At 37.4% G+C, this 105,348-nt stretch overlaps 1 protein-coding gene across 5 annotated transcripts; it reads left to right on the top strand.

The window, feature by feature from the left end:
• The first annotated feature begins 11,983 nt into the window (after positions 1-11,983).
• On the top strand, positions 11,984-64,629 carry TRAPPC8 (trafficking protein particle complex subunit 8). Of its 5 annotated transcripts, XM_021525729.4 has the most exons (31): positions 11,984-12,339; positions 17,535-17,729; positions 20,231-20,314; positions 23,043-23,132; positions 24,442-24,616; positions 25,003-25,156; positions 26,273-26,351; positions 27,802-28,049; positions 29,043-29,158; positions 30,421-30,571; positions 31,865-31,965; positions 33,404-33,509; positions 35,067-35,198; positions 37,187-37,411; positions 38,388-38,496; positions 39,243-39,437; positions 39,628-39,758; positions 40,825-40,899; positions 41,599-41,725; positions 42,757-42,914; positions 43,688-44,130; positions 46,489-46,636; positions 47,880-47,976; positions 48,431-48,499; positions 48,617-48,657; positions 50,142-50,327; positions 50,837-50,938; positions 58,476-58,523; positions 59,847-59,992; positions 61,570-61,659; positions 63,608-64,629. In XM_021525729.4, exons 1-31 carry the CDS (start codon positions 12,183-12,185, stop codon positions 63,840-63,842), a joined length of 4,413 nt encoding a protein of 1,470 aa, XP_021381404.2. In that variant the 5' UTR covers positions 11,984-12,182; the 3' UTR covers positions 63,843-64,629. The 5 variants fall into 5 exon arrangements, with proteins under 5 accessions (XP_021381404.2, XP_021381406.2, XP_021381405.2 ...); XM_021525731.4 differs by lacking the exon at positions 20,231-20,314 and having other exon boundaries at positions 11,998-12,339; XM_021525730.4 differs by lacking the exon at positions 58,476-58,523 and having other exon boundaries at positions 12,003-12,339.
• The last annotated feature ends 40,719 nt before the right edge of the window (positions 64,630-105,348 follow it).

The raw sequence follows: 105,348 nt of genomic DNA, 5'->3' as shown, positions 1-105,348 counted from the left end.
ATAGCAGCATGCATTGTTATAGAAACGGCAACAAAGTATGTTCCAGCACACATGAAATCTTGTCAGTCAGAATCTAGTCAATGAATTTCCCTGACAGCTACTGGTTTCTTTTAGTATCCAATAAATCAGGAGGAAAATAGTAATACCATGCCACTGGCTGACTCTAATTTTGTCTATTAGCGCATTACAATTTGGTGTCACTTGGTAAAGATTTAGATCTGAATTACACCCAAATTCAATTTCTTTGCATATGACTGCATTAATAATCTAATGTGATAAAAGGTCATTAGCCACTCTAAGATAATTAAGTGCTAAGATTATTTAAAAAAATCAATCAGGGACTACATCTGTAGGGTTTTTCTTCTGGTAAATCACACATGCATATCAAATCTGACTTAATGTAAGAATTAATAATATATGGAAAGCATTAAATCAGGAAGGCTAAAAGTAAAGATCTTTTTTTTTTTTCTTTTTTTAAAAAAGCAGACCAACAAACCAACATCAAAACACCCATCAAATAAGCCCTTAAGTGCCTGTCAATAATATGTGAAAACAGAAATAGCATTGTCATTGTTGATGTGAAGAATGGAAGTCTCATGAAGACAGTGGTAAAACTGCATTAGGGATTTCAGACATTACTGATGATATTTTTCTAGTACTCAATAGATGGCACACAGGGAAACCTGATTGTGCTGGGAAGGGCTGGAACAAGCACCGAGCTGGAAGGTTGTAGTGGCCTGAAGAGAGACACAATGCTCACAACCAATTACATCAAATGAGGTCATCACATGGAGAACAGGCTCAGCCAAGCTCTGTTACATGTGCATGTGTGTACAGATGAGTAGGCATTTACAGAAGTGCTTGCATTTAATGTGGATACACACATACAAATAAAATCTACATATGCCTGATTTTAAGTTTCCTGGGAAAAAAAATAGTTAAGAAATAAGTAAAACTGAGAATGTAGAGAAACTTAACAGATATGTATCAGAAGACTTCATTACATGGTGTTAAGCAGTATTTTAAATATTAAAATGAAAAATTCTATTTACAACTTTTTCTGGAAAAGGAAGGAGATACAATTGTTAGAAGTAGATAGCAAACAAAAATATGTCAATAAAAATTACCACACAAATCCAAAGAAAATTCAAGCCTAGTAAAATGAGGGAGAACAGAAAGATATCTAAAGTAGAAACAAGAGAAGATAAAACTGCAGGTAAGATTTGGTGCTAGATTAATAGGAGAGTGCTAATGTTAGCTACAGTATTTGGTACAGCAAAATGATGTATTTACATCTGACCACGGTAGTGGAAATTTGCTAGGCCAAAATGCAAATGTAAGTTTTAAACTGCATTAATAAAAGTTATTAAAAAAATATTCTAAAAGGGAGGAAGAGAAAACTTGCATACAATTACTCCAGATGAACTGGCTGAAGGGTTTTCTGTCTTGCTGTTAATCATTGTTAATAATTCTGAGCATGCAATGGAAGTCCTCCAATGCTGGACTCAAACAACATGTTTGACCACATCAGTTATAAAATGTAAAATATGAAGCACCAGCAATAGAAATATATTGTTGCTCACTAATTTGGTTTTAGAAATAAGACTTGGCAACCTCAATTCAGGTTGTACTCTTATGAACTTCAGTTATAATTGAAGTTCGTAACTGTGCTGATGCAATACACTTCTATAGGGTATTTAACTTAAGTCTTTCATGGGCTTCAAACATAAAATAACATTATATATTGGGAAACAATAAATGCTGTATGGCAGATCTTACAAAGTAGCATCAGAAACATGCATACTTGACCTTACCATAGATAATGTTTTTATGGACATTGTGGAAACAAATACACAACTACCAAGTGACTGTATTTGCAGATGCTGGAAGCAGAGATGAAGAGATAAATCATGATGGCAATGTAGATTGCACAGCACAATCTGCATTCCAGGATAAATTGGACCTGTTCAAAGAAAGCAGATCGTAAAATGTCAAGTGCAATAACATATATCCAGGGGAAAAAAGCAAAAAAAAAAAAAGTGCTATATTTCTGGAAGATTAAGTAGTGGCTGGACACAACCTAGCAGCAGGGTGGAGAAGCAGCTTACACTTCCCTGGCAGCTCTGCTATCAAAGAAGCCAAATGACTTCTGATGGGAAAAACAACAGTATAAACTGAAAAATATTATATTTATTGCATTGGATTCACTGCTCTTAAATGCAGAGCAAGTGAAAGAAACTCTGCTAGTGCAACTTGACTAATTTTTTTTCTTATCCAAGGCATAGTATACATCAGATAACCTGTGCCCACAGATAATCTGCACAACGACAAGGGCATAAGAAACAGGGCAATGTTTCCAAGCAGAGATTCTGGGATACCTTCTGGTGTAACCTGAGCATGGCTATAATGAGCACTGCTGTTAAACCACAGGGCATTTTCCCACCCACACAGAAGTTGTGGTTTTGCAGTTGAGGATACATGTTGAAGCACAACAAGGGCTGTTTGTTGATTGACCTGAAAAGGGCACACCAATTTGCCTTTCCTCTTTGTTCCCTTGTCCTAGTTGAAAATGCTAAGATTGTAGAGGATTTCCTCATATGAATTTCCTGTCATTTATGCAAGTCAGAAAGAGACAAGGATTTCCTACTCCCAGAAAGGAGTCAATACACCATGCACATATGTCAGGCAGCAGTGCTGTTGCCTTGAAATGTGAATTTTAATTTCAGTGAGCTTATTTACATCATGACCCTTCATCTATTTACCTGATTTTAATGACACTATTATATGAGAAAGTAATCAGTGAAGATTATATTATTTGGTGTAATTTTCTAAAACCTTAATGTCTTAACCTTTGTTAAAGTGAGTCATACAACTAAGTAATTGGGTAAGGTCAGTTGAAGTAGACACATGGTGCCTGGTGAAAGCATGTATTGACCTTAAGCTGGTTTTGTAAAATCATGGTGTAATTTCTAGTTTCTGCTTGTACCTTGAGAAACTATAGTTCCCCCAGGGAAAACCCTTGTGAATAAGAAAAGATAGCTGAAATGATAAGCCATGTAAGTACTGATATCTTTAATGGCTAGGATTTTAAGAGAAGGTTTTATATCCTTTTGTTAATTTAGGAAATCACTTCTTTCATGGCAAAGTGGCAATACAGTGCCCAAAATTTGCTTTTTGGAATCAACATTTAGGAAAACTTTTGAAAATTCCTTGGGTATTTTGATTTCTTCATTCCTCACATTTGCCTCAAGCTGTGATCCTGTCTGTAGCTGTGGCTTCCAGATTCATTAACCAGCCCACTTCAGTCATGAGGACCTTCCCTCCTGCCTGTCTTTCACTGACCCCCAGAGTATTGTTCTGTCATCCTCATCTAACTGAGATTTGAGTCCAATGCTTTTTCCTTGCAGTACTGTCCTTCCAAGTCCAGCTTTCTTCATCCATGTGGTTCTTTCTCCCACCCATGTTCCTTTGCAAGTTAGTAACCCGTGTCTGCTGGCTTAGCTTTCTAGATTTGTCTCTTGTTTTGCCATTTGGTATTTACTGCCTGACCAGTGAGTGAAAGCAGTCACTTCTTTCCTCATCAATTTGAAGTAGAAAATATTTGCAATGAGCAAATTGTTTTCCTCTATGTGAGAATGCATGCTTGTCTGAATGTTCAATTTTTCTGTGTATCTTCCCTGCAATTTCCTATGAAGAAACTTTTCCTGAGATGGGACCAGCAGGCCTGAGCTGGTGCCTAGCTGAGAATCCAGGCAGTTTGATTCATCCACCAGGCTGGGCTTTTGGAAAGTGAACCAAGTGAGAGAAAAGAGGCCCTGGGGAATCATGAGGAGGAGGGAAAGGGGAAGCAAGCTATCACAAAAACTTCAAATTGCCTTATAAGGGCATAGCCACAGCAATCACACTCAGATTAGTGACATTACACCTCTTTGCCAGGCTCAGCTCAGGAGCATAAGATGACTGATGGAAGTACAGTAGGTGTAGAACTAACAGTTAACTCCTGTTCATCAAGAAAAGTCCTCATTAATTTTTTTTCCCCTTAAACTGGAACAAGAGTTGAAATTTTGAAATCTCCTACCAGCTGCCATTTTGGGGGTAGAAAAAGTCAGTAATGTGAATTACCTTTCTGAATTAAACAGAATTAGTAAATGCAAAAATTTAAGCAGGCTGTTTAGAATTGGTTGGAAAGTTTGGATTTTACCTTGCCATGTCTGGTACAGGACACAAGACATGGAAGAAAAAGTGATATATCCTCTGGTCAGGGCTTTCTAATTTGGGAACCAGTATTGTCATGCTGAATCTATCACACTCCTTTCCTTCCTCCATTTCCCTTCCTTCCCAAAGAGCAAAAAATAATTATGCATTCAATTCTAGTTCTCAGCAGGGAGAATGGTTCTCTCATGTGTTTGCATTATGCTGTCCTGAAGTTTATGCTGGAGTGGAGTGCTCTGATTTTTTATCCAATTTGACCCCTATCTCTTCTCAAGCTAAGACCTATATCCTTATAAAAATATAGGAGCAATCATGTCTTGCACACTAAACCCAGTGGCTTCTGATATAATTCAGATCAGAATTCATTGTGCTTCAAATTATAATACAGCAATTAAGATGTTGAATAGTATCATAGACTAAGATACACATGATGGCTCCTAAGATAAATAGTATTTATATTTAATGCTGGTCTTATTCAACAAGCACTATGATTGAAAGATTTATTACAATAAGAAAACCTTATAGATTTTAGAGGTTATTTAGAAAGTTTCATATTTCCCTAAACTTTCCAGACACAGAGAATAAAAGGAATATGTAACTTTAACATTTCCCAAGAGAATTTTTGATAATGCCATTAGTAAAAAAATAATAAATCTCTTGAGTAGCATTTCTAATTTGTTTTTCTCTTCCTCTTCAATTACTTTTTTTATTTTGTCAAAAATAATAATTTACAGTGACAGAGAGTCTAAACAAGGCACTTTCCAGGAATACAGCAAATTCTCTTAACTAGAACCCAAATAACAAATTATTTGTTTGGAAGCACTACTTCTTACATCTTTAAGCATACAGTAAAGACAGTTTTAAAAAGTTCTGTCAATTAATTCCCCCTGTGATGGGATAGATGAATCACATCTACTTGACTATTGCAATTGGTAAACACTGTCAAGTCCAAAATGACCCTTCTATGCCTACCTATTATTTCCAATGCATTGAAATACATTTTGCAGTGAAAATATTAACTGCTGATTCAAAAATGAAATTTCTTTAAATGCCACTGGAAAGTTTGTTTAGACTTTTTTATTTGTTGATCTCTTAAATGTAGTAAAAGAAGTATGTTTGTGGAAGGATAGAGAGGTGATTCTAATGATAGCAAAGACAGGAAATATCGAATTCATTGTATCCCCTGGAGTAATATCTGGTGAACAATAGAAAACTGATATTATCATCCCACAGCATTTTATTATTATTTTATGACTTTGCACTACATAGCACTGTATTTATGAATACAAAAGCCTTAGAAAAAATACTCTTTGTGAACCAGGAAAATACTCATTTATAGGTGAGAATCTACTGTTTGGTTCATTTTCGTCTTCTGTCTCCAGGAGTAATTAGTTAAATATGTTGAACATAAAAGAGAAAATCTAGTTGGATACAACAATAATGTGCCACAACTCTCTTTTAAGGAGAAAATATGAGAAAAATGTATTATTAAGATGCCTTGGTAAATTCCTCTTCATCAAGCACATTGCATTTGACTTATGGAAAAAAAAAAGGATTCACCTCACGTAAACAGATGTAGTTTATTAATGAAATCACATATCCACCTACATTTCCACATTCCCAACTGTCATTTCTCTAATTATTGCTCCAGTAATGTTTTTTTGCCTTTATCTCTATATTGCTTAAATTTAACATCACTTTGATAGCTAAGCTCAGTGAAAGCAGAGTGGAATCTGAGGAACCAGATCTATTTAATCAGTTTTAATTCATACTTCCAGTTATTTGTCTCCATTTCTGTGTATGCATACTACAACTAGTGCTTGCCTCCCATCCACTAAAACGTACCTGCTTGCTTTGGATCACCTACAAATCAAAGCTGCACACAATACACACATACTGATAAGTAAGAAATACTGCAGTAGGCACCTTGTTATAGGGATATATTACATGTAGGGCTTTTGCATGTGACTAGGACTGAAAAAATGGAACTGCTTTGGAAAAATTAGTACAAATGTTGCCCTACAAATGAAGAACCAGTTTGTTAGTCCTTTGTTAGTTTAGTGACTCAGTTTCAGCAAGTGGCAAGCAACAACCCCATGAATTTCCCTGACAAAGGGACCCCCAGAATCAGGAAGATTATTCGACTACAGTTTAAAAGAAATGAGCAGCAAAGATGACAGACTCTAGGTAGAAATCTCTGAGATAATTAGGAAAAAGGAAGTATGAGACTTCCTCACTCTCTATGTGTGAGAGAGTGAGCGTGAGAACTTCACTTTTTCTTACAAGGAGAGTGGCAATATTTATATGTGTCCAAAGTTTTGTGGTGGATGGATCTAAGGACCGTGTTGTTGAGTTTTGATCTACTTGTTTTACTTAATTTCTTCTTTTTTTTTTCTACTTGTCTCTCTCTTTTGTTACTGGCAAAGAATAGAAGATTGCTGCTAATCCTGGGCTGAGTCAGGGTGGTACATGGCTGGTTCTGGGGAACAGAAGAGAGGTTATAGAGAATTATTACTTCGGAATTCCCAGCCAGAGCAGGATCACCAGGAGCTACTCCTAGCTCTCTCTAAATACCAGAAGGGTTCACTGAAAGCGCTGTATTATGATGTCTGTAAGAAGAACTGCATGATCATGTATTCCCATCCCATGCCCATCAAGGGCATTGGGATCCTGAGTAGTCAGGGAGAGTGTACCATTGATTTAGGAGAGCAGGAGACTGATCCCTGCTACCACCTTGAAGCATGGCTGGGCAAACTTTTCCTATTAATCCTTGCAGCTTCAGATCTGACCTTCTGCTTCAGCCAGTAGACTCTGTCTGGAAGATCACCTGGACCATGTCCCAGCCAGTCTGGCCTTGACATACACTTGAAGCCCCTGGAACAGTTCTTACTGCCTTGCTGTCTAAAATCTTCCTTCAAAACTGGGTTTTTTCCTTCTCTTTTGAAAAAGGACAAGCTGTTTTGATTCAGCTTAGGAGGAATTCCTCTTTCTTCTGTGCATGTGTAGTTTTTCCTTTGTCTTGTAAACTGCAGAAGGGCATTTCATGTGCTTTTCCAGATTTGTGGAAGGCAGTGAAACTTAGAGGGCTACTGATGCATGGCAGACTGCAGGAACAGCTTTGCTCTGGCAGCAATTAGTCTTCCATACCAGTGTCTGCTGACGCAGATGACCACATTATTCAGGTTTGTGCAGGTCATAAGCAAATCCAAAAGTTGAAAAATCAGGGTCCCAGATTAACCTTGAGGAGTTAGCACACAACAGCTAACTGGTGGTAAATCTGCGTTGGTACTGAACTTGAAATTATTTGTATTGCTGTGGTTTATTAAAAAAACCTGCAACCAACCAACTCCACCCCACTAATAGCTAGCTTCTTGTGTGATTTTAGCTAAATCTTAAAATTTTCATTTCAAATTATGCTGCAGAAGATTGCTGTGAAAAACATTAATTCTTTAAGTCAGAAATTTGAACTGAGCATAAACTCAAATGTGCATCTAAAGTTTGCAAGGAGCTGGGAATCCATGTTGTAAACTTTCAAGGACATAGTTTAACCTGTAACTACCACAGGGAAACAACTACAGCTATATTATAATGACTGCAAATGAAAGTATTGGATTCAACCTGAAATTGCAGCTCTTGCAATTCTATATTCTTTTTCCTCTGTTTTAAACCTACACAGTAATACAAATATTTTATTAACAGATGGAAAAACCCTTTCAAATGAACTTCCTCAGCAGTATCTGAGTTCAGCAGAAAGATCTAGCTTGGTTATTTGCATAAAAGAATTGCAAAACTTACACGTTCAGGAAGCTTCCAGCTCAAAGAAGTACAAAAGCACAACTGGCAGCTGCAAAGAAACAGCAAAAGGTAGAGGTTAAGCAGTTTCAGCTCCAAATTTTACAGTTGTGTTCTTGTTATTCTTACAACTGAAGCAGTGTACATGCTCCAATCTATTCATGACACTTTCTTACTTTACTATTTGTTCTCTTTTTCTATTCCCTGATTAGGCTTCTCCTGTCCCTTTCTATCCTATACTCTCCGACTTCTGTTCAGATACCGTTTCCTTTGATCCACTGCTTTCTCTGTAATAACCAGTATTTTCAGTTAAGTAATCCAGATGGTTAAAACATGGATTTGTGACATTGCATTATCCCTTTGTATTCCTGTCCACTGTCTGCCCTATCTATTTGTACATTGTCAGAATCTGAAAGCAAAATGTTATGCACACATTGCCAGACTGAGGGTGCTATAAGGCCTTAGAAACCATATATTATTTCCTTCTAATGAATTTTCTGCTTTGTAAATAATAAAATAAAATAAATTTGTATTTGAATCCTAATTGACTGCCCCATTTTTTAGTAACAGATCTAGGATACAACACCCCTAGATGCTGTGTTCATTGAAGATGGGGCTGTTCATCCCTCCTCAATTCTCCAGGCAAGTCCGAGGCTGCATCAAAAGGTTCTCAGTCAACATCCCTGGAGGTGTTCAAGACTGGACATGGCACTTGGTGCTGTGGTTTAGTTGACAAGGTGGTGTTCCTTCAAAGACTGGACTCGGTGATCTCAGGGGTCTTTTCCAACCTAATTGATTCTGTGATTCTGTTACCCTGTCTAATGAGAGCAGTCCATGGGATGACAGAGCAGCATTAAAGTAGCGTGACAGATCATCCAAACAGAGAGACATTTTAAGCACAAAATTTTTAATGCTGGGTAAAAGGAAAATGTGTACAACCTGTTTACATTCACAAAGAATCAATTCTGAGCACTCAAATATAAGCTTAGAGCTGCTATAATAAAAAAACCTCCAACACAATTACAATTAAAATGAATGATTTGGTGCTCTATAGTGGCTACTGAAGATTGATAATATCCACATGAAATTTGAATTTCTGCCAGAAATTGAAATTGAAAACTGAATCTCTGCCGGAAGGATGTGATGATGGTCAGAATTTTAAAATAATTTTTAACCTCAAGTCATGTGTGTACAAGATCAGGATTCGCTTCCCTCTACTGGATATAACTCATGTAGTGTTCACAAGTAATGGATCAAGAGGAATGGCAGACAAGAACCATTTTCCCAAAGCGTCCTTGTGGAGGTCCTAGTTTAAAGTATCTGTGAAAACATGATTTTGGAATAGCTCTGGGGAATTTCAAAATGTGGATAAGCCATAAATATTGTGGATGTTTGCCTTCCCCTTGTCTAATAATCTATCAAAGCAAAAAAAATATTCTTTCTGCAATATTTAGTAGCTTTTAGATAACATTCCTGGGACCCAATCCTGAACAACAGCAACTTGTATGGCCTATTAGATTTTTTTCTTACTGTCTATATTAAAAACTATTTTTTCATTCACAGAACATCGGCTTTTTTATGATGTTTACAAGCCCTGTCCTAAGGACTGTCTCTGACAGGGTGTTAAAAGTCAGCCATACTACAGCACTCCTTTTTTGTAAATAACATGTTCAAAATCACTTATTTCATCATGGAAAATCACTGTTGTCTTCCTCATGACTTCCTTACTCAGGTGACAAATGCAAAAGGACTTTGGGTGATAATCCTGCTTTAACATGCAAATCTCATAAAAAGAGAAAAGGAGCTATTTCATCCCATTTGAATTTCATGCATACACCTGAGCAGTGACAAGTCTGCCAGAGAACACCCAAGCAACTCCTTAGTTTTTAACAGAGTAAGTCAGGTTGGAAGGGACAACAGTGGCCATCTGGTTCAACATCCCTGCTCAAGCAGGGTCATCCTAGAGCACATGGCACAGGATTGCATCCACACAGCTCTTCAGTATCTCCAGTGAGGGAGACTGCAAACCTTTCTAGAAAATCACAGCAGATTCACCAACATAGTAAAGAAGTTCTTCCTCATGTTCAAGTGGAGCCTCCTGTGCATAAGTAAACCACTCTAGCAGGTATTATATGTTTGTTTGGTGGTTTTACTTGGGTTTTTTGGGGTATTTGTTCTGCTTTTATTATTGCTGTTTTGTTGTGGTTACTGTTGTTGTTGTGAGGTTTTGTTTCTTTCTTTCCTTTTTTTTTTTTTTTTTTTTTTCCTTAATAAAACTGACAGAACTGCTTTTCTTTGGGGGAGGTTTTGGGGCCAAATGCCAGCTCTTGTCCCTCCACAAACCAGTTTTCTGGTGCTAGAGAATCCCTCAGGACAACTGCCCACCATGGTGCAAAAGAATTTTGTTTAATATCATGCTTTAATGGGCAAAGCTTTAAAAATGAAGCTATTTTGCCCAGTTTGCATACAACTGAGCACTACAGATCTGCCAGAGAACACCCCAGAAACTCTTTACTGTAAAAAATACATATTTTATGATTGGCTTTTCACAAATATTAGAATTAATATTGTATGTGTAATGTTAGAAAGTTATGCTGTGTTAATTCTCTTAAGTAGTATGTTAAGTATAGTTTTACATTAAAACATAATGTTAAAATTGAAACTCTGCGATGTAGGATTTTTTTACTAGCTCAAGCAAGGGATAAGATAATCAAGAAAATGCATAGAGGTAACAGCAACAGGACAAAGAGTTACTGCCTCCTTATCTGAGAAGACAAACATTCTTCTACCTTCTCTCCATCTTCATGGAACCACCAGGATTAAGGGGAAAGGGTTGACAAAGCCCAGAGAAATTCTTAATTTGCAAGGAATTTATGCATCATGTATGAGATATATGAATATGCAACAGGCTATTGCTTTTAAGGTTATTCCTTTGTTCGCAAGGTATGCTTGTCCTGGCTTAAGTACCTGAGAGCATCCTGATGTCCATAAATTCTTTGCTTTTTGTTGTCTTGCAATTGTCCTAACTCTAAATTTTTATTACTCTAATTGTATTACTACTTTTATAACCATATTATTATTATTATTATTATTATTATTATTATTATTATTATTATTAAACTTTTAAAATTTTAAAAACCAAGTGATTGGCGTTTCTCACATTTATTTTAACAGAACCTCAGAATTGTTACGGTTGGAAGGGGCCTCTGGAGATCATCTGCTCCAGCCCCCCTGCCAATGCAGGGTTGCCAATGCAGGTGACACAGGAATGTGTCCAGGTGGGTGAATGTCTCCAGAGAGGGAAAATCCATATCCTCCCGGGGCACCTGTTCCAGTGCTCTGCCACCCTCGGTGCATAGTTCTTCCTCGCGTTGAAGCGGAACTTGTGTTTTAGTTTATGGCTAACCATAAGGTTTTGTTAAGGTTTTGTGTGTGTACTTTTATTAATGTGTGGGTTTTTTTTTTTTTTTTTGTTTGTTTTGGGGTTATTTTGGTGTTTTTACTGTTGTTGCTTTGAGGCTTTTTTTTGTTTTGTTTGGATTTTTGTTCTTGTTTTTGATTTGTTTTCCCTCCTTTGCTTTGTTTTGGTGTAGTTTTGGCCCTTTTTTGTTGTTGTTTTTTGGAGCTTTTTTGTTTCGTCGTTATTTTGGCGCTTTTTTTGTTGTTTTCCCCCTACTTTTCTTGTTTTGGGGTAATTTGGGCGCTTTTTGTTGCTATTTTTGGCCTTTTTTTTCTTTTTTTTTTTTTTTTTTAATAAATCCGACAGCTCCATTTTTCCCGCCGACGGCCAAACCCGCTTCCCGGCGCCAGGAATCCCCAGGAGCATCCCACGGCCCCGCCCGCCCGGACCGCACCAACTGCCCGCTCCGGGGGGGTGGCGGAGCACACAGCCCAACCCTCCCCCCCTCCGGCCGGCCACCGTCGCCTCCCCCTCCCGGCCGGCGCCGCCCCTTTGGCCAATCACATGAGCGGGCGCGGGGGCCGCCGGGAGCGGGCGCTCCCCGAGGGGCTCGGCTGAGGCGCAACATGGCGGCGCTGGGCGGGCGCTGAGCGGGGCCCGGGCGGGAGCCGCGGACAGGCAGCGGCCAGGGAACGAAGGAAGCAAGGAGGGAGGGAATAATTCGGAGAATCGCGGAGAAAGGTGGCGGGGCCGTCTCGGGCGGCCCCGAGCGGCGGCCATGGCCCAGTGCGTGCAGTCGGTGCAGGAGTTCATCCAGGACTCGTTCGTGCCCTTGGTGGCCGCGCTGTGCAGCGAGGAGGCGGAGCGGCTCACCCGCAGGAACAACCTCAGCTTCGCCGAGCTGGTCAGGCCCTTCTGCCGCCTCACCTCGGAAGGTCGGTGCCGGGAGCGGAGCGCGTTGTTTACACGGGGCGGGGGAGGTGGCGCCGCCGCTCCCTTCCGCCCGCGGCCTCCGGGGGTCCCGCCGGGGCTGTGCCCGCCGGGACTGCCCGGCGGGACGGGCCCGACTCCCTTTCCCGGCGCCGTGACGGGGGCCGCCCGGGTGGGTGTCCCCGGGAGCCGTGACAGGCTTGGCGGAGACTCGCGTTTGCCGGGGGTGTCGCAGGTGACAGCTGGTAAGTCAGCTTAGTTTCATTCGGTCGGCGGAACCGGGGAAGTTTGGCGTCTCCTGGAGACATCCCACGGCTGAAGAGGAAGGTGTCTATAAATTCAGCTCTTCCAGACGGATTTTTGTCTTCCATTAAAACCACTTTGCTGTTTCCTCCCTAGTACTCGTACCTGACTCTTGCTGTAGACTCTACTGGATTTCACACTTGGCATAGCCAGGTGTTGAAAGTACGGCTAGTCTTTCAGAAACATTATTCGTAATTTCAGTTGCAGGGCTTTCCTTTCTCTTGCCTGTAGCTTGATCCTATATGTTTTTTTTTGTTTGTTTTCTTTTTTTTGTGTTTTTTTTTTTTTTTTGTTGTTTGTTTTCTTTTGTTGACGTTTCTGTGAGCAAGACCTGTGCAAAGAAGAAGTGGGAATTGAACTGCTTATGTGGCAAAATGACCACGTGAAGCAGCAGGAAAACTTTTTTTAAGATTGACCACTTAAGTGAAACAACAGATATTTTAGCTGTGATGCTTTTTAACTTACGATCAGGAATTTGTTTGCTTGTAATTTAGGGAAGCTATGTATTTCAAGCTGCTGCCCATTACAGTTGTGTGCAGGACAGCAGTTTGCAGAGAACTGTTTGTCAGAATAATGATGCAATGACATTTGTCAGATTTGGACCTGACAGACATGTAGCTCAAACTGCAGCCTCTGCATGTCATGTCCTGAGGAAAGAGTGCAAGAAAATGAAGCTTGTACTGTCATTCTTGTTAGATTTTTGCGTTTCTCTCTTAAAAAATGGCAACAGCTTAAAAGCTACTTTGTGGTAAAAATCTGCCTTAATTTTCAGGTGAATCTTAGTGACTTATCAACTGTAACTTGTTCATAAATGTTTTTCATTTTGTTTAACAATGCTTATGAACTATGTGAGAATGAAGCAGACATAAGAATAATAAATGCAGATGCTCACATCTTTAGAGCTCTGAGGTTAATTACCTCTTTCTCTTGGTGAAAGTTTCTCAAAATGCACCTAGCAAACAAAACCAGGCAGAATATTAAAAATGTAGCATCCACTTGGAAGGTTAATTAATTTACTTAGTTGCAGCTATGTTGGTCCAGTTATTGTGACAGTTAAGGAACTTGCAAACCTGAATTATCCTCAGTGTTCCCTGAATGAAACTTGGCACAGTGAGTTTTGTTGCTGCACTAGTTTGTGTGTATTCTGATCCAGCAGGCCACAAGCCTGGCTCCAGCTCCTTACTCCAAGAGTGAATTCCTCTTCCTACTTCCTGGAAAAAAATGTTATTGCATGCTGACTGTAAGTTTTTGTCTTAGAACCAGCATGTATGAGGGTAAGGACAGAGAGGAAGAAAGGCATGATTAAATGATCTGATTGAGGTATGAGGTATAAGCACAATGTGTGTACATTACATGCTCTGTGTTTTACTGCTTATGGTTATAATATTTTTCTCATATTATGTATGGTTATGATAGTGTGGTAACCATTCTGGGATTTTGTGAGGAGCAGCGGCCATAAGCTAAAATACAAGAAATTCTGCTTCAACATGAGGCAAAACTTCTTTCCATTGTGGGTGGCAGAGCACTGGAACAGCTGCCTAGGGAGATTGTAGAGTTTCTCTCTCCGGAGGCATTCCAAACACACCCAGACAGTTCCTGTTACCTGCTCGAGGTGATCCTGGCTTGGCGGGAAGGCTGGAGTAGATGATCTCCAGTGATCCCTTCCAACTATAACAGTTCTGTGATTCTGTAATTCTGTATTGATGTTTTCCTTTCTAAACACAATTTTTCTTAAGGGGATGTGAAATGCTGCCCATTTTAAATTAATCTGTCTCTCTTCACTTAGTGGCTATTTCATTGAAGTTGTAACATAAAATTGGATTGATTAGTAGTTCATCCCTTTAGAAATAAGCTGTCCCTTACTTACGCAGAAATTTAAAGTACATGTATTGCTGCTTGGATTCTTTAATTTGAAAAGCTAAGTCATGGATTTGCTACTGCAATTTTAGAGTCCTGTTGCAATACAGAACTGATTTTTGTCCTGTCCTGTTTAATTTTTGTCTGAAATTAGGAATTAGGTAGTTTATGAGCCAGCTGAAGGCTGTGTGTTCATCAGCCTTGCTTAGAGAAGCAGTGCAAGTAGGAAATCAATCTACTGATACATGTGCAAAACAATTCTGATAAACAGGAATTTATCAGTGGGGAGCTGAGCTCTCTACTGTGGAGGACCAGAGCACAGTGTAATCCTTCAGGTAGTGTAAAATCACGCACTGTTGAGGTTGCTCAATCCAAGGAGGCCAGATTCTCTCTAACTGCAAGTACAACCCCTAGGTGCAGTGGGATCATCCTTTGCACATATCAGTATTTAATGTACTCATCAGAGGAGAGCAAAACCAAAACCCTTCCCAAACTTTCAACTTCCTTTAATAAAGGAAACCAGAAGTATACTGAGGATTTTATACCTTCAAATTTTTTCTCAGAGTGGCTTTCTTAACCGTTTTGTTGTTAGTTACAACTAATGCCTGATTTAACAAGTGTATGCATTGTATATATTGATAGGCATATATTGTGTATATAGGTAGGTTTCCTTTAAAATAGGATCCTGTTTTTAAGATTCTTTAAAAATACTCTATGAACTAATGCTGTCTCTGTGGGAGGGAAGATTACAGTGCACATGTCAATTAGCAAGTATCACTTTAAGATAGCACTGGTTGCTCTTAAATCAGTGTTTGACCTTAACAAAAAAAAAAAAAAAAAGAGAACTTCTGATAATTTTATTTGATTTTAAGCCTTAAATATGTTCAAGATGTAAGGAAGTATAATGGGAACACTGTGCTTATCCAAGCTTAGTGTGATGTTAGGAATTCCTTGTTCATGTGTATCTTAGCATCTGATTGTCTTTAACTTTTGATGAGAAAGATACTGTTCTAATACATTATACTGCTGCCACTTTTTGGAAAGTACTTTTTAAAATGATCTTATAAGCATTTGAAGGAAATGTATAACACTAGACATGTCTCTTTTTTTGGATTAAAACAAGCAATTTTTGGAGTTCCAAGTATGTCTGTTATTTTAGTCCTTAACAAGTGTCAGAGGTGTCATCTGTGTTCTGTATAGAAATGGCTGTTACATTTCGGACAGAGACCAAGGATGAATTGCAGTGTTCCAGTTGTGCTGGTGAAAGCAAACTAGTTTCCTAGTTGTTCCTGCCACTTCCTTTACATTTGATAATTAAAAAATGGTTGATAATTTACCAATGGGATAAGGTGAAAAAAGCCCCATCCAAAACAACTGCTTCAGCTTTCTGATAGAAATGATGAACTCAAATAAGTAAAGTTTAGCCAGCACAACTGCCTTTTCTGGTGTTGATAAAGCCTTATGATATACAAATTCAATCTGAAACTTACAGCTGGAAAAACCCACACATTTTTGGGTTGTTTTTGGCAGGACGAGGTTTTTAACCTGCTTTACTGTGTTTTCCCATGAGCTTGAGTGCTGGGTAAGGGAGTGAATAGGTGTTTGAGGAAGGTAGAACTACACCAATCAAGATCTGAACAATATTAGAAATCTGTTTTAACATTTAAGATGGATTGTAACACATCTAATGTGATCTGACTTTAACTGTGCACTTGTTACTTCTGAAGAGACTTGTGGAAAAGGGTGTGGAGTGCTTTCCAGGCTGGAGAAGATTGAATACTCAATTTCAGACCTTTATGGTGTGAATCCTGTAGTTAGTTGAAAGATGAAGGAAACAGCAAATATTTTCCTTTGTGCTACCTTTTATATATTATACAGGAATTCGTGAAAATAACACGCAGAGGAGTCGGGCTGTGCTGTGTGGCATGTGGTAGCACCAGGTGGCTTAGGCAGCCATAGTCAGTGTGTCCTGCCTGCACTCACAGTCTGGCTTGCTTGATGGTGGTTGTGGTTTGAAGTAGGGTGAAATTATATGAAAAATCACAGTAGGCTCCAGAATGGTTACAAGTGTTGAAAATGTTGTGATCAGTTTTTTAAAAACAGATGGCTTTAGGGAGGAATTTTCACAAAGCTTCTACGAAGAGAGCTATAGTGTTAAAAATCATAGAATGGTTTAGGTCTAAAGGGACCTTCAAGAACATCGTGTTCTAAGTTTACCCTGCTGTGGTTAGGGTTGCTTTCCATTAGACCAGGTTGCTCACATCCCTGTCCAGCCAGGCCTTAACTGTTCCAGTGTTGGAGCATCACAGCTTTTTTGGGCAACCTGTTCCAATGCCTTGCCATCCTCACAGTAGAGAATTTCTTTCCAATATCTGATCTAAATCTGCCCTCTTTCAGTTTTAAGCCATTCCCCCTTGTCCTGTCACTGCATGCCTTTGTACCTCTCCAGCTCTCTTGAAAGCCCCCTTATAGGTACTGGAAGACTGCTCTAAGATCTTCCCCCTTCTGCAGGATGAGCAACCCCAACTCTCTCAGCTTGTCTTTTAGGATATGTTAATTTTGCATGAATGAATACTATGTTATCCCGGTCAAGTTTCTTAAGTGCTATTTATTTGTGTGTGTGTGATTTCTTGGAAAACGCTGATTCCTTGAAACATGATGTGTTGTGTGAAATCCATACCTGGTTCTTATGGCTTTTTCAAGAAAGTTGATATGCTCCACAAGGAAGGGAGTGCATCATTGTAGGATGTGCACATACTATGTTAGGTGCAGTGGGTATTCTTACCAGCTAAGATCCTATACTGTCCATTAATCAGTCTGCCTAGATGAGCCTAATATTGAACATCAAGTAATTTTTTACTACCTTCCTCCCCTCCATTTTTGGTAGTGAAGCATTATGGACTGTGATCTAAACTTGGTGATGGAGAAGTTTAGTGGAGCAATCTTTAAAGAAAAGTTGTGTTGGAAAGACTTAATTTATGACAACTCTTTTAACTGTCTGTTATACTCCTCAACAAATCCTCTTCTTTTTCTTTTTTAGTTCACATGAGAGATCCTAATAATCAGCTTCACATCATTAAAAATTTGAAGATCGCTGTCAACAACATCATTACTCACCCACCTCAGCCCGGTGCCATTCGGAAACTTTTGCATGATGTTGTGTCTGTCAGTCAGCCTGCTGAAGGACTGGTAGCTAATGTGATCACAGCTGGAGATTATGATCTCAACATCAGTGGTATGTAATGGTATTGTATTTTTCATAATGTAAACTGGAATTGGCTGAGAAGTTTCTAACCTTCGTTTCAGCTTCGTGGCACGTACTAAAATTATTCAGAGTTTATCCATTTTGAGACATTGTTTTTACGGAAACTTTGGATTTAACAAATAGTTTTGGCTTTATAGAATGCTGAAAGAGTGGTTAAACTGAATTAATAATTTTAATTTTCCTGGTGTGGTAGTTCTCAACTTCTGTTAAATCATTATTTCAATGTAGCCATTATCGATGCGTTGGTTGAGTAATTTTCTTGTTACAAAACTGATACAGTGACTTGTTGCACTTGGCTGAATAAATGTCAGGACTTACAGTGTTGAAATTAATGTGCATCTTTATCTTGAAGTTAGTTATCCTAGCTTCTATTTTTTATTATAAATTCATAAAATGTTTAAGGAAAAAGGACTGTGAGGAAGGGTGTGTGACTCCTTTGATTCCTTGTATTTTTATTTTTTTTTCTTTTGTGGAACTTGTGTTTCATATTTCACTGTCAAAATGACTGGAGTATTCCAAAGTTGTTTTTTCTCAGATCTCCAAGGGGTGAGGCATTGTGAATAATGCTAAAGGAGACCAGATCTTAGGATCTGAGAAGATTGAACTCCTCCTGATTAAGACCCTAATCCATTAAAGCCTCTGAGCATTTACTTAGTTCAAAGCATGTATGCACTGCCCTATTAAACATGTGTAATTTATTGTATTTAAAGTTCAGCCTGCAATGAAGAGTTTGGCTCTGCTATAGCAATGGACTGATGTTGCTGTAGTAATTTTTTTTTTTATGTTGATAATGGAAAAATGGCATAATTCTTATGTATTGGATACCTAATTTGCAGGATACATCTTCAACTTGATGTCCCATGTTGGTTTTAAAGCAAAAGACCTGAGCCTGGAAACCTCTTGTTTTTGACATTTGTTGAAAATGCCACATATTTTTTCAATTTCTGTGCCTATGTTTATAGATCACATTGGTAAATTGCCATTTGCTATGAATTTTTTTTTATTTTGATAGAAAGTTTGCTTTAATTCTAGAGATGCAAAGACCCTGAGAAAGCAGAATGGTTTTGGTGAGGAGACTTTTCCATAAGGTTTCTAGTGACCATATATTAGAAGTGAGGTATTGAAAGAAGAGAAGAAAAATAATGGCTATATTAAGCAATGCTTTGTTTTCTATAATTGCTGCTGGAGCCTCGGATGTACAAATAATCATGTTTGACTATCTTTGGTCTCTCAGTGATTAGGTTCTTATTTCCATTCAGACTGGCTATATGCTTTTATGACGGGAGGAGAGGTGTATAAGCTGTTTGAGATCACACAGAAGGACAAATTCAACAGCTTTGTCTTTTAGTGGAAACCTGTTTCACAAAACACTGTGCTGTTGATGGAGGAGTTTGTATCCTATTACGGTGTAAGAGAATATGAAGACGTACCAAGTAGGGTTTTGTTATGCTTAGATGGTTATGAGTATTTACTAAGATATTTAGGGTATTTTTTTTTCAACTATCTTAGAGCATTTTATTCAAACCAAGGGATGCATTCATTCCTGACAGCAGAACATAATCATTGTAAATGGGAAATGCTCTCAGTAGTTCTTAATTTGTTCTTTTTTTGGGAGTGAATTAGTTTTCTAAGATAATGATATTAAAATATAAATACTTAATTTTAATAGTGATCAAGTGCAGCCTCTTTTGAAGAAAGATAAACACTGTTTAAGAAGCTGAGTTATGATGTTTCTGGCACTGGGGTTGTAATCCTGCTCCTTCTTCGATAAAAGTTTTGGAACTGCTATGTTGTATTGATTTGTTTGTAATCCTTCTTTGTTAGTTTTGTTTAATATTCTTATAGTTCCATAATCTAGTGCTGGGAGACTAATTTGGTTGCTGAAAATTTGCTTATGTTCAGCCATGCCTGCTTCTCCCATATACTGGTGCATGTAGAAGGTGAAGAAAAAATGGTCCCACTAAAGAACTAAATTATTTGAGAGAAGGAAAGAATTTTTTCTACTAGACCAATTCCCTGACTATGTTTGTTCAGGGCTGCATGATATAAATGCTGGCATGAGGCATTGGTGGAATATATTTGAGATGAAAGAGAATGTTGGGGCAACCACTTTCAGCAGCTGATGTATTCAGGTACTTTAACTAGTACTATAGGCTTGGAAATCTCACAAGTTAGTGCCTTAGAGTATCTAACTTAAATCTTTGCTTCTTGATAGAATTTCCATTTGTGTTCAAGCCTAGAATAGGGGCTGAACTAGAAATTAATATTGATTTCCATTAAAGCACACTGTCAAATATTGAGAAGCCTGAAATATTTATGATTAAGGTTAGCTGGAGTCAGATCTCTTCAGTGCCCCTCATGGGCCTGCATGGTGTAGATACTTTCTACTTCATGCTACCAGAGTATGAAAGCCAAGAGTATGTTTGCATCTGACCCTTTTTAGTATAATAATATCATGTTTTTTCTATCAGATCGCTCAGTTAAAGCTAGTGTTCCTTGGTACAGTAATTGGAAAGAGACACTGATGGAACTGAACACATCCACGTTTTATTCAGGTATTTTTTTGTGGTTGGTGCCGATTTGCCAAATTGCCCTTTACTCCTTTTCCATGTGCCCCATCCACCTTTCCTTACCATCTGCGACAACTGTTCCGCACTTTTCCAGATGTAGATGTGTGCTCCTCCATTTTTTTCCCCTAACTGAAAAATCGTTGGTGGTGGTTGTTTTAATTTTTCTTTTAATCACATTTCTACTCTTGTTAATCAAAATCATTTGGTCTTTCCATACAATCAATAACGGTGGTGGTGGTAAATTACCTGATGCTGTTACAAACACTGGACTGTTTGATCCTATAGAACTATATACTGTCACTGTACTGTATTTCAAATGTACTTTCTGCTTCTCTGGGGAGCTTCTTTCTCAGGGGATGGTAACACTTTTTAAGTTGGAACTCAACTGCTGGCTGTACTTAGAGCACATATGTCTCTGCTATATTGACATTCTTTCTGGAGTATGATCCTTAAGAAAAGAAGAAGCTTTCTAATACATTTTTATGTAGTTTATGAGACTTATTGTTACCAAACCACATTGGTTATTGACTGCTCAAGGCTCTGCATTGTGGTCTATAAAAGCCAGGTTTTGATGTTTTTCATTTTTATATATTTAATATAGTTTATGCCTTTGGTTAAGAATAGCTATCCTTTCAGTAGTATCTGTTCAGATCCTGCTAAATGCCTAAAGGGTACAAAACTTCATGAAGCAGACTTTCCATTCTTAAGCTGTTATGTAGAAATATTACTTTTTTTTTCTTAATAAGTTCTGAACATGTTAACAAGTTTGCCAAAACTTCAGTTCTGTTCCAGCATACTGGAAAAATGCAAAGTGTATAGATCTTGGTACCTGAATGACAGTGAACTGCTGTAATGTGTTATGAGATGTTACAGTTGTGAAATTTTTTTCAACTACTGCTTTTGTTTTGAGTATGATGTGTGTTTATCTAGTACCTACAGTAAGTGATTACAGCCCTGTAAAATGCTCAGATGAATCCTGTTAATGTTGCTGTGTAGAGGGAAGCCAGTTGCCTTTAAGGCCGCTTCCAAGGTTTTTAAGTAGGCCTAATGAAAAAAGAGGGCAGGGGAACCAATCCACAAAACAACGTATTACTTCCATGTATGTAACTCAGATTTTAAACACCTGAGTTTTTTTATTTTGCTGTGATTTGGCTGTAAAACAGAATGAAAATTTTTTGCCTTAGGTTGTTTAACAGTGTTTACTTTGAACCAGATTTACTGCACTGCTTGTTATACTTGTGAAAAATTCTTATGAGTCACTTTCTTATGGCTTGCTTTTAATAACAACAAGCTGTGTTTTCCTTAATTTAAATAGTTGGCATGTTTGCATGTAGGACACAGCAAAGCCAAGAGCTTTTTATATCCTAGATGAGTACTCAGAGAGCAGTTTCTGGAAAGGCTGTAATCAAAAGCTGGAAGTTTGTCTTCTATTAGGCTTTTTGTTTTTAAAGTGATATGTGCTGAATGTTAGACTGAATTCAAGTGTGGCTATATCTGACTTCTGTGTGTCTGAAGCCAGTCTAAGATGGCTTGACAATGTAAGATTAAACAAAATGCATTAAATGAATGCCATACAAGATAATTCCAACATAAAAATGAATGTGTTTTCTAAAGTTAGCTTAAGAAATCAAAGTGGTGGTTTGGCTTGATTTTTATGAGGGGGTGCATGAAAGCTTTACAAAGCATTAGAAATTTTTATTTACTTATTTTATTTTTATTTACTAAAGTCTAGTGATGTGGGCTTTTTAGGCCCATATAAAGAAAATACCTTCAGAATTTCTTAACAATTTTTTTCCTCTACTAGTTACTGTTTTCTGGTTTGCAAGTGAGATGACTCTGGATTCCAGTTACTTCAATGTGAAATCAGGTTATTGAAATTGGATTGATTTTGCTCTGGAGTCTGTTTCCCACTTAAGGGAAAGGAGTTGGAGAATAAAGATATAATAGAACAGGCTTAAAAGAAGAAATAATAAATAATTGTTGACCTATAGCTGGAGTGGAAAGAAATGGACAATATTAGGTTCACATTTTTTTGGTGTCCCAGATATCCTTGCTTTCCCTTGATTTGTTACTCTTAGAAAAATGAAATCCCTATTGTAAAAAGGCATTGAACATTGCAGGTTAAAATTGTTAGGCATTAAGGGCACAACTTGGATCTGAGGTTTTGTCTTCTTGGATCTTTGCCAGCTGAACTGTTTGTTTTAGCGAGGCATGGGGAGGGGACTACTGTCAAGCCAAGTCAACACTTTTAGAAAACAGGCAGCATAGGGTTTTGGTAGTCCTTAGCTCCTCTACATACTAAAAAATAAGTTTTGTTTCTTGATCAATTCTTACATCCCTAAACCTGAAATTCAATGACTGTTAGAATAATTTATTTCTTTCTTTGCCAAGTGTATGGTGTTTAAAGGGGTGGTAAGGAGCAATGTGTTTAAACAAGGACTCAATCGCGTGAGCCTGCAGTAGTGAGGTATGTGGTGCTTATGTTGCTATTCAGTTTCACAGGATTTGATTCAAGTGTTACTGTTTCTCCTACTTGTGTTGCATCTAAAATACTTTCTCCTTGGACTATTCTCCCTTCTTTCCCCTGCCATGCAACCTTGTCAGAGTTTGCAGGCTTCACTTTCAGGTGTGGTCTTTCATACTTCCTTTTCATGAATGGGTAAACAAGTTTCACTGAATAGTCTAATTTGTCCTGTTTTATTGTGTATTTCAGCTACTACTCCTTGGTTTGAGTCTTACAGAGAATGCTTTCTTCAGTCCATGCCTGCATCTGATCATGAATTCTTAAACCACTATGTTGCTTGTATCCTTTGAATGTTACAGACCCCTCCAGGGAAGGCTGTTACAAAATGTAATGTAGGAGATTTTGCAGCAAAAGAGGTAATTGCAGTACCTCTTTCACAATTTTGATTTGAAGTGTATATATTTTTCCACTGTGTCTGACTACACAGACTGATTTCATATGAGTGTCAGGGTTTTCTTTGTGACTATTTAGCCTGAGTTTTTTTTTTTGTAGTGTTTGTATTGGGGTTTTTTCCCCTTCTCCACACACTTTTTTTTGTCTCAAAGTGAGCTCAAAGGTAATACCTGTACTGTAGCTCTTTAGGTATCTCTTGTCTGTCCCTTAACTTCATCAGAGGAATGTGTGTTTGGGATACATCTGCTGCTTTTTAATAGCTTTTTGTAAGTAGATGGAGTGGTGGAGGTTGGGGACATGATGTTTTGGAAATTTGGTGAACTTTGAGCTATGCTGGATAAAAAAGTCTGGAAAAACTGGAATGATGCCTGAATGTTTTCACTTTTTTTTTTTTTTTTTTTTTAACCAAAGCTTAGGTCCAATTTGCTTGTCTGCAGGGAAATTGAAAATAATCACTGTTTCATGATGTAGCTGATGTTAAGCTTTACAGTAATTATGATTCTGCAGGTTTTATGACACTCTGTTCCTAATTCTGTCCTGAACATTATAATTTCAGTATAGTGGAAAGGTATTATAATGGCCACACCTGTGCAGAATTAACTTTGAAAATTATTGCTTCTGGCTTCTGAATTTCAGTAACATTTAAAGTATAACTTTACTTTTTTGGCTTCTCTGAAGTAATGTCTTTTGATTTGTTGAGTAGATGTTGCAGAGTGGGCTTATTAATGATTGTGTAGTTGCATTGAAGGAAAAATCTGAGTGCTTCTGCTTTTTTCCCGGGTGGTGTTGCTGTGTTTATGCATGCTGGTCATCACTGTTGTTCAGGTGATAACTTAAAGCCCCAACTCTCCTTGGAAGTTGAAAGCTAAAATACAGTGGGGATAAATTTCAGTTATATGTATGCTATGAACATCTGGTTTCTATCTAAAATCTTAAATTAGCTATCGTGTAGCAGCTTAAACTTAGATTTGCCGTCAGAATTGGATCAAACTCCTGTTGCATCTCATTTGACAGATGTTAGTTAACTGATTGTTTTTTGTTGAGAATAAGGCCAAATTCTAATTGCATGTACTTTCACGGTAGCATATTTTACATGCCTAAGTATTGTACTCATGTATTCTATTTTATACACTTCCTGTTTTATTGTCAGTGGTTGTCCTTGTATTCTTTGGGTATATGTCCTTAATGAATTCAGGTATGCTGGTAGTTTCTTCTAGTGAACCTGACCCTGTGGAGCAGTTCCTGAAGCTGTCCCAAGAACAACATCGGATTCAGCACAGTAGTGAATACTCGTATCCCAAGTGGTTTATACCAAACACACTTAAATATTATGTGTTACTGCATGATGTAAGCACAGGAGAAGAGCAAAGGTGGGTCATCTGACTTCAATGAGCTTACACTGAGCTCTTTGACCAAGTGTTTTTGTTGATAAATTCTGTTGAGATTAGACATGCAACAGGATCCATTAGCCAGTATGCTATTATCAAGGCAGATGTTTGAAAGTATTATTTTTAGATCATCTTCTTGTGTTCATGTAAAATGAAGTTAATCAGTCCCAGCTTTTGGGGTAGGTGCTTTCTTTGGTAGCTTTCTGAACTAATTCTCAAAGATTTTCAGTTTTACTCTTGCATAACGGATTGTTTAAAAAATTTTCCTTTTAAGCACTATGGGTAATAGTCTAAAATAGTTTGTTGCAGTACATGCTCTAAAGTTAGTTTGATATCAAGGCAGGATAAATGTTGTTTTACTGTTTCAGAGCTGACTCCATTTATGAAGAGATGAAACAGAGATATGGAACTCAGGGTTGCTATTTGCTGAAAATAAATTCTCGGGTGTCGAACAGAGGAGCAGACGAACAAATACCAGATCCTTGGAGTCAGTACCTTCAGAAAAACACTATCCAGAACCAGGTATTACAGTATTCTAAAACCAGATTTTACTGTGCTTATGAAAGTCCTTTTTAGTTGCATTAAGTTTCACCTTAGTGTTACGTATGTGCTTCTACAGAATGAGTAGGCAGTCCAGACACTTCTGACACAAATGTGGCTTTTTCTGAGGGCATGAGTCCTCAGTAGGAACTGTCCTCTGTGCTACTTAACTTGACAGTAAGGAGCACTAAAATACTATACTGTGTGAAATAGACTGACAGGAGCACAGAAATAATAGACAATAAGTAAGAAATAATAAGAGCTGTAAGAGGAAGTAACCTCAGAAGTGTCCTGTTCATAGTGACTTTCTACCGTCATTTTTGTCTTTCTCAGTCTTAAATATTTGACCTGGGTCCTCTGTGCTCCGTTAAATAGTCTGGGTGTGTTGTTTTTTGGGAGTATGTGTGGTTTTTGTGGTAACTTCTTGTGGTCTAGTCTGGTCTGTCATCTGCTAAGATTGCAAGGGATAGTGTGTTTTGAGTTTGCCATAAATATCTGTATTTTTTGCTTTAGAACCAAAAATACTCTTTTGAGTTTGCTTTTGACTGACTTGTGATTATAACTCCTTATGATTAAAAGGTTTCTGGAATCGTATTTATTTACCAGATGTAGCTGCCTGTTCTAGGTAGCCATTCTCAGCATCAGCTGCTACTGAAAAGTCAAAACATTCCCTATTCTGTAAGCTAAGAGGACCAGTGAGTTATAGTCCACCAAGTAAACAGATATTTTTCTCTTTTTCTGTACCATGTTGATTGTGTAATATAAATCTTTGTGTGAGCTTATTCAGGAACTGCTTTAGGGAATATATTTTTGCCGCTGTAGGCATTGGTGTGCAAGGACTGGAGTTACTTTGGTTGACAGGGAAGCCAACTGAGCAAGTTAGAAGGTACTTGCTTCATTTGGTGAATATAACTTTTGTCTTTAAAATAAAATAGTTACTTAAAGCCTCAAACTACTTAGAGAAATTAATACATATGAACAAACATGCTGCTATAGTAATTCAGTTAACTTATTGAAGTTGACAACTGCTGTTTAATGACTTTGTATGTGGTTGAGTAGTCTTAAAGTTCTGACTTCTTTCCTGCTCTTTTCTGCCAGGATTCCTATGAAGATTATACAGTTTCAAACAAGAGTACTGATCACTTGATATCAGATGGCATAGACAGTGAAATTAAAGGTATTTTTGTAACTTTATGAAAACCTTGATCTTAAAACATCTACACAACTGCCTTTTGTCTTGAACAGTATTTAATTAGATGGTCTGTTAGGCAACTTGGAGTAATGGTTTTTTAAATGCTCTAAGTGTCCTCAAAGAAAAATGCTGTGGTACTGACCTACTGGATTGGTGATATCTCCTTAATGAGCTGGTTAATGATGTATTTAGCTCATATTTTGTAAGTCTAAGCATATTGTCTGCAAACTTCGGTAATTTGTGAAAAAAAAAATAGGATTAAATGGTCAATTTTCATAATAATGAAAGTTTTGGTTTGTGTGCTTTGCTATAACTTGGAAACTAAGATTTTGGAGGTTTTTTTGTCCTTTGTTTTGGTATTAAATCTGTAAATGTCAAGGAAGTATTTAATTTGTAAGTTGTTCAGAAGCACTTGCCTTGGAACTTGGGTTGTGGATGGGCGAGGATAGTAAATGAAATGGAGTGCAAATTATTTTTACCCTTAAAAACAATTAAGATAGCTATGTAGGATTCAGATGAGAAGCATCACCAAACAGGGGAAAAGTGAGGTACCCTGCATTGCCTGGCCTGCCTCGGCCCAGATCCTTCGTCTCTCACCTGAAAGACATGTGGAGACCTAGCATGGGTAGGAGACCCTATAGTTGCCATCTTTGTAAGACCTTGCAGCCCAGATGTAGTCTGGGAGCTGCCAGTGGAACTTTACAAATTTAGGATTACATTTCATGAGTAAAATCCATTGAGGATTTGCTTTCACAGCTCAGCTTTGCTTGGTTGCCAAATAGGGCAAGCTGATTTTCTTTATAAATAAGAGAACTGCTTAAGTCTTAAAGTGAAGCAGTGTCTCAGTCTATTTCAGATAGCTAAATGAAATAGTAGTCAGTAGCCCTTTTTATTGAACAAAAAGGACTTTGAGGAAATTGTTATACATCATAATTGCTTGGAAGGGCATGGAAAATTAGGTTTGTTTTGTTTTTAGGCTTTTTTTTTTAACTTTAAAACATAAGCAGAAAAAAAGAGAATGGAGCTCCCAATGGAGCAATTGTGGTAATTGCTGCAATCCCAACTTTGATGAATGGTTTATTTTGATGTTTCCTAAGTTTTCCTTCAGAGTTGTTAATATTAGTCAGCATACTGGAAGATTTTTTTGCACTGTAGTTGGGAACCAAAACTGTACGTATTTAGTCATGTTGTAATTCTTGAGATTCCCTGAACTTTCTGAGAATTGCAGGAATGATGTCATACTCAGTGCTCTGCTGATGTCTGCTCAGCATTGATCTGCAGTGCAGAACAGTTGGTTTGCTTTCCAGAATTGCTTTGCTTTCCAGAGTTCTGAGTAAGGAAAGCTTTGAAGTAGGTTAGTAAAAATTACCTCTAAAACCCAAAACACTTAAGTAGCTTTATACTTACTGGAGCTTTTATTTCAATCTTTCAACAGACGGCTTGTCAAATAACTTTAAGACTCACCCCCTTCAACTGGATCATCCCAGTGGCAGTTTGGATAGCACTGATTACATGAAGTCTTCTACATCAGTTCAAGACTCAAAGAAGTCAAATTCTGGGACACCTCATGGTGCTTGCTTAACTCTCACAGATCACGATCGAATTAGGCAGTTCATACAGGAATTCACATTTCGGGGACTTCTACCACACATAGAAAAAACAATTCGACAGCTGAATGATCAGGTCAGTTTACCCTTAAAACACTTTGTGCTATAATAAGGAAAAATGTTTGGGGTATAAATACAGATATCCAGAAATCTGTTTTGACAGTATTACTTCCTTCTGTATCTAACAATTCAACAGTCTTGCTGAAAATTGTTAGTAGATTTAAGAGAAATAACTGAATTTTTCTCATTATTGCTTAATTTGTCTTTAAAAAAAACAAGAACTAGTTTTTATCAACAACTCCAGTGCAAAGTGGCCTCTTGGTGAATGCTTATGTGAACTGTTTCCAGAGAAATCTGTTGAATCTTAACATTATATGCTTTTGGATGATTCTGGCATGGGGAACAAAATAGACTTGGTGTTTCAACATCAGAATACACAACTAAATTTAAGAAATTTGTTTAATCAGTAATCGTCTGCAAAAAAACCCTGTATCCTTCAGTTGCTACTTACAGGGAAGGAATGCAGGGACACCCTGAATTGTGTAATTCTGTTGATTTTAGCAGTTTTTGCAGCTGAATATACTTCTCTCAAACTAGGATTTTTTGGAAGTGGGATTAATATCATGCCCATATTCAGTCAAGGTCATGCATTAAAGTTTTTGCATCACAGTGAAGTACTTTATTTTACAAATAATATAGATGTTAGGTTGGACTACTACCCAAAATTAGATATTCTAAATTATTTAGAATTTAATTTTTAAACAGATGTATCAAATGTTCAAGGTCTTAAGATGAATGTTTTTGTAGTTTACAGAAATAGTGAACCCAAACTGTCTGAGATAAAATAAACATATGAATTATGAATATATGCATATAAATATATGAACTTCTGTCTCAGTGTCAGAGATGAATTCTAAGAAAGTGTGTTCTTAGTTATTTTACTCCTTTTATTTCTTTCTGTTTTATGGAAGGAAATCAGTTCACGAAGCCATAACAAAGCTTGGCTTTTTATACTAGTTTAACTTACATCTCTTGCAAAGTAGTGCTCTAATTCAGTGTCTTCCTCCAGTTAATATCCAGGAAAGGCTTGAGCCGATCACTGTTTTTTGCTACTAAAAAATGGTTTAGTGGCAGCAAGGTTCCAGAGAAAAGTATAAATGAGCTCAAGAATACTTCTGGTTTGCTGTAAGTAATCTCAGTCCTTAATTTTAGTTCTAAACTGCAAATGTAGCCTTTTTAGGGGTGGGAGGGAAAGCATGTGTTTGTTTGATGGTGTTCTCCAAAGTGAACTAAACCAGCAATGTTGTGAATGATTTCAGTTAGAAAAACCATGAAAATTACTGTGCCTGAACACGTACAATAAAGGAGGAGTAGAACTTAAAGAAGATGGGGATAAAATAGACTCTTTGCAGGGTCATCTGCCTGCTCTATTTACAGTGAATCTTTCTAAATTAATATGAGCACATGATTTTAAGAGTCATAAAAAGAAGCTATGGTTTGTCATAAAGGGATTTTTAAAAAATTTGTGCAAGCTTTTTCACCTATCATTACAGCCATGTATAGGTGTTTTTGCTTATGTAACTATGCATTTTTTTCCAGCAGAGTATTGAGTATTATATATTGTATTGCTTTTACAATGTGTTCAAGAACTAAACTAAAGGGAATTTCATACTTAGTGCACCTGTGTCTTAGCATACACTAAAACAAGGTTTTAAGTGTTACCGAAATACTAATTCTGTACAATTTCATAATTCCCTCTGTGAATTAGTATGTATAATAATGAAGAACACTCTCCAACTGTCTTTTACCACAGAAGTCTAAATAATTTTGGTCATTGTCTAGTCAAGGTTAATGTCCTTGACATGCACGTACAGCTTCAAATGTCTGTGTTGCTTGTCTTTGGACTTGTAATCAAAATGTTGCTAATTCCAGCTTTCTGTTTTGAACTTGTAAGCATAATGCACTTCCTACAGCATTTGACAAACAAGTATTTGTGAAAATGTATTTGATTATCACTGAAGTAAGTAATATATATTGCATTAACTAAAAATTGGATTGATGCTTGCAGAGGACAGGAACTTGCACAGTGTTTTGGCATAAAGCCTAGTTTTTAGTGGACTGACTTCTTTCAAGAGAAATGTTGAGAAATAACTTACAGCCAAGTGAACAGTCAAAGTCTTTTTTTTTCCCCTTCTCATATGGCTCTGCTTAGCTCTAATATTTAAACCGACTGAGCAGTTTCAGTGGTAATTACAAACTCCATTCAGTATTTTTTGGCTAAGAGGGGTGTGTGCTTTGAATGTCACAGAACAATTAATCTTGCTAGTCAGAAAGTAGGATGTGAAACCAAGTTACGTGTGGTGGCAAGGAAGCAGATTCACTTTTCTTGGCTGTTTTGGGGCAAGGCTGAGAGAGGATGACTTTGGATTTAAATATTTGTTTTTTAGGTATCCACCAGAAGCGCCAGAACTTCAAATCCGGAAGATGGCAGACTTGTGCTTTTTGGTGCAACACTATGAACTTGCATATAGCTGCTACCATACAGCAAAGAAGGACTTCTTAAATGATCAGGCAATGCTTTATGCAGCTGGAGCACTGGTTGGTACTGCACATAACATGAGCATTCTGTGAACTTTTTCTAATAATCTCTAATATTTGTCTGAAGGTAACAAAATACAGTCTCTCTCCTCTACCTTCACATTTGAAGGGTCTCCCCAAATCTGCTGCCTATCTTTAGGAAACTCTAGGGTGTTGTAAAATCTGTTTTCTGCTGTTATATGAAAGGAATAAAGGTAAAAACTGGAGAGTTAATTCATAAAATACGGAAAAGAGAAAGCCTAGAATGCAACCTCCAGAAAAATTTATCTTTAAACTGATAACTCAAAGCAAGATGTAAAATAACTTTATAGTATCTCTTTTAGACTTAGGCAAAATACTTATTTGCCAGAAATTCAAGACTCTGTCATTATAAATATGGTATTGTACCTGTTTCCAGGTGACTTAAAACTTGAAGGCTATACTTTGAATATGTCACTACTGAATTTCACTCTAAACACATACTAATTATAATTTCCTCATAAAAATGAAGGTATTTGTAACTAAAGTAATTTGCATCAAGATAAATGGGAGTGCCAGGGGAAATTAGTAATTTTATCAATTCTTAGAGGGCACATATTGTAAACTTTAGTCTGGTGTTAACTTGCTAAAATTCTAAACTATGCTTCATAGAACCGTGGAAGCATTATTGCACATCTTTGCATCTTGATTAAAACTTTTACTTAAATGTCTGTTTTTACAGTTCAGAAAGTTGCTCTGCATTTGGATAATCTGAATAAGAATAATAATATTGAGAAATCTTAATTTGCAAATGAATGGAAGCAGTCTTAAATACAAATTTGTCTTAGTGTTTACTTTCTGCAGAAAATCTTTGCTTAAATATTTTCAATCCATGAGAAAAGAAGTAAAATTGCAGACTGCATATTAACTAGAGTTTCCTTGGAAGTTGATAATGTAATTTAATTTAAGCAAAACTCAAAAAACAGACCTCGTCTTAAAATACATGGTAGTGCTACTTTGCAGGAACAATCTTCCTGATAATAGGAAGTTCTTTTGGATTTGTAAAACTGCAGTGATTTTATACTTCTACACAGTATTGGGGGTACTGTCAACTGCAAACACTTCTGTGTGTAACTGGCTAATTAGAAGCAGAGCCATATATAGGCTGTTGTATTAAACCTTTTATCAGTTACAGTGTATTGGATACTTTTATATGCCAGTAACTGATTAGATGAAGATCTTGAATCTAATAGCTATTGAAACATGTTCCTCAGCTTTTTGAGGTTTATGATTTGTTGGAAAACCTACATTGACTCCACTGAATTTCTCTTGTAGGAAATGGCAGCAGTATCAGCTTTTCTTCAGCCTGGAGCTCCTAGGCCATATCCTGCTCATTATATGGAGACAGCAATTCAGACTTATCGAGATATCTGCAAGTATGTTGTTCACTTTTTACTGATATTTATACAGTGAAAGTTGAAAGATCTGGTGGCTTAACTTTCTTGCCTAGCACAGTAATAGTGCCAGATCATCACAGAATGATGGTAAAATTTTAAGGAGTAAGATTAACATATCTAGGGTAGCATGAAAGGAGATCTGGGCTCTTCATAAGAGAGTGCTTATTGAAGTTGTGTATTGAATTCACATGGTAGACTTTTAGGTAGTGGGGTGGCTGCAAGGAAGGTTTCTGTGAGAGGACAGCAGGAGCTGCCTGTGGCTGAATCAGTTTTCATGCATCTCCAGAATGAACCTGCTGTTACTTCTCTGATAACACATTTAAAAAAGGGTAAAAATAACTGTGCAGCAGCTGTGAGAAAAGAGTGAGAAAATGAGAGAAATAGCCCTGCTGATACCAAGGTCAGGAGAAGGTGGGACTTCCCTGTAGCCTGTGGTGAAGACCATGCTGAAACAGATTTTTCCCTTGCAGCCCATGGAGGTGCATGGGCAAGCAGGGATCTACCCTGTAGCCTGTTCCAATGCCAGAGCATTCAGGTGGATGTACCATGAAGGTGGCTGTAGTCTGTACAGAGTCTATGCCACAGCAGGTTGCTGTCAGGAGCTGTGACCTGTGGGGAAACCACACTGAAACAGTTCCTGAAGGACTGTGTACTGCAAAAACGGACATATGCTGGAGCAATTCTTGAAGAACTGCATCTGTGGGAGGGACCCCACGCTGGAACAGGGAAGGAGGATGTGCAGGAAGAAACAGCAGAGGAGAAATGTTATGAAGTAACCACAGCCCTTTTTCCCTGTTCCCTTGCCCTGCTTGTGGAGAGGAGGAGGTAGAAGAATTTGGGGTGAACTTGAGCCTGGGAAGTAGGATTTGTTAGGAGATGGTGTTTTATTTCTGCTTTTATTTATCACTGTGCTATTCAGTTATTAATTTTCAATAAATTAATTCAATCTTCCCTAAAACAAGTCTGTTTTGCCCATGACTAAATGGTGAGTAGTCTCCCTGTCCCTTTCTTGGCGCATGAGGTTTTCAATCTGATCTTCCCCTGTGTTGCTGAGCAGGGGGTATGACAGAGCAGCTTGGTGGTACACAGGTACAACTTGCCAGCACAACTTGATTCTATTTGTTGGACTTCTTGTTTATCAGATAATTTTATTTGGTACTCTTACAAATACAATAGTGTTCTAAAAAATGCTCTCCATTTGACTTTCATAAAGCTTCTGTTATAGTTGGATTGGACACTTAATATGTCAATCTGTATGTGGTTATTTTGTGGGGAGTGAACTTTCAGATATTTTGCTTTAAGAAGAATAAGCAACAGAACCTCAGTCTGATGCTGTGTGTAGAAAATTAGTAAGATTTGAGCTCTCTGAGGTTTACTTTGATAAATATTTATTAATACATGCATGTTTTTACTTTAGGAACATGGTTCTGGCTGAACGCTGTGTACTGCTTAGTGCTGAAATCTTAAAAAGTCAAAGCAAATATTCAGAGGCAGCTGCTCTTCTGATTCGTTTGACCAGTGAGGTAAAACTTAGTAGCTTTTTCTGTTTCTGCCCTCTCACTATTTGTTTTCTTACCCAAACACTTCTAGGTTACCTTCTGATTCTTGTCCTACAATATTTTTCTAGCCAAAGGTAGCAAATGAACAGGTATAGAGCATGAAGTGAAGAAAACTGTGTACACTGTAAGTGAAGGAACTAGTACAGTTATTCTTTTTCTAGTCAAATGACTTGCTTGACTTCCTTAACCATACTAAATATGTTATATTTGGCTTTGTAACTAATTTTCTTTGACATCTACTTAGCTCTTGGATGGTGTAGCTTACAAACTCACGTGTTAAAAGTATTAGCATGGCTTGCCAGAGCCATAATGGATGCTATCCCATATATAATACATATATTATTAATCAGAAGTTCTCTATAGTTTAAGCTACTAAGGCATTACTGTAGCTCAGCTGGTATGAATCATTAGAATTTTACTCTCTAAGTGAAACCATACACTTCTGTGACATTAATTGGTGAAAATGAAGCATGGAATCAGTTTCTAACCCAGGAATTATATTGCTTGAAAAGGAGTGAAGAAACATGTAATTCCAGTAAGAATGTAGCATCTCCTTTAAAGCTTGGAGGGAAGTCTATCTGGTAGTTCTGGCTTCATGGGCAGCTGCACCAAATGTGATGCTTCTGAGACCTTCCTTGGACCGCTTAAGCACGGAATAAATCTGTTTAGTTCTGTAATTTTCTTTCTCAAGGTCTCTGTAGCTTCATTCTTACCCTTTCAACTTAAGCTTGCTACCAATGTTTACAAGAGCAGCCTAAGATATTTAAAACAAGGAATTTAAATACTATTAGTTCTGCACGGTCATTTTACAGCTTAAAATTGTACCTACTATGCCTGTGGAACATTTTGGTAGTTGCAAGGAAAATCTTCACAGGATACTATATTGGTGTCTCAGAGTATATTTGTAGTCAAGATACATACTTGAGCACCACTGATAGCATGGAGTTCAGCTGTGGTAAGATCAAGTAGATGCTGTTCTGATTGGTTAAAGTAATATAGCTGTATCTTCGCAGAAGACGAGAAGGATATAATAGTAAGAAATTGTACATAAAGAAATCAATATGTTTGAAAGGTTCAAGTGATAAAAATATACCAAGTTTCATTGCTCTCTGTATTTTTCAGTCATCCTGGTAGTGGTCTTGTTTTTTGGTTCTAGCCTTAATATCTGCAGGGGGAGGCAGGGGAAAAGGTGGGAGAGTGCTTCAGAGATAATGGTGTTTGAAACTGTAGTCTGAGTAATTGAAAAAGCAGAAAATACCTCTTTTGTTACTCAAACTGAAACAGGTTCATATATGCTTCACTAGAAGAAATAAGACTATGATCGATCCTATTGAATGCTATTGAAAAATACTTCTAGTCTTATTTTTTGTGCTCACATATGTATATAATATTTGCATATAAAGGATCTTCAACTTCACAGAACTCTTACAACTTACTGTCCCTCTTAGTATTAAAACAAGACCACTGTTACCTTTATGGTTTTATTCAACTCAGGCTAATTCTTTTTTTCGTTTTAAACAGGATTCAGATCTTCGTAGTGCACTCCTGTTGGAGCAGGCAGCCCATTGTTTTATAAACATGAAAAGTCCCATGGTTCGAAAGTTTGCATTTCATATGATATTGGCTGGCCACAGATTTAGTAAAGCAGGGCAGGTAAGTATTATCTTTGCACATGGAAAGTATGTTTGGTATTAGATGCTTTGAAAAATATGTTAACTATGTCATTAGTCTGGAAAAAGATGCTTGGCTTCTGACACTTCTGTGTTAGTCTGCAGTATTCTGTTCTGTAATCTTCTGAAAATGATTTCTGGATTGATCACCCTAGCCTTTTACTTCTGTTTTTGAAGTAATGCTGAAGATCACTGACTTGAAACTTAAGTGATGTGTATTTTCATGTCCGGGTCTCATTTTATACAGAGTAATTTTTCTTTTTTTTGGCAAAGGAATATTTTTACTCTTGAGGTAAGAGTGAAGTGCAGGACATAATTATTTGTTAAACTCAGCTTATTAGAATAATAGCAAAATTTAGATATTTGTTTTTTCTGGTGACTTAAATACATGTTCTTTATTGGAGGTGCAGGTGCATGAACAGTTATTACACAACAAACCAAGACATCTCTTTGGCTGTTAGACTTAAGTGGCAGTTAAAGCAGTACAGATGAGGTTGTTTTTACTCCCATTCACATTCTTTTGCAGGCAGCTCTAATGGTGATAGATGAACTCTTTTGGATAGAACTTTTGTGCTTTGTTTCTGCATTAGTTGTGGGATATATTCTGTAAAGACAGCTTGTGCTTGATTCCTGCTGAGGTTGGTATTGCAAGACAATAATACAGGAGAACCAAGGTATCAAATTCTATTTGGAACAAAAGCCCTGTAGTCTTTGCTGGGGATTTTCTCTCACCCTACCCAACCCTAGCCCTGACCCTATTCAGTCTCACTATCCTGGGAAGGACTAAAAAAAGTATTTTTGCATTGTTGGCTTCTGTGATATGAGGAATAGTAGGAGTACTTCACCTCCATGTTGGTTTTCTTCATGCAGTGGTTTTCCTGTCTGTTGTTATGACAGAACAGTACTGACAGGAAGCTGTTGAGCAGTTTTTCATGTATTCATTCTTTTATATCCTGTTCCTTTGTCCGGGAAAGTGAATGCATTTTGTAAATTTTTGACTTTGTGTAACAGCTGTCTTTGCTGTTTGTGTCTAATATTTGTAGGGATTCTGGTTTTCAAGAAGTACTTTTTCAGTGTTACAGGAAATGTAGCTATTTTATTTTATTTTTCCTTTGAGGTGCAAAAATATAAAATGCAGCTGAAGGGAAATAAGCCAGGCAGACCATAATACCATATTTTAAATTGTCACTAGTACATGCTGATGTTAAGGATTTACTGCTTGTACTCTGCTGTCATCACCATACCAGTGTGAATGTATTGGCCCATTAGTGCTGTAAGTAAGGGAATACTGTTGCCATTTTTTGAAATCTGAGACTTAACTGGACAGTGAATGTCTATACAGCTGTTCAATACCTAGACTTGGGATTGAATGCCTGGATCTTGATACATGTGCAGGAAAGGAACTAGGTAGCTGACTGGGATCAGGCTATCTATCTCCCAGTGGCTAATATGATTGGTAATTTTTCTTGTATGTAAGGCTGGTTTTTGTTGGTTTTCTTGGCATCAATTTTTGTCCCAGATACGTATACTGAACAACAGTTGGCTGAAAGTATCACACTGAAAGTTCAGTTTGGGTGGAATTAAATTTATTAAATCTAGATTATGTCCTGAGGCTTGGCAGTAGAGCTCTGCAGACTTAAGCAGTCAGTCGTAAAGGAACTTCAAATACAGTTTTAAAAGTAATCTTTTCTTATTTGCTTTTCTAACTTACTGCCTGTTACTATAGTCTTTGAAAATGTGAATTTATTCTGGAGGCTAGGCTCTGTTCTGTAGGAACAAGCACTTCTCTGCTTAGATTAGTATTGACCAGATTCTATGAGGCACACTTCTGAAATACTACAGTTTTTAGTTTATGTACTGGCAGGGATGTGGTAAAAAGTACTTTTCTGACTTACTGTTCAGTCTTTGTCATGTTATAATTGCAGTGAGTGAATAACAGGATAATTTGACAAATTACTTTTTTTCTTGCAGAAAAAACATGCCTTACGTTGCTACTGTCAAGCCATGCAGGTTTACAAAGGGAAGGGCTGGTCTCTGGCAGAAGACCACATTAATTTCACCATTGGTCGTCAGTCCTTTACGCTTCGTCAGCTGGACAATGCTGTTTCTGCTTTCAGGCATATTTTGATCAATGACAGTAAACAACCTCCAGCTCAGCAAGGAGCTTTTTTAAGAGAATATCTTTATGTCTATAAGGTAAATTACTTCCTTGTCTATGTTTCTAGAGTAATAAGTAATTTTATTACCACCAGTTTTCCATTAAATCATTAAATGATTTTCTATTTTATCTGCATTGGTCCAGGGTTGTTTTTTTTTTTTTAATGTAGTTGATGTGTTCAATTTTTTACTTCAGGCTTCAAAAAACCCGCACATGCTGCATTACACATGTAGTACTTTCACAGATGGGTATAAGTATGGGTTATCATCACAGTAATGTATGTGTTTTTATTACAATAAAGTCTTCTTTTTGAGGGTCATAGCTGAATTGTAGTTGTGATAAGTTTAATTTTTTTAGAGGAAACGGATGTGTTCTGTTTTGATCAATTTATGATTTTGAGGGTTTTTGACAATACATATTTAATAAAGACTAGGTAGCTGTGTCATCATTCATACAGTGAATTTCATTCTCTAATAAGGGTAGAATTTGATGGATCAAGTGACTCATTGAGTTGTGTTTAAGTTCATAGGTGATTCTGGGGGTGTTTAGTGCTGATATTGCCACACAATATGCAGCCATGTAGATACTGTCTTTTAAAGCTTATGAACAGAATTTCTGTGGTGTTTAAGTTATGGCAGACCTTACTCAAAGGCTGGTGTTTGAATCCACAGCTCAGCTTGGTGAGAGTCTTGTTTAAAGGTGGTGGGATAGTAAATGTAATTTATCAAATTCTGAGTTAGAGAGTCGAGCTTTGCATTAAATAAATCTTGTAACAGCAATGCAACCATCGTAGTGATTAGATTTCAGGATTAAAATAATTCTCCTTTTCCCATAAGGATTTCACAAACTTCAAACTCCTATTAAAGAAAAAAAAATCTCTGTCAAACAGTTAATTGAAATTATTTATTCCATCTTAAAAGTATTCCCTTTTCAAACATTGAGTGTTTTTAACTTGGCTTATCATTCAACCACTGATAACATACATGACACTGTTTTCTTGCTTCTTTACTCCAGAATGCAACCCAGGCGTCACCTGATGGTCCCTTGCCACAGCTTCCTTTACCATATATTAACAGCTCAGCAACTCGTGTTTTCTTTGGCCATGATCGACGACCAGCAGAAGGTTAGAAAATTTTAAGTAAACAGTTTCAAGCACATTTTTTTAGGAACCAAAATACATGCAGGAATTGGTGCTATATAAAAGAAGTCTGTCATTATGTAAAACTAAAGTGACTGGGTAATTTAAAAATATTTCAAAAGAACAGCTTGAGCTTAATATCTATTGGCTGGATGTTTTCAGACTTTCTGTGTAAATATGAAATTTGTGTATGTGGTTGTGTGGACTGTCACTGTTTTTCACACCTGGAAAGCTTCAATGCAAGTCAGTAATGAACTTCATGAAAGGGATTATTATTTGTTGTAGCAAATACTGGACACTAGTGGTGATGCTACAAATTAGCTTTACAGTTAACTTCCTCTAGGATGAAATATTTGAAATACTGATTTCTGAGGGTAAAGAAAGCTGAGTGGAAATTCTTATATGATCCAAGGCTGTACTGTGGAGTTGTAGTCTGTTATAAAGTAAAAATTATCTGTAGCCTGAGTATACTAGGTGGCATGCTAAAATCTTGGAATGTTGCAGTATCCAAATTGAGCTATGTTCAAATTATTCTCATTGTTGTCTTCCATGTGTGTATTTCAAAATGTCCTGCAATTCACTTTTTAAAATCAATTGTAGCCTAAGAATTACAGTGACCTAGAATTTAAAATATTTTAAGAATAGTTATTTGCCAAATTGCTAGTGCACCTCTCTGGTGCAGCTGTTGCACATTGCAGTTCTCGCCTTTAAGACAGCCTTTTTCTTCCCAGGTGAAAAGCAGGCAGCTACGCATGTAAGCTTGGATCAGGAGTATGACTCAGAATCATCACAGCAGTGGAAGGAGCTCGAGGAGCAAGTTGTGTCTGTGATAAATAAAGGAACCATACCTTCAAACTTTCAACCAACACAGTTCTGTTTAAATCGCTACTCAGATAACTCCAAATTTCCACTTGCTGTGATAGAAGGTAAAGTTAAGATTTTTGCACTACAGAAATAAACTGAGTTAGATAAATTTGTATTAATATTTCCTGTCTTTAATTAGAGATTTGAACCAACATTTTTGTGCAAATTGTTTGTATATGAATACTTTGAGATATCTTTCAGACTGGGATGGGGAAAGCCTGTTGTCATTTTTTTCTTGCACGTTTTTGATAGAACCAATAACTGTAGAAGTGTCCTTCCGAAACCCTCTGAAAGTTCCGCTTCTTTTGACTGACCTTTCATTGCTGTGGAAATTTCAACCTAAAAACTTCAGTGTAAAGTGTGATGGAGAAACAAAAGAGCAGGTAAGAAAAACTTCATGCTTTTCCAACCCAAACAACTGCAGGTATGGAGTATATATTGAGTATTCAAAATTCTGTACTATGAAAACATTTAAACATAAACATTAAACATGAAGGTTTAAATGTAAACTAAAAAAAAGGTAAGAAAAATAGTAGCTACTGAAATAATTTTTATATTATCTAGATTTTGCTAGATCTGTAGGGCACAAAACAGCCAAGTTAACAAGAAATTCTAATGTGTATTGTAAAGCTGAATGCAAAACAAAATACTTCCAAGATTTCATTGTATGTGTACTACGTCTATTTTGAGTCACACTAGCCTTGACCTGCAAATATGAGTGTCAGTATGTAGATTATCAAATATACCCTTTCCTTATTTGAGCCACTGTACATAGGGAAATGTGTGTTCTGAAGAATGGTGCTTGTATAGCATAGAAACAACATAGTATTTTGATTAGACGCGAAATGAACATTTATTGTATTAAAAATTATTGTTTTGAATACTTTAGATGAGCTGTTGTGCTACTGTTTGACTTAGTACTTCAACTCATGCTGCCAAATGCTCTGATGAACTTTATCACATCCAGATTTTAAAGGTTCTAATACGTAATAGTACAGTAAATTCCTAAATAATTTGTTTTTATGGCCAAAACATTGAAAACAGTGATCTCTAAAGGTGATCTCTTAAGTATTTACCAGGGTTATAAACATGATTCCACATAGTTTAAGTCTCAAGGCTTACCATACACTTTCCCTTCTGTTCTGATCTGAACTGCTACTTTAATGGTGTGATAAATACTTCCGTGAATATCTGTGAAACAGACTGGGAATAGTTCCAATTTATAGTGCTAAATCTTTAATTTCTCTTAAATGTTTACTGAGCTCTCAAGCTGCTTTTTTAATTCGTAAATGCTGAGAAGCTGAGCATGCAGCACTGCTTTTCTGAACTGTGTGGAAATTTGTATGATTTTTTCCCTTGAGCAGTTTAAGAACGGTATTGGAAATATTATTTATGGCACTTTCTCTGCCTAGTAGTAATGATATCTAAACAACTGTTTCTTCTTTTCAGGGTACGTGTGACGAAGATATGGTAGGAACTGAAGCAATAGCAGAATTTTTAATTAATAGCGAGGAGACAAAAGTGGTAAGTACTATACTTTGTTTTAAAGTTTTTTTCAAGGTTGAACTTAGTGTGCATTGCAGGCTTGTTGTGATCTGAACTTAACACTAAACTTATGGCAGCACAACCACATAAACTGACAGAACACATGACTGAATCAGAAATTCCAGTACCTCATATATCTTACCACTTTGTATAAATGTGACAGCAGCAGAGACAGTGGGCACAAGAGGCTACTCCTGAACATCAGGAAACATTTATAACTTCATTTATAACAATTATTTTGTAAATGTGATGGTGCTTGAGCTGCCCAGAGAGATTTTGGAGTATCCATCTTTGGAGATGTTCACAGCCCTTTGGATGGTGTCTTGGCAGCTGGCTTTAGATGGGCCTGCTTGAGCAGGCAAGTTGGGCATGATTACCTCCAGAAGTCCATTCCATCTTCAATCATTCTGTGATGCTGCCCCTGTTAATCATATAAAAGTTAACTTTAAGGAATTTTTTTTAAAGTAATGAGCATTTCTCAGCTGTGAATTGGCTTGGTAAATTCTGTGTATATGAAATTTTCAATCTAGTAAATTATAGATAATTTACTGTTGTAGTTATAGCTGACACAGCTATAAAGTAAATGTAGCCATGAGTGTGTTTAGCAATTGGACATTTAACTGTAATAATACTTCTTTCTAGTAGCAACAACAACAAAAATTTAACGTATCTCCACAGGCAAGACTAAAGCTCTTTCCCCATCAAACAGGGGAGCTACATATTCTGGGAGTCGTTTATAATCTTGGCAGTGTTCAAGGTGCTGTGTCATTAGATGGGATAGATCCTTCTATTGGATTACAGACAGGTAAGTGTATTATTACCTTAAATTGTGTGTTTCTGGAAGGGAGGAGACATGGCTTCTGCAGAGTAGAACTAAATTCTAGTGTCTAGTGTTTGACTACCATGTTGCAAGGTATCATGGTATCCATCAAGTCAGGATGTAGAAATAAGAAGTAAGAGAAACAACTAAATGGGAAAAGAACAAATTGGCTCTTGTAGAAATCCCACAAGGAAGGATGCCAGATCCATACTTTATTGCTCCTTTTAAATCTGATGAATTTTTGAAACCAGTAAAAAAATCAAAATGTAAACATTCCATCTATGTCATGTTGAATCTCTAACAACTTCCATGGACTCTCTTGCTGTTAATTTTTCTACCACATGTTTTTGCATTGTTAATGTTCAACTTTTGTCTAAATGCTGCACTAAAGACCTTTTTATAAATTCCTAAATTTAAATTTGGCTGGTAGTTTTTTTTTTTAGCATCTTGAATTCTCTTTCTTTTACATTAATATATGAATTGACAATTGCATGCTACTTGATCTGTTCTGTTGAATCATTCATCTGAAACTGTCTCTCACATGGAGAATTTAATTGTTAAATGAAAACTTGTGAAAGTGTCTGAAAGAAATAAAAGCTTGTTTGGAGGCTGGAAACCTTTTGAATAAAAACCATTTGGAGAGTGGTGGCTGTCTTTAAAGGAAGTAATCCTCTAAGTGACTTTTCCAGCTTGGCAGAAATTGGGAAAGGAAGTAAATGTCATCAACTTCATGCACTATTTCTGTCTCTTTCCTTCCAGTTGTAGTCAAACTATTGAAGGGCAGAGTAAGTCCACAGCAATGGATTACTGGCTGTTGGAACTTGAAGTAGCCATTGACTGTAAGATTTGAATAATTCTTTGTTGGTGGTGCTGCTTAATCAATGAACATCCCATAGGCCCAATAACAAAACTTAACTTTTGAGATTGGATTGGGAGCTTTGGATAATTTCTTAGAGACAAAGTAAGGAATTACTTAGAAAAACCTAACTAAACAAAAGTTCTAAAATTTTTTTCAGGAAAGTTTGTTTCCAATGGGTTATCTGTACGAGGAAGACAAGATTTGGAAATCCAAGGGCCTCGACTTAATAACACAAAGGAAGAAAAAACATCGATTAAATATGGACCTGATCGACGTTTAGATCCCCTTATTACAGAAGAAATGCCTTTGTTAGAGGTATGTAGCTACTTCCTGCTGGCAGTTTTGAGAAAATAGCTGAATGCACTTTATAAATGTAATTCTAACAATGCCTAAATCTTTCCAGGTAATTTCTGATCTGTCAGTGACAAACTTGTATGGGTTTTTTTAAATTAAAACTTGAAATCTCAAAATTAGTATCCTTCTGAAATTGCTATATTCCCTTTAGGATTTTAGTTGGCAGCTTTGGTAGCCAGATTTTAATGTAAAGGGGGAACAGGCAAAGAAACTTTTTTTTCCTGTTTGCTTGCCATTCATCTAGAAAAGTTATTCCAGCTGGTTAATTAAAATACAGTGCTTTTCCTTTATAGGGTTATTAAAATGGTCTGGGTATCTGGTTAATGACAGGGGCCTATAGAATGGAATGGCTCAACTAGAAGGGACTGCAGTGATCATCCAGTCCAACTTCCTGACAAGTTACAGTATGTTAATGGATTTGTCTAAATGCCTCTTGAACAGTGTCAGGCTTGGGGCATCAATCACCTCTCTAGAAAGCCATTCCACTGTTTGACCACCCTCTCCATATAGGAATGCATCTTATTGTCCAGTCTAAACATTCCCTGGTGCAGCTTTGAGCTATTTCCACATGACTGATCACTGGATTTCAGGATGAAGAGATCTCCACCTCCCTCTTCACTTCCGTATAAGAAACTCTAGGCAGCAGTATAGTTTGGGTTAATGGTTGTTTTGCTGGCAGTCCCAACTTGGTTCAGTGTTCAGGTTTTAATTTTCTCCTTTTCTCTCCCATATAGGTGTTCTTTATAAATTTTCCTACAGGGCTTCTCTGTGGAGAAATCAGAAAAGCATATGTAGAATTTGTGAACGTAAGCAAGTGTCCTCTTACTGCACTAAAGGTCGTGTCCAAGCATCCAGAATTTTTCACTTTTGGTGGAAATACTGCTGTTTTAACACCACTAAGTCCTTCAGCATCTGAGAACTGTAGTGCTTACAAGACTGTTGTGACAGATCCTACCTCTGTGCGAACAGCACTGCTGTCTTCAGCTTCTTCTGCAGACTTTGGGGTTGGCACGGGAGGTTCACCTGAAGTAATACAGGTTCCGCTTCCTGATGCTGTTCTTCTTCCTGGGGCTTCAGTGCAGCTGCCAATGTGGTTACGGGGACCAGATGAAGAAGGTGTTCATGAAATTAATTTCCTGTTTTACTATGAAGGTATTAAAAAGCACTCAAAAATGTGGTAAGTTCTTCTAATCGACCTTTTCTGTCATACTTATTAAACACATTAGGTGCTGTGATTCTGTGATTGTAATGGTAAAACTAAATATTACTGAATTTCTCTTATCACCATGATGTTGTGAAAATGGCTATTTAAATGTTATCTGCTATTTTAAGCATTATTTTTTCCATTATATCATCTAATTTCCATAGGAAATTGTATAGCCTATGCTGCTTTTATTGAAGTAGTAAATACTAAATTATTTAAATAATTAATAGAAGGAGTGTTAATGGAATTAAAACATTTCTTTGTATTTAGTTCCTCTGGAACTAGTGTTCTGAAGTATAGGGTAAAAAATCATAACCTAATTTGTTTCTACATTTTATGAAACAAAATCTTGTCTACCTTGAATGAAAGATTTTATTGTTAAAATTTGGTTAGTAATTGTATTGTGATGAATGATATTCTTTTTGGAGGGGTTAAATACGAAGTTTGACTTGCGTGCTGTTGTATAGTTTCTTTTTGGACCATCTTGAGAGAGTCCACAGTCAAATTTGACACAACAAGCTAAAACAGCCCCAAGAAGTTAATCCACCACTTCCTGTGGGCAGGCAGGTTTTCAGAAAAGGGGGGCTCCATCATGTTTAATGATTACTTGGGAAGACATGTCATCAGGCCCTGCTTTCTCCTTCTCCCTATTTTTATTGCTGAGCATAACACCATATGGTCTGGAATATCCTGTTGGTCAGTTGGGGGTCAGCCGTCCTAGTGTGTCCCCTCCCACCCTTTTGTGCAACCCCGGCCTGCTTGCTGGTGGGGTGAGGAGCAGCAAAGGCCTTGATCCTGTGCAAGCCCTTCTCAGCAATAACAAAAACTTTCCTGTGTCCACATTATTTCTGTCACAAATCCAAAACATGGCAACTTACCAGCTACTGTGAAAAAAATTAGCTATCCTAGCCTAAACCTGTACACTTGAGGTCTGTACCATGGTTGCTTCAGATAAGCTCTAGTAAGGTGGACTGAATGTCTGCTTGTCGTTGAAGCTTGTTTTCTAGGCTAGTTCTGAGAGTGAAACAAAGTTCATGTTCTGTGAGACTGGTTGTGGTGTAAACCAAAGCAGAGTAAGTTGAAAATAGTTGAGAGAGTGGATCAGTAGCATATTCTCAAAACTGAAGTCATGCAAATGCACCCTTGGTTTAGATTTTTTTGTAGCTTCTGAAATATCAAAGTTAGCATTTCATTTGGCTCTAAGTTAGTATGTAGGAATAAGGAATTTGTCCCCTTACAACTCATAGTATTCAGAAATAGGGGTACATTAGAGATGGAAGAGGGATGTTTGAGTAATGTACTTACTTGTTCCTTACTGTACTAAGGTTTTGAGGGGAACTTAAGGGAACTGCTCTGATTTAACAGTACTCTTTGTAGACTGAGGATAGCTTTTAAGTGTTCATGTAATTTGTTCCACTTGAAAGCTATACAAATATCTGCATATCTGAATATTAACTGCAAAACTTAAAAGTTTCTTCTGTAGTTATGACATTGTGAAGTAGAGTTTAGGAAGCTGCTGATTTTTCCCTCCCAAAACCAAGTCACATGATATTTCAACATATTTAGTAGGTAATGTGTATAAAACTTTTGCATGCCTTTAAAATGTTTCCAAGTGGAAGTTATGGTAACTAAAAGCTTCTACATAGGAAAAGTTCATATGTTTTGATGGTGTCTACGAACGGAATTTTAAAGATTAATTCATCCTTAGAAAAGGAGTATAACTTTCACAAAGGGACTGCTGTCCTGGAGGTTGAGCATGCCTAGAAATAGGCAGGGTAGCTGTGATTTGATTCTCTTTTTTTTTTTTTAACTTCTCTTTTCAGGGAAATTTATTGAATGCAGTGGTATTCTAACTGCTTTTTAGTAAATATTTATGGCAGGAGATGTAACTAAGTAGTGGCCTTTCTCTGACTTACTTATTCAGAAACTGTTTTCCAGAGCATTTGGTGGTGTTATATAGCTTAATGATATCTGTGTGCCAGTACATGTCTGTTCGCTTTCACTTTGCCAGTTGTCTTACATCTGAAACATTTCTGAAGTGTTTTTCCTCATGGTAACATCTGAACCTTTTTCTCCAGTGCTTCACACTGGCTGAGACTGTATGTTTAAAGAGCACCTACCCATGCAGAAAGGTGGTTAAAAATAAAGTAGGTTTGACAGGGTTCTCTTCAGTGAAAAGTGTATCATTGGTGGTTGGAATGAACAAATTGTCTAATGGTATTAATATTAAGAAACATAAATGCTAAATTTCTTCATGTCAAGTTCTGGTCAGTTCTGGTTGTTCAAAATGTTGTATTTTTTTTTTTTTCTTTTGTCTCCTCTGTTTCCTAGTCACAGAGTATTAAGGCACACTGCAGTTATTTGTACCAGTCGGTCTCTGCACGTTCGGGCTACTGTCTGCAGAAGTAATGCACTTGGGGATGAAGAAGGCAGAGGGGACACCATGTTGCTCTTTGTGGATGTAGAAAATATCAATACTGTAAGTTCTTATTTATATTAATAATAATGGTACTGTCCTGAAGCTCAGCAGATATGAACCAAGACTCAAGCTTTTCTACAGTAAATTTGCAAACAAAAAAATAAACCTTGCGCATTTGATCATTCAGTTACTGTTGGAAAGAGTATTAATGTGAAGTTATATCCTAACTCTCTGGAAGTCTCCTATACTAATCTTACTGCAAGACTATAGTTCAAAGTCTTTTAAGGAAGATTTATTCCAAATTGATGAGTATTCTTAATCTCAGCTTCCAAGGTTATCTAATTCAGAACTGTGTCCCCTTTCAGTGAAAACACTGGTAGAATAAATGGTAATAACCAAGTCAGAATTTGAGCTCCAATGTGAAGTAAGTTTCTCTGTTTACATTTATCACCAAACTATAAAGACATTTTTACTATTATAATCCAAATACAGATATTTCTGTTGACTTACTAAAACAGATGAAAATACTCAGTTTTTCAAACCATGCTAATTTAAATTTACTCATTTTTTGGTAAAGCTGCTCCCATTTTTTCAATCACAAAGCAAGGTAACTGAATTGAATGTTTGTAGAATTCATAGACGCTTAGTTGGTAGTGGAACCACTGAGTTGATTTGTTGTTTTCTTTTAAAGGTGTGTACACTCTGGCTTTTTCTTCATTTACTGAATATTGTCCACTCCTTAAAGGAGGGAGCAATGTTTTTATGAAGGATTTCCAAGTATAACAATATGAGGTTTATTTTTCCACTACCACCTCACTCTTTACAAGAAAGGAAGCCATGTCCAAAAGCTACATTTTATTTTGTATATATGTAAACCCAAAATAGATCCTGAGTTTCTAGGATTTATGATAAAGCAATGCTACTTTAAATACTTTAAGTAATCCTAGAAACCAAGTAGCCTTGTGGACAGTGTTTTGCATTGGAGTTAAAAAGCCTAATTTTTGTTTACGTTATTCTTAATCTGAAATACTAGCTTATGGGTCTTTTTCTGGGAGATCCTTGTTTCCTCTTTGTGTGGCTTTGTTTACTGGAATTGGAAGTTGCTGTGATCTGGGACTGTTGCATTACTTTACAGTGGGTCTTAAATCTCTCCTTGTCTCTAAGTACCATGTGTTACGAGTGGTGTGAATAATGAGTTACATTTAGATTCTAACAGTGCCACCTTGCAGTGAACACACTGTGCAATGTAGCACATCACAGTTGTGATTTATTTTATTTGACATAACTTTTGTCTGTTCCGCAGAGTGAGACGGGTGTTAAGGAATTTCATATAGCGCAAGTTTCAAGCAATAGCAAGCACTGGAAACTTCAAAAATCTGTTAACATCTCTGGAGACAAAGGTGTGTATCTTTATCACCAAAATGATGGCAAGTCTAGCTACTGACTGATAAAAACAGTTTAAAGAATCTGAATTTGGAGCTGAATTTGGCTTTCAGAATAATTAGTTTCCAATAACTTTGTCCATTCCAAAAATACTAAAGGCTTTATTCTTACATTTCAAGAAATGTATATTTACAGATAACTCATTCAGACGTAATGAATTTTAAAAACAAGCTTAATTTGCAGGTAAATTATTTATGTGATGTAGAGAAATCCACATTTGGTGTGGCTGATAACTTCCTCCCAAGAAATATAGTTGTGTTGTGTGCCATTGCTATGCCTGATTAGCTGTGCTTGTTCAATGTCATCAGTGTATTTCCTGTCTGTGAATGTTCAAGACTTGTAACTTTTGTCGAAAGGACTCTGATTATACTGAGGGTGAAAAAAAAAAATCTTGCCACCTTTTTCTTTCAGACACTAAACTGGCTAGCAGAGAGAGAGCAAAATTGTGTTTTAAAGCAGTGAGATGCAAAAACTCAGAAGGTAGGTTTTTTCCTCAATGTGGTAACTTTTTGAAAAAAAGTACTCTTTCGGGTACTGTATGCTGAACTTGTGACTTCTCATGATGCTAAAACAGTGCTTTCTCTCTTTATTCCTTAGAAAATTACACATTTGCAGATATTGTCTTTGGAAATGAACAGGTAGGTGGATGGGTACAACTGCATATTTTGTCTTGTGTAAGGTCAAAGAAGTGGGAAGGTAACCTAGGCTAGTGTGAATCAGGAATATTAGAATCCCAGCTCCACAGCTGAACTCCAAAATAACTTTGGAGTAGTTATTTTAAATATATCCTAGCCCTTTAGCTTTCTAGTAGAGTCCTGCAGATATCAGATTCTTGTTTTTAATTATACTTTTACTAAGACGGGTTAAAAATTCTAATTACAGCTTATTTGAAAAACTGGAAAACTAATGGATGTTGGTCCCAGAATTTCAAAACCACAGGAGGTTGCAGTGGATTCAAGGAGTCTGATTTTTCTACAAGTTTAAAATTCTAGACTACCATGCTCTTCTAATCTTTTTTAATCATACAGATATTGAATAATCCTTTCAGTAAATGACCTTGGTACTACAAATGCTTTTCCAAAATCTGAGCAAAGTAGGCCACTTGCATTAGATGAGAAATCTGCATAATGAATTTAGTCAGTTGAAGGACAGATTGCTTATTTTATGCTGAGCATACATTTTTCCTGTATTTATTCAGGTTTTAAAGCCAAAGAAAACCTATTCACTGTCATTTCATTTCATAGGCATATAAATTGAATTTTTAGTTAGGACTAAAAATCTGAGTTAGATGTGCATTTTTAGAGTTGGAATCTGAGTTACTTTAGTTTTAGTGAGGAACTTTAGCTTTCCTTGAGAACATTTTATTACAGTGGGGAGAAGGGGAGGGAATCTTCCCTTCTGAGCAGTGGCTTCAAAAGTGGATTTCTCCCTGGGTATCAGCATTCTGCTAGTGCTGTAGTTAGCAATTTTGCAACAGCATATTCTGGAAGAGCTAGCGTTTTTGAAAAGGAGGGGTTGTGAAGCTAAAGTTGCTTGCTTATCCTGTTGTCTCCAACAGGACACAGTATCATTGCTGTTGCTTTTAAAAACCAGTTTCTTTACCAAGCTTTTGTTGTTGGAATAGCTTGGTACATGTGACAACACTGTTCTTTTGTTTGTTCCATGTATCTATGGGATGTGTTGTGCAGTCTGTTATCTTTGCTATTGCTAGAAAAGTGTATGTTCCTGACTTAGATAAATAATTCTAGCTAAGCTGAGGAAAATACTAGTAAGCAAAAATGACTTTTGTGTGACTTAGTTGGATGCTTCAGCTCTCTTTAAAAGACTTGATATATCACAGTAGCCTGCTTTGTGGTAATAATCAAAGCTCCTGTTTCCAAGTTTGGTGTTTGTAGTTCTAAACTAGCAAGTTATAGCTCTGTTTTCCCTATATTACCTTTAGCAGCCCTTTAGATAGGCTGATCTCTAACAGGTCAAGCATGGAAAGCAAGGTGTTTGGCGTCCTGCAGCTTTGCAAAGGGAAGCCCACTGGGAAAAAATGCTACAGTAATAAGCTCTGTTAGAGCAACTTGAGTCAGCTCACATCCTGTTCTGAACACTTTCTTCCTTTTTTCTCTTGTAGATAATAAGTTCAGCCAGTCCTTGTGCAGACTTTTTTTTCCAAAGCTTATCCTCTGAATTTAAAAGAACACATGTGCAATCTCATACTCACACATCTCAAAGGGCAATGAAACAATCGTTTGATGAAACAGTCAGATTGGTACAAAGATGCAGTGAAGTTGATTTGAACATTGTAGTACTGTGGAAGGTATGTATGGTTGGGGCCTTTGTGGTAATTTGGACATAAAACATTATAACTAGAAAAGAATGTAATGTGGCATCCTGAACTTTCAGGCATATACATATGAAATTTATGGGTGAATTTTTTTCCTGGAAGCAATCCAACAACCTATGATGATGTAAGCAGCAAAGATAGTCTTAATATCTGTTACTGTAATAATTGTCCCTAAATTGTTTTACATTACTCTGGATGCACCCAGTTCTTCTAATTTCTCTTTTAAAAGAGAAAATTATGAAATCTTAAACTGAGAGATTTGTTAATGCTTGATTTTACAGAACTGTAAGAGTGACCCAGTCTGCTTTGAAGAAAAGAGTCTCATTTGAAGCAGTGGAAATTGGCATTAGTATGCCATACTATCCTCTAAGTTTTGATCAGTACAGCATGTTCCACCTAAATTAGGGAGAAGCCAGTAATTCTGTGTTATGAATCTTATGATAGTTTCTGGTCTGCAAATGTCTTTGTGTTATATTCTGTAGGCATATGTTGTGGAAGACAGCAAGCAGCTTATTTTGGAGGGTCAGCATCATGTTGCCCTTAACACAGTTGGGAAGGAGGCCTTTTCCTTTCCTCAGAAGCAGGTAATCTACTGTGAAGTTTTCCTTTACAATTGCTTCTTTCTCTAAATAGACTTAATGAATTCTCTAGTATGTAAGAAGAAGCTTCTGTAGAATCTTAACATCAGATATGTGTTATTACTACATAATTCAGGCTGACTGAATCCAGGTTTGCTTAGTCTTCTGTATTGAGCTAGCCAGGCCCAGTTGAAACATGAGAAAAGCAACATGCAGATACGCATGTTGGTGAGCTGTTGTTGAAGCAAACTCTCTTTGGTGTTTCAGGTAGAACTAGAAACTTGTTAACAGTATGAAAAGTAATGATTAACAAAGTTAATTATAAAATGGTGAAGTTTATAGTTGATTTGCTTGATGAAAGAAAACACCATCTGTAAGAAGCTGGTTGCTGTCTTCTGGTACATGAATTGATAACAACTTCGGAAGTTACAGATAAGGTTCTGTAAAAACATCTGTACTAAATTCAGTTTATGTGGATGAAGAAGACTAATGTTCAGAATATGAGGAAATAAATCTTGTGCTTGTTTAGACTTCTCCTGAACAGCATATTGCTGTTCCCTCTTGTTTTGGTGCCATGCTTAACGTTTTGACTACTATTGCAAACATAATACATAGCTTTTAGTGAGCTCTTAAAGTTGCAGCAAAGAGTACTATGTACTAATTTTGTCAAGAAATACAATATGTCTTCCTATAAATACTATAGCATAATGCAAGTAGTGAATTACTCTGAAGCTGTGCGTTTGGCTTTGGTTCATCAACCTTTAAGTATTTGTACATTGCTAAGTTAATTTTTTCCACTTAGGTATTTGTGCTATGAAATAAATGGGAATTGGCACACATTTACTCTAGCTATGCTGAGCAGTACAAAAGGCTGTATTAATCTAATGACAACTGCCTGGTCACGTATTACTTTCCCTGTCTTAATGTATATGTAGAACAGTAGATCACACTGTAGACCTCTAAGGTTAGGGGGCAAAATACTTTGAGCTTCTGATCTCATCAAGTTCTGATTCTCAAATGAATCACATCTGTATCCTAAAATAAAACAAATTACTGAATAGAGTATGGGTAGAATTTCACATTTCTTGTTGACTGGAACTCTATTTGTCTGTATCACAATAAATTTCAAATTAAAAGAATTGATCCTGGCACCAGCAACAAGGAGATCTGTATGTACTCTCAATGGTTTTTTTAGGAATATATGCTATTATATTAGCATTCTCTGTCTAAAATCCATTTCTCATCTGGTTTTATTGCAACTATCTTCATATAGATTATACATTGATTATTGTATTCACTTCCTTGAGTCTGAGGAGCACACTTCCTTAGAAGCATTTTGTACTTTGGTTGGAAGCAAGAAAGCATCTGCATTGTCATGCAGTTGAAATCTGCTATAAGAGTAATTGATTGCTGTTTTTTAAATAAACATGTGAATTCTGTGTCCTCATGATAGTCAAAGCCTAGAGTTAGCATGAATTTTAAGAACCTGTGATCTCAGGACTGCTAAGAATTGAGAAATTGCATATCCTTACATACTACTTTTTAAAAAAATTGGATCATAATAGTGTGGGGAGAGCAGATAGACTGCTCTGAGGTAGGAGGTGAGGTGTAACCGATTAATTGATTTGAGACTTTGCAGCAGTTTACTCTATTCAGTCCACATTTCAGAATTAAAAGACTTGCCAAGATAGAATTAAATTAGACTAGATAGAGAAAATAATGTACTTAATCTCTTAAGAATTGTATATTGTCTCTGAATTATCTTGCTCTTTTAAAATGACACGAGTGGTGAAAAGCTGGGGGGGAGCAGTGATAGAAAATCCCAAACTCAGACTTTATGTCTAATTTAGTATTTTCAGTGTATAATTTTGTCTTGTAAGTCTGTATTTATTCTCTTAAGTCATGAACAGGGTTGGAAACTCCTCTGGACTGTTTCTGACTTGCCTTGTGCTGACAGTACTGAAGTTGGTTGTTTTCTGAGGACTCGACAGCAGAGGGAGATGGAGGTGCATGCTTTTTACTAACACATGTGGGTTACCAGTTCATAAATGATAGAGGGCTGCTCTGATTTGGGGGAAAAAAAAAGTAATTCCAGACTCTGAACAGAGTGTGACCTAGGATGCAAGAGTCCACTGTCTGCATTTATTGCTGAGTTTTCTTTGTTGCTTATCTGCAGTGACTTTCTTCTTGACTTCTTTTGCTTCATGCCAGCAAAGGAATTTTGGCAGCCACAAACAGCTATCCCCAGCCCAAGAACAATCTCACAGTGGACATTGAGAAAACATGAACAAAATTCCTCTCTAACCCCCCCCCCCCCCCCCAATTTCTTTTAGTCCTCTGAGAAATGGCTCAAATCTTACCAAAATTAGTCAGATAACTCTGTTGAACAAATTGACATCACTAATTTTATGTTTTGGTTAAATTCTCTGTACTGGTTGGCTTCTGCTACATTGTCAATTGTGGTGTATATCAGATTAACTCTTTGCCAGTTTATAAATATGTAAGTTGGATTCACAGAAGCTTCTACTACTATTCAAGGAAACAAAACTTTAGTAAAGCACTGTAGTGTAGAATAGGAAGTTGATATTCTTTAGCAGTGTTATGTTTAAGTTGTTCCAGCAGTTGCTGGTAGATTGGTAGTTGGGTGAACTGACATCAGTTCATCCTCATACGTCTGTAAGGTGTTAGACTGCTGACTGAGCCACAGTCATGGGTGGTTACTTCTGCGTGGTTCCTTGTGGGACACTTAATGCTCTACAAGGGTGTGGAACAGCCAGCAGAGTGCAGGCTTACAGGGTTGCCTGTATCACAGTAGCATAACTTGCTGTAGTATTTGATAAAATCAAGATAGAACCTCTGGTTGCAGTGGGGCTTAGGGAAAGGCTAAAATGTTTTTCTGGGTAAAATTTCTATATGTACCATCATATTAAAAATGTAAGTAACAGTAAAATTATATACAAATATTTTGATGCTCAAATTCACATGCTCCCATTTCTTCCCATGTTTGTTCAAAATAGTCTACAATAACTATGACTTTAAAGCTGGTTTTCTGTCACTGAATACAGATTTTTTTGTTGTTGTTGTTTACATAGAGATTTTTTTGTATAACAAAATAGCATTACTTTTGAGCGTAGGCTACTGGACACAGTAGGCCTACCAGGACACGTGACTGAACTACTTAGACTTTCATGGTCTGGAGATTTGGAGTCATAACATGTAGTGTGCTGAAGGAACACTTACAGAATATTGACTTTGTTAAAGTGTTTATTAGTTTCATATAGAAATCTCTCCAGATTATATGGAAAACATTTATCTTCTTATCCTTCCTCTCATTTGTATTTTTGAAAAAATGTCCTTTGGCTAAAGGCAGGGGAAAAAATGCTAAATATAATTGGTTGCCTTGAATCAGAAGGTGTGGGACTCAGATTCAGTCAAAGGAAGAAACTGAGAGTTTCTAGCCACACAGAGGCTTGGGAAAGTGTGGGAAAGAATGTAAATAATTCTTTATCTCTCTTGTTTTTCACATTGTTTATAGTTCTATCACTGTGCGTCAAGCACTCTGAACCAATGGTAGTGGATTGTTTTCACTTCAGAGCCAATATATTTGGTCCTTGCGGAGCTCTGTATAAAAGAGCGGTGCATTTTGAATAAACAGAGTTTTACTCTCACAGCCTTCTAAATCAAAGTCTTCTTCATTCCTGTCCTGCCTTGACAACAACAAGAAGGTGCCACAGAGTGATGTGTTAATAGTCACAGGCAGCAATATATGAAGGAAAAAAATCACATGAGGTGTAATTAAAGTGAATTGCTTTGAATAGATCCATTTCAGGCCAAGTAATAAAAACCTCACTTAAAAATTCAGCTGAGTGTTTGTAAATCATGGCTGGTTTTTTTGACTGCTGTAGGTTCTGTTTCTATTCTGAAGCATGCTTTTGGAATCAGGTAGTTTTAACTAAAGGCTAATTTAAGATTGCACCTGAAATACAGCTACTCTCTCTCTTCTTCTTGACCTTTCTGCTTTATATTAATGAAAGGACAAAAATGCATTACAGGACTTCAAATGCATTAAACATCCAATCATAGTCTGGGCTGTTGATTAATGTTATTTCTTGCTGCTCTCCTCCCTGTTTTTCTAATCTGGTGAATTCAATCCAAAAGATTCCAAAAGAAAAGTGCAGTGTTTTATAGTGGAATGGAAGTAATAGTGGACGTAATATGACATTTGGCACATCTCTGGTTTTTAAAGACTTCATTCACACCGATGGAAGGCAAGATGGAGCCTAGAGGTTTGTCATTTGAATGTTGGCATGTTGGGAATAGCATCCATCCTTTGCTGTGCTTCAGGACTGCATATTAAGTCCTGTGAATTAGATCAGTACTAGCCCAAAGTAAAATCCATAAAATGTGTATAGAATGGATGCAAGCAGAAAGGATAATTTTACTTAAGATAACTTCTTAAAATAAATGCAGCTTAGTGAGTCAGCAACAGTTTGACTGGAAGCAGGAATTCTTGAAATGTAGGGGAGGATAGGGTTTAAGTAACTACTGAAAGTGACTTCTTTTGCTAGTTCAGGACTTTCTTTACAGAATATGTGGGAGGAGATGCTTGAATAAAACAGAGATTGCTGGAAGGATTTAAGACTTTCCTTAAATCACCTCAGTAGAGGAAAAGCAAAGTTCTTAAGGGTAAATCAACATCAAGAGCTGAAATACACATTTTTCATTCTGTTGTATCAATTAATGGAGCAGATACAGTACCAGTTTGGGAGATCTGGCTTATATGATTGTCATGAATGAAATATTACAAATAGTTGCAACATTTGATATGCTGTTTTACCCATTATGGACTGCAGAGCAGAAGATATCTGTTTTCTAATGTATTATTCTTGATACCAGTAAAATTCTGTTCCTGGAGTTGTCATTTCTGTAAGTTGAGAGCTACAATGAATATAGATGAATCACATATTGGAGGAAGCAACTTAAAACTGAGGTTTTAAAATGGAAATTCTCAGATCTAAAATGGGAAAGGGAGTAAAGCACATAATTTAGATGTCTCACTCTTATTCTACTACTTTAATGTAGTCTGCTTTTACTTATGCTTAGCTTGATTCAAGAATTTCGTGTTTAGGTTTTCTTCTGTGCTGTGCATACTGGTCCCTCCTATTTGACTGAGCATGTCAGTCCTTTTGGCTATGTGTGACTTGTGGTTTATGGGGCAAATATGCTGATCTTCTGTACAACGTGGAAATCAAATTGCAGTGTTTACCTTTTTCTGGTGTGCTTAAGGACACATTGACCCAGTCTCTAAGAATATTGTTTATGAAATTTAAAACTTTAGGTTGTATAATATTGGGCATAAAAATCTTTTAAAGTCACTGTATGTGAAGATACCATCACTTGTGTTCATCCGAGGGAAGGGAAGAACTTTTCAATTTGAAACTGCATTCTAAGATATTGAGGGGTGTATTATGGGTAGATCTGTCTGTTACATATATTAAAAGACACTTTGAATTGTTAAAATGTTGCTTTTTCAACTTTTAGCTAAGTATATTTGCAGAAGAGAGCCGAAACCGATGTGAGTGACTAAAGCACCATTTCAGAAGTGTATATAGAGATGATTTATAGCTATTTCAAAGTAACAAAATACCAGACTCTAATGACTTTCTTGTAACAGAAATAAGTGAAGATAGTGAGATTATTCTGCTTGAATTAGAAATCTTTTGTCTAGATTTGAGTGTGTTTGTTTGAAGCTGGCCTTTGTAAATGGCTTTGGGGAACAAGAAGCTTTCTAAAAATAGAAAGCAACTTTCTGAGCACCAGTTGTGCAGTTTGTAGCTCTTGGAACGTAACTGAAGGAGCACTGTCATTTTGGTGCTAATGCTTGTTGTGTATTTTTAGGCAAAGCTGAAAAAGCTTTAAAATACAGCTATAAAGTGTAAAACAATAACAAAACCACACACTCCTCTTCCAGTCAAGCCTCTCTACCAGTTTGTATAGATGAGACACTCAAATTACACCATAACTGTTTTGTCAACGAGACAATCCTAACCATTGATGTGTGTGAGAACCCCGGCCTTGCTCTGGGATCTCATGTGGTGGTGAAATTCCTCCTCCAACCCGTGCTTCCAAAGAAAAACTCCACAGGCTTAGCTGTTCAGTCTCAAGGCAGTTTATTGCTAGTTATCTAACAGATTATGTTCTTGGACTGTGGCTATTTGATCAGTGGCCTGGGTAGAGGCACACACACACCCTGACATCCTCTCTATCTGCTGTCTTCTTCGTCTCTCTCCCAGCCCCGGACTGCTGCTATCTTTTATAAGATATATTACGTATAACATGTTTACAATTACTCCCCAATACCTACTACCTACGTTGCCAAGTGTTTTTCTACTCTAAACCAATCTGTGAGTGCCAACATCACCAAGAACATGGAGGTAAGGAAAAAGAAGGAGGAAGAACAGGATCAGCCCACTTTCCTCCATCTTAGAACTTCTGACCCCCATGTACAAAGTGAAAACCCCCCTGTACATGTGTTAAAACCCCCCTGTGCAATACTAAAAAAATTTCCCCTCTACTTTGTAACTACTTTTACTATACTATCTAACCTTTTGTGACTGCTCGTTCCACCTCCAAAGTTGGTAATTCATTCCATGGCTCAAACTCAAAATCACAGCTGTTTTCAGCTGCCTGCCAGGGTCTAGAATGCCTCTGACCAAGGCCTGGAACCTCTAAAAATGACAGAGAGACATTTTGAGTTCCCACAGATGTGGCTTTCTTATATGCAGCTTTTGCTGTTTACTGGAGCTTGTGACACTTCTGGAGGCTTTGCAAAGAACCACACTGGGTCAACAAGCAGATTTTAGGTGTCAGAATTTTTTCCCCCCTTTTAAAAGGCAATACTTCACTTGGGCTGATAATCAAGGAGTTCAACAACAAAATATCACCTGTTCAATTCTTGATTTTTCTTTTGCTTTGTTTGAGTATAAGGCTGTTACTGCTTGGGTATATTCTTGAAAGGAAGGTATGGGTGCCAAGTAGGCATGGGCTTTTGGTTTGGTTCTTTTTAAGTCTTGATCCAATTTCACAAGCTCCAGAGTAGGGCAGGAGTTTAATGCATCCTTAAAACTTAGCATTTATTAGCAGTCTCTAGGTAGCTTTCTGAGCTGCTTGCACAACTTTTGGTTATTGTTTGGAAGTCCTTAATTCTTTCCTGAACCGTTCATTAGGTAAAAGAAAAATGGGCTAAATGTCATATCTTAGCCTTTGTTCTAGGTTCACAATCACAAAAAGCCTAGAGTCTCAGCAGCTAAACTTGGAGAGACAGACATCTTTTCTGACTCTAACACCCAGAAGGTAGCTGGAATTAAGGTTTAGCTCTGCAGGAAAATAATTAATTTTGCTGCTTTCCAGTCCTTCATCAGAGGTGCAATATTAGAACTAAAGATTTGAAGCACTCTACACTTTCACCAGTAAATGTTTCTGCTGCATTTCATGATGTTCTTGTCTACTTGTAGAGGTAAATATTCGTATTTGTCTTTTGTAGGGTTTTAAAAAAATACTCGGGAATTCTGATTGGGAGGACTTGGAACAGGTAATTGACACTAGGGCAAACTGCACTGTGTAGGATATTGCTGTGTGGTGGAAGGCAGCCTTGAAAATTGGTTGGACTATTATCTGAGGGGAGAGAATAATTTAAATGAAAATCTATAATCTCTGCTGTGTTTCATGATGTCAGTTTGCATTGTTAGATAGAATAGGATGGAAACACCAAATTCATTCAACACTTAAAATATATTTTATTGTTACTATGGAAAATCTTTTTTTCTTCTCAAATTACTTTTTAAAAAAAATACTCTTCCTTTCAAAGGGAGGATTTGCAAGCCTGTGAAAACATTTGGTGTCTTCCTGGTATTATCAGCACAGTGACTGAGGTGTTCATACACATTTCCGAATGCCCAGTGTGTTTGGTTTTTAAATCAGGTTTCATTGCCTGTACTGCTTCTTTTCAACTTAAAAGGTACAATCTATCACATTTTAATGAAAAGTATTAACTTTATTATATTGTGCCATCTTACTGGTGGCTTTTTAAAAATCTTGTTTCATGTGTTTTTAGTAAGCAGTGACATTTACTGCTGCAAATTCTTTTTTTCCTTTAAAGATGGATTTTCTGCAGAATAGGTTCATAAGGGCAGTCCCTTCCTGAATAAATCCTGCTCGCAAACCAGATTAGATTATGTTAAAAATGCTGCACCAAATGCAGGCTGGTTGCAGCTTTCTTTATCACTTAATTTCTGCTTCAGAGACTCATTCCACCCAAAGGGTTAGGGGAAATCCCAGGTAACCTGTTAAGCTTGTCTTGGGCTTTCAGCTGGAGATAAAAGGTAACTTTATAATCTGCAACTCCTTGTTGTGAAATTTCAAAGAAACTGTTATTCAATCCTTCTGTCAGTGTTCACATGTTCCTGTATATTTCTATTTGATTTACTTTGAATGTGTCTGGGAAACTTATGCATTGGTTTTCCTGAACTTCCTAGGGCAGGTGATGAATTTTTTTGTTGTTAGGTACAGCTGCTGAACAGGTAACAGTGTAAATGCTGTTCCTTTTCCCTAGAAGCCAAACCCAAACACTAGCAAACTACTGCAACAATAGTGTGCTTTTGTGAAACTTGCACAGATAAGTGTTTTCGTAAGCAACCATGAAATCTATTTCAAAAGAGGGTAATAGATAAGTCATATCAGTTCCTCGTCCAGCATGCTTAAATACAAACCACGTTGGAAAAAAATGTGAGCTTCATGATGCTGCAAACTTGTTTCCCTTATGAGCTATAGTTCATAATGGAGAATTGAAACTTCTGTGCCTGGATTTCTTGTACCTTATGTTACTATTTTCAGTGTTACTCTTAATTTGTTTCAGGAACTACCAGAAACAGTTCTATTAAAGTTTTTTCGACCAGAAAACACACCGGTACCTGCAAGACCAACACCAGAGCAGCTTTCTAATCTTATTAAGACAAGTCTTCATTATCCAGAGTCTTTTAGTCATTCTTTTCATCAAAAAAGGTTAGTGAAACATTATCTTTAGAAATTTTAAAAATATTGTTAATTGGACATAAATCCATTTGAGACATGCTGTGTGCATTATGATATTCAAGTCTGGTACATAAGTGTGAAATCTTGTTAAATTTTTAAACTCACTGCTTCAGAAGTTTATAGGTAAAATGAAAGTTTCATGTAAAAAATAATAAACTGTAGTTCCATAGCTCACAGTTTTAATTTTAACAAGTAATGTTATCAAACTTACTGAAAAAAAATAGTCTGCTCCCTTTGTGTTTATTTTTGTTGTCAGAGTTAACAGTGTGATTTCTTTGAGAAGCCAGACAGAGAGAAAGATGTACTTTTAGCTCAAAGGAGCTGTTATGTCTACAACATCTCACTTGCCAAGATTAGCTGCACATGGTTCTGACTTACGTCAGAAGGAAAGGTGGTAACAGTTCAGATCACTGGGGCTTGTTTCCTGGAAGGATATCAGTATTAACCTCTGTCAAAAAGCCTGCTGTTAGAGTGAATTGCTTGGAGCCTGTAAAATCCATGAGCCTTTCAAAATTTTAATGATATGAACAAACTCCCTGGCTTAAGTTCTGAACATTAAATGGGTTGTACTTGAAACATGAAGGTTTCAAGTATCTATTAAAAAGTATTTTTAGGCTTGAGTCTTTTATCTGAAAGCTCTACTGTGTTAGTTTTTAATAACAGTTAATATAAATTGTCAAAAGAAAGGGATTTGTTTCTAAAATCTAGCATGTAAATGTTCTAGAAGGTGCTGTATTTTAATGACAGTGATAAAGCATGCATTATCCCTGTAAGACAGTTACCTCTTATTGGTTACAGTCTCTAATTTTTTTTTTCTTGCAATTAAAGTTTAGGATATTTAAACTGCTAGGCAGTGGCAAGGATTTCCAGTGACACAGATCACTTGCTGAATACAAGCTGTTTTAGCTGCAGTAGTTTGTGTTCCTGCCTGTCAATTTCTTGGGGTCTTTCTTGCTGCAGCATTATTTATAGAAAGAGTAATTTGTGAACAAGCAGAATGTCAATTAATGGTATTCGTTTTATTTAGTATAAAGGCCTACATTAAATCCAGATATACATGTACTATCTGTTCTGGCTGGGCACTGTTCAGGTTATAACTTAAGGCCCAATGTCAGCAATTCCTCTATGGGAGGCAGTGCAGAAGAAAAGTATCCAGTCAAAGTATGCCAACCAGAAATTCAGAAAATAGTATACTGGACCATGTTGTCCCATTCTGGAATGTATCATGTCACACAACCAGGTTTCCTGTAAACTGAGATGGTATTTGTGCTGCTTCTCTCCTTTTCAGCTGGATGAAGGGAGGTAGTAACTTCATTTGGCCCAAATGAGCCAATGTTGTTTGCCTTAATTGACAACTTTTATTAAAAGTAGCTCTAGTCAGTGTAAGTGATTATATTTCTACCTATACTGTCTTGACTCTGGCACAATTGACAACTACATATAGATTCTGTATTACTGAAAGTAATTTTAACTATTTACGAATATAATCAAGACTATCCAAAATAAGATTATTTTTTTCTTTAATGTGGAACTGTTTCTCTTTGCAGCCTCTGTCTGGTACCTGTCACTCTCCTACTTTCCAATTGTTCCCAGGCTGTTGTAGATGTGATGATTGATTTGCGGCATAAACCAACAAGGTAGTGTGCAAATGTTAATAAACCAATATTTTTTAAGAACTCTTCCTAGCTTGGGTAGTCTTGTCATATTTTAACTATATTGAATATCTAGAATAGGATTTTTTCAAGAGTGGCTTCTTTGAAAGAATGGAAATTGATAAAGGGCTCTTGCAGTTAACTGTGAGTCTTCACTCTCTACTAAGACAGGGTCTTTTATTGTGACTCTTAAATAGTTAAAACTTGGCAGATCTTTTCTAGAGAAAGGGAAATGCTTTTCCACTAGTGAAATAGGAGCTTCACCAACCTTTGTTAAACATAAATTGTTAGGTTTTCATTTTTGAAAATCAGAGTAATTTGTAGGCAGCAACTTCCTCTTGCAATTTGGCTTAATATAGTGTTTTGGAGAACCCTGGATATTTTAAAGACTTCCTCTAGGTTTAGCAGCTGATTCTTGACTGACTTTTTTTTTAGTACTGTAGTAGTATGTGGGAAAATATTAGCCTTGAGGAAGTATTCATGAATTGCTTCTAAAAGTTTTACTCAAGAATTTTTGTGGTATAGAGAATTCAGTACCATGATATCTATATTACCACTGTAATTCTGCCACTTCTGTTTAAACAAGGCAACTTCAACTCATGAGTAATGCAGGTGGCAGCTCCCCTTCTGCCCTCTTATATATAATACTACCTGGTCTGTTTGCCACCAGGGAGGGGAGAAAGATTGTGAAGACATTGTGGGGGCTTAGTCTCATGGGGGAGCAGTGGCTTCTCATCAGCAGTCTGTTGACAAATAAGATATTAAATGCCCAGAGCCTAATACACAGGTTCAAAAATGGGAGACAGAAAATTTAAGTGTGGTTTACTTTTCAAGTACAGTTAGGAAGCCATTCACTGATCTGTTTTTTTTCACAAGATGGTCATGTTGCGTTAATTGTGAGACATGTCTTTGGAAAGATAGTGCACTCCTCATGTACCTTGAAACTGCTTAAAAAGAAAGCCCCCACACACTCTCTTCTAATGTATTAGTGCAATGTCTCTAAAGCAGTGTATGTGCATTTTGATTATTCCTGTGTGACATGCAGTCTCATTTAACTCTAGCTCAAGGAACAGGCCCAAGAAGGCCTGAAATAGGATTTGCTTAAACTGTGACAATTTGAATCTTGTTACTACATTGTGTTAGAGAAAGTTATGTAGAAAGTGGAGAATACACTGAGTTCTTCATTATGCATCTATGTGTAATTAATGTCCTGTGTACAGTGCATTAGGAACCAAAGAAATGCATTAAAGGTTTGTAATGATTCATCTGAGCCAAGGGGAGAGTCACTCTAAGGATTTTTAAGTGACACAAAGAACATTAAAAAATACTTGGCAAGACCCAGAGTTAAATTGAGCTGTTGGATGGACATAAGCATCCCTAAAGTTACCAAAGGATACCCTAGGTACTCTTGAGTCTGCATGTATTTGGGCGAAGAGGTGTGAGTGGATAGGGATATAGTAGAAGACAAGACAGACACAAACTTTTTTTCCCTTGAAGTTGTATTACAGTATCTCAATAAAATGTTAAGTGAAGTACTGTCTGTAGCTATGATGGCAACTGTTAATCCTTGCAAAGTCTAGCTTTGTCTTGCTAGAAAACTTACTCTTAAAGATAAGGAGGGTTTGCAGAACAAAGACAGCAGTATGTATTTGGGGAAGGCAGTGATTGTGGTGGACAAGCAGTCAAAAAGACTCAGCAGCAAAGACAAATGTCAGTGGGCACTCATCCAAGGAGAGCCAGCATAGTAATATAAGTTCCCTACTCCTGACTTCTGAACAGTTTTTAGAAAGTATCAGTCTTTGTAAGGGCCTGGTGAGGGGGACACAGTTCATTCTGAAATCTTGGGAATACTTGAAGTTGGAGGGAGTCCTGTAAATTGGTAATACATGCTTCAAGTGCAGAGAGTTAACATTTTTATCCTTTTTTTTTTCAGCTCTGAAGCACTAGAAATACATGGATCTTTTACATGGCTTGGGCAAACACAGTACAAGCTTCAACTTAAAGGCCAGGAGGTCTATAGCTTGCAGCTCAAAGCTTGCTTCGTTCATACAGGTGTCTATAACCTTGGAACCCCCAGAGTATTTGCCAAGCTTGTGGACCAAGTTACTTTGTTTGAAACAAGTCAGCAGAACTCCATGCCTGCACTGATTATTATCAATAATATCTGACCACTTCCTGGAAAAAAAAAGCACTAAAAGACAAAATAAATGGGATTCTTTTCTTACATTGCTGGTTGACATTTTGCTGCAGTTTTTTTGAAATAGCACCTCAGACATCTAACTTGTTACTAAAGATCTTGTAGAAAAGAAAATAGCAAAGTATTCAGATGACTTCTCAATGCAATGCACGTTGGACTGAAAATACCTTTATCCTTTTATAATGTATTTCTTCTCTGGTAATTAAGATACTCATAACATAAAATACTGTAACTGCAGATCTGAACATACTTGTATGTCCAATGCCCTGTCAAAAATGCAGCTTGACTGCTGTTACAACTTCCAGCATGGTGTGTTTAATATTTGTGGCTGTATTAGGATATGATTCAGGAAGAAAACCTCATTGGCTTTTTCCTGTCTGAAGCCATTAGTCATGGTAAATCCCAACCTTTCTGTGAAGTTCAATAAGGTCTCTTAAATCCATTTCTGATTCTCAGTTCTTTAATTTAAGATTTTGGTTTCATATTTATGGAAACTGGTGACTTTTCAAGGTTTACATAAAAGTCCCCCTAGGATGTTTAAAAAAAATTGGAACCAGTTTGAGTATTTTCTCATTCATCTCAAAACAGAATGCACTATTTCACAACCATGAGATTGTCATTTAAATTGTCACTTACTTTATTATGTAACTAACAACTGATCTGTTTAAAAAAAAAACTACTCAAGATTTTCAAGAAATGTATTATATTTATAACAAATGTACTGTAAATAGAATAAAGCATACACCATATTCACTGTATGGACTGGTGGCCTTTTTGCTTCCATTTGCATGCAGCTGTAGCAATCCACAGGTGCTGCTGTTATCACAGGACAGCGCTGGCGTATGAGACCAGCATCCACCTTCTGATGCATTTTATTCTTTTTAGGTAAGGCTTCCAATTTTACTTGTGTTTGGTACTACTGTATGACTGTCTCTAGGACTATCTACTTCCTGAAAGTCTGGGAACCCATTCACAGCACATAAGCTTTCATAGTCTAACTTAATAGGACTGTGGATCATGTTGCTAAATCAATAGAATACTGAAATATTACCTATCAATGAATGTGTTGCTTCAGGCCTCAAGTCCTTTTCTGCTGATGTACAGCTTGAAAGAATAATCTGAAAGGTTCTCACAATTTTAGCCGTAAGCTGTGTCATCATTGCTTTTTCTGTCTCACACCCATTTAGGGAAAGAAAAGTCATTGATGCCATTCAGCTGTGCATTGTAGGCCACAATGTTCTAAGTCACAGTTGGTGTGTATTTTAAGACAACCTGTTCAAAATTATCAAGAGCATCATGTTTAGAAACTGGGTGAAAGTGAGACCCTGTAGAGGGAACTGGACTTGTCTGATGGAGGCTGGAGATGGTACGAATGGCAACTCATATTGAGATCTAGCCATTGAGCAGTGGCTGGCAAGTAAAAAGTAGGTGAGAATTTGAGAATCTCTGACAAATAGTGAGATGAGATGATGCAGGGCAAAGCAGCTCCTGGAGCTTCTCAGCAATGCAGGCCCAAATGCGTAAGCTCTGACGCTCACCTGCACGTCTGAGCAGTCTGATTCATCAGTCTGAGACTCAGCAGGAGCTGTGGGTGTTTGGGGGAGGAGGGTCCTTGGTAACCTGCTTTTCTGGATTTCAAATATGACGGTGGATCTTTTCCTTTCTTGGAATTGCAGTAGCAATGGTTAGCTGGAGATATGCTTTGTGTCACTCTGGGTGTGTCATTAGAATTTCTAAGTGTGTCTTTGAGAGCTGTGAAAATCAGTATGATTGCTCAGGAGAGGAACTAGCATGGAAGTAGAGCTAAGTGTGCATCCTTAGTGGATTCTCACATGGGAAACTGTGTCCGCATTGTGGACTCCCAGTGATGATGGAAAACAGTTCTATTGAAATGCTACTTGTCTTGCTATTGAGTAAATAAATAATCTGCAAAGGCATGTTTGTGCTTTTGTTACAGCAATGTTGTGGCTCACAGTAGATCATAATATCACATCTTTGAGACAGCTAGAAAAAACTCTCAAAGCCAATGAGATCAAAGGGTTCTTTTTTATACTAGGAATCTACTGAATGTTTATTTCTTGCTACCTTTGTAACATAAAATCATGAAACTTGCCAAGCTGGAGGTTTTGGTGAAAAATAAAATGCCTGTTTAAATCTGGGGAATATGGGAACAATTTTATCTTGTATTACTTAAAATACAGAAATAATTCCATATACTAATATACATAAAACTTGGCTTTTCATTTGAACTGAGTAACCAACAAGCCTGTTCCTGAGATGAGGTGAATTCTGCCATCCCTTCCATACTTTATGGCATGTGCTGCTCCATCCTTTGCTAGGGGAATTCAGGTGGTTGTAAGCTGCTTTGCCAAAATTGGTGAAATACTGCATTGACAGATAACTTATTTTGTGCAAATATGGAGTGATAAGGTTTTGCAGAGTCAGAGTCTGTGAATCATGTAGGAGATGACTATGATAACATAGCATGGTCTTGTGCTTTTACTTGTCTCAAGCATCAATCCCCATCTGCTTCCTCAAAATGGAGAAATTCTAAATGGAGTATTCTAAATGAGGAGTTCTAAATGGACTATTCCTCTTATATTTTTAATACTGTGTATTTGTCTTGGCTGAAACTAGGACAGTATTCTATTCTAAAATATTTTTTGAAGGGGTGGTTATGCTGATAAAGCTGTGGAGTTTTCTGAATTTGTTGCCTTATCTTGTAACCTAAACTTTTCTGTGCTTCAGGAAAAATGATCATAACTTTTATATTTAAATTACTTATGACAGAAACTCACTTTTGTTTCTATCGGAAATGACATTTTTGAAAACCTGTCTAAATATTGAGTAATAGAATAATGACTTAACTAGCAATAAATATCTAGAAGTTTGTAGCAAAAGCAATATTAATTGCTTAACTTGTAAGCAGAAGGGCCATTTACTTACTCTTGTGGTTGATGTAATTCTAATTTATTATTGCTGTCTGACTAGAAATGTGATAAATTACATAAAAAGTCCATTCCTACCATGGTTTAAGACAGATAATATTCTCCTGATACGCAGCATATGTGAAAACCTGTGCTCTCTTCAGGAGTTGGTTACAATTTGAGGTTTGGAGTTTGAAGATAATTGGTCTTAGCCACACAGCCTGACTAGATACCAATTAATACAAAGTCCACTGAAGTCCCCTTCATTTAAATACAATTTTGTAACATTTAAAATCTGCTTGGTTTCTGAAATAATTTGCTTGTCTTGGAAAGACTGTCTGTACAGTAAAACAAATAGGACTAGACATGTAGAGTCAGTGAAAAATTTAGAATGAAAAATGAGAGGGAAGAAGAATGAAAATTGTCCTTTTTTATTTCAAAATAATGAAACATTAACTTTCTAAGTGGAAAAGGGGTACTGAACCAGTTTCTCCATTGCATTTTTATAACATTTTTTTTCTAAATAAAAGGAAATTTCTCTTATTCAATTTCCCAGAGATTTCAAAAAATTCCACTCAAAATAACTTTTTCATCCTGTTTGTTTACAGTGATAAATGAGATAGAGAGTATGTAAAAAATCAAAAGCAAAATCAGAAGCACTGACTCTGATGCCCAAAAATGTTCATAGTTTTTGGGAAAAGCACCATAGACATGCACTGGGAAGGTCAGGGACAAATTGCAATAACTGAGATGTACCCTCTACAATGGCTTTAAAGATATGAGCATTATAGGGAGGGAAAATGAACTTATTCTCTCTACCAAGAGTTTGATACTTTACTGAGGACCGATTCAGAAACTCATAACTACCTTTTGATATGATTCAAAGATTCAAGTAAAAATAGCAGGAGGGAAAAAAATAATCTAACGAGAGGTCAGTTCTGTGTTTAGAAACTTCCCAATAGAAGATTTGAAGATCTGTTTCTCTCCCACTGAGTCCTTCTACAGAAAGCCAAATAGTATCCTCATTACCCTCATGTCATAGATCACTGGTAATTTTTACTGACTCTCAGCATCTAAGACTTGAAACTAACAAAGGAAATTAGCACCAATTCATTTCCAGTTTTTATAGTAAAATTTTTTTGCTCAGGTACAAATACTTTTGTGACCTGTGCCTTGAAACATCAGCTTTCCTCCAAAAAATCTTTTGTTTACTAAATAACTTTGGGCTCCTGGAGTTGTATTTCTTCCCCCTGGACAGGGAAAGTGCCTACCCTGTTAAGTACAATTTCATGATGTTTTTGATAAAGTTCTTAGTATTAGGAAATTCTACTGTTTCTGGAAGCATAAACTCAGCTGCACTTTAATTTTTGTGGTAGGATTTTGCCTAGTCCAGTAGCAGAATAGAGAGGTTCAAAGTAACTGGTTTTTTTGGTAGTCACTCAAACTGTATGCTGCTTCAAAAGAAATACATAAAGTTCCAAGATAAAAATAGAAGAATTTCATGTTTGGATTCACTGACCTAGTGAATTCCAGCAGAAATAATACTTAATACCCAGGGCCAGTGTGTATCCCACTGCATAAGCTGTATTTCGAGCTGTTACCAAATTTCTTTCCCTGTCTAAAACAGAGACATACATGTATAGCATGTTTGTCAAGCTATAAAGATAAGTTGTGAGAAAAATTTTGTCAAAGAGTGACTAGAACTTGCCTTGGAAAAGAGGATAGTGTATAATGGAATAATGAGAATGAAAAAAAAAAAAAAAAAGTTGGTTTTCATTATTTAAACCCAAGGTCACAATAACCACTCAAAGTAAAGAATCTTGGTACTATACCAAAGCTTTCTTACTGATCTAAAGCTAAAATTTCCCTCCTCTGACTAAACCACAGAATAAACATTTTCATTATTCTTCAGCTGCAAATGTAAATACAGCTGCCTTACTGAAAAGCCACCACCCTGGCTCTGAGACTGGCTGGAGAATGCAACCATGTGGTGCAATGACAGCCACAGTCAGATTAATGGGGACAGAACTTTAATATTAAAGATTGCCTTTAATTCAGAATCTACTGTGGCACAGAGCTGTCTACACCAAAGGTGTCACCCACCCCAAGTGTATCAGAAGTCAGGTTGCTGAACTGCAATGAGTACAGTAGAGACTCCTGATGTTTTTCACTTACTACACTCTTGCTCCAGTGAGATAGGGAATTATTTCTGAATATCCTAAAATATAAAGATGTCTGCAGTAATGGAAATCCATCGATGGAACATCAGTCTTTCTTCTTATGCGCATTGCCTTTTCTTCAGTACCTTGAACAATTTCATGGAAAAAATGACTTCTAGAGTAAAAGCTAGGCTGGAACAGAAGGTAATTTTTCAACACTTCTGTTTTAAAACTGTGAATACAGATTGAACACTGAGTGTTTCCTGATCCCATTTAACTCAAGATGTATTTACTACACATTTCTAGTTTACACAAGTAAATTAATTTGTAAAATGTCAGTTAATGAGTTCAGCTAATTGCTTAGTGGTAGCTAAAGAAGTGGAAAAATGAACACAGTTTAAAAATTGTTGCCTATAGACTATAGTAGTGCATAAATCAATTCAGCTGATGCTTGCAAATGTTATTCTGGTGGGTTTTCCTCTTTGTAAGTTAGCATAAATGTATTGTTCTCCTCCTGATTATTGTGGCATAGTTCCTTATGCTGTTTCCTCCAGAATGATGAAAATTTTACTTAAAAAAAAAAAAGAAACAAGAAAACAAGACTGTACCTCTTATTGAGGGAAATAACTTAGTGATGATCATTAAACAACTACCCCGTGATCCCCAGGTAGTTTGAAGCCCTAGGATGAGGAAGGTATTTCTGTATATTGAGGAGTCTGTAGAGGAAGTAAGAACTTCTTCTGACCAAGAACAGAAATACTTCCTGAAATTCACAGGAAACACATTTCTTGCTATGCTTGTGAAGAAAGCATCAGTGATAGACCCAGATTTCCTCACTTGTCAGTGTAGATGCTGTTGTTCAGGACATGCCAAAGGGAGAGACAAAAGTGTACTCAGGACATGGGCTCTGCTTCTTACAACTGCTGACACCAGGGTTGTATTAGTGCATTTAGTTTTAGTGGCAGTTAACCTTAAGCTCTTGAACCCAGGAGATGCTTTGAAAAGATCAGAGTTTTGTAATATGCACTGGTAGTTCTCACTTGAAAATATGATTTGCTTGTACCAAGAAGCATGGCTGTTCTGCAGCCATGAGACAAGTTTAAAAAATGGACCAACAAACAAACCCCCCACAAAATAACCAAAACAACCTCTATAAAAAGCTGTCCTGATTGCCATGCCATAGGCAACTGGAGAGAGCTGCCAGAGAGAGGAAAAGGCAGTGGCAGTTCAAAGCACTTCTGGCTCTGCTTGGGAAGAGCAGTGGGGGGCCTACAAGAGGAGACTATCCTACAAAGTTTTCCTGCTGTGACAGAACTGATTGAACACATCAACCAGGTTAAGAGGACAAGACTCAGGAATCACAGTGATACTGGTTTTCATTTTAACATCTGTCCTCAAGGATTACAGCTTTTATTCTCCAGATCACAGAGGGGGCATGTCACTGCCTTAGAGGTTCATGTTCTCTTTCTGGCTGCTTTTCAAATCCACTCTCCTCATCTGTAGGTCACATGAATGCTAAACATTCTGGATTAATTCTATCCTCAGATGTACTAAAAACACTATTAAATTTATTTCTTCTGTTATAGATGCATTAGAGCAGAATATTTTGTTAACTGATTGAAATGCCACTTGGAAGTATATCTATTTTTAGAGTAATATCTAGAACTTTTTCAATAATGGATCTGTAAAAGATTGCAAGGAGATAGGGAATAATTTATTGTTGCTTGTCAGCATACTTTTTCTTATGAGATAAGACTTTTTTTTTACTCTGAAAGCCAGAGTTTGACAACTATGTGTGGGTGTTGAACATACCCCTGAGAAAAGTTTACTTTTGTTCAGTCTTTTATATAACTGGCTATGGGCTAGAATTTCTCAGAAGTCTTGGTAGGTATTTTCAGCAATTTACAATATAATTTCTGAGTGTGTGAAATTTGACATTGATGAAGGTTTCCATGAAAACACATTCATTTCCTTAGCATGGAGAAATGCCAATTAAAACCAGGATGTTTAAATCCCTTTCAGTGGAGATCTTTGCACAGTGGTATGTCTCTGTTACTTATGACTAACAAAAATGTGTGCATGGGGATGACAGTGGAAAGGCAGATATGTAGTGGAAACCTTCTTCACTGTGCTAACATCCTCTTCCTCACTTTGGCTTCATTAAATATTGGGAGAAATGACAAGCAGTTGTGAAGCAGCAGCTTTGTGTTTGTTTTTTTGTTTTTGTTTGTTTGTTTGTTTTGCCCCTGAATGGAGTCTTTACAATGAAAACTTGTGCATTTAGCTGTGTTGCTTTGAAACTAACATCCTTTCTGTGAGTTGTTGCTCCGCCTGTGCTGTCAGTGCTCTGTATCTCAGTGAGAGTGAGGAGAACATGACAAGAAAGTTCCAGCCCTATGGAATCCCTGCAGCACCAAGCAGATCTGGAGAAAGTATAGAAAAAAAAAGATCAAACACCTGCTCTTTGGCTGATCACATGAACAATGTCAGAATGAGCTGTGAGACCAACACACCTGCATTAGGACCCTCAGGGCAGATGAAACAGCAGTCCAGAAACTCCTGCTTGCAAAAATGGTTTAGAAGGAACTTAGTAACTAAAAGCAAGTTGTTAAATTCCAGCACTTTGGTGGTAAACGAAACGAGGGCTGTGTTATCCACATCCTTAATCAGGGCAGTTTACCAAATAGAATTGTCTGCTATGAGTACAGGTGGTCCTGTTCATTATGATTGCCCTGCATCAACTTAGTCAGAATCCTGTAGACAGTTAAGTTTGTTAAACAGATAATTATTCCTGTCAGGGGTGTTCAGTCATGTGTGGCTGCTTATCATTGTACAGTCAGGTCTGGTGTCCCTTATACAGCACCTGTATCATGGATGCATTGATCAATGCAGCGTTTCCAAAGACACAGAAATGAGAAACGACAGGACTGACAGCACTGGCTTCTGACTGAGGAGAAAAAAATCAGTGTCTCTATTTCAAAATTCTGCTTTTATACATTAATAGTACAAAACCAGCTGTTTGACACGGTACTGCAGTTGTTTGACTTTGGAAAACATTGATTAATAGTGTCTATGAAATTAATTGAAGATTGCTATATTTCTTAAGGAGCAAGGACAAAAATCCCTAAAGCCATATTCTCATTCTACTAAGAAAAAATTAACTCTATCCCATCTGCAAGTGGGACAGTCACTAGGGAAATAAAAAGGGTTAGAGGGGGGAAAATCGAAATAAATACTTAATCCCAATTAAATTTATTCTGTCCTGATACTGGACCTAAGACAAAGTGATAGGGTAAATGAGAGCTCTGAGCAGTTGCTGCACCTGTGGTCAAGAGAAGGAAGAAGGTGGAAATGGTATCTGAAAAGTTGTATAAATTTGCTATTTGAAATTGACTGTTCTCAGTTTATTAACAGAATGGAAGAAGGAAAGATAGAACCATCATTCCTCATCTTGGATATGAAAAGGAGATAAGCATAAAAGCCTTAGCCTCCTTTTCCCTCAGATTCCTGTAGAAATATCAGGAAATACCACTAGGAGCAGATATGCGCTGGTGGATATTTCTGGAAAACCCAAGGAATATGCTGATAGAGCCTTTCATTTTTCATATATGAGAATTGTGTCCTATAATAGAGAGGTTTTCTAAAGGTTTGTTTTTTATTTTTTTTTGAGATTAAATCTGTATCATCCTTTATACTGCTTTAAAGAATATTAGGCTGGGGGTCAGAAGGCTTTGATGGATAATCACAGACCTCTCTAAAATTGCTGTTTGTGCAAAAGTAAAATGAAACTGGCAAAACAAACCTAAAAATTACAGAAGGAGAAGTATGTATATTGTGGCCCAGACAGAAATCTGAGGCAGGAAGTTTTTGAGCAGAGCTTCAAAATGCAAAGGAGCAGTTTAAGAACCAGGGGAGGTAGTGACTTTCAGGATTCCTGGTATTCTCTCCTTGCATTCCATCAAAGTATTGCTTTACCTTAATAATCAGTGTAAATAAATTCAAATTCTTCGACTACTAATTTTTCAGGACAAAAATTACAATAAGGTTATACTGTTTCCTAAGAAACCCACTTTCTTTAAAAGTGTTACTGTTTGGGATGGAAGAGAATATTTCAGTACATATTGTTACTTTGACTCCTATTCTATTAATTCAGAGACTGGTGATATTTTGGAGGCTTGTTGTTAAAGTCAGAACTGTTTCCAGCTAGGCATTACCTTTGAAAATAAGATTTAAATTTTCTGGGAGATTTGCTTATATTTGGAATTGTATACTGTGCCATAATTTTGCTTCCAACATCAAGAGTCTTTGTGACTTCTTGATTTGCAGAACTGGAATAAATCAAAATAAAAGCACATTTCAATGGAGGGAGAATAAAAATATGGCAAGAAGGCTTTGATTTGCATTCCCCTCTGTTTCATTATAATATTTTGATGGGAATAAAATATGAACATTAAGGATTTTTTTTTTAATTCAGTGGTTTTAAGTAGAGGTGATTTTTTATTGGAGTTTTTTTTTTTTTTAATCTTTTTGGAAAATTTAAAAATGTTACTATTTAGGAGCAATAATTTCAACTCAGTGCCTGTGTGTCATGGCTTAGAGTACACCCAAAAATGTTGCTGTATGGTTGATGGTGTTGCTGACATGCCACCCTCCACCCTCTGCCTTAGCATCACGTGCTGCTATTTTGGGGGCAGTTTCTATTTTCAGAGACATTTTGGGTTCATCTTGTGCTGAAAGTGTGACAAACAGATCTGCGTTTCTTGCCAGGTATGGGTGTAGATATGTGTGTGCTATTTTTGTGGCTATATTGTATTATTTATTTGGGTCTTCAAATATTTGTTTGAGAAGTTGAAATGTGGTTAGTGAAGGTACAGGAGATGGATTTGTTACTCATTTTTTTTTAGCACCTCATAAACTGGTTGTATTTTGACCCGAAACAAAGCATATTTCTTAGGTATTAAGCACATTTCAGCCAATTTCTTGCTGGCTTTTTGTGAATGGCAAATATAAATTCAGTTGAGACAAATTCAAACAAAGAGATATTTAAACACCAGGAAGTGTGGTTTTATTCCCATGTTATAATAGGAAACTGGATTTGAAAATTTTTTGCAGTTCATCTTCAGTTTTCCACTAATAGTTACATGGTGAAAGGATAATGCCACTTTTTAGAGCAATGTGTACTAACCTTTTCCTACACAGGGAGGCAAGATCTGTTGTGTGAGGGCAGGAAATGGGAGCAGCTGTGTCCAAACACTTGCACACTTGAGCGGGTGTTCTCAGAGCTCCAAACCAGATCATAGGGAGTGTTTGAAGGTGTCTAACCACCATCAGAGGGTTTCAAAGACTTTCAGTACCACATGTAGGGTGTGCATGGCCTCAGACAGGTTCAGGATGCTGCAAGGATGTTCTATAAACAGTATTTTTCCTTTAGATTAGGGAGTTGCAAATTATTTACTCTGGGAGAGAAACCAGAATGAACAGAAGCCACCTAACAAGGTTAGTAGAAGTGGCTAAAGACGTGAGTTAAGGAGACAAAACTCAGAGTTAAGTTATTCCCTTCTTTGTCTCACCATTCTCCTCTTCCCCCGGGACTGAGGAAGTAATTCTTCAGGGAATGGATCTCACAGAATCACAGAATATTCTGAGATGGAAGGGACTCACAAGGATCATCAAAGTGCAACTCCTAGCCCTGCACAGGACAGCACCAAGAATCACACCATGTGCCTGGGAGCATACTGTGGGAATTCCTGGGAGGAGATATAATCCAGGTGGCATTAATTTTGCTGCAAATGTATTACATGGTTTCATGTTGGTCTATGCCAAGCTTCTTTAGCACCCTGTAATGTTTCTGCACCTGCATGTTTATGGCACCATATCTAGAATCACTGAAGTTTCAAAAGCCTCAGAACTCCAGAAACTTTCATTTATGAGAAAAACCTTGAAGCACCTTTCCAAGCATCCTGCAAGACCTCAAGGCTTACAGAAATGTCATATGAGACATAAGAAATGTTCCTTTAAGTCACAAGGAATTAGACTCCATACAGAGAGGATTCTTCAGGCAGTGAATGACTAAGCCTGATGCCATGAAGATGATCTGGGGGCTCTGTCACAGCTGTCCTAGTGGAGGTCATGGAAGAAGAGTTCTTTATAATTTTTTGTCTGTGACATGATGGAAGTTCTATAATATCAAGATAATGCAGAAAAAAAAAGTTTACAAAGGAATATGAGGAGAAAGGCTAAAAAGATGTGTAATCTTCAAACTTGTCTTTAAAGTACAAAAGGGGGCCAATTGGAAAAAAAAAGCAAAATAAATTTGGGGTGTAAGAAGGTGGAGTAAGAGAAAAGCTAAGAGAAACAGGCAAGGACAATGACAAATGCTGAAATAATTCAGTTAAGTGAAAGTATTGTACCTGTCCTTTTGAGAAGCTGGAAAAAGTAATCCTTGAATACTTAAGTAAAGGGCTTGAGGTAGAGAATGGAATGTCTCAAGTATTTGGCATAGAGCAGTCATTTGAAGGGCTGATGGAGTTTGTGTGAGATGGACTTTGTTTCTCAGCTACAGATGGGGAGTTCCACAATATATTGGTATTATCTGTGGCTGTAGCCTCTGCATCCTCAAAACTATGTAGCAGGATGAGAAAAGGCACAGTGAATATCAAAGGTCTAGAAAAGAATTCCTGCAAGAAGGAGGAATTTGCTCATAGCTGCACTCCACTATTTTATGTCTACCATTACTGCCTGTGGGCAAAATGCCTAAAAATGAAGCTCCTAAAGAGATCCGTGCTTTATGATCTGCTGGTTTGAGGTTGTGGCCCACTGAGCTGTGCCAGTGAGTTAATTGCCCTTTTAGATAGGGATTGAAAACAAACCAAACCAAGCCCAAAACCCAAACCCTTGGTGTTCAGAGAAAAAGGGCTTTTGTAGTGCAGTCATAGGCATCTGTTCTGTCTATTCCCTGAGCTCTGTGGAGTGTTTGTCTATCAGCAGAATAATTGCTGGGAGGGACGGCAGTGTGATCAGGGCACGAGGTACTAACATTTATAACCCACAGTGTTTCTAGTGATTGATCTCTGTTAAACACAGGAAGAAACTTCTGATGCAAGAATAGAACATCTATAAAACTACCCATTTCCAGAGCCACCAGTGACTGCAGAGATTCCAGTCTTTATAAACAGAATAAGAAAGCAAGGAGAACTTCCAAATTTGTGCCTGGTGAAGGAGCCACAGATATGTGCCTATGGGCCGTGCAGGTCATGGCAACTACTTTGAGGCTGTAAACTGAAGGGTGAAGTCTTGAGTGCAGAAAAACAATGTGTTGGGAGCCTAAAGAAAATACTGCCTAAAAGGAAAGCATGCAAAATACTGGAAAAGGAGTTTAGCTCAGAGGAGGAAGAAGTGGGAGTGGAATATAACAGCATTTTATCTATTATTCAAGGCTGTTGCAAAGTGGAAGGGGATAATTTACTTAGGGTAGCCATCCTGGATCAGGAAGAATTAGGACAAACTTTCTAAGAGTAACATATTTCTGAGCTTGTAGAACACCAACACTGCCATAAGAAGACCATACATTGTCCCTCATGAGGCACTCTTAAAAATGCTCCACAGAAGTATCTATCAGGAAAAGCAAACTAGAACTGGCTATATTTTGTCATCCTGTGGGCGAGATCCACATTGAACAAGCAGAAATTAGGACTATTTCTACAAAAACCAGGCAAAGCCAAACTTTAAGGTTTTGTGTGTGGAATGGGGCAGGTGGTGACCTTCCAACTAAAATAAGTGTTCACTGCATTGCTTGTGGGTTTTAGCTGAGTGTGCAGAAAGATCTTAGTTGCCTGGGCACACATTGGTCTCGTATCATACTTTTCTATTTATCTGTTTTCTGTAAAGTGAAAGATCTTTACCTTTGTTTCTGAACAGTGTCAACACTTCATGGAGTGCTGTTAGCCCTCAAGGAGGGCTCAAAGCCCTTCTGGATCTTTCTTACACATAAGTGAGGGAAAAGCAGAATGGATGCTTTAAAATGGCTATCAGATGAAGATATCCTCCCTGGGAAATATATTTGTATGTGAATATGTCTATATAGGTAAAAAACTCATGGTAAAGCTGTATTCTCTGTTATGAAAGAATAGCTTTATTTTAGCTTTACTTTTGAACACTTTGAAAATAAATGAAGAAAGGAAGTGGGAAATCAGTGTGAGTTTCTTTCAGTCCTTGGGAACCTACCCTGATCACCATGACATTTCAGAAATAGAGTGTGACCTCTTAGTAACATCTGCCAACTCACTTGGCACTCACAGTTGTGTCAGTTCAGAGGCCATAGGCTTGTGATTGTTCAGTTTGTGTGAGTGTTCCTTAACCTGGTCCTCCTCCGTGGAGGGCAAGTTCCCCTGTTTTCCAATTCTTCCTGAAGGACAGAGCCTCAGAGGAGGAATCAGTTGCAGGCTGATGGCTTGCTGCATGCAAGCTGAAAGCTAATTTGGGCTGATGAGCTCTGTCTCCTTGCATCAGCTCTTTGAAAGAAACATGGGATGTGTTGGATCACCTCTCCTCTGGACACTGATAAATAGAGACAGCCCATTTGCCCTGGCAACTGGGCAGAGGAGCACATGATCTGCCTCTAATCAGACACAGAAGAACAGCAAATGGGACCTGAGAATCTGCAAAATTCAACACTTTTTGAAAGGACTGAGCTGTGGAAAGAAAACTTTGGGTTTTTTCTCTTTCTTGTATCTCAACTACCAAGTTATTCATCTGGGGATATGTTTGTCTCAGTTGCAGCACAGCACTGGAGCACATCTTCCCCTGCAGGAAGGGGAATAAACATTATGCTGCCCAGTCTTCTGAATCATGTGGGAGGGCTGAAGGTTTTTTCCTTCTCATTCTTTTCCATTTAAACTGTTCAGGATTGAAGAAATCTACTTATTCTCATCTGCCAAGGAGCTTTGAATGTATGAGATCCTAAGAAGGGGTGTAAGAGACTGGGGGAGCAGGCACTGGACAGAATGAATTTCATGCTGAGAGCTTTTGTCTTTTTGCTTGAGATGCTGCTTCTCCAACTGAGAGATACTTGTGGCTTGCATAAGAAGAATTGCTCTCTGAGCTGACCAAAGGAGGTTCTTTTTTAATTAAACAAGAAACACTTATTTTAAACAGAAAAAAAAATAATTTTTCCATTAAAAGATAAGGTTCTGACTAACTATTATACAAACAGGTGTTTCTGTGTCAGAATAAATTGAAGCTTAAAAGAGAGTATTATGGACTTGTAAGTCTTCTGGGCTGAATGCAGGGACTGTTATGATGTTGGGGAAACATTTGGCCAGCCTTTAGTATATATTTTCCCAAAATGAAAAGTGTTGCTGTTTACAGAGAAATGTTGGAATGAATGGGGGGGATCATCAACACACCTCATGATATTGTAGGTGTGCCATCTCTTGGAAATGACAACTGAAACAATTTGTGTTTCTGATGATTGCTCATAGCTGAATGATGCTGGCATTTTTTTATTGCATGCAACTACAGATATTATGCAAAAAGACCTTATAAAATATAGTTTAGGCTCTGGTATACTAAGCTAGCAGTCAGCTTTTTACTTCCCATGTGAAAAGTCATAAGAATAAAAGCAATTTGCGCAACAAATTATTTGGGAAAGAGAACTGTTTGCACTAATAATAAACAAGAAATCTATCCCATAAAAATCAGAGAACAAAATATGTAAACTAACAAAAAAGGAAGAAATTTAACAGATGTACACCCTGGCCATTAACCTACCAATAAATTGAGTGTCAGTGTATTGTTAGCCAAATAAGTCTAACACAGTGCTTTCTGATTTTTCCTATAAATATGAGCTTTGTGAATAAAGAATTAGTTTTCCTGTATGAAGAAACTGAGTCCCGTCTGCTTTACTGCAACATTTTCTATGTTATATAATGTCAAAGAGTGAGGTTTTTACCTTTTTCCTATCAGATTTCAATACAGGAATGCTGTAAATAAGTATTAGGGCTGTCAGGAACAGGATTCATGCATGGCACATATGTTTTCTGGCATCTTTCAAACCCCAATAGCAAATTCTCACTGATAGCCAAGATAATTCATGACTGAAATACACTATTTTTCTTTGAAAATCCAGCCTTCTGTCAGATATAGACTCTTCATAAACTAGGATTTTCTAAGCAGCTACAGGTTGTGATCCTGACTGTCATAGGACAAAAAACCACTTTGTGCTGTTTTCCCTTGGCCACATAGGAGGTAGAGGCTCTGGACTTGATGATGTCAGTGTCCCATGGCAGTGGAACCAAGATTTTTTGCCTACATAAAAAGAAGCCTGGAAGATGCTTTTTAGATTTGAAGATTGCTTCTGAACAAGAGGATTCCCTGGCAAAACAGATGCTTGATGCTGATGCTGTGGGTCTTTTACTTTCTCATTTCTTGGTCCAAAGAAATTATAGTGTTGTGGAGGGGAATAAACATTATGCTGCCCAGTCTCCTGAATCATGTGGGAGGGCTGAAGGTTTTTTCCTTCTCATTCTTTTCCATTTAAACTGTTCAGGATTGAAGAAATCTGCTTATTCTCATCTGCTGAGCCTGGGGGAAGCCACAGACCAGGCAATTCTAAGTTACAATGTGTTTTCTCTTGCTTCTGAAGAGGAGTGATACAGCTCCTTGTTTGGCATTATAGTTGAGCTGGAAGATCATGCCCTGTCCCTAAGGAGAAGGCAATTTTAGTTCTCTTTAATAAAAACAGAGTCAGAGTTATGGTCTCGTATCCTTCCGGAATGAGGAATCCATTTCACTTGAAGACCTCCCTCTGCACATTGCTGGGAATTCTCTTTTTCTGGTTAATGGTTGTTTATTACCCTTTTCTGTTTGGTTTCTCTCCCCAAGGAGTCATTCTAAACACCAGCAAGAATTTGGAGCCATAAAAAATTCCTGGAAAAGACTCTAGCTTTTGTCCTTTGTTGTGTGGCAAAATCCAACAACTCTGCAAACGTTTTGAACACAATTGTGGTATTAAAGTAATTTTAGAATCCCTTTGGCATGAGTCAAAAAATCATGCCTAGGCTCACCATGTAGCTATGCAAATCTTGATATCTATTTTCTGTTTGTGTATTGAAAAAACATATTTTTCATGATTCATATTCCTAGAAAAACTTTCCCCTTCCCTTCAAGCTTGACCAGTGGGTTAGTTTGGAACTGTAATATTTCCTGAAGGTTGTACATAAACACTGCCTTTAAACTCTTCCTCTGACCCAGACTCAGGATCCCAGTCTGAGAAACACGCAGCCTCTCCTAGCAGCTAGAAAAATTCTGTCACGATTTCTAAGGTAAGATGCTTCCAAAGTGTTTATAGATATGTAAATCTTACTCCTACCAACTTAGAAAAACAGCACCTACAAGGTGCTGCCCTACTCCACTCTAATTTTTCAAGGAGGAAGTTGAAACAATAGTAGGATGTATTTCCCATTCATTATCCATTGTCAGTTTATCACTGGCAACTGGGATAGTTATGGAAATAAGCAGCACTTCTGAAGAAATAGTTTGGATCCATTCTGAGGTAATTCTAATCTGAAAGGACTAAAATCCTTTGATGTGTCTGTCTAAAGCTCATCTGTATCAGGGAGCAGAGAGCAAGGAGCAGTGTCTGTCTGTAAAGCAGCAGGCAGCATGAGTGCTTGATCTTTGTGGTGTCAAAGCACTTGCTTACAGAAAGGGTCTTTTTGGTCCAGAGCACGGCTTGTTCTGGAGCTCATCATTCCAGGATCATGTTTGCTCTTTGTTGGTGTGTTTTTCCCTTCAGTCATCCCCCTCTTCTCCTTGCTCCTTTTCTAGCTGGTCTGGTGTACTTGATCACATCACTTGGGCAGTCTAGGATGTAAATTTGAAGTGATGCAACTTCTTTGTCACAAGAGAGGGACTGGCAGCATGATTTCAGAGAAGAGATTCCCCCATCTATTTCAGACCTTAATCTCTAAGAAATGTTTTGTTCACCTCCTGTGAGGATGTACATGGTTGTGTGCACATCCGAGTGAGGTGGGCGTTGTAAGCTGTGAAGTACAAGAGGTACAAAATTTTAATAAAGAAAGCAGTGCTTGTGTTATTAACTGGTGGCTTGCAGGACATTTTCAGGCTAGGTATCTTTTTTTCATTTGGCTATTATTTCCAATACCAGCTGTATTTGTGTAGAAATCTTAGTTGAGAATGTTTCATTAGTAATAGACCAACAGGTCTCTCAAAGTGCCATGTGTGATCCTTAGAGGGTGCTGTGACAGCAGCAGAATAACTTCAGAAGAGCCTGCAGCACAGACAGAAAATGAGAAATTCCTGGTGTATTTATTCTACTTACAATAAAAAAGGAAATTGAAGTAATAGGTTCCTGCAGGGATAACAAGGCATCATATTTCCATCTCTTATTGTTACCTCTGGTGTTTAGTCCTTTTCTCAGAACTGATTTTCTCTCACTGAACTTCTTGGCCTCAAGGAGGATCCATGGCAGCACCTAATCCTGACACTGAACTTCATTACTAAATTCTTGTTGAGGGGGAAGGCTGCCTTCTCTCAGCTTTTCCTACAAGTCACAAGCCCTACTCTTACTTTGATGTAGGGTTCCATTAAATCTACAGTGTGGAAGTAAATTGTATTTCAAGTCACTCATTATCTGCTTTTGTTTTGGCAAGGATTCCCAAAACCAAAAAAGGGCTCTTAAATAGGACTTTCTTTTTCAAAATCAAAATAAAGACAATAGCTGCTTCCCAAAGGCATTGTAGCAAACCACTAAATGGAAAGTATAAAATTTGAGTGTCCTTTTCCACCTTACAAATTAGATTGGAAATAGAGTACTTAAGAACATTTAGAGATTTATATAAAATATGAAGTCTCATTACTGTTTCAGTCCTTGGAACAAGTAGAACAAAAGTAAAAATACTCTAGCAATTACACTGGATAAATTGGAAACCTTGGTAAGTATATTCAGTTAACAAAAGAAACCAGAACTGAGTGATGGAAATGCTTTCTCATTTGCTGGAAGTTTCCTTTCCCATCTCCTCCTGACCAAGACTACAGTATGGATCCCGTGAACAAGACCAGCAGTGACAACCAGCCAAAACAGGGGAACTTTGGCTTTTCTGAGGACTACCTGTCATGTTGCCATGCCATGCTCAACTCTGCACTTTTGGGCCCACATTAGTCTCTGTTCTTGCATTCTGAAGAATTTTCAGAATTCCTGAGAGAATTGCTATTGAAAATGAAGGTAATGTGACATGTGCTGTAGAAATATGGACAATAAAGCTGAAGAATTCCTTTTTGAGGAGATAGAAGTTAAGAGCAGAGCTGTGATGAGGTTTTCTCAAGATACCCAATTCCCCTTCCAGTACTTCACTTCCCTTGCTGTCAGCACTGCTGTCAGAGCAAGCAGGGTACCCTTTTAGAATGTCTGAAAGCAAAATTTTTTAATTTAATTAAGCACATTTTTTAGAACCTTTCCACCTTTTATACTTTTTCAAAAGCAGATATATAATTCTTGTGTGATAAGAATTTTTACATTCATTTTTCTTTGTTTGTTTTTAAACCTTTTTTATGTAATCCACTGAGATTGTTGGCTTCTAATGTGCAAAATTAATCACTGTGCTTAGCTCTTAAACTATTACAATACCTGCAAAAGGTGACATTCATGGAAACTGCTTAGGTGGCAGGTTTCTGGAGATTTAAGAGCTTGGGAATTCAAGATTAAAATGGCTTTACTCCTCCTAAGAAAGTGAAATTTTAGATTAAAATTTACTGTAAAAGAATAAGAAGAAATATTTACTCAGTGCTCAGGAGAATGCAGATTTCCAAACACTGCAAATAAGAACAATTGGAAATGACTGCTTAGGTGATTCTCAAAATGTTGTTTAATAGACATTTTCTGAGTTTATTTTTTATCGAAAAGATGGGGTTTTATTTACTTGATCTTTAAGATTCCTATATCTGGTTTTATTTTCTTATTTTGATATCGCACAGAAGGCTGACACAGTTATCCTTACCATTTTTACACAAGATCTGGTGCTGGAAATATGACAGAGGGAGCTGAATAGACTAGTAGTACTCTAGTTTCCATAACAGAAAGAATTAAATAAGCTACAACAACCTTGAAGTGATTTTCATTTAGAGTGGAAAAAAGCATATCAATGTCCTGTCACCATCTTTCTTACTGTCTCTTGAAGGAAGTCACATGCTGCAGCACTGGCCACCAGGAAAGTGCTGGAGCTGAGGCTTTTGATGTAATTGCTGCTGTATTTGCTTAATGAATGGAACAAATAATGGTAAAATTAAAATGTCATGAATATTGTTAGTCTTATGCACGAGGCTTAAAATTCTCCCTGAATGAGCTCCTGGTGAAATCTCATTGAAGCTCAATGGTTTCATTGGAATGTCCTGGATTACAGAAACTGAGGAGAGAAGACTTTATGTAGAACCAAGTGCTGGGCTACAGCAAGAATAAGCAGCTTATAGGAAGCTCTAGGGGAGATGGCAAGTTGAATTTAGATACTCCCTCTTATTACACTGAAAGAAAGAAATGCAGCTACAAGGTTGTTGTTTAGTGTTGGTACCCAACAGTGAGCTCAAATGCAGTGGATTTAAGTGCTGTGGGAAATGTGAGTTTTTGCTGTTTGCTGAGATGTCTTAAATTCTCCAGGTGCATTTTTTTTTCACATATCCTCGTTTCCCTCAAGTCAAACATGTAAAGCTGTGCTGCCATTTTATTGTGAGCCGCTGTCAGTGGAGCAAGAGCCAGCTGCAGTTCACAGTGATCAAGCAGGAAACAAGAGATTTCCCTTTGCAAACAAAAACTCAATGGAAGTAAAGAGAAAGTGAGAAATGACCAACAATGGAGATGTATGATCTCAAACAAGAGCCTGAGAATATACCTGGAAGATTTTGCTGAGCTTTCATCATCACATTTTTGTGGTAACTTCCATTTGCCAAGAAGAGCATCAGAAGATCTCTCTAATACAGGTTAAGACAATACACCTGTGAGAGGAGAAAAAACAAAACAAATAAAAGGATTGCTCTTTTGTAGACATTTTTTGCTTTTTTTCTGACTTTGGTAGAAGAAAGCTGCACCTGAGGCTGTTGCCCTTAAACTGAACTGTGTGATGTGTCAAACCCTGTATGTGGGAGATTTTACATATCCACTCGAGCAGCTATATTGACATTTTTTCACATGTCTGCATCCTCATTTTGCTCCTGCACTCTCCTTGAGACAGTGAGGTCTCAGGGGGGTGTCATGGTTTGGCCCCATAACAGGAAAGCAAATGGTAGCACTGACAGTTTTTGGAGTTGTGCCACTGTGTATTTTAGACCAACATCAACACAGCTACCAGAAGTTCTTTTTCATTACTTTAACTCAATTCACAACTGATTTTTCTAGGAAAAGCTGAGCAATGTCCCTCTTGCCTTAACTTTATTATAGTTATGTTCAAAGCTCACACATAGGATGCTTGAAATACAGACTCTCCTAAATTTAATAACACCCTTCCTGAAATTTGAGTTCAATCTATTGTAGTTTAGAAGGCCATTAAGTAACGTCCAAGCTTTATATTCTTAGTTAAAGTCAGAAAATTACCTGGGCACTTAAAAATGGTACTTTTACAATTCTGACTAAGCCCAGAAATACAACTATGGAAGCTCTTGTGTAGAGGCTGCCTAAGCTTTGAAGATCCAAGAAAATACCTCTGTAAGCATAAAGGTTTAACAAGTACCTGCAGTTTTCTTTAATCTGTCTTGCTCTGTGCATTAAGTGGCTATCACTTTCCTAAAATATATTAACATAACTATACCATAGCATTCAATTTAAGCCCACTTTAATCTATTTGTTTATTAACAAATGAGTATTTTTACTAAAAAAGAACAATAAAGCACAGGTAATATTATGATTAATCTATTTCCCATGTTAAAAGGTCTGTCTGCAGTGTTTATTTCTGTACTGTTTTAGAATGACAAATGTAAGACCTTTAAAAATGTAATGTAAGCTGTGTAGTGCTATTGGTGCTTGTGAGTTTGCAAGGTTGGATAACTGATATTCCTTTTATTATAATATAGTTCCATAAAAATCAATTATAATACATACAGAGGATATGATTGTTCTCATGTGACCTCTTCACTGATGCATGGGTTTGACAGCTTCTGGAGAAAACATGCTCTGAGCAAAATAGATAATACAGATAAATATTATGAATGTGAGCAGAGATGTAGAAAATTACCTCTCATCCAGAAGTTCCTTGGGATTAAGCTGTTTCAGAAACAGAGCTTAGTTCTCCCTAGACATTTCAAGTTATCTTATCAAACATTTGTCCAAGTATCATTTCTGAATTTTCTACAGTACATTCAATTTAAATCATGAAGGCTTCACTGGGGGATTGTGTTCAGTTTTTCTTCTAATTCAGACTTTGAGTATGACCTTGGACAAAACTCCTGGCATTCAACTTGTATTTCTTTGTGTATCTCTGAAGTACCCAATTTAAAACACTGATGAATCATTTGTCTGAAAAGGAAAAGGTTGAATAAATCACAATATTCTCCTAATATTGTCTATTGGAGAAACTGATTTTGTTAAATTGGAATGCAATGATTTCCAGAGAAAAATCCCTGACCTGCACACCATGGAGTTTAATTTGTCTTAAATTGTTTTTTTATTGTGCATGGACATAGCGATTGTGACTTTTTAATCCTCATTATATATATATTTTAAAATTACTTGAAATTTTACCACAAACATTAATGGTAGGTGTCACACTGCTCCGAAACTGGAAGTATTATACATGCACTGGCACGGGCAGTCTTGAAAACTGTGGCTAATTACAGGTGGGAAAATCTATGAGGATAGAAGGAAATATAATGCAAATCAAATTGGATAAAGGTTACTCTTCACAGAAGACCCTCAACTTAGGATACAAGATGCTAAAACTCAGTAACTCAATCTGTAAATCTACTCTTGATGTAAAAAAAATAATTACACCTGTTTAATGCCTCTTTTTTATTTTGTTTGCTTTAAACAGATGCTTTATTTGTAAAGCTAAGCAGTGCTGTGACTTACTGCAGGCATTTCACAGCTCTTTGGGGATTAGTGGTCAGTGTGCTGTTTCTAACTGCACATGAAGGGCAAGAATCTGCATAAAGACACAAATAGTCTTAATGACAAAGTTGCACTATTGACTTCAAATTATTTATTGATTAGAGGTGGAGTCAGTAAGTTTTTTGGCAAGGGTATGAAAGGGCTGAATGTGAATGGTGAATGTGTGTTACTGTCAAGGTCTGTTAAGGAAGAACACATAAATTTTATCTGGGCAAAATATGAAATTGAAACTCCCTTATTTCAACACAGGTGATCAAATTTATGATTGACTTTTATTTTTGAGTAGCAGAAATATTTATAACAGTGACTCTTGAAAGAAGTGCTTTCAGATCCCTATTTGAGCATTGTTCAGATGAAAAAACCTCTTCCATTGTGCTTCAGACCTTTTGGGTTGGGGAAGCTGCCTTCATTTTTCTGTGTTCTCATTTGACAGGCTCATTTATAGTGATTACTGCTGCATGTATAAAAACCCAAGGCTTTCCAGGTGTTCCAGTCCTACAAAGCTGAAGGCATCTTGTGAAGAAGTACACTTTAAGGTGTTTTTTTTTTTTTTTTTTTTTTTTTTTTTTTTTTTAATGTGGAAAAGGATTGCAGAGGTAAAGGAGGACAGACCAAGAGTGTGAGACAGCCTCTAGTCATCCCAAGTTCATCAGACTTCTGTTATAGCCTGATGAATACCATTTTAATCCCTTTCATCCCAGTGCAGGAATAATACTATCAGTTGTTCTTACCTGTTTCTTTTCAGACTTTGCTATAATTGCTTTGGAATATTTTACAAGACACAATTGCAATATGCCTTAGCCTTACAGGCCAGAAAACTACAGTTCTGTGGAATGTTTAGCTGGCTAGTTTAATGATTTCTATACACAGTGAAACTCTTCAGTATGGGAAATCGTGGCAAATATCTCTCTTAGTGATGAAAACTTGAGCAATGTCAAACTACCAAGCCCAGACCATCAGTGTAGTCATAATCAAATTTGGATATCATTCTTGCTTTGCCTGGTGCTTAGCCTGTTGGCTTCTCCCCCTTGCATATTTATGTCCCCAGGCTTTGGTATGGTGCTTATGGTGAGGTGATTCTCAGCAAAGTTTGCACTTTTTTGGCGGAGGCTATGGGATAGTGTTATGTTTATGTTCTCCTACTACCAGCTGTGATCCGGATAAGTAGGAAGGCTTTGTTCTTGGCTTTCATAATTGCACTGGGTGCTCCTTGATTTCTGAAAGTAGAAAGACCAGAAAAAGCAGCTTTGGACACACTCCAAAGGTGTATGATCCCATGAGGAAATTTGGCCCTAAAATTACTACTGGAATTCTTCTCCTGGGGGAACTTAAACCTTCCTCACCCATGGAGGTGGCCCTAGGGAAGGACAAGTGGGGTTGAAGTATTTAATCCATTGTGATGTATATAATGATCCCATCTACAAGACAGCCAAGGTAGCCAGTGATGCAGGGAGGATGGATTATCCTGAAGATACACAGCTGACATAAACATTTTCAATGGAAGGCTCGTGCTGCACTAGAGCATTGTTTCTACTTAGATCTACAGGCAGCCTGTATTGATTGATTCCTGACCACATTAGAAGGCATGCCCATTTATGTAAGATATGCATTATCATAGGACTCACTTAAAAAGCAATAGACAGCTACCAAAATATTTGGGGTAGTAACAATAAGACAGTATTAAAATAGTTTGCCATATTTTAGCAAGAGAGTTGAAGAGGAATTGTCTTTACCTTGTACAAGTCAGCACCACTAAACGGAGCTGATATGGAGAGCTCTAAGCGTAAGAATACATGAACAAGAATAAATGAACAAAATAATACCAGGTTGTGTAAAAAAAGTGCTGCCAAAGGTCTATCCTAAGGTTTTAAGGGGGAAGAAATGATTGGAAAGTGGCTCACTGAATTGCTTTGGAGTACACACCAACATGAATCAAGTTGGTTGTTTTTTTTTTCCTGAACCATAGTATTGTAATGGTATTTTACTATTTTCACTTTTTTTTACTATATTGTGCTTTCTTGAATAAAAGGAAGAGTAAAATCCATTACGTAAACTCTCAAAGCTTAGCTTGTGATTTTCTAATTTATTTATCTTCTCTATTTTAGCAACGCATTGATTCACTGGCTTGTTATTTTGCAGAAGAAAACAAAGTAGAGGCTGTAATAGTCCCTTGAGGCATAAAAAAATCAGTGGAATTAACTTGCTGCTTATAAGCATTCATTTGGACTAAGTCTTACAGAATTTGAAAGCAGATGCACTCAGCCTGTCTGAAACAATTTGTAGGAAAAACTTTCTATTCTCAGCAGAAAAATCTCACTCATAGCAATTCCTTTAGAATAGAAAGGAAAGACAAAAATATAGTTTTATTTGCTTTGTCATACCCTTATCTAATTACTTTCTGAGAGCACATTTCCCCTTCTTTGTAGCCTCCAGGAACTCAGAATCTTTTAAGGCTCTGCTGCAGTAAGCATATCACACATGTAAATTGAGAATAGTTAAGCACCCCCTGCAAATATTTTTTCTGTTTTACGGACAAGAATTAATTTGGCTGCCAAGATAAGCAAAAGGTTCTACAGAAGAGACAAATGATGGACCATATTCACAGGAAGGACATCATGCAACCCTCTTGATTCAGATTACACAACCTCAGAAAGGCATGATGCTTCTAACTCATTTATGCTCAAGGCTTCCTATTCAACAGGTCTCAGTAATTTATTTCTTAAGAAATACAAAATTTACTTTTAACTTTCAATTGCAAAACATTCTTTATTATTACAGTGAATTATCCTTTACTGAGTTTTTTATTACCACAAGCATCTTCATGCTGACAAGGTTCTCTGTTGTATGTTAAGATACTCTGAGCCAAGACGTGAAAGATGCTGAATACATCTAAGTTCCTATTCCTTCCCTGCCTATTCCTGGTGCTGGCCTCAGTTGTGTGGGATGGACTGTTTCTGACAGCATGCAGGTTTACCTCATCTGTTCCCAGAGGCTCAAATCATTCTGCACTTCCTAAAAGATCAGTAGGAGCACAGGGTTTTACAGCTCCATGACCTAATTTAAAAGTATCTTTCTTGAACTTGACCAAAACCACTCCTTTCCTTGTCTTCTGTACATTGCTCATTCTTCTGATATTCCTGATAATCATGCCAAACTTAAGCAATAATGTCAGAGTCTCCATAAAGGTATATAACAATCAGCTGAAAGTGAAGGTTTTTAAAGCATTATGATTTAGATGATTCATGTATCTTTTTTAATACAGTGATACACCAAACAGTTATCCAAGTCCAAAGAGAGTTCTCTATAGTAATGGTGGAGTGTAGCAAAAATATATTATACAACTTTTACAATATATTCTCAAATTTTGTGCATATTTCCGGACAATATAATTCTGCGAATGAAATTTTTAAACATAGAAGTTGGGTGTTCTGTTGAAGCTGCTGCATTTGGAGACCTAATGTTCTTCAGGCTGATTGAAGATCTGCAGCTTGTACTAATTTAGTGGAATTTGCAGCTAATTGACATACATGTAGCTGTCAAATCTGAAATTGTAGGCAGGTGCTAAAATAGTGACATATGTGCTGAGATGTAGGTACCAAGGACGAAGTTATCTCAAGCATCTAAATGGTTTCCATTAAAACTTGCTGAAATTAAACGCTACATGACAGGTGAATAGATAAATCAGTGTTTATAGATTTAATAATTAAAAAGCAAGCCTGCTATGTAATTATTGAACTGGTAACTAAACATGCCATCTAATAGAAGCTTGCAGTTATAGCTCCTTGCTGGGCTGTGACAAGGTAATAAAGTGACTTCTAATATTTCAATATTCATAATTTGTACCTATATGTACCTAATCTCCATTTGCGATTTGAAATACTGATGATATATACCACTTTTGAATTCTTGGGGCAGCCTAGCATCACAGGTATAAGATACATACCTGGTTCCTTGCATTTTAAAGTAAATGGAAAGGATTTTGTGGAGGAAATAAATGTCACTAGAATGCAAAGGAGCTTGTACTCTTAATTGCTTTAGGGGTACAGATGCAGAAAACTGGGAATGCAAATGTCTAGGAAGCTAATGGCAGCCAATAAAAGAAGATAAATCTGAGGATCTGTAGCTGGAAATGATGGTAATTTCTGTTCTAGCCCCTTTTCTAATATGGCTGGAATGCTGGGAGGTTCTGGGAGGTTTCTGAGCAGTTTTTCAGCTGTTCCTGGCTAAGTAGCACATGCAGGACAAAGCTTTATGTCTTCATAATTTAGGCAGGAAAATGAGTGGTTACATCACTGTTTTTCTAGCAAGTGAACTGCCAGTGACAGGCAACCTTTTCATCTGTTCCCACCTCTACTGTGACAGTGCCCTGTACTGTCTCCAGACCTGCAGTGTTCTTATGGTCTGGGCTAGCACTAAAAAAAAAAAAGGGTGATGAAAGATTAAACTTTGTACATGCTGATGCTTTTATACTATACTAACAGAATCTAAACAGCCTTAATTCCCCTGCTCAGTCTCTGAGATGTCAAATCTGTTTTCTTTACTAAGAACAATATTTTGCCCAGTCAGATCTCTGGCTTCTGATTAAATCTGGAGTGGTAGGCTACAGTTTGGGCTGTAGTCATTATTTTGAAAGGTCCTATGATTTGCTTGTGGGCCAGGAGGCATCTTGGGCTGCATCTCAAGCACTGTGGCCAGCAAGTGAAGAGAGGTGATTTCCCCCCTCTACTCCACTCTCTTGGGGCCCTGTCTTGAGAACTGCATCCAACAGTTTTGGATTTCACTCATAATGCAAACAGTCCATCTTGCCAAGATAATTCCTGGGTATACCAACATTCATGAGGCTTAGGGTGACACTCACTGATGTTACCTTTGCAGTAAGCATGATTTACACCTGTTTATAATGGCCAGAACACACTGGACCCAATCTGTGGGGTCTGTTCTGAGAAAAATTAGGACATACTGACCATTTCATAGTAGGACTACCAAGAAGGCTTTAAAAATCCCTTCAGCCAAAATGACTTGCTAAAACCTGTCTGGAACATAACTTTGAAATAATGCTTTGCACCAGTTATTAAATGTATAGTCAAATAAGCCTTTTGTAATGCATGTGTTCACTTTCTTCATGTAATTTCTCTTAATTACATTATAATGAGTAATGATTTACGATGAGTAGTTTAATGCAAATTACTTTATTGAGTGTATTAAGGGAAAGATGTGAGATAAAAATGTGGAGAATGGTTGGTGCATTGTGTGCTGATTCCTGTACAGCAGAAGTGAGAATCTGGAAATCTGTTTATAGGTGTTGGTAATTCTCCTTAGGACAGGAGATTTGTTATTTGGAAACAGATTGGATGCAAAGAATACTTTATCTGATGGGTCATGGAAAAACATGGGTAGTTTCAGAATTTGAATTGTTGAATGTATCAAGCATTCAAGTGGTGTATTTCTAGCTGTAATTTTTATAAACTGGGTGGACAGATTGAAAAGGACTGGACTGGACAAGCAAATATAAAAATGTGCATGAGGAAAGATGTGTAAAAAATGGCTTCTTTTTTTTTTTTTTTTAATAAGTTCAGATACTTGTAGAAGCCCAGAAGATAATGTGCTAATGTATATGTCTCAAACACATATAGCTGGATGGTCATGAAGCCAACCAAAGTTTGTTGGTAAGAACATGCTGTGAAAAAATCCAGGATGATGTTGGAACTATGACTGGTAATTAATTAATTAATTAATTCTCTCAAATAAAATTTTTCAGGTTTTGCAGACCCTCTGACTTTTGTTGTTCCTTTTCAATGATTGGTATCTATGGATCTGGAGTGTTCTTTTTCCTCTTAAGGATAGGGTGTCCCAATACTCAGAGGATGTTGCATGTACAATTACAGAATTTATATGGATAGTTTGAGAATACTTGTATACAATGGAATATATGTTTTTTTTTATGGGGAAATGAGTAATTTTTCTTTCAAAACATGTGAAACTCCACAAGTCAGATATTTAAAAGTTAGAAATAGAAGTTAGACAATGATATTCCTGTTGTAGTAATTTTTTAAATAAACAATGTAATGATCAAGTGTTTCATGTTTTCCAATTTGTTTTCAAAATGTATCATTTGATAAAATCTGTCTTCCACTAGAAGTTGATGTATTTTCCAAGCATTATGCATTCTAAAGAAACTTACTGTAATCCTAAGAGGGAAGCCATGAAAGACTTTAATGTGCATATGGTTTCCACTTTTTTCATAGAAACAAGCAGCTAGACTTTTTTCCTGGTAGGCTTCACAGCAGGGCACTGCTGCCTCTTTGTGCCTGGGTGACTGGCTGAGTGTCACTGCACCATGGATGTTCTCACCAGTGGTTCTGTCCTGTAAAGCATCATTTACTCAAATGTGGCAACAAGCTGAATTCACCCTGTCTCTTTCAATACATACTCCAATAAATGTCTGTTTTGAAGCAGCTGAATCAGCCTGTGCCAACAACCAGGGTTTGTTCTGGTCTGCGTGAGTGAACTGATATACACCAGCTGAAGATCTAACTACAAAGATGACTTAATGCTGCAAGTGTAGAACATGTATTTTCTTTTTCTATTTACCTATAATGTAAAAATATCCTCTGTAACTTGTGGTTTTTATTGTGAAGCTTTCCTTATAAGCCACAAGGTTTTCCCCAAATTCCAGCTCAATCATAATTCCCCAAGAGAGATTTTTGCTTGTAAATTTCTGCATGGTGTCATCTACCATTATATTTGGTATGTGGACTATATCTTGTGCTTGTTTTACAGACACAAAGAATTTTTTTCACTTGTAATTGTGTTGCTTCCCCATGAGATATTTTAAAGAAGATTTTTGTATAGAAGATTTGCCTACATGCAAAGGATTGGAAATTCCTTTCAACCAAATCATACTGTCCACAAGCTATGATTGAATACTTCCTAGCCTAAGAGGCAGGGTGAAGGTGACTCCTTGTCTTTACCTTAGGAAATTGTTATAAGACTATATGCCTACACTTATATGAATTTTAAGATTTTATGTAATGATTTATACTTGGCAAACTCTATAAGTTAAGTCAAACTTCCCCATCCAAACAGTTACTGGGTGCATAGGGGATGCAGTGTGTACTGTGACAGCATTTTTCTTTTATCCCTATATGACAAATAGGACCACAGGGATTCTTCTGATCAGTGAGATCTGTGGGTGGAAATACAAATAATTAAAATGAAAATCTGGCTGGCTTGCAAGATATGTGAAGAAGGTATTGCTTTTTTATTTTTTTTATTCGTACTGCAGAGCAACAGTGGGAAGGTTTGTGGCCCCTTTGTTAAGAAGGAATGTTATAAATTTTCATGATTTTATGTCTAATTATTAATAGGTAACTCACAGAGTTGAAGCTGTTCTTCTCTCTATTTCTATGATAAAGACATAACAGAATTAACAGTTAATTTAAATCATCTTCTTACTAACACTAAGGGATTTTGGACTCTAAACCTTTTTTTTTCTACCTGCTATGAACTGTAATGAGTTAGTGTTTTTTCTAATAGTTTCCATAACAACTAAATTTTTAATGCCTTTATGTGAGTCCTACACATATTTTTCTAAATCACATCATCACATTGTCCCTTAACTAGCCACCCAATCTTATGCTAGATTCCCTTGTGCTCTGTAAAGTCTCAGATCACTGTTTCTGAAGTCTTAATACCTGTGTTTTATAGGTTGAGCCTAAAATTAGGCAATAAGTCTCTTCTTTGCTTCAACAAGCTGCTAGGTCTAGGGCAAAATTATGAGAACATTTGGATGTAATCCAGCGTGCCTGTTGTCCTCCCCAGGTCTCATTGTGTAGTGATGCACAGGGAATTGCTGCCTCGGGTGGCATCACCTCCACAGCAGAAAATCAAAGGCTACAGCTGACACCTGCCGAGTGTAGCATGGATTTTGCTCTATATTTTATGTGGACAGATAGTGATAGGAAAATGCTTATAAACAAAATGAGGAGAGATTTAGATTAGATGTTAAGAAGAAATAGTTTGCTCAGAACGTAGTAAGACACAAAAGAGTTTGCCCAGAGAATCTGTGGATGCCCTGTCCCTGGATGTGCTCAAGACCAGGTTGGATGGGGCTCTGGGTAACCTGATCTAGTGGATGCCATGGTGGGAGGTTTAATATAGATGATCTTCAGGGTCCATTCCAACCCCAATCATTCTCTGATTCAATGATTCTGTGATAATTGAACCAATCACACACTGATGTAAGGAAATGGGGTAGTAGACCTATCTCACAGTGTGAAGGTCACATTCACTTATGCACAGTTCTCCTTGGTGTACGCAGTTGATACATAGCTTTTGTGAGGTAATGTAATGAAATAAAAAGACAAATGCACAGATCAGCTGTTCTCAACCATAGTTTCTGGGGTAAAATGAACTCATCATTGGAAACAACCTACCTGAGACAGAAGGAGATTTTTTTCCTGGCATGTTCATAGATTTCTAGTTGGTTACTGGGTCTTGAATTACAGAATTTTTGAATAGTTCACATTATGCAAGACGAAACCCCTCCTTGCTCTAGAAACTGCATTGATGTAGTTCAAGAAGTTGATTGAGAGCTCCTTGAAAATATGTGGGCCAAATGTCTTTTCATGGGAAGAATTAAAGGCTTTGGTCAATCCCAAAGACTAATTGCAAGTCAGCTCCCTACTTAGATCCTGTCCAGAGGAGGTCAGCAAAGCTGGTGAAAAGCAACAATTCTGTGCAAAGCAACAATTGATTCTAACATGCATTTCTTTTTAATGAGATTCTAAAGGGCCACAGACTGGCTTAAATTCCACTCTTGAATAGAGGCCACAGACATTTGAGGAAAAAACCTGGAGATGTAGAGGAGATGCCCTCCTGCGGAGTTGTTCTGCCCCAATGGCAGCCTCAAAGAGAAGCAAGGCAGCTGCCCCAGCCAGCAAAGTGGAAGAGCCAGCTGGTGATCTGGACTTCTCCCTGTCCACAGTCCCAGTGCAAGTGATGCATTTTGTTACAGGTGTAAAATATCTGGCCCAATCCCATCCTTCTTGCACTGAGGTGATTGCATCATTATTGCCAATTACACTTTGCAGTTACTCATGGATTTTCATCTCATTGTTTTATGAACTGCAACTAATTAATCCTCTCATTCCTCTCAGCTCAACAGACGCTATTGAGAATCATCTGCATTTTTGTTTCAGATGAAGAACCACAGCAGAGATTTCAGGAGGCTTGTAATTGGAGGAGTCAAGGTGGTGGAAATTGATCTCCCATCACTTGGAATCTGGGCACAGCTCTGGCTATGCATCTGTTATTTAGAGGAGTCACACCGTAAAATTAATAGCTATGAGATGAAATGAGGATGAGTCTTGTTGTCTTTTGTTTAATGTGTCTCAATTTCTGAAGAGGGTCAGGGCCAACCTATTCCATTGACAGAGAGACACTGGCAGACACTGCCAGTCAGTTGTTGAGATTTAGTTCAGAGAGACTGGCAGAAATCATCCTGAGTGCCGAAACATTTTCCTTTTCAATTATTTTGTTTCTCTGCTTCCTATCAGGCTTCATGCTGAGACAAGGCTGTTGCAGAATGCTGATTACCTGCTGCTCCAGGAAAACAATATTTTTTTCTACAAGCAATTTTTCCAGTTCTACATGCATGAACACAGACAGCTTCTCCATGGACTGTGGTCACAGTCAGCCTACTCTCTGATGTACAGAGGTGTACAGTAGAAATTATTACTCTGTTTTAAAATACTATCTAAGTCCACAGCTTGAAAAAACTTTGCTTTTAATTCAATAACCAATCCACGGATTCCCCCATTGAAAATAATATTTGTCTTTTAAACATCTTTCTGTGTCAGGCCATCCCTAAACAATCTCAATACTTGGGGACAAGGTTCCTCCAGTGTGTCCTGGCTGCAATTCCAGTAGAGAGGCAGGACCAGAGAGCTGAAGGACGTAAGCACTGCCTGCCCAGCAAATCAAATAAACAGCACTCCCAGCTAAACCAAATTTGACCAGCCCAATGAAACCAACTTAAAACACAAACCTTAAGGCAGAGTGATTTCTCAGAAGGTAGACTATTATGTCTTTCCTATTTTTCACTCTTGTCCCTGCCCACTTCAGCTGAAATTGAGCTGATTTTATTTTGCTTGTCTCAATTATCAGCTCCCTACTCAGATCATGTCCAGAGAAGGTCAGCAAAGCTGGTGAAGGGTCTGGAGCACAAGCTTTATTAGGAGCAGCTCATGCAGATAGGGCTGTTTAGCCTGGAGAAAAGGAGGCTTATTGCTCTCTACAATAGGAAGCTGTTGTGAGGTGGATGCTGATTTGTTCTCTCAGATAACAAGCTACAGGGTGAGACAAAATGGCCTCAACTTGTGCAGGAGAGTATTAGATTGGATATTAAGAAAAATTTTTTCACTGAAGGGGTGATCAAGCACCAGAACAGGCTACGCAAAGAAGTAGTGGAGTCACCGTCCCTGGAGACACTTAAAAGACATGCAGATGTGGCATTTGGGGACATGGTATAGTGGTGGATTTGGCAGTGCTGAGTGAATGGTTTGGCTCAGTGATCTTAAAATTCTTTTCTAACCTAACTGATTTCATGATTCTCTCTATCATGCTCTTGCAGCACAGGTTGCACTGGCAGATTGGTCCAAATGCATTAATTGGTGCCAGCTTTCTGGTATCAGTATTCATTGGATTCAGATGAAAAAGTTAAAACCAGAACTGAAATAAAGGAAACAAGTTCTTACTGTACAGCCTGTACTGCCTGACATAGGATAGACTCATTATGGCATATGTTATGAAACTGCAGTTAACTTTTGTTGTAACATTGTGTATCTTTCAAAGGTTTCCATAGTGAACAAAATTACCACCTCATTTTGAAAAATGCATGAGGGTGGTGACAGCTGTTTAGAAAGGTGATGCAAAATGTAGAGCAGCTGAGTGCAGCTAAACTGCACCAACACTAAAAACTTCAAGACTGAAAAAATGAAAACCATGTGATAGTTGTGTACTCACAATTTACCTATTCTTAAAAGGAAGATAAAACATGCTTTCCCCCAGGGAATCCTTTTGGAAATACATCTCACAATTCAGAGTTTGTTAGATATGTGAAGACAATGTCTTTTTTTCAGCATGGATAGAGGATTTAAAACCTCCATTCTGTTAAGTGGGCTGACATCTAAAAAGAAGGAATACATGAGATCTGCAAGGAGATCAGGAGGAATTTTGTCTTGGCAAGGACAGCAGACTTACCCTAGCTGAGGACAGAATCCCTCTGCCCTCATGAACTGCTGCAAAAGCTAGATTTAACCCTTCTGTTTGGTGCTTGACCATTTCTCTTTCCCTGTCCTCCTAAAGTAGGAGAGAAGAAATGCTAAAAGTGTAGAAAGGGCAAAAGAAATCAATAATCAAATCCTTAAGTATTTTTTAAAAAGACAATTTTGTAAAAAAAAATCACATATTTTTTATGATTTTTAATTTTTTTACATATCATTGCCACAAGAAGAAAACTTAATTTTTAAAATTTTAAGTTTTTTCAGAACTTAGAAATTTTTTCCTGTGATATTTTTTTGCAGTTTTACAAAGGAATCTTGCATAAATGAATTCAGGAGATATTTTCTTCTGTGTTCAGCAAACACAACCCATGACCCTGGTGCCAGAGAGGAGCTATGGAGCTCCATACACAGTATTGCTTGCATGAAGCAGGGCTGAATCTCTCTAGTTATTTCTGCAGCGTGGGAGTGTATTTACACCAGGTGGGCTCTTTTTTCCAAGTGGGCAGCTGAAACACAGCTGCTCTGAAAAGTAATTTTTTGCATACATCTGTCTTTGAGAAGGCTGGTGGGCTCCCTCTGCCACTGCAGGGTGCCTTGGGCCTTATTAAAAAAAAAAAAAAAGAACAGGTAAGAGGGAAAGCAAAGATTGTTAAAGGATTCAATTATTTCTTCAATCTTCACAAGAATTTAAGACAATACGATAATTTTAATGAAGAAGTTACAGAAGGGAGAGAAGTGCACAAGAGGCTAAAGAGCAGACTCAAGTGAGTTTAGCTAATGGAGATGTGCTACAATACCTTGGCAAATTTAAAGAAACAGCCAATGTAGTCTGTAAAACACCAGCACTTATCTCCACTTACGGAGATTTAATGGAGGACAGAGAAGGTCTTGGAAGACTGGAAAAGAATCAACATTATGCATTCTTAAAAGGCAGATGGTCTATAATGTTCTATTTTCTTTTTCTTTTTTTTTTTCTTGAACTTTGATAACTGCAAAGATTCTGCTCAAGCTATTCATTTTTATTTGCAGGATTATAAAATGGATTTATTAAGAACAGACCATAATAGTCTAATTTTCTGACAAGCTGTCTGGCTTGGTAAATTAGAAAAATGTGACTGATGAACCATGACCTAAGTTAGCAGAATTTTTGGCAGTGCCTCCCAGGATATTCTCAAAAGAGGCGTTCTTAAAAGCAAGCAACATATATAAAACATGTGACCACCAAAACTTACAATTGCTGTGTGAAAGAATACAGCTTTCAAAGAGAAATGGTGATTTTTCAGTCAGTCTGGGAAGGTATTTCAAATATGGAAATACCTGTCAGAATATTTTGACCTCTTGAGCATATTCAGGTTGTATAAGCATTACAGGCGACAAGGTTTTGGGAAAGCGATTGGCCCTGCAGTGAGTTTGTGATTATACTGAACTCTGAAAAAAAAGAAAATTCATATCATGCCATCAGCAGGAGATGTTCTTTTCCAGTTAAATTGTCTTATTATCTTCATGAAATATGTGCATTACAGTTTTAAAATACCCCAATTGAATCCAGAGGTCACTGATTAATTTCTATGGTAAAACTTGAACTTCCTCCCATCCTGCCCAAGAAAGAAACACAGATTCTTTCATATCCTCTAAAACTTAATGCATCCAAGGGTCAGTGGCCATGAATATAATTTCCAGTCCAGGACATTTGCATAAAAATCAGTCTGAATTGAGTTTTATCTAATTGCTTTTGGCTAATTATGCTTTTTCCTTATGGTTAATGATCCCTTATAGCATGGTTTTAATGGACTGCTCTTCAAATGAAGATATTTTTCTTATGGGTTTTTCTGTTGTGTTTTTTAAAATCCAATTGCTTTTAGATATATTTTTGACATAATGAAAACAGCTTTTCTATCTCATTAGCATTTTGTTGGATAGTTGGAAACAGCTCATAGCTTGATCCTTAACATTAAAATGTAAGAGGATGTGGCAAGGTAGCCCTGGTTGGGTGCCAGGTGCCCACCAAAGCCCCTCCTCACAGGACAGGGCAGAAAAAATATAATGAAAGGCTCATGGGAGGAGATAAGGACAGGGAGAGATAACTCAGCAGTTACTGCCACAGGACACAGACTCATCTTGGGGAAATTGTCTTAATTTATTATCAATCAAATCACAGTATGATAATGACAAATAAAACCAAATCCTAAAACACCTTCCCACCATCCCTCCCTCCTTCCCAGGCTTAACATCACTCTTGATTTTTTCACATCTCCTCCAGTGGCACAGGGGGAACAGGGAATGGGGGCTACAGTCTGTTCATCACACGCTGTCTCTGCCACTCCTCCCTCCTCGGGGGGAGGACTCCTCACTCTATTCCAGCTTGGGATTCCTCCCACGGGGCACAGTTCTCTGAACTTCTACAGTGTGAGTCCTTCCCACTGCAGTCCTTCAGGAGCTGCTGCAGTATGGATCCCTTTCACAGGATGCAGTATTTCAGGAACAGACTGCTCCATTAATGGATCCCTCGTGGGGTCACAAGTCCTGCCAGCAATCCTGCTCCAGCCTGGGCTCTTCTCTCCCTGGGTCCACAGGTGCTGCCAAGAGCCTGCTCCAGAATGGGTATCCCATGGGGTCGCAGTCTCCTCAGGGCATCCATCTGCTCTGGCATGGGTCTCTTCCATGGGCTGCAGGTGGATATCTGCAGACATGTTATCCTCCATGGGCTGCAGGGACACAGCTGCCTCACCATGGTCTGCACCACAGGCTGCAGGGGAATGAATCTCTGGTGTCTGGAGCAGCTTCTCCTCCTTCTTCTGCACTGACCTTGGTGTCTGTAGAGCTGCTGCTCTTGTATATTCTCACTCTTTTCTCCAGCTGAAATTGTGCAGTTTTTTCCTCTCCTTCCTAACTCTCCTGTCTCCTAGGAGACACCATCTACCTGCTACCACCACTGCTGGTCGGATCAGTCTTTTCCAGCAGTGGGTTGGTTTTGGAACCAATTGGCACTGATAACATTGGAAAAGAGAAAAACTTCTAGCTGTGTCTCACAGAATCCACTCCCTCATTTCCAAAACCTGATCATACAGACCCAGTGCAAAGGCCTGCAGATGGCTTATTCGGGAACAGAAAGTCATACTGGAGATGAAAATGAGACGTGGGGCAAGTGGGATGTTCATCACCCTTCATGTCGGTTTTCCAGAATGCATTCCCAATAGCTGTAATTCTCAGTGAAATAAAATTGCTCATATTTCCTGGAGCTGGAAACTAGAAAATTATGATGGCTTTAGGTACAAGGCGTTTCATTGGTTGGTTTACTTGGAAATAAAAATCAGAAAGCTTCCAGCTTTAGCAGTTCATTACCCTGCCAAATACATTGGCAGGAAAGAAGGTGAAGTACGATGTCTGGAAAACACTTTTTTGCTGGTAACCTGCCTGACTTTTAACCTAGAAGTTAATCAAAGTTGATAGTAGTAAGGTACTTTGATTTAAGAAATATACACCTGTAGAATATCTAATTGGAATTCTTCAAAACAGTGGCAACTGCCAAAGAACATAGAAAATATTTTCATTTCCATTTGATTTGTTGCACTATACCTTTGTCTGAGACTTCTGATGTACAGAAGCTGAAGTGAATATTCAGTTCATCCTAAAACTCCATTGGACTGCTCTAGGAGTGATAAATTCTAGGAGTAAGACTCTACTGGAAGAATAGTAAGCAGACACAGTACACAGGTACTTCTAAAATTCTAAAAATCAGGTGTAAAAGAAAGCCTTTCATGGGCAAGAGAATTATCAAACTAAATATGGGTGCATTCTTTTCCTTTACCATGTCCCATATAAATTTTAGAGAATTTTTAAAAGATGGGTGGCTGGGTCCTGCTTCCATACCAGAACTTTTAATGTGCGCAGAACAGCATGGTCTACCACGGTGCCTGGTGTAAGGAAATAGGAGAGGGTAAATTCTATGGGACAAGGCAGATTTCTTTTATATGTGTTGCCCATGGATTAACAAAGTCAAAACATCTGAGTACCGAAGAGGAAAGGAGTTTTCCAGGTTGATTTAAGGCTGTTTATTTAATGAGAAAATAAATTTTACTAAGCTTCCTGAAACTCTCCTACAATGAGGTTGAGTGACTTAGCAGAAACACATTTGAGGATAAAAGGCAGCTCTTCACCTAAATCTTTCCTAACTAATCAGAGTGCTTGCAAGTGAGCTGGAAGATTCCAGCAAGAGCTGGAAGCTTGGCTAGAAAGGATTTTACTTTTGTTATAGCAAGCTGAAAAAGACATGAAAAGTGTAACAAACTCTCTTCCCCCTGCTTTTCACCTCAGATGTTTTATGAGGCTGAAGGGTCAGAGCAAGGCTAGTTTGGCACAGTAAAATTTTCCAAACTCCATTTTTATGGTTGCGTTAATAGATTAAAAAGGATGGAAAGCTGATTTTCCTCCTGTTTTTCCTTTGTCTTTTTTTTTTTTTTATCAGACTCCCCAAGAGATTAAAAAAAAAAACCAAAACAAAAAACCTTACTAAACCACCCCTCAAAACCTATTCTCTGTGTTAGTTCAGCTATAAAATAAAACCTTGAGTATACATTTGGTGTATCTGTCAGACTTGCACAAACTCACTTTTGCTTTAATGAATAGCACAATCCAGGTTTAATGTGTGATTATTCTATTATGTGACTAAACTGTGCACATTTCCTCACAAGCATGCTTCCCTTTTCTTATTAGATTTAAGGTAGCAACTTCCCAGACTGTCTTGTCTGATTCTTTGATGACTGGGCTGCTATTTGTTGCCCCAGAGTAAATATATTCCTGATTTGGAATAACAGACCCCTTTCTTTAATGTCAACAAGTGTCTATTTGTAAATCAGGTTAAAGTACATCAGCAGTATTTTTACCACTCTTTCACTTCTCAATACTTTGCCATATAGAGTCTACAAAAATTTCCTCAATTTAAACATTCTTTAGTAGATATAGGTAGCATAATAGTTGGACTACAAACTCAAGCCTGAGAATATCTCAAATGTAATTAATTAATTAATAATCTGAAAATCTACCTAGATACAAGGACAAACCTGCAGGAAGTTATACATGCACAGGCCAGTGTTGTGATGGAGTGTGCCTGGGAGCTAGGGACGTACTCTCATTTTACTGCCATAGCCTTTGTCATGCTGTGTATCATATAGATGGGCATGGAGTTCTTAGAGTTATAGCAAAACTCTGCTATCCCTTCATCACTTGTCAGTGTTGACTGTCATTTACAGTGAAGTCAAAAAATGTAGTTTTAAAATTCTCTTTAGAACTTGAAATTACTCAAAAATATTCAACATCATTTTTAGGACAGAGCCCGCAGGGGAATTGCTTGGGAGACACCAGTCTCCACACAGAGACTCTGGAATATGATTCCATAGTAATATAATATAAACTGTCCATATTTGCAAAATGGATTATTTAGGACTGATTTCCCCACTGTCCTGTAGCATATAAACACAGGAACACATTTTGAGCAGATCAACAAATTAATAAAGTTTTAAGTCTGAGGTTTGTTTCTAGAGGCAGGGACAACAACTATTATAACACCAATCTCTCTAGGGTCTTGGGGGCTGCAGGAAATGAGCAAGGAGAGGAAGGGTTGCTGGCATGTGAGGTGTTGATATCTGAAACAGGGTGGGGGTGTCCTTTCACCACACAGGAATCCATGTCTCAGTCAGTCTTTTGGATATTCAGTGCATCAAAAAGTGGGCACTAAGGTACTTTCCTTGTAGTACTAGCAGAACCTGTAGTACAGGTTCTGATGCAATGAGTGCTGTCAGGTTTCAGTGTGCTGCTATGAGATGTTACTCCTCCATCTGGAGGAAATTCAATTAAAAGTGTGGGGAAGATGCACTGAAATCTGTTCCAGGAGGAAAGAAGTCAGTGATTATGGTGAACACTCTGTCTCAGCAGAATGAATATATAATGTCCTTTTGTCTTAAATATTCGGCTGCATCTCTTAGTTATTACTAAAAATTTGACCCAATCTGGTTACTTTGCCTGGGGAATATTTAGGCAACTCTAATTGTATTAATCTCCCAGTGTTTCTTTCCTTCTCGTTTTACATTCAAATGATGCTACTTTTGCAGACAACATTGTCAGGAAGAGGAGCACAGCATTTAAGAATGGCTTTTTACTATTTTGGGGCAATGAACATGAGAAAATTGCATCTCTGCCAGTGTGGTTCATCTGCCTGAAGCTTAAGGTGTGAGCAGTAAGAAGTGAACTCCAGCTGACTACTGCATGCACTGTTGTACTGAGAATGGAAGGATGATAGAAACCTGCATGCCAATTTTGCAAAGTGATGTTTTCTCAAAGAAATCTGAGCAATGAAATCCTGAGCCCAGCCCAGGTGCCACAGTGTAGTAATAATACAATAAATAAGAATTATAGAAATCCTAGAGCTGGGAAAGAAGATTTTTTTTTTTTTTGCATGTATGCATAGATATATTTCTGAGAAATAAAATGCATATGGGTGTTCAGATATCTGAAAGCATGATGGAAATGCTTTTCTGTCTCTTGGACTTGTATTCTTGGACTATTAGCTCTATGCATTTGCATTTGAAATGGCAAGTCAGATTTTAATTCTAGCATTTTCAAAGTGAAATTAATTCATTGATTCAGATCACCAAGAAGGAGAAGGGAAAGGATGAGTGAGAGAAAGTTCACAGGATGGAGGTGTTGTTTGGTCCACACCTTCATGTGAAGTACTTTTCATGTGCTGCTGATTTTGGTGCTCTGCAGTTAAAGAGTGGATGAAGTATTTGAGATCTGTGTGCAACCACTATGTGTGACACAGCTGCTTCATGGTTTTGTCCCTGTATTATACTAGGAAGCCAGTTCTTAAAATGTAATGGTGCTAACAATCATGCCTGCCAGAATTAACACACTGTGACTAAGCTTCCAACCAAACGCCTAGAGCAAGTACCCATGCATGTAATGACTCCCTATACTGTCACTTATCCTGAAATACAGAGTCTATCCCACCATCAGTCAAGTGGAAGCTGGAAGAGATGATAGGCTGAGATGCTATCTTTAAACTTGCAGAGACAAAACTGCAGTCTTTGTTTCAGCTAAAGCTGACAGAATGACCTAATAGTGCTTTGCTGCCAACCAAAGTGTTAATATGTGCACAAGCACAATTCAGGCAGGTCAGGTTAGTCCTGTCAGAATGCCCCAGTGGTTACACAGAGCTCCTCCTGGCCTATACTTGACCAACAGACAATCTTGTAAGATTTTCCTTTGAGAGGAGCTGGGCTATCTTAGGTAGCAAACTGCCTGGCACATTCACCAAATATATGCATAGTGATTGATTCAGAAAGAGGGCAGGTGAAGAAACTGTGCTGCCTTACTTCATTTTACTACAGGAAATTCAGTTCAGAATAGTGAGTTTTTTCCCCATCAGTGTGTGCTCTCTTTCACAGTTTCATGGAAAATGTTAGCTACAAAAGCCAACAGTCTAGTACATCTTCCTATCTTCATTCCTCAGAATTTAATTCTACCTTAATACCACAAAAGTTTTAGAAAACTAGCAAGTCTCAAGTTCCCAGAATTCTATCAAGAATGCCAGAGCACAGCATGGAAGTATTTCCACTGAGTGAAGTACTTTGACATAAAATGGGTGATCAGAATTATACCTAGCACCTCTAACACCACGAAAATCCTCCAGAAGAGATATGATTAAAGACACAATAGAAAAATCAAGAGACACAATTTGCTATTATTTGCTAAATTTAAGGTTCGATAGAATCTAATGTCTATCATTACATAAAAGGTGATTAATGCCATATTCTGCCTAGTTGTTGTGTTAGAAACAATTACAAATCAGAGGGATCCTTTCAGCTTGGTCCTGCAGCAGTGATAACCTTTTTTGTTAACAATAAAAATACATAACTAATCTCTTTGATAATCATAACTTATTTTGTGATGTTGTCAAGGTACTCTTGGCACATCTGTTTCAATATTTTATGATGTGTTGACC

The sequence above is a fragment of the Lonchura striata genome, chromosome 2, assembly GCF_050655825.1.
Source record: "Lonchura striata isolate lonStrDom1 chromosome 2, ASM5065582v1, whole genome shotgun sequence".
Taxonomy (NCBI): Eukaryota; Metazoa; Chordata; class Aves; order Passeriformes; family Estrildidae; genus Lonchura; species Lonchura striata.
The sequence above is the reverse complement of the archived record's forward strand: the minus strand, read 5'-3'. Positions and strand labels throughout refer to the sequence as shown.

Coding starts and splice junctions, on each gene's coding strand:
- TRAPPC8 (XM_021525729.4), top strand. CDS start 12,183: ATGGCCCAGTGCGTGCAGTCGGTGCAGGAGTTCATCCAGGACTCGTTC. Junction 28,050..29,042: donor TTCGACAGCTGAATGATCAG/GTCAGTTTACCC, acceptor GTCTTCCTCCAG/TTAATATCCAGGAAAGGCTT. Junction 46,637..47,879: donor ATGTAGAAAATATCAATACT/GTAAGTTCTTAT, acceptor TCTGTTCCGCAG/AGTGAGACGGGTGTTAAGGA.